The sequence below is a fragment of the Anolis sagrei genome, chromosome 6, assembly GCF_037176765.1.
Source record: "Anolis sagrei isolate rAnoSag1 chromosome 6, rAnoSag1.mat, whole genome shotgun sequence".
Classification (NCBI taxonomy): domain Eukaryota; kingdom Metazoa; phylum Chordata; class Lepidosauria; order Squamata; family Dactyloidae; genus Anolis; species Anolis sagrei.
In genome coordinates, this window is record NC_090026.1 from 94255808 (window position 1) to 94375851 (window position 120044).

The window sequence follows — 120044 nt, forward strand, 5'->3', positions numbered from 1 at the left end:
ATATACCAGCCACAATCTGCTCACTCACAGAGCATCAGGATAACCATATCCAAGAAACTAGAGTTGATGCAGTCTATCTAACAAAATTTTCTGAATCAGCATCCAAAATAACTACAGGAACAGGTGTAAAAATCAAGACGTTTTAAAAAATTGGGCTGTGTTATCACCACCACCACCATCCCCCTCTCCGCCTTGAGTGTTTGGTCCTCCAATGTGATTCTATGGTATGCTTCTGGCCCAAGAATAGTCAAATATAATTAAAGGTAAAGGTTTCCCCTTGACATTAAGTCCATTTGTGTCCAACTCTGGGGGATTGTGTTCATCTCCATTGCTAAGTCGAAGAACCAGTGTTGTCCATAGACACCTCCTAGGTCATGTGGCTGGCATGACTACATGGAGTACCGTTACCTTCCCGCCAAAGTGGTACCTATTGATGTGCTCTCATTTGCATGGTTTTTTTGAATAAATTTTTATTAATCAGTTTGAAACATAAATACATGGAAAGAGGGGAAATATTCAGAAAGAAAATAGGAAAGTAGGAAATACAGTCAGTAAAAAACAAATACCAAGAAGAAGAGAGAAAAGAAAAAAACCCACAAAAATACAAAAATCAAAATAAAATAAAATGACTTCTATTCCAATCTCAGGATCTTCTTATCTTTTATTTCATTATTATTTATCTCTTCTTTGTTTCTTTCTTTTTTCTATTCTTTTCATAGTCATAAAAAAGAACCCAGTCTGTCTTTTTTATAGATTTCCCGGTATACATTTGCATGTTTTTGAACTGCTAGGTTGGCAGAATCTGGGGCTAACGATGGGAGCTCACTCCATCCGTGGATTCGAACAGCTAACCTTGTGATCAGCAAGTTCTGCAGCTTAGCAGTTTCACCTGCTGTGCTACCATGACTCTTAGTCAAAACATAGGATTTGCTATTATCCATGTTTTCAGTTATCTGCATGTGTGTGTGTGCACATGCGTGCTGAAATGTATCCCCTACAGATACAAGGGTTATGTTGTATTGTCTACTTCAGGGTAGACAAGGGTGTCCCCTGTGGTGTAATGGGTTAAACTCTTGTGCAGGCAGGACTGAAAACTGACAGGTCGAAAGTTCGAATCCGGGGAGAACATGGATGAGCTCCCTCTGTCAGCTCCAGCTCCTCATACAGGGACATGAGAGAAGCCTCCCAAAAGGATGGCAAAACATCAAAACATCTCGGTGTCCCCTGGCCAACATCCTTGCAGATGACCAATTTTCTCTCAGCAGAAGTGATTTGCAGTTTCTCAAGTTGCTCCTGACATGAACAAAAAAAGAAAATGAATGTTCCCATACATTTTCCCAGTGCAAAGGATTTCCAGTGCAAGGGGACATGTGTTAGGGATTCTATTTCTGACTGTAACTTCAGGAATCAGGATCAATTCATTAGACTAGAGATTCAGGAAAATGGGTGAAGACTTCTTCCCCCATCACCTTCCTGTACATCCAAGAAATTCATCTTTGTGTGTTTTTCATGTAGATGATTCTCTATTTTATGACCATTTTGAAATAGTTAACACTTTTCTGTGTTCCCTAGAAGAGTGACTACTGAAAAGTCAAATAAATATGTCCTCATGTCATGTAAGTGAAAAACACAGCAAATACGTAATAGTGGAACAAAAAAAAATATATTGAGAAAAAATGCAACTTCAAGGGTTGGCAAGGACATGTGGAAAAACCACTTTGAGTCTCAAAAGATGCGTAAGGCAAGATTTATAGGAAAATGGAAATATGAGTCTCTTTATGGAACTCTGTATTCCAAGTCGAGCCCTTTTACCAAGCATTAAAAATAAATTATGTTCCAGATGTTGCTACAGATGCTCTTCCATCATATAAAGGACCCATTCATTCTTGAAGTTTGTGTTCACTGCTGCTGTGTACTAAAGTAACAACAGTCACCCCATCCTGCTGCCTTCCAGATGTGTGGGACAGCAGCTGGATGATTCTGGGCCTCACATCTGGAAGACACCACTATTTAGTCAGATACCAATTGTACAAGTTCTCCCACTTAATAAAGATGAGAGAGGCCTGTAATTGATATCATAGGTAGACCTCAATTATGAGACACAACATGAAAAAATGCATCCAGAAAATCACATTGTCTGATTTTTATTGAATTTATTTGCAAATTATGGTGGAAAATAAGTATCTGGCCATGACAAACAAGCAAGATTTCTAGGTCTCACAGACAGGCTCCTCTGTCCTTCACTCATTACCTGTAGCAATGGCACCTATTTGAACTTGTTATCAGTATAAAAGACACCTGCCCACAACCTCAAGCAGTCACACTCCAAACTCCACTATGGTGAAGGCCAAAGAGCTGTCGAAGGACACCAGAAACAAAACTGGGAAGACTGAATCTGCAATAGGCAAGCAGCTTGGTGTGAAGAAATCAACTGTGGGAGCAATAATTAGAAAATGGTAGAGATACAAGACTAATGATAATCTCCCTTGAACTGGGGCTCCACACAAGATCTCACCCCGTGGGGTCAAAATCATCACAAGAACAGTGAGCAAAAATCTCAGAACCATACGGGTGAACCTAGTGAATGACCTGCAGAGAGCTGGGACCAACGTAATAAAGGCTACCATCAATAACACACTACGCTGCCAGGGACGCAGATTCTGCTTAAGTCAGTATATGTCTGGGGCTGACTGAAGTTTGCTAGAGAGCATTTGTATGACCCAGAAGAATATTGGGAGAATGGCATATGGTCAGATGAAACCAAAGTAGAACTGTTTGGCAGAAACACAACTCGTCATATTTGGAGGAGAAAAAATGCTGAGTTGTATCCAAAAAACACCATACCTACTGTGAAGCATGGGGGTAGCAACATGGGGCTGTTTCTCTGCAAAGGGACCAGGGTGATTGATCTGTATACATGAAAGAATGAATGGGGCCATGTATCGTGAGATTTTGAGTGCAAACCTCCTTCCATCAGCAAGGCCACTAAAGTTGAAACGTGGCTGGGTTTTTCAGCATAACAATGAGCCCACCAGGGTGTAGAGAAATGTTTATTATAAAGTGTTTATTATAATGTGTTTGAATCTGTATTTGTGTTTTACATTGGTTGCCATGGCCTAGCTGTGAGGGATAGATTGCCATGGAGACAAGGCAGAAGAGGAGGTGGGCGGAGCTTAAAGAGAAAAAGGTTTGAAAGTGACAGTTAAGTTTCAGTCAGGAGGAAGAGACCCTGAGAAGAGGAGCAGAGTCAGTTAGGGACTCTGAGGAAAGTAGCAGAGTCAGGAAGGGACTCTGAGAAGTGAAGCAGTATAGATTCAGTTAGTTTTTAGTGTTTGTGAATATTTCTTCAGCAAAGGAGCTGAAGGTGAAACCTCGTTAGATTGCTTAAGTTAAAAAGAATCTAACAGAGGAGGTTTTAGGATCGCCAGTAGTGGAAGACTGGAGATCAGTGGTTTGATCCGGTATAGGACAAACAGTGAGAATATTCACAACAGGGAACACTGAAATAATAAAGCGCTTCACTGTAGAAGGAGTTTATAAGATTGTAACATCAAAAGCCTGAATGTATCTCAACCAAGCCATATTGTAACCATCAAGCATATGCCAAGCTCAACATCTTAATATTGCAACAATACGCTTTGTTTAACAATAAACTTGTTCTCTTTGTTATTTTAAACCTGCCTCATCTCCATTGATTTTACGTTCGGTGCATTCCACTCTACCAAAGTTACCTCACAACGCAAATAGGGACAAACAGAGAGTTTAATACCAGCGTCTCTATACATATTGGTGGCAGTTTAATTTAGCAGTCTCGGAACTTCCTTACAGTTATTGGTGGCAGTAATACTTCTTCGCATATTTATGGTGGCATTCAGTGGGATTAACGCTTCCTTACAAGGGCAACGAAGAAGTGGCTTCATAAGAAGCATTTCAAGGTCCTGGAGTGGCCTAGCCAGTCTCCAGATCTCAACCCTATAGAAAACCTTTGGAGGGAGTTGAAAGTCCATGTTGCCCAGTGATAGCCCCAAAACATCACTGCCCTTGAGGAGATCTGCACAGAGGAATGGGACAACATACCAGCCAACCTGGTGAGGACTTACAGAAAACGTTTGACCTCTGTCATTGCCAATAAAGGATATATACCAAAGTATTGAGATGAACTTTTGTTATGAACCAAATACTTATTTTCCACCATAATTTGCAAATAAATTCATTAAAAATCAGACAATGTGATTTTCTGGGATGTGTTTTCTTGTGTTGTCTCTCATAGCTGAGGTCTACCTATGATGTCTGTGACGACGCGAGTGGCGCCACCTATGTGTAGAACTTTAAAGTGTAAAGGTTTAAACTGTATAACATGCCCAAACTTGCCTAGTTTGTAAATGTACAGTTGAATTGTTTGGCTATCTATTGCTTTCTATCAATGTTGTTTGCATCTGTTAAATTGCCTCCCCTGCTTAATTGTTTGGCTCCTCCCCTTCCTGGGGAAAAAGGCAGGGCTTTCTTCTCATTCCACCATCAAACATCTCAGCAGATGGATGTGAAAAAAGGACTTGGCTCTAAAAGCCCTTGGATAAGTTATATCTCATTACCAATTCTCAGGTTTTACCCTTGGGACCCATACTTCATGCCGAGTTCACCCTGGACGACGTTGCGGAGACCCAAGTGTCTTCAAACCGGTCCTTTGGCATCAAAAGGAAGACTCTGTGCCTTCAACATAGGCCATTGGACTGGGGGTTGTGTTTGTTCCGACTTTCACAGCCATTGAGAAAAGAGGGAACAGGGAAAGCTTCTCAGCTGCAAAACCCCTTGGACCCAGGGCTTCAGAGACTGTGACATATATTTTCCTTGTCCCTTTTGAAATATCAAGTTTTATTCCCCAGAAAGATAACTCTTTGTCAACAATAAATACTATTTTGAGTTATCTGTTGTGTCCTGGTCCTTGGGAGTTCCAGTTCCCTAAAGGAGGGCAAGAAGCAATCCCCTGAGGAAAAGATGTCATGTTTCTTTCACTAAAAGCTACAGCCCCAGGCGCAATGTCAATTACAGGCCTCTCTCATCTTTTTAAGTGGGAGAACTGGTTCAGTTGGTATCTGACTAAATACCCCCCCCCCCCCCCCCGCTGTAGCATACTGTGAAGCAGTTTGAGCATTGGACTATGGCTGTGGAAAACTGTGCTGCAATTCCTGCTCAGCCGGAGAAATCAACTGAGCGATCTTGAGCAAGTCACACACTCTCAGCCTCAGGGGAAGAAAAATTTCCTCTGAAGAAACCTTGCTCAAAAAACCCCCTTCGGGGTCACCATAAGTCTGAAACAAGTTGAAAGCAGGTACACACACACACAGCATAATAATTTAAGAAGTATGCAGACAGTCTCTGAGTTACAAAGATCCAACTTACAAATGTCTCACAGGTGTGAGGTAACAGGAAGTGAGAGAAATCTACTCCCAGGAAGGGAAGCATTTCTGAAACCTTGAGAGCCTATTTGGTTTGTAACTTGGGGACTGCCTGTACATGTAAGTTGCCAATTCCCAAAAGTCTGTTGAAATAAGAAGCCACAAATACTGGAAATATGTTTGATCGTTATTGCTTGCTGAATGATACTTAATAAATAATAGATGAGCCAATAATTGGTGTTGATTTTTCTTTTCTATTTAGAGATTAAATACCTAATGTCCTCTCAGATAGCTTTTTTCGTTCTGCTGTCGAAATATACAGCTAGATCCAACCCATCGGCGACAATGGGGGACTTATGAGGCTTCCCTTTCTGTTCCTGGGACCCTTTCTTTTTTTCTCTTCAAGGGAGCATGGGTTTCAGCTAAAGGGTTATGGGAACAGGCACAACTTGCGTGAGACATGTCATGATGTTCTTCTACTTCAATTAGCCCAAGAGACAGGGCTCACAGGAAAACCCTGTGCAAGGAGGAGCACGCAACAGCTTCTTTGCATGCTGCATGCTCCTGAAAAGGGGAGAAGAAGCCATGACTGGCTGCCACATGTTCCCATTATGGACAGGAAACCATGTTGACTGGGCTCTTGCTGTTACGACCATCTCACCAAGCCAAAGAAGCCAGATTGGCTGAAGGAAAATGGCTAAAACGGATTCACGGACAAGCGTACTCTTAACTTTTGGAGAAAGGAGAGCAGAGAGGGGGCCAGAAGGAGGTCCCACAGGAGAGAGAGGAGGAGGTTCAGACCTCCAATTGTTATTAGACTACAACTCCCAAATATGTGAACAATGTCCATTAGATAAATATGCACTTTTGCTAAGAAAAGTGGCTGTACTAACTGTGTTTGATTTAGCAAACCACGTCCCTTGCAACTACAGCCATCCCCCCACTTTCACTTGGGTTTTTTTCATATCAGGAGCGACTTGAAAAGTTGTTTCTGATGTGAGAGCGTATTGGCCATCTGCAAGGACGTTGCCCAGGGAACACTCAAATGTTATGATGTTTTACCATCCTTGTGGGAGGCCTCTCTCATGTTCCCACATGGGGAGCTGGAGCTGACAGAGGGAGCTCAACCCACTCTCCTCAGATTCGAACCGGTGACCTGTCGGTCAACAGTTCTACCCGCATGAGGGTTTAACCAATTGTGCCCCCAGGGTCTCCTTGAGTTAAGGGCACAAGATACCTATGAAAGTAGGAAAACTACAATTAAAAAAGAATTCATGGGGGAAACACCTCTTTAGGAACCTCCAGATCTTCCAGGGAAAATTAAGACTTTAGTCACCTCCAGATTGGACTACTGTAATGCATTCTACGTGGGGCCGCCCTTGAAAACGGCCTGGAAATTTCAATTGGTCCAATGGGCGGTGGCCAGGTTGTTAACTGGGGCTCCTTACAGGGAGTGGTCAACCCTCCTGTTTAAGGAGCTCCATTGGCTGCCGTTCATCTTCTGGTCCCAATTCAAGGTGCAGGTTCTTACCTACAAAGCCCTGAACGGTTTGGGACCTGCCTACCTGCATGACCGCATTTCTGCGTACGAACCCACACGATCTCTTCGATCATCTGGAGAGGCCCTACTCGCACTCCCACCTCCATTGCAGGCGCGATTGGTGGGGACGAGGGAGAGGGCCTTCTCGGTGGTGGCCCCCCGACTCTGGAACTCACTCCCCAGGGATATCAGGCACGCCCCAACTTTGGCAATTTTTAGGAGACACTTGAAAATGTGGTTGTTCCAGTGTGCCTTCCCAGAATAAGGAACTTTCCAGTAATATGTCCCTAATTGCACCTTATTAGTGATCTAGAACTGTCTGTATGCCCCATTCTTTTCCGAAATTCTATCCTAGCTATATTTCACCTGGTCTTGTCCAGCATTATTTTTAAAATTTTAACTATTACATTTGGCCCAGCCATTGGTTTTTAAAATGTTATTGTGTTATTGTCGATGTTTACTGCCTATTTTTTTGTTTATGAGCTTTATTTTATTGTTTTGTATTACTGCTGTTGTTGTTTTTTGCTGATGTATTGTGGGCTCGGCCTCATGTAAGCCGCACCGAGTCCCTTGGGGAGATGGTAGCGGGGTATAAATAAAGTTGTTGTTGTTATTATTATTATTATTATTATTATTATTATTATTATTAAAATCAATGGCCAATTTCCAATGGAAGCTGACCATAGGAATATCATGGAGGACCCAGAAATCCTTAGAGAAAACACATTAATGAAATCTGCAAAAGTTAAGTTTTGCAAATGTGTGGGGCTGACTGTACTATATTTTCACATAAAATCTTGCCAAATCACAGAGGATACAATCCTATATGAACAAATCTAGGAAAATGTACAGTGAAACACAATGTAGGTGCCTCTAAGTATACACGTAAGCAAGAGTGCTGTAAAAGATCTCTGACTTGTTTCTAGTAAATGAGTTAACATTAGCTCCAGGTTATTGCGTTTTAGGCCAGGAGGCATTCTGCACAAAGTAAATTATATAGATTATACAAGTAATCTCTGCCTTGAATTTTGCAATAGCAGATTTTCTTAGATTTTCTTAGATTTCTTAGAACGTTAATGTGAAATATACACAGTTTCTCAATTATTATAACCCTGAGAGTTCCAGAAAAAGAGAAGATGTGACAATCTGGAGATTGCGAAACTTTCAGGTCAGTTTGTAGCAAACCAGGCCAAACTGCCTGAAACAGGATTGTCTGCCACAATCTTTCCAGGAGCTAAATGTCACAGATCTTTCCAGAATCAAAAATAGCTGAAGATTGTTCTAAAAATACTTCTGCTAAGCTTTTGGGATCTGTTTTGAAGGGGAAAAAATCAGTTTAAACCATTGTGGTATATAGTTTTTATTTTTTACCTTTTAAAATTGATGTTTTAATTGGTTTCAGTTTGATGATCCAATTATATTTTTACAGTAACTATTGCATGCTTTTACCTGTACTTGCTTTTTAATTTTTTTTGGTGTGAAATGATTTTCAGGAAGTAGAGTATCTACAGTAATCAACAAGGGAAGAATTATATTAACACCTTCCAACTAAAAGGGAAGGTAAAGGTAAAAGTTTACCCCTGACATTAAGTCCAGTTGTTTCCAACTCTGGGGGGTGGTGCTCATCTCCATTTCTAAGCCGAAGAGCCGCTGTTGTCTGTAGACACCTTCAAGGTCATGTAGCCAGCATGACTGCATGGAATGCTGTTACCTTCCCGCTGGAGCGGTACCTATTGATCTACTCACATTTGCATGTTTTCGAACTGCTAGGTTGGCAGAAGCTGGGGCTAACCGTAGAAGCTCACCCTGCTGCCCGGATTCAAACCTGCAACCTTTCGATCAGCAAGTTCAGTGGTTTAACCCACTGCACCACTGGGTGCTCCCTTAAAAGGGAAGAGCCAATCCTTATGTGGCATTTGCACCTGCAGTGGCATTGTCAAGTTCCTTGCAATTTCCTTTCTTCTTCGGTGCTCCAGCAATATGTCTTGAATATTATCACTTTCCATTGCTGAAGCACTTTGAACCCATAATATGGTAATCATATAGGGATAGGGAAGCAGGAGCATTTAATTTTAAACCGTTGCTTAATTTAGGCTGGTTTGGTAAGCTACAAATATAATTGGAGTATGCAAGAATCCAGTTCATATATGTGTACCTGTATGTATTTTTATATTTCCATTATACACACACATACATACAGGTACACATATACGAACTGGATTCTTGCATGTGCCAATTAACATTAGATCTTCTCAAAGGGGATACTTCTGGACAGAATCGCAATAGAAATACTATAGAGGCTGGAGAAATGTCTTGTCAGGAATTCGGTCACCATCATGGGAGCCATCATGAAGGATTATTCTGTTTACACAAGATTGATATCCATGTATGATGTCTCTTGGAGCTTGTATGTTGGTTGCCATTGAATACTACAGTTATGGATTCGTAATCTCAGTTTATGGACCTGTAATTACTCTATGTCAGTGGTTCTCAACTTTCCTAATTCTGCGACTCCTTAGTGCTATGGTGACCCCCAATCATACAATTTTAGTTGCTACTTCATAGCTGTAATTTTGCTACTGTTATGAATTGTAATGTAAATATTTGATATGCAGCATGTATTTTCATTCACTGGACGAAATTTGGCACAAATACCCGATATGCTCAAATCTGAATACTAGTTGGGCGGGGGTATTGATTTTGTCATTTGGGAGTTATAGTTGCTGGGATTTATAGTTCACCTATAATCAAAGAGCATTCTGAATGCCACCAACGATGGAATCGAACCAAACTTGGCAGACAATACTCCCATGACCAACAGAAAATACTGGACCGGTGGGCACTGACCTTGCGTTTTGGAGTTGTACTTCACCTATATGCAGAGAACACTGTGGACTCAAACAATGATGAATCTGGACCAAACTTGGCATGAACACTCAATATGCCCAAATGTGAACACCGATGGAGTTTGGGGAAAAATAGACCTTGACATTTTTTGAGTTGTAGTTCCTGGGATTTAGAGTTCACCTACAATCAAAGAGCATTCTGAACCCCACCTATAGAATTGGGCCAAATTTCCCACACAGAACTCCCATGATCGACAGAAAATACTGTTTTCTGGTGGTCTTTGGCGACCCCTCTGACAGCCCCTCATGACAGCCCTGGGCTCCTGACCCCCAGGTTGAGAAACGTTGCTCTATGTATAGTATAACATATATTACTGTATATACTTGTGTACAAATCTTGAAATTTTAGTTAAAAACCCAACCCCCAAAACTGGGTCAATAAATCTATGGGTCAATAGAAGTACTGTGCCTTTACTCTTATTTTGAAAAGGAACCATCCCCTTGCCTAAGTAGTACAATGAAAGGTGAAAGTTTTGTCTGTGTCAAAATATCCTTAAACATTTATTTATTTATTTATTTATGACTTTCCCAACCATACGGCGATTCAAGGCGGGTTGAGTAACTGACCTTTTGCTTTTGGCCTTTTTTAAAATGTCTGCGCATTTTTTTTTACAACGGTGACCAACAGTGGATGGCCCTCTAAGGCACTACTGGGATTTCCCCTCACTGCGAAATTATCCTCATTCCTCAACTTGTCTACAGGTCATATCAAAATCCAAACAGCGCCCCACAAATTCCCCCTTGCACATAAGGCAATTTATACAAAAGTGTGCATGATAAATGCCCTCCACCCCATATGAAGAGCCAGCAATCAAATTGGGTGAAGGAGGTCTGTTCAGATGTTTATCAGAGCACAGTGATGATGATTCCCATCCATTTCCATCAGTGAGCATGGCCTGTGATAAACAGAAGAAGGATCTTGCTGGCAGGAGAAGACTGAAAACATTACCCTTGAGCCCTAGTCAGCAGTTGAACTGACCCCCTTTGCTTGATCTGGCTGCTAACTCTCATGGTAATTTGGTGGTGGTGATGGAGCTGGGCCAGGACATGTTACTGACACATGCATAATTGAGCAGCCAATGTGGTATATCAGTAATGGGTACTAAAGTGGGTAGAAATGATATTACTTATGGTGGCTTTCAGGTTTTCTCCAAAATAATCATGAAATTATTCTCTTTTCAAATATTTTTATTACTACGACAAAATTAAAATCATTATACAAAAAAACCCAATATGAAAGCAGAAGATAAATATGTTTCTCATTCCTAACTGAGCTGCATTTCACATCTGTGTGAGCCTGAACATCACTTGATAGTTACGAAGACACGGCAAAGCCAGTCTCAGTAATGACTGAGAGGTTTGCGTATATCTAGTGAAGTTTTTGATAGGAGATTTTCCCCTTCTTCTTGCCATATCATCATATCTTCAGTTTCAAAAGTCATTTGCCACATGGCACTGGGAACAAAAACAAGGCCTGAACACCTTTGGCCAGTCAGAATAGGCATATGCTTTCTTGTATCTTGAATCAGTGCATCATTTTTTTTTCATACAGTAGTCTCACTTATGCAACATAAATGGGCCAGCAGAATGTTGGATAAGCAAAAATATAATAGGAAGGGATTAAGGAAAAGCCTATACTGTAATATAGATGCTGCTTGGGAGGGAGAGAGCAGGGTCCGGAGGTCCCCCTTTGTTCTGGGGCCTCCCCTTTCTGCCTCCTCCAGGCCCTGGCGCCCTACCCCGCTCTCTCCCTCCCATGCTCACTCACTCACCGGGCCAGGTCCCGGCGGCAGAATCAGGAGCCTGGCATCCATTTGGGAGGGGCGGGATGTGGCCAGTGCAGGCCAGAAGCATGTGCCTGGTGGACCCGCTGTATTTTTGGGGGGGGGGGGGTAGGGGTGTCGGATAGTTCAGAGTGTCGGATGAGCGAAGGTTGGATAACCGAGACTCTACTGTATGTTCTATTTCTGGCTGTATAAACAAAGTGACCCTAAAAATTTAGGCTAATGGGATACTTGTGAATTGACGAGTGTATAATAGAATCCCTCTAGCGCCAGAAGCTGGCTGTGAGTTCCCTGTTCTATTACTTTGCCATTCTGGATGACTGCTATGATGTCGGAATTCTGGATAGTTGACAATCTGTGAGCAATAACAATGCAGGTTCGACCTTTCCTAGCTTCATCCAAGGCCTTCTGGACAACCTGCAGGTGAAAGCAAAAAACAAACATTTTTACAATGGTAGTACAATTGAAAAACATAAATTGTAACCATTTGTCTATTTACTGTCCAAATATTGTAGGATGAAGTTTTACAAACCTTTTCACTTTCTGTATCGAGAGCTGACGTGGCTTCATCCAAAAGAAGAACTGCTGGTTTACGAACAAGGGCGCGGGCAATGGCTATTCTTTGTTTCTGTCCTCCTGAAAGCTGGGCTCCTTTGTCACCTACGCGAGTATTATATTTCTTTGGATTAAAATGAAATAAACAGACTATGTAAGTGTTGTGAAAATCACTTAAGTTGCAAGGCAATATTAAAACTCTTGTGCATGCACTATGCAAAGTTTCATAGAAACAAAGGAGAAAATAATAAATATAATTAATTAAGAAATAAAGACTTTATTTATAGACTGCCCTCTCTCCCCGAGGGGATTCAAGGAGGTTTACATCAAAAAGGCAAACATTCAATGTCATAATCAAATTCACACACATCAAAATAATACAAAATAGCATTAGTAACCCTATAACTAAAGACAAAATTAAAAATGAAATGAAATGAAAAAGAAAATACAAGTACTTGAATAAAACATAATTACACCAATAAAACACAACAACACTAAAAGCCTTTACCTAAGACAAACAACAAAAAGGCATAAAAAGTGCCTGACCTCAGTTGTGATTTAAAATATGCCGTAGCAGCCGTAAAGCGCAAATAATGAATCAGTGCTTCACTGAAATTGGTTTAGAGTGTGCTAGTTCTCCTCCTCTCCATACACTAAGGTACATAAATGTGTTTTCAGAAATGTTTTGAAAGAGAGGAGGGTAGAGGCCATTTTTAATTCTTTGAGAAGGGTGTTCCAGAGGCGGCAAGCAATCACGGAGAACCCCCCCCCCCCGCTCCCATCGACTACACTTGTGACAGGGTGGGACCGAGATCAGGGCCTCCACTTCTGACTGCAGTGTACAAGATGTCTTTATAGGGAGATGCGGTTAGACAAATAGCCTGGGCCCAAACTGTTTAGGGCTTTATAGGTAAAACTCGATGATCTAGCATGACATCCTGGGCCATTCTCACTTTTGCCACCTCCTTTAAAAGGAGATGAAGATCTTCAAATCTGTTGAGATGGACAAATTAACTAGGCAGACAAAAAAGAAATATGGAGGTCGAAAGAGTTACCAACAAAAAACCAATGGATTTTGAAACTTAGATATAATTAATATGGACGTTTTAACACTAATATTAAACAGCAATCTAGCAAAAATGAGGAAAGCAACGGACTGGTCACCCATTAAGGTTTACATCAATAAAGAAAACATTACATTGCTAGTGGACATTTAAGAAGCTCGACAAGCAGATAATGTCATGCCATGATAGAACAGAAAAGGAGAAAGCGATTCTAAACAGACTAAACGGGAATAACAGAAGTCAACAACCACAGTTGAGAAGACTGGAGGTCAAACCTTTCATCCCCCCATCTTTTTTTTCCTTTTCCCTTCCCTTTCTTCTCCTACCCCCTTTCCCCTCCCCTCCCAAGAAACCATGGTCTTTCTCCTTTCCCTTATACTACATTTTATGTTAAATTGAACTTTAATTAAAAAACATTTTTTTTTTAAAAAAAGATAATCTTTGCAACCTAAGAGGAATATTTTTGTTGAGAAAGAAAGCAATGAACAACTAACCTCTGGCAGGCTTTGTATGAAGTTATGAATGTTAGCTGCTTTAGCTGCTTCTTCAACTTCTTCCTGGCTGACCACTCTGCTATTGTCACCATACTGGATATTCTCTGCAATGCTGCAGTCAAACAGAATAGGTTCCTGCTGCACAAGCCCCAGCCGGGACCTTAGCCACTGAATATGCAGAGATCTGGTATCCACTCCATCTACAAACTGCAAACAGGAGGAGAATTTTAGACATCCGCACTGCAAAGTTTGAAATCAGTTCTTACATACCTGATTTTGAAAGTCCAAAAACCCTAGCAGCTTAATCTATTTTGTTGAGCACTTTACTAGTACAGAATGTAGTTTGAGAATCAGCTTGACTGAGTCGGAATTGATGTTTTTATATGTGCATGTGTTTTATTTTATTGTATTTTATATTGTGTTCACTTTTATGTTTTCTTTTAGGCACTTTGTGCCGTCTGTAAGCCACTGTAAGCGAGTCCTTTCAGGGAGATGGTGGCGGGATATAAGAATAAAGTTGTTGTTGTTGTTGTTGTTGTTGTTGTTGTTATGCATCCATATTAATTTTAATGTAGTGCTTGCTATATACATTATTGGAATGTTGTGTGTTTCTGTTAATGGACTTACATATATCTAGCTGTAGCTAAGTTATTTTTAAGTAAATGTATAAAATTTGGTTAATGGAGGTTGTTTGGACATTTGGACAAAACTTTCCATACATGACTGACTACATGCAGTCCTTCCCCATGTTTTAAAGTGAAATAGTAACTATGATCTGTAACATAAAGCAATCGAAATGCATCACATTTTCAAATCAGTAACATTGGAGCCATGGTCTTTAGAGTAGCAGTCCAGTACTCAAGCCACTACACCATATTGATTGGCTCCCATACTGGTTAATATGTTAAACAACAACAACAACAACAACAACAGCAAATACAAACTTTGTTTGTACTCTACCCTATCTCCCCAAGGAGACTCAGGGCGGATTCCATCATAACAATGGCAAACATTCAATGCATACATAAAACAAAAAATACTAACATAAAAATCACAGAAAACTCCCACATATAAAAGTAACATTAAAGCCTAGCATCAAATTAAGACCTAACATCAGTAAATTAAACCTGGCATCAATAAATTAAACTACATGTAATCAGACAAAATTATATAATAACATAAATCTAACCAAAACATCCACATTAGTGTACAACATCCAACAAGGGTTCACAAAACAGTGTGGGTTAGTTATGTAGTCAAATGAGGTCATTGGGCTGACATGGATCAGGAAAGCCCAAATACAAATAGTTCTCAACCAGAGGCCTGGGAGTGGTCTCTCAACCATCTATTCCCCCTCCTTTCCATATGCTAGAGAGCAGAAGTGGGTCTTATGTTGTTTTTCAAAGGAGAGGAGGGAGAGAGCCAGCTTTATTTCTTTAGCGGGGAGTTCCATAGGTGGGGGCGACCATGGAGAAGGCCCTCTCTCTTGTTCTGACCAGCTGTGCTTGGGTTGGGGGTGGGACTGAGAGCAGGGCCTCCTCCGATGACTGCAGTGCAATTCTATAACAAGAGTTATAGAAATAACAACAGTGAAGGTTTACTGTAATACTTAAAAACCCATTTAGCCTTATTCGGTTCTGGAACCTTATGCAGCACATGGTAACACTCAGTTTCAACAAAATAGCACTTTCCCTTGAACTGCTTTCATATTCTCAGCTTCTCAAACCCTATTCAGGTTATTTGTTCCTCACTTTGTAACAAAATCAATATCTTTCTAACTAGTACTGACTCTTTTTTAGTCATTCCTCTAGCTTATATTCTGCCCTAACTATAGATTTCACAAGTGTTCATAGCAATTCCAATTCACAATACTCCAGGTGCTAATGTTTTAAGCAACACTCTGATTTTCTCTGACTACATTCTTAATACTTGGTTTCTTTCAAATCTACATGAAGCATAAAAACCTGAACAAGGTAACTATTGAGACAATGCCTCTTCATCCAATTTGTGTCAACGCTGCCTATAGCTGAACAAAGCAGAGGCTGCGCACCTGTGACTCTTCAGATTTTGATAAATTACTACTGCTGCCACCATCTTTCACCACTAAACAGGTCAGGAATAGCTGATAGAAACTGGAATCTAACAACACTTGAAGTGCTAGGTATACCATAATGCTACCCTGGAAGCGGTGATGGCAGACGGAGGCTCCCAATGTCAGTAGATATATTTAGTAGGCTCTCAATTTAGTTCAAATGTTAGAGGTATCTGAAGCTCTGCATTTATTTTGAGGATAGGTTAAGCATTTTGAAAAGTTCATTTGAAATATGGGCTAAACTCTGATATATTCAATTCCCTACTGATATGGGAGCTGATATGGATGCATCCTCTATAGAATGTCACTGAAAAGCATTATATGTTATCGTCACTCATATCACATCAAAATAGTGTCAGTCTGACACATTTGCAAATTGGACTTTTGCAAATTGGATTATTCTACATTTGCTTAAAATGTTCTGTTTAAGAATCTCTAGGGCCTCCCATGTGACTCCATGGTCAATTTCCTCCAATCATGCTAGAGGACTTAGAAAACATCACCATAGGCATCTCTAGGTCTTCCTCTGTAATTCTATTTGTCTAGCTTAAATTGTATGCAGATGTTTTTATGTTAAGCCGCTTTGAGTCTCCAGCGGGAGAGATAAAGCGGGGTATAAACAGCAACAACAACAATAACAACAACAACGCCACCTTCCAGCAGATGTTGACCGTAGAGTCATGCTGGAAGACCAAGAAATTCCTAGATAGGTGTTCTCTCAGGTGAACCCCCCCCCCCCCCAGCAATTCGTGGTTTAAATTTCATGAGGGTGCTATACCTCAACCCCAGAAATTACTTGCTTGTATCACTGCATTGTGAGTTTCTGCTATATTGTTCCTCTTTGAGTAATGTGGCGGCGACATGGAAAAACCCTCTCATAAAGGCAATTCTAAGCTTTGCAGGTAGTACAGAGAATGAAGAAACATCTTTGCTGTATCATTTCTTCCAGGCCGAAGGACAGACAAAGCTACTGACTCACCACTTGTCCTGATGCTGGGTCATAGAATCTCTCCAGAAGCTGAATGGAAGTGCTTTTGCCACAGCCACTGCTTCCCACCAGGGCCAGAGTCTGTCCTTTGTTAACCTTTATATTGAGTCCTTGCAAAACCTGAACTTCTTGCCTGGTTGGATATGCAAAGTGTATGCCCTTGAACTCAACATTGCCTTCAAATTTAACCTATTGAAACGAGAGAAGGAACAGAGAAATGCACTGTAAGGCACAAGATTTTTTCTTCTTCTCATGAGAGTTTCTCTAGAAAATAAAAATAGTCAACCTGGCAAACAAGACAATGTCTTGACATCAGGCACTAAACAAAAGATGGTAGGTTGTCTCTTCTCCAAAATTATGAACATCCCTTGAAACATTGTTAAATCAATGATTACAAAGAAGATATTATTCTACCTAGAAAATGCTGTCCATCAAAACTCAGTGGCTGGGTAAGGAAAGCATGAGTCACAGAAGCAAACAAGAGGGAAAAGCTAACTCTGAAGGACCTGGAGACCTGCAGCTGAGATGGAAGAAGCTAGTCATAGGGCAATAATTACCTGGATGCTTCATAAACTGGGTTTTGCGAAAGAATGCTGAGAAAAAAACCCATTATTGAAATAAACCACACATCAAAACCTGTTTGGCTTTTGCAAAATGAATAAGGAAACCTAACAAATATGTGAGTAGCAGTTCTCTAATCTAATGAAATCAAAAACTGTTTTTTTTAAATCCAGCTGCACACAGTCACCAGACTTTGTGCAGCTATATGTGGCACAAAGTCACCAGAACTCATTGCCCTGAGAACACCATCCCAACAGCAAAGGATGGCAGTGGCAACCTAATGTTCTGGGGATCCTTAACTGGTATGGGTTGTGGGTGAGGTAGAGGGAGACAAATACAGGACCATTTTGGAGGCAAGCTTGTTTCAGATTGCAAAGGACTTGGGCAGAGTTTAAGTTTCCAGGACAGTAACTCCAGATATCCAACCAAAGTAACCCTGGAACTTGAACATCTTAAAATGTCCCAGTCAAAGCATGTACTTCATTCTAATTAAGAATCTGTGGTAACATTTAAAAAGTGGCTGTTCACTTACATCCCTCATCCAAGCTGAGAGAGTCAGAGCGATATTGCAACAATGAATGAACAAAAATCACAGCATTCATATACACAAAGCTGTCAGAAACTACCCAAGAAGAGCTTATAGCTTAACTGCTACAGAAGTGTTTTTATACTGCATACTCATACACTGAGATTTAATGCACCAAAAAGAACAATTATAATTTACAAGACCTTACCAATTTTTCACCCTCTTCACTGTAGCTGTCAATAGCTGGCTTCTGATCCAAAAGCTGAAAAATTCTTCGGGCAGAAATTTTTGATTTGCTAAAATCAGGTGCCAAAGTACTAGTCTGGCCAGCATTAAGGGAAGCAAAAATCACTGAAGCGAAGACTCTGGAAATATAAAATACAAACAATAAGGAGCTGTATTAGAACATAAAATACAAATTTCCAATCTCATACACACTGCTACAGTTAATTGCAAATGGCCATTCAAAGTTCTACATAATAGTGCAGAAATTTATTATATACCACCCTGAGATTCTCAGATGTAAGGCAAATTATAAATATTTTAAAACAATAACATTACTATATTATAATAGTCCCACTTTATCAGCTACTATGTGAAGCTACTATGTGATGGTTCTCTGTATAATACTGACAATATCAACTTTCAATTAATACACTATTTGTTGCCACACACACACGTATGTATGAGAGAGATGTAAAAAAAACTTTGGATATAGGAACTGTGTTCAGTGCAGCTTAGATGAAAAAATCATCTGTATCACAAGGGCTAACTACATAGAGTCGCTAGGGTTGGTGGCATCCAGTGCGGTTACACATGGCGCCTTCCCTATGGGAGGAGAAGTTAAGTATGGAGGAACTCTCTTGTTCAGACATAGCTACTGTAAGCAAAATGATAATCTCTGGGAATGATGCCTGGGAAAGGGTAGTAGTGATACCACCTTTGGAGAAAGAAAATGGTGAACTACTCACCAGTTTGGATGGTAGGACATGAATTGGCACTCTCCCCCCACTAACTACATACATTACAAATAAAATGTGAAGGCAATAAACCTTTCCATAGTGCTTATCAGTAACTGATACTGAATGACTGGCTGCTTTTGAACTGGGACACTTCATATAGCAAACTTAGTAGTAGTAAGTAACCAATAAATTGGCCCTCCATGTTGTCTCTGCCTCTCTGAATGACAAAGAATAGACTTCTTTCACACGATACCATGCTATATACTTAGCTATACACAACTACATGCAAATATTTGTCCATTTGTTTTAGAAAATCAATTTATGCTTGAAGCCCTTGACATAACGTAGGCCTTTAGAAATTCAAAAGATAAACTCACATAAAAAGCTGTTCAAAGTTCATGTAGCAATGGGTGATAAGCCAAGCTCCAAATCGGAAGATAGCAGCATTTATAAAATAGTTGGTGCTAGAGCATATTCCATATGAAATTCCGGAAAGGGGAGCTGATTTCAGAGAATCCCTAATAGGAACAAAAGCCAGTTAGAAAGAAAGACAAATTGCTATGAAATACAGAGGAACATGAGAAAGAAAATATGGACAGAATTCTGATAGTTTACATAAGTTTAATTGCAACAGTTCTCAGGGGTGTCAAACTTATTTTCATTGAGGGCCATATCAGCCTTATCGTTGCCTTCAAAGGGCCCTTGAATTCATGGATGGAGAATCAGTGGATACAGAGGGCCAACTATAATTTTTTACATAGTGGCCGGTTCTTTTTAGTTTTTACCCAGTTTGGGTCCTCAGATGTTACTGAACAACAACTTCCATTACTTTTGATTATCTGCCATGCGGACTGGGGACAATGTGAATTGCAACCCAACAGAACTTACGGCTTTGGGGAAAAAGTTGGGGAAAGGTTAAAGGATATTTCAAAGTCAAATATCATATCCACAAGCCTTGTATCTAAATTCAAACCACACTAGTCATACTAAGCAGAAAAACCCCCCCAGCCTTCCAGGTGTTACTGTATCATACCTCCCATCTAGTCATGATGTCTAAATCAGGAGTTGTAGTCTAGAATCTGGAGGGTCCGATAAAATGACATGCCAGGCTGGATTTAGCTTCTGGGCCTTGCATTTGACAAATATGCACTGTCTACACCTCATTTAACACATGACTATTCAATGTGTTGTCGAAGGCAAGACTCAATCAGGACCAGTTAACATCTCCCAACAAAGGATTCTCCCAGGCAGCAACCAGGCAGGCTTTGAAAAGCCATTAAATGCTTATCAAGGTGGCCAATTGCAACATTCACACTTGCCTCTAGCAGACAAAAGTTCTTTCTCCCACCCTGGACATTCAACAGATATATAAACCTCACTTGCCAAGTTTCCAACAGCTCCCTAAACCTCTGAAGATGCCTGACATAGATCTGGGTAAAACGTCAGGAGATAATGTTTTTGGAACATGGCCATACAGCCCGGAAAACTCACAGCAACCCATGATTATTCAATTCTTAGTGGGGCAAGGAATGAGCCCAAACATTGAGTTGATGCCCCACTAAAAAAGGTAAAGGTTTTCCCCTGACATTAAGTCCAATCGTGTCCGCCTCTGGGGGATGGTGCTCATCTCAATTTCTAAGCCGAAGAGCTGGCGTTATCCATAAACACCTCCAAGGTCATGTCGCCAACATGACTGCATGTAGTACCGTTTCCTTCCTGCCGGAGCGGTACCTATTGATCTACTCACATTTGCATGTTTTCGAACTGCTAGGTTGGCAGAAGGTAGGGCTAACAGTGGGAGCTCACGCCGTTCCCTGGATTCGAACCTGCGACCTTTCGGTTAGCAAGTTCAGCAGCTCAGTGGTTTAACCCACTACACTTTGAATATGGCAAGGTAACAACTATATCAGTAGCAAAAGAGGGGGTAGTAGTTTTCTATCTGTTTCTCCTGATTGTTAAGTTGTCCATTCTTTTTATGGCTTTTTATGACTTATCACACCAGAAGCAACTTGCAGTTTCTCAAGTTGCTCCTGACACACAAAAAAAGACTTCTAATGTGGTTTCTGCTCTCAGCTGTGCAACATTCCCTCCCATTACCAGTATTAAAATAAAGTAACATTTAAGTAGTAACCTGATCACATGGATGGAGGAATAGACGCAATTGTATTTAGCTCAGATAGCAAAACTATTTGTGCAATAATGATGTTTCCCTCCCTCTCATGCTTCCTCAGTCTATATCAATGTCTCACTGAATATAATTCATACATAAAGTCTGGAAATAGAGCATGTAATTGCATGCAAGCTTTATTACCTGTATGGACCCTCTAAGCTTGCCTTATATCTTTCAAAAAACCTGTCTTCTCTTGTCAAAGAAACCACGGTCCTTATATTTTCTACAGCTTCTGTGGAAATCTAAGATAATGGAAAAAAATAAAATACGTTTGACGCTGTAAAAGGTGGCCAGTGTGGCAATTTAGAAGGGTGCTACTGTGCTGTGCTACTGTTTAGCCTAGTAGCAGGAGGCTTCGTAAGGAGGTCTGATTAGCAATAACAATTGATAGCTAGGGCATCCTGGACTTACCCATAGCCAGACATTTTAGATAAGGGAAACTTACTCTTCCAGCTTCTTCAAGGGCCTTTTGATCCTTTGCTGCGTGACCAGAAGCAGACTTAAGTCTAATGGCATATGCAGCAGCAATTATGGGAATACAACCCAGGATGAGCAATGTTAACTGCCAACCATGCACAAAAGCGATAATAATTGCAGTGATAAGTGTGAATGAATTCATGGTTATTAAGCTCAGTCGACTTCCAGTAGCCTAAAATGCAAACAAAAATATTAATTTCTCTTTTTTTTTCCAGCACAATTTAAAAAATAGCACACAGATATACAACAAGTATAGCATTTTCATAGCAAAGGTGCAAGTCTGAATAGGGTAATATAATAACTCAACCTTTCAATCACTTACTAAAATAGTAAATTAGTCATAATGGTACGTTCAGCTAAGAAACCATGATGAACATCTATTTGTCTTTTGGCTTTGACCAATGTGGTTACACTGTTCTTTCCAAGTCATGTTATTAAATGTTTTGGAGAACTACTAAATACAGTGTTCCCTCAATTATCGCAGGTGTTACGTTCCAGGACCACCTGTGATAAGTCAAAATCCGCAAGCTAGGGACACTATATACGTACTGCCTTGGCACACGCGAGGTGTAGGATGCCCTCTCCTAGGAGTGGCTCTGCCCAGTCCTCTCCCCCCTCCCACTCACTCAATCCCTTTGCCTTCTCTTTCCTCTCCTCTTTCTCCCTCCCTCCCCCCTCCTTTTGCACATCACACTTCCCGGTGGCTCCTTCTCCTGTGCTTGGTTCCCCCTCTCCTTCCCATTTCTTCCCCCTCCTCCTACCTCGCTCGCACGCGCCTTCTTCACCTTCCTTTCCTCTTCCTCCTTTTCTCCCCGCAGCTCCCCCCACCTGCCTCCCTGTCACGGAAGGAAGGAAAGGAAGCAAGCCCTCCTTGCCTTTCCCTTCACTGTGTAAAGAGAGAGCAAGTGAAGAGAAGAAAGGAAAGGCCCTTCAAGGCTGGAAGGAGGGAGGACTGAGGAGGGCAAGTGCAGCGGAGACTTGTTGCGGACCGGTTTGGGCACCTGCCGCATGACATATATTTTAAATTCATATTTATAAAAAAATCCTGTGAAACAGTGAGTCCGCAAAAATTGAACCATGAAGTAGTGAGGGAACACTGTAATTCTGCACAACAGAAGTTTCACAATACTATTTCTCTTTGATAATGAGTGATATTTTTCATAACACACTATGGGACCATCTCTTCATGATGTCAGCAAGCAATGCTGCACTGCTCTTTGTTTTAATGTTGAAAAGAACTCATCAATGAATATTGAAGCAGTATAAGTCATCCTCCTGCTATCTCCCTCTTGGCATTCTGTAGTTGAATGTCCAGTGACACACAACTTATAGTCAGTAGGCTGAGTCACTGAGAGAGCTGCCACAAAATAAGATACTGACAATTGAGGTGAAACAGCACCTTGGTACAAACATTGCAATAAGTATTTTAATTAAAACACAACAAAATAAGTAGAAAACATACTCCTTTGACTTGAGAAGCATCTGTTGCAAGTCTGGTTAGCAGAACCCCAATGCCATTTTTATGGTCATCAAACCATCCAATCTCCTAAAAACACAAAAGCGGTTCAGAGCATGTTTGCATCTGCAAATATATTTTGTCAAAACTCAGAACTTAGAGGGGTATCTGTGGTTACATGACATAAATACCATGCTTATTGAAAAGTTGTATTATTCAAGATCATGTTTTGGGGAAAAGATTATGAATGTTGATATAGCCCATAGATAAGTTGAGGAGGGAAAAGGGCCAGTGCTGCCTCAGGTCACCAGTTGGCTCTGGCCACTGCCATTTTCCTTCACAATGCCTAGAAGTGGTATTTTGGTGGAGAAAGGAGAGGGAATCAATGGTTCCTTTAGATTCTCCAAGGACCTTGCCTTTGTTGGAATTCAAGCCCACACTGCTCAAGTCTGCAATCCTCAATGAGAAGTTAGTTAGCATTAGAATAGTCTGAAGGTTTCCCTTCCCCCATGTCTCCTGTATGACAGTTGGGAATGTATCTTTTTCTTCTCTCCTCTCTGTTTCTACTCTCATTCTGATTGGTTGTTTAGAATGGATATTTTTCTGCTGTAAGCCCTTTTGAATCTGGATTCTGCCTTCTTACACTATAGTACAGAGAGTATGTGCTGTGTGCTTTGAGATCTCTCTCTGCTTGAGTGTCAGGAGAGATGCAGTGATTGAGTTTTTTTCCTCTCTTGAAAACTTATAAGAGATGGGTGTTAGAGTAGCTCAGACCCAGTTCTTGATTATTAAGAAATGCAGTTATTTCTTATTATTGTAAATAAACCTTTTGTGATTTCTTTTAAAAGATTGGACTCTGCATCTTGCCTGCCTAAGCTCTGAATTCTTTACAGTAACATCACGCGGCACGTCACACTCTGCTCTCTAATGAGCTGATGCTCAACTTTTGGTACTCTGTTTATTTTAGGGTAGTCTTCCCTAACAGCCTTTTACCATTCTGCTCAGTGAAGGGGCTGCTTCCATTTTTAAAATGAGAGTTATGATATTGTACTTATATTGATCTGTAGATAATCATCCCAGGATTTCTAGACTTATACATTAGTATACATAGTCATTATTAAGGATTAACTAAACTGAGTATCGTGGCTTCATTCTTTTCTATGGCAAGGGTGGCTCTATGAGTTGTTTTCAAAGAATGGATTAGGTTGCTCAACTAAGAAAACTAACATTATCTTCATTTTGCTATCTTCTGGAGCTATCCTTAACAGACTGGTCTGCAAGGTTCTGTGGACCTATTTGAACCCTGATTTGAACCCGGGAGAGATAGAGAGAAGGGCACCTTGGGAAAGACTCTTGTTTGAAATCCTGTTGAGTTGCTGCCAGTGCACAAAGCATTCAATTAGTTTGGTTCTCTCTCTTGATACAACACTTTCCTACATATCTCCTTGTTTGTGCCTCTTGTTTCCCCAAACAATATGATGAACATTTATTTTTTACATTGGCTAAATCAGGCATCCTCAAACAGTGGCCTTCCAGCTGTTTGGGCCTCTAACTCCTAGGGCTTCTGGGAGTTGGAGGTCCAAACAGCTGGAGAGCCTTAGTTTGGGGATTCCTGGGCTATATCATTCATACATATCTTTACTTTGATATATTGTAATGGAAAACAAACAGGAAATCAAATAGACCAAAGGCCTGACCCACCCTAAAACTGCTCCCTCCCCATATATGCTATATAGATTCTGTTGCTACCTGCTGAAGCAATGCTTTGAATGACAGTGAACGCAACCGCTTAGTCAGTGCTTCCCCAGATACTGCAAACATGAATCCCTGAAAACATCAAGAAAGACATTTAAATAGTGTATTCTAAGGAAATGAGTCAACATTTTAAAAACAAATATACTGTAGTTGGGGATTATATTGATTGGAACACACTGACGTATGAATCCTGCAACATATTCTGATGCAATTCCTTAATTTAAGATAGGGTAGATTGAGATATACTGCTTGAGCTCTAATACTTCTCTATAATCCAGAGGTAGATGGGGCAACAAGGGAGCTGGCTGTTTTGGACTTGATCATAACAAATAGCAAAGAAATGGTCAATGGAATTAAATTTTTGAGAAGGGGTGACCATGTCCTTTGAGATTCATTAAACACAGGAAGTAGAATGCTGAGTACAGTTGGATGTGCACTCTTAACTTTAAGAAAACCCATTTTGATAAGCCTAGTGAAATACTGAGTAAGATCTAGAGCTGTTCAACATATTTATAAATAATTGGGATAATGAAACAGAGGACATTCTTAACAAATTTGCAGATGACATTAAACTTGGAGGGATAGGTACTACCTTGGATAATAGGATTGAAGATGAACTTAACACATTGATGAATTGGGCCAACAGTAACAAAACAAATTGCTATAGACATAATGGAATTTACTACATTTAGTTAGGGAAAAAATTCAGATGCACATATATAAGATGGGCAGCAGTCTATATAGAAAGGATCTAGGGCCGTAACAGACATAAGATAGTATGATGCACTGGAAAAAAGCAAATGTAATGAACTCTCCTTCATTGGGAGTTTTTAAGGAGAGGTCAACAGCTATCCTCAGAACAGATGACCATTCAGAGTGTCTGGCAGAGATTTTGGATGAATAAATAGTGCAGTTAAGCCAGGGTCATGGAAAAAGTACAAATATAACTGGAAGTTGATCAGAGCTTTGTACCCAGCATATAAACTGAAAACGAGGTAATGCTTTCTTTCTTCTTCTTTTATTTTAAAAAGGGTTTCTCTGTTTTTTACACTTCCCAAATACTTTTGTTTATAATTAAAATATCCCAAAGTGTTATCAATCCAATGTCACTTTCAGATGTTTATTTATAACTGTTATTTATGAGGTTTAATGCTAGTACTTACCTGAATTATATATGTGACTAAGCTAATCCCTCCCAGCAGAAGAAATATCAGAGAATACAGTGTTGTATTGTGGCTTCTCTTTACGGGATCCTGTTCTTGGAAAGCCTAGATTGCAAAACAAAGTGTAAATCAAATATCAAATAATTACTTTCAACTGTTCTATTTAGTGTAGTTATCTATAAAAACAACTGTTACAAATTCTAACACAGCTTGACAGGCCACCCCTAATTCTTCTTTCTTTCTTTCTTTTTAAGAGTCAGTTGAGGTTTCTTTATCTGTTGAGGAGTCTGCCTCAACAGGTTTTATCAATTTCCCCATGTTTTATGAAACCTCCCTGTACAAAATTGTTTTTATACAATAATTTCTACATAAATTCCATATGATTCAAAAGATGTGACTAAGAAAAATCCTTCATGTAGTCCTGTGACACTCTAGAAACAGAAAATTAAGGCCTGGGTACAAATTTACAATTTAAGGTGCATCTCCACTGTAGAATTAATGCAGTTTGAAACCACTTTAAATTGCCAAGACTCAATGCTATGGATTTATGGTAGATCTAGTTTTACAAGGTATTTAGCATGAAGTTTGCTGCATCAAACTACAAATCCCAAGATCCCACAGCATAGCAGTTAAATGGCATTAATTCTTCAGTGTAGGTGCACTTCTAATCATAGAATCATAGAGTTGGAAGAGACCTCGTGGGCCATCCAGTCCAACCCCATGCCAAGAAACAGGAAAATCGCATTCAAAGCATTGTAACGTAAGGGCACTGGTAAAGAAACAAAACCTGTAATGTCTGGAAGAAGGCTACATGGAACTGAAGTTATTTATTTAACATATTCATAACTTGCACCTCACCTTCCTTAAGCCTAACAAGAAGCAAACACATATCCATATTTACTTGAGTAAAATGAGCCAGCGAATAAAATGTACACCTCAGTTTTGAAGGCGCACTTTACAAAAAATGGATCTGCTCTCAAATGTAACGCACCCAACAGCGCAAGCATAGTACACCAGGGAGGAAGGCAGCATGGACAAAGCCCCTCTATCAGGTTGAGGATGGTGAACTCGGTAGCCTCACACAATTGAAAGCCTCATTCACCAGGTTTTCAAAACCTCCCCAAACAGTTTTAAAAGCCTCATGAATGCGGTCAGTTGGGAACCATAGGAGTCTGAGCCTGGGGGATGGGGGGAGAGACCCCGAGGGCTGCCTGGGAGGCAAGATCCATGGCTGAGTGGCAGGAATGACTTCTTTGGGTGCCACTGAGCACTGAGGCTGCTGTCGCCACCACCAGGACCAATCTCATAAGGACCCCCCCCCCCCCCCCGCAACTCCCTGTCCTGCCTCTGGAGTTCTGGCCTCTCTAGATCTTTTTACGCAGGGATAGTTTTATGTGTGTGATTCTAACACACCATCAAACCTTAGGCGCACCTCAATTTTGGCAATGTAAATTAGTCATAAAAGATGAGCATTAGACTTGAGCAAATATGGTACTGAAACGACTCAAACCAACTATTAATTCTTGCACATGAATAAATATTTATCATCCAAAAATGCATTATCATGGGGTGTCTGCGCCCTACACCACTGGAGAAATTACACTGTCTAGTCGGTATTGAACCACCTGACATCCGCTGGGAAGTAGCAGCCAATAGTGAAAGGACCAAGGCAGTGACATCCCCAGCTCATCCCTTGTTTGGGTATCAGCCAGCACGTCAACGACTTAAATCAAAAAATAGTTTTCTAAGATCTACAGAGACACTCGCAGGAACACTTCATCAAGCGAGAATCTGAAAGTGGCAGGCTCAAACCCAGAACCTCAACCAATGGCTGATACCAAATGAGAGAACCTCCCCCCCCCCCCCCCCCCGGGCACATAAAAGATTGGTGACTTGGAAGGCGCTGAACAGACTGCACTCTGGCACCATAAGATGCAGAGCCAATCTTAAGAAATGGGGCTACAAAGTAAAATCCTTGACATGCGAGTGTGGAGCAGAGCAAACTACAGACCACCTGCTGCACTGCAACCTGAGCCCTGCCACATGCACAAGGGAGGACCTTCTTGCGGCAATACCAGAGGCACTCCAAGTGGCCAGCTACTGGTCAAAGGACATTTAATCAACTACCAAGTTTGCAAATTTTGTGTTTTGTTTGTCTCTTTGTTTTGTTCTGTTAGAAATGTAATACAATTGTCTGGTTGCCCCTGACACGATAAATAAATAAATAAATAAATAATCCAAAACCCTGGATTCACCATTCCATAGTTAAGAAGGCATCATTAAAAAGGGTTTTCTGTCTAACTATCACCCTCATCCTCTCAGAAGACAAGAGCACTTAGGAAAAAAAAAAAACCTGATACAGATTTTCAAGAACGTGTGAGTACATATGTGAGATATTTTCCTCTCCCTTTTCTAATACCAGCAGCTGAACTAATGGCATGAAGTGGTGGAAACACTAGAGCAGATACTTCATTCTAGGCATGGCTAAACTGTGCAGGATGCCACAACTTGCTGGTAGTGATGGTCACCAAGTTGTGTAGTTTAAAAGGAAATTAGTTCTTAGAACTTCCATTCTATGTCTATTTTGTTTTGTTTTGTGTATTTTAATATGTACTTAATAATAATAATAATAATAATAATAATAATAATTTGATACATAACAAGACTAGTACACAGCAAATAAGAACACTATGCTGCCTTTTGTATTTGATCACACACCAGACACTTCCCAAGTGTCTAGAACTGTGTGATGTATCAGTGAATAATGCTTGCACATCCGAGTAGGGTGACTTTTTGCAGCGGACAGATGGTAATTTCAATTATTATTATTATTATTATTATTATTATTATTATTATTAGTCAAATTCAAGGAAGATAAAATTCTACATAATCAGCTACTAATCAAGATGACAATGCTGCATAACAAGTGTCCGAAGAGGCATTCCTCTCAGTATGAATACATGGGAACATGAGGAAGGTGAGAATGTTGCCCTCACATCTTGTTTATGAACTTCCCATAAACATCTACTTTTTCATCCAGGGAGCAGAATACTGGACTAGATGGATCTTTAGATCTGATCTAGTATGGCATTTCTCCTTATCAAGAGCAATCTACTTTAATAATTAATACCATTACTCTGAAAAAATCACCATGTTGTCTGGGAGGACCTGGGCATTGTATTTTAAAAAACTATATTTTTAAACCATTGCCATAAATAGTAGATATTTTGACCACCGCATTCTTTTCCTCCCTTTGTGGACAGACATGCAAACCAATAATTTATTTACCGCATTTGTATACTGCCTTTCTCAGCCAGAGGTGACAATAATAATAATAATAATAATAATAATAATAATAATAATATTCTTGTGCCCCACCTCCTTCTCCCCGAAGGGACGCAGGGTGGTTTACGTATGGCACAAAGTGCCTAAGACAAAACATAAATTAACATACAGTACATTACAATAAAGTAAAAACTATAGCATATAACTATAACCCAACCCATTCAACCCCCCTCTTCCCTCCCACCTCATAATTTTTTTCTACATGTAAATAAAAGTCACTTTCAATAAAAATTATTTTAATAAAAAGATAAAATATTAAGACAACAAAAGGAAGACTTGGTTGGAGAGTGGAAAAAATATTTTGCAGAGGCTTTTGAACAATCCTATACTTACCCCAATTATTTTACCAAACATGACTGCAAATGCAGGAACGACACCCCCTCCAATGGCAGCAGCAATGACACCAATAATGATGGAGCAAAATTCAGGCTTATTCAGGGACAGAATTCTAGAATAGGGCACATCAACTAGATTCTCTTCCTGTAAGAGTAATAATAATTCTGGTTGTTGCCAAAGATCAATAACACTGCAAGGGACAATATAAATTGCTGGGCAATGAAACACATCTAAAAATTGGTACCAAAAATTATAAGGAAACGATATAAGGAACTAACAAATTATTTTGATCTGCTGATGTCCATGATCTCAGAGAAATAGCTCATTCAAGAATGTGGGCAAACAACAATAAAGGAACAAAAGGCTAAGTTAAATCAAAATCTGTTTGAAAGAGCCACTGAAAGGCAAATAGAGGCAACTTTAATGAATTATATTGTTTTATAATGTCTCTTCAGGAAGAGCTTGAAAACGTGGTTGTTCCAGTGTGCCTTCCCAGAATAATGAACCCTTAGCATTATGTCCCCCAAAAAGCACTTTATATCCATTTAGTACTGCTTGTATGTCTCCATCAACACCCCACCTCCTGTATCTTGTTCATGCCTAGCATTATTTTTGAAACTTTAATTACATTTGGCCCAGCCATAGATTTTAAATGTGCACTGTATTTTGTTTAATGTTTATGCTTTTTGTGTATGAGATTTATTTTAATTGCTTTGTATTGCATTTGTTATTGCTTGTATTACTTGTATTGCTTGTATTGTTGTATTGTGGGCTCAGTCTCATGTAAGCCGCACCGAGTCCCATGGGAGATGGTAGTGGGGTATAAATAAAGTATTATTATTATTATTATTATTATTATTATTATTATATTGTTATTGTATTTGATTGAAGGGCTGCAGTAGCAAAATGGTTACATCTGCAAACTGTAGGAAAGGCTACTGACCGGAGGGTCAACAGTTCGAAGCCACAAGTCAGGGTGAGCTCTCGACTGTCAGTTCTAGCTTCTGCCAACCTAGCAGTTCAAAAGCATGCAATGTGAGAAGATAAATAGGTCTAGTTGGCAGGAAGGTAAAAGGGCGCCCCATGCAGGCATGCCGGCAAAAAGATAGGAGATGTCTATAGATAATAGGCTCCTTTGGCATGGAACAAGAGCACCTCCCCATGACTGGAAGCTGAGAATTGCCTTGAGATGCCAGAAATTGAGAAAGGGGAATGCCTTTACCTTATCTGTTTATTGTATGTCATTGTTCATGTAAAAAGGCATTTAATGTTTGCCTTATATATACTGTAATCGGCTCTGAGTCCCTCTGGGGAGATAAAGTGGAATATAAAGTGTATTATTCTTATTATTATTATTATTATTATTATTATTATTAATTGGTATCCAGAAAACAGAAAAAGGGATAGGTGTATAAGTATGCACACACTGTGAGTGTTTTACCTGCATTGATGTTTCTGCACATCAGCAGGTTACCTACAGTTCAATGACTATGCTGCTTTGTGGGGCAACTGAAATGACAATTTGTACCTCAGAAACCAAACTGTAGTTCCATTATAGATGTTATCAGTTTCTTGTGTTTTAGAAGGATCATCTGCCTTTATTTTAAGTGTATTTCAAGTGTATTTATTTGGTAATTCACCTGTGAGGTTTATATATCTGTGGAATGTCCAGGGTGGGGGGAAAGAACTCTTGTCTGCTTAAGGTACATGTGAATGTTGCAGTTTGCCACCTTGATTAGCATTAATGGCCTGCAGTTTCAAGTCTTGGCTGGTAGCTGTCAGGTAAATAAGGAACAAGACTCAAAAAGCAGGGGTATTCCAGACAAGAATCAATCAGGGCCAACTAACACCTCCCAACAAAGGATTTCCCCAGGCAGCTAACAGCCAGACCTTGAAACTGCAGGCCATTAATGCTAATCAAGGTTGCAAATTGCAACTTTCACATGTACCTCAAGCAGTTCTTTCCCCCACCCTGGACATTACACACACACACACACACACACACATGTATGTGTGTGTGTGTGTATATATATATATGTGTGTGTGTGTGTGTGTGTATATATATATTCATCACTTATTTAGTTTCCAACAGACTCCTCAACCTCTGAGGATGCCTGGCATAGATGTGGGTGAGAAGTCAGGAGATAATGCTTCTGAAGCATGGCCATACAGCCCGGAAAACTCACAACAACCCAGTGATTCTGGCCATGAGAGCCTCCGACAACATAATATATAAATAAAACTTTATATACATCTCGCCCTATCTCTCTGAGGGGACTCATTCCCTCCCTTTCCCCGGGGCAATATCTAACGATCCTTAATTAAATTAAATGATTGATCCAAATGTGAAGTTATCTTTCTAAGGTATGTTAGAATGCATCTTAACACCAACCGCTTTATCTTTTTTTGCTTTCTTCCTCTTCCTTTTATTCTTCTTCCTGTCAGAGTATATTTTAGTGGAAGCCCTACGTATGCTGTGTTTGTCAGATTTTCGACGAAAGCTTCCCCCAGGAGTCATTTTTGCACTTCCAACAGTGTTTTCCAGATTCTTTTCTTCAAGAACATTTAGATCATCTTCTCCAAAGCTGTCTCCTGTATCATCCTCCTCCTCCTCTTCCTCCTCCGTTTCCAAATCTGTCTCCTCTTCGGTTTCATCAGCTTTAACCTTTTCACCACAGGACTAATGACAAAAATAAAACAATTTACTTTAAATAATATATAATGCACGATAAATAGCTTTAATTGTGATAAAATGATGATTAAGTCCACATGCTCAGAAAACGTATGTGGTACATTCTAAAGTTGTACAGCTCCAGACTAGTTTGGCATGTGGTGTGGAAAATGACATTTGGATTCCGTGCCCTAAACGTGTTCCACATAAATGTTCAAGAAAAACATAGGAATGAACATAGGAATACGGAACAACGGATGATGAGACTGGATCTTGATTTTGTTTGAGACGCTAATGAGATGTTATATTGATGTTTAACAGTTTATTATGTTTCTATTTTTAATCATTTTTAACTGTTTTTCTGTGATGCCAAGCATTGAATTTTTGCTATTGTTAACTGCTTTGAGTCGCCCGAGGTCTGAGAAAAGCAGTATATAAGTGAAGCAAATAAACAAACAAATAAATAAATAAACATGGCCCTGATATACAAGTGCATTACACATTGCGCTTTCAACAGTTGGAAAACTGGTGGAACTGAGCCATTGTGTCTTAATACCTGCTGCATTACGAGAGCATAGTAAACTCCTTTATGTGCCATTAGTTCATCATGTGTTCCTTGTTCAACGATAATACCCTTCTCAAAACCCGCAATAATATCTGCTGTCCTGATTGTGGAAAGTCTGTGAGCAATCACAATGGTGGTGCGCCCCGCCTTGGCCTTGAGAAAGAGAGAAGAAAACCAATAAAATCCAAATAAGCCCATACGCACAGAAAATCTCCAGAGAAATTGTTTAGAGCAGTCAAAACCAAGATAAGTTTGGCCCATAACATATATTTAACAGATCTTTAAATCTCTCCTCGCTTTTGCCTCACCCTCGGAATGTTCCTGGAACATAACACCCGCGATAAGTGAAGGAACACTGTAGTCTGAAATAACATCTATATATGACATATACTTCTTCAGCTGATTTAGCATTCAGGTTCAGACTTCACATTTACTATCTTCACAGTAGAAACCCAATTAACTTTTTCTGCAATACTAACACTGAGCCTCACCTTTGATAAGGAGTCCTGAGTATAGTATAGCATTATGGACAACTTGGATGTGATGTGGAAGACATACAATTAAGATCTTCCACAATTTTATGTTGCTAAACAGGAAATCTACAGAACTACTCTGAAGATCTGGGATATGGTGCTATTCCCTAGGCTTTTCCCTGGTGTGATAACCTTGATAAAGTTTTAGCCATAAAGAGGGCATGTAAGATAAAATTAAAGGTTTCCCCTGACATTAGGTCTAGTTGTGTCTGACTCTGGGGGGTGGTGCTCATCTCAATTTCTAAGCCAAAGAGCTGGTGTTGTCTGTAGACACCTCCGAGGTCATACGGCCAGCATGACTGCATGAAGTGTCGTTGCCTCCCCATGGAAGCGGTACCTATTGATCTACTCACATTTGCATGTTTTCGAACTGCTAGGTTGTCAGAAGCTGGAGCTAACAATGGGAGCTCACCATGTCACGCGGATTTGAACCACTGACCTTCTGCTCTGCAAGTTCTGCAGCTTAGTGGTTTAACCCACTGCTCTACTGCAACCCCATTCTCATACTTATGGCTATTTTAAATCATGGAGTCATGTCTTCCACTACTGTTTGTTTGACAAAGCATCTGGGAAGCACTGAGTAGCTCACTCATAAAATTCTCTCAACTAAGTTGTTCAGCGATTCTTTATAAAATGGAAACAGTCCATTAATTCATAATGACATGTAAGTTAAGAAATGAAAATTTTGACCTTCTCATTCTAGAATGTCCACAAACATTACAGAAACCACAAGACAAGTGATCTGTGAATTATCCCCTCAAGTATTATTAATGTTCCTTTTGTAATAAACATTAAAGTGGGAAAAAGTCATTCATCTACTCAAAGCCCATAAGCTTGACTCAGAGGTTTATGAAATGTTTTACAGTATAATGAGCCAAACGATAAATTGTGGACAACTATATTTTTACTACTATTGATTTTTATGAGCTATTAAACTTCATTAGCAAATCTATGATGGTGTGCACTCTGGATACCAGATTCATTTAACATATAGATTCTAGAGCCTGAAATTATCTATGTAGGATGAGCTCCCCCTGTTGTTTCTGAAGCCTCAATGTCCCTGATTTCTACAACGCCTATGTCTTCTTTTTGCACGTAGTCTGCTGCTGCACCTTGTAGGTTCTTCCTGTCACAGCAGAGGAAATGTCAACACTAACTAAAGAATGTAGAATGCGTTGTCCATGAAATAACATATCACCCTGGAAGGCATGCATCTTTTTTTTGTATCACGAACAAATCTTAAATGGTGAAGGGATTAGACAATTAGGTTATTGTTTAGGATAATGGCAGGTGATACTTTAGCTCAGGCCTGCACAACTTGTAGCCCTCCAGGTATTTTGGACTTCAGTTCCCAGAATTCCTGGCCACTGGACAAGTTGGCTAGGGCTTATGGGAGCTGGAATCCCAAAGACCTGGAGGGCCACAGGTTGTTCTCTAGATATCATAGAATCATCAATTTGGAAGAGACCTCGTGGGCCATCCAGTCCAACTCACTGCCAAGAAGCAGGAAAATCACATTCAAAGTATTAGATGGCAGCTCCCACCACTCTTCACCAATGGCAATGCTGGCTAGAAACAAGAAAAGCTGTACTCTATTAACATCTAGAGGCCACAAATCAACCACCTATGACTTAGATTGTAATAGTTTCATCTGCTTCAATATTATTTTTGATTGGCTTCAGCAAATCTGAGAAATGCTAACATTCTATATAGGTGTGTGTCTTCAAGTCACCTGTCAACCTATAGTGACCCCATTAATTTCATAGGGTTTTCTTAGGCAAGGAATATTCAGAGATAGTTTTGTCGATTCTCTCCTCTGAAATATACCAACTAGTGCCTGCTATTTGTTGCTTGTCTCCTATGGAAGCACCAACCTCTTCCCAAGATCAGACAGGATCTGGTGATATTCAGGCCTTGTATACATCCATGTCTTGAAAGAAATGGTCATACAGCCTTGGTTTGGGACACCTTGAGTCTCAACAAACTGATCAATAAATACCCATTTAAAACTCTACCTGATGGTAAACTGCTTGACAGTGGTGGTGACCTTGGTGGATTCACCTTCAGTAGAAGTTTTCAGAGGTTGGGCAGCCATTTGTGCTTTATCTATGGATTTCTGCTCTACCTAGACACTGGACTAGATGGTGTTTGAGCTACCTTTCAATGTTATTATCTCTCATTCCAGTGGTTTTCTAACCTTTGATCTTCCAAGTGTTTTGGACACAAATCCCATAATTCCTGATAGCTAGTCAAGCCAGCTAGAGCTTCTGGGAGCTGAATTTCAAAAGTCATGGAGGACAAACGATTGAGAACCACTGTCAGTCTAATGTTTTGTTGGGACCTCTCAGTGGATCTCATTTATATCACTTACTATAGCATCCACAAAATAACCCCAGGATATGAAATCTGCCTCGTATTTCCAACCCAAAGAATAGCTGTCTCACATTTACTGCTGAGTAGTGAGCTGGTCAATTTCATCTCTGAACAGAGAATGAATGGATTGTTAGTACACACATAACATTTATTCGCACAGCAATTTCCAGTTTTTCATGTTGCTCTCTGTTCTCTTCCTGGAATTCTTAAAAAAACTGCGAATAATAATGTCATGTTTACCTTATCCAGTGCTGCTTGCACTATGGATTCACTCTGGTTATCCAGAGCAGAAGTAGCTTCATCCAGGAGCAGGATCTTGGGGTTTCTGGCAAGGGCACGAGCAATAGCAATGCGCTGTTTCTGTCCCCCACTCAGCTGAGCTCCCCTTTCCCCAACCATGGTGTCAAATTTCTGGTATATTCAAAGCACAGAAAACAGACATTTTATTTTTAGTTCAACAAACAAGAAAAGATGATTTCAATCCAAATAAATGCATTATATATAATCTACAGCATACATCTCCACAAGCCAGGAAGATTTTCTGCCTTTGTTTGTGTTTGCAGGATATAACAGGGAAAAATCAAGAAATCTTTGCGGCCAATATTGTGTCCGCAAAGAACCATCCAGCAGAGCTGTTTCAAGTTGTCAGAGGCCTTTTAAATCCCACCATCCAAGATGGGAGCCCTGACAACTCGGCAGCCTGCTGTGAAGCTTTTGCTCAGTTCTTTGCAGACAAAGTCGCTTTGATCCGTTCTGGTCTGGACACCATGTTAACGGCAGTCTCTGAGGATGTAACATGAGCATCTGCTTGTCTGATTTTGATGGATTCATTTCAATTGGTGAAACCTGAGTATGTGGACAAGATACTTGGAGGAGTGAGGCCAACCACATGCATCCTAGACCCCTGTCCATCCTGGCTTTTAAAGGAAGCCAGAGGGGGATTGGCCGAGTGGGTAAAGGTGGTGGTTAATGCTTCCCTTCAGGAAGGCAATATTCTGGCGAGCTTAAAACAAGTTATAATAAAATCGTTGTTGAAAAAACCATCACTGGACCCCACTAAATTCGACAACTATCGGCCTGTTTCCAATCTCCCCTTTTTGGGCAACATGTGACAGCTTCACAACTCCAGGTATTCTTGGAAGACACGGATTATCTGGATCGGGCCATTCTGGCTTTAGACTGGGGCATGGAACCGAGACAGTTTTGGTCACCTTAGTTGATGATCTACGCCAGGAGCTAGACAGGGGGAATGTGTCCCTGTTGGTTGTGCTGGACCTCTGAGCAGCCTTTGATACCGTCGACCATGGAATCCTTCTGAGAAGTCTTTCTGGGATGGGCCTTGGAGGTACTGTTTTACAATGGCTCTGGTCCTTCCTGGAGTGTCACACCCAGAATGTGTTATTGGGGAACACCTGTTCAACCCCACAATCATCGTCTTGCGGGGTTCCTCAGGGTTCAATATTGTCTCCCATGTTGTTTAACATCTACATGAAGCCGCTGGGGGAGATCATCTGGAATTTCGGGGTACGGTGTCACCTGTACGCAGATGACGTCCAACTCTGTCACTCCTTCCCACCTTCTACTAAGGAGGCTGTTCAGGTCCTGAACCAGTGCTTGGCAGCTGTGACGGTCTGGATAAAGGTGAACACATTGAAACTGAATCCAGACAAGACAGAGGTCCTCCTGATCAGTCGCAAGGCTGAACAGGGCATAGGGTTACAGCCTGTGTTGGATGGGGTTACACTCCCCTTGAAGACACAAGTTTGCAGCTTGGGTGTGATCCTGGACTCATCACTGAGCCTGGAACATCCCCAGAGGAGGAGGTCCAAGATTTCCTACACTTGTTGGAATAACCCTGCATCATAAAATTCCAATGCAAATCTGTCTGGTATTGACTTAACTTGTCAGACATCTAGGGAGTGGTGATTGTGAGGGATGATTCAGAGCACTCTTTTGATCTTTATCATGAATGGGGGAATTAAGCATGAATGGGAGGACAAAGGAACCTATTTCTGTTCATGTTAGCAGAAGAACAGCCTTCTGAAATGTCAAATTGTAGACTATTTTATCAGATACTCACATCAGGAAGTTTTGATATGAAGTCATAAGCATTGGCTTCTTTAGCTGCTTGTTCAATCTCAACATCAGTAATATCCTCTCTGCCATAGCGAATATTGCCTGCTATTGTGGTAGCAAACAAAATAGGTTCCTGGCTTACAATGCCAATATTTTCTCTCATCCATTTGAGATTGAGTGTACGAATATCATGCCCATCTATGATAATCTAGGGGAAGATTCAAAAAGGTTGCAAGAAGTATAAAAGAAGATTTTAAATGAGGATAATGAAAAAAGATACAACTTTGCAGGATAGAAAGTAATTTAAATGTCAAGATCAGTAATATGCTGGGACCTGGCAAAATTAATGTTCTGTCATGGCATTAGCAATACTTTTTAAAATACATGTTGAAAACAGCCTAGGTGAGTTGTGTTTAGGTTCTTTTGAAGTCATCGGAATTGTTGTTGTTCATTCGTTCAGTCATTTCCGACTCTTTGTGACTTCATGGGCCAGCCCACACCAGAGCTCCCTGTTGGCAGTCACCATCCCCAGCTCCTTCATCAGGATTAGTTAGTCATAAGTTCTGACTTAGTTGGAATCCAACTCTTTTTATGTTGTTTGTTTGGTCCTCTCACACCCCATGTAAGTTTATATTTTCCCCATTATGGCTTCTGTTGGATGAATACAGATTCTAGTAGTAGTCTTACCAATCAATCAATCAATCAACCTATTCCAATGAAAATGGCTGGATGTATACATAATCAATTGCTTTTAAGAGCTGTTGTAGTCAGTAAGCAAGTATGGATCCACAGCCCTTGTTGCTATTGTTGTTAAGTGCCTTCAAGTTGAGTCTTAAGGTGACCCTCTCCTGGAGTTTTCTTGGCCAAATTTGTTCAGGAGGGATTTCACATTGCCTTTTTCCAAGGCTGTGAGTTGCCCAAGGTCACCCAGTGAGTTTCTGCAGTCAAGTGGAGAGTCAAAATCTATTCTCTCAGAGACCTACTACATTCAAACTAGTTGCAGAGCTGGAGAAGTAGGATAATCCAAAGAACATTTTCTGTGTACTTAGGTATCTCATCCTCCTTCCCTTCCATCAACAAAACTGAAATTACAACTATCTTGTTCTATTAACTCCAAAGGAATGCAATTAACTTATTATCATGTTAATCTGTGGCGTTTACATTTTTACACCCTGAAATGATTTTGCATACTTAACAGTAAAGCAAGAGAAAATCAATACATTACTACAGCCCAATGTGAGAGACATATTCTAGGCTGGTTCCAAAACTCCAACCCCCAGGCATCCTGCTATTCACCCTATGCTTGTTCCATTATTATTCTCTCACTAAATTGGGTTTCTGGGCTTCAAGATGACTCTTTCAAAGTGGATTTGTGGTTATGATGTTGTGTTGGTTCTTAGGTTTTTGGTATTTATGGCCTGACTCTAGTTCAGGCTTGACAATCAGCCAAATATAGGTTTAATGACAAATGATTTATTGGAAACAGTAATAAAATATATTGAACCCTAATATTCTATTCTTTAAGTTCCTCACAAACCATATGTAGGGTTCCTTATTTCTTGAACCCTGAGCCCTCTGTCTATCAGTTTGAACCACTGAGTTCTAACTGCAAACCCCGACTATATGAAATCCACACTTTGGCTGCTTATTCCTGAGGCAAGCCTCTACTTTCTGATATATTCAGTTCCCCTGCAACCCATTTCTCAACCTCATAAGTTGTGGGTTGCGATGAGTTTTCTGGGCTGTATGGCCATGTTCCAGAAGCATTATCTTCTGACGTTTCACCCACATCTATGACATGCATCCTCAGAGGTTGTAAGTTTGTTGGAAACAAGGCAAGTGGGGTTTATATATCTGTGGAACGTCCCGGGGGGGGGGGGGGAGAGAAAGAATTCTTGCCTGTTTAAGGCAAATGTGAATGCTATTCTCATGAGTTGTGTTTGGCTGCCTTTGTGTCATATCTACCCTACCACTTCCTTCACACTCATTTTACCAGGTTGCATCTAATCAGAATAAAATATAAAACATGTGTAAGAACACGATTTCTCAATGCATAGATAGAAAGTATCTGTGAGTCTCTGGGAATTACATGTACCTCATTCCTTTGGATGGAAACATGAGACAGCAAAACAGGAAATGCAAAAACTATCTCACACTTGCCCTTTGGAGGAGTTTATGATGAGAAAAGAAACTTTTAAATCAGAAAGTGTATTGACTAAATGTTAAGAACAGTGAGACACTTCACAGATACATGCTTTCTGGCTGACCATAATGCATTTCATTCTCTGCACTACGCAGAGTCAATGTTATCAGAAGAAGCTTTGGAAAAACACAACGTGAACAAGTTTTATCTGAAATCTGCTTCATCAGCAGTGACTCGTTCATTTTGTTTGTTATGGGGGGATCATTTATTGATTGCAGAGATCAGTCACTGCAACCTTCCAGACTGCCATTCCCATAATGCCTCCTCTTTGGCTGTGCTGGCTGGGGATGATGGAAGCTGAAGGCCACCAATATCTGGAAGGTCAATGCAGCTTACCTCTGATATTCCAGGAAGTACAGATTAAAAATTGCACTTAAAATAATTTAAAGTATTTCTACTGGGTTAGCTAACAAAATGGCATGAGCTCAGATAATATTATAGAGCAATGTCAAAACACACATTTAAAGAAGCTGTTTTTAAGCACACATAAACACACACAGAGTTGTGTTTAGTCCAATGGCAAGTTTTATGCTGTGTCAATCAAAGGTACCTGTCCTTCAGCTGGATCATAGAATCTCTGCAGTAGTTGAATTGTAGTGCTTTTCCCACAGCCGCTAGAACCAACAAGAGCAATGGTCTTCCCTGGCTGGATTTTTAAATTCAGACCTTTAAGAATCTGGAAATAATCAAAATCGGGGTTTAAACCACAGGTGGACTTTTTGTGACCTAGAACAGGGTTTCTTAAACTTTTTTCACTCGTGACGCCTTTCCACTCAAGAAATTTTTTCATGATCCTGGGTATGTAACTTTACAAAATAGGTATAAAATGAAACATTTACTGATATTAAATCAGTATTTCCAAGGCTTGCTAAACAGGTTGATTTTTTAAAAATGAAGTATAGATGGAGCATTTTTGCAGAATCTACTATGAACACTGCTCATTGTTAATAGATTTGTATAAATGTCTATGTAACACCCAGAAACCTTTTACTGTTGCCAATTTTTTCATGACCCCATCATGAGCTAAAAAACAGTACCTAAGAAGACCCCTCACCTGTCCTTCCAACCCTCATTTCAACAAGTAGACTAATATTACAATGAAACTAAATATGACCTTCAAAGGTGGAAAGTGGTATGATATAGTAAGTAGACACAGTCTGCTTTTGTAGCAAGTAATACAAGTATTTATTATGTAAAATATTGTTACTGTTATTCTGACTCTTTGTGACCAGTCCATGCCAGAGCTTCCTATCAGCTGTGGCCAACCCCAGCTCCTTCAAGGTCAAGCCAGAGACTTCAAGGATACCATCCATACATCTTGCCCTTGTCTGGCCCCTCTTTCTTTTTCCTTTCATTTTCCCCAACATCATTCTCTTCTCTAAGCTTTCCTTTCTTCTCATGATGTGGCCAAAGTACTTCATCTTTGCCTCTAATACCCTTCCCTCCAGTGAGCAGCCGGGCATTATTTCCTGGAGTATGGACTGGTTTGATCTTTTCATGGTCCAAAGCTCAGAATTTTCCTCCAACACCACAGTTCAAAAGCGTTTATCTTCCTTCGCTTGTTTATGGTCCAGCTCTTGCATCCATAGGTTGCTACGGGGAATAACACTGCTTTAACTAGGCAGATATTCATTGCCAGTGTGATGTCTCTACCCTTAACTATTTTATTGAGATTGGTCATTACTCTCCTCCCAAGAAGTAAACATCTTCTAGTTTTTTGGCTGCTGTTTGCGTCTACAGTAATCTTTGTAACTAGAAATACAAAATCTGTCACTTCCTCTACGTTTTCTCCCTCTATTTGCCAGTTATCAATCAGTCTGGTTGCAATCAACTTGGTTTTTTTTATATGTTTAACTGCAACCCAGCTTTTGCACTTTCTTCTTTCACCTACATAAAACTATATGCATACTTAAAAAAAAAAAAGAACAATCAAGGCTTCTTTATTGAACACAAATAGAAGAACAGCAGGCATATAAACATCTACAAATGGGTATATTTAGTAGAATACAGTGGTAGAAACTTACCTGAACTTCAGGCCTTGAGGGGTAGCTAAAATGAATGTTTTTGAATTCAATTTCTCCTCGGAACTTATCTGGCTTGAACCCTTCATTGGAACTACTATCTATGGGACGAGGCTGAAAAGTTCATTTGAAAGGATGTTATATTGCAATAGTCATACAGGCAGGTCTTTCACTTTCTTTCTAATGACAAAGAAGTGGACGAGTGTAGTTCATCAAAAGTCACACTATTTTCTGGTTCATCTAAAAGGGCTGGACTTTTGGTAATCATGACCAAAGGGACAAATAAGTTACAATGGGTTCAAAGGTCACAATTTGGATATGTAATAATAAATAATAATAAAAGAAATCTCTCCCACACAGAAAGGTACACTATTGCTAGCTCCATGCAAATCTTTTATTGTAATTACTTAATAAAAATCTCATTATAAATCAATGACATAAGTACATAGAATAATAGAGTTGGAAGAGACCATTTGGGCCATCTAGTCCAACCTCTTGCTATGCAGGAAAAGCATAAAGTACTCTTGACAGATGGCCATCCTGCCTCTGTGTAGGCAGTCCCAAGTTACAGACAAGATAGGTTCTGTAGGTTTGTTCTTAAGTTGAATTTGTATGTAATTATTTATTTGTTGATTTATTTATTTCAGATATTTATACCCCACCCTTCTCAACCCCTGGGGGGAGGGGCTCAGGGCAGCTTCCAGCCATCAGCGATTCGATGTCTTCATGTACACAAAATAAAACACATAATAAAAACCAATAATTACATACAGTTAAAACATTAAGTCAATTCAATTAAAATATGCTTAAATATAGCAGCCCTGTGGCCTTATCTAGTTGAATTATGTGGTTGGAGATTCCATCAAGCTTGTCCACAGTCCATTACCATAGCAATTGTCATCATTGTCATTGTCAGCAAAATTATATGAATCGGAACAGATACTTTTTAAAGATCTTTTCAAAATGGTTTTTGAAAAGTTTTGGGATAGCATTGGGAAGTGTTAACACCCCTTTAACATTTCTTTTGCTGTCTGTGCCCCTATTCAAAAGATTTCACCTCACTTTCCCTTCCTGTGACAATTGAATTTTGAGAAAAATTGCTTGCCTTGGAAACAAGGAAAGCTTAAGTGGAGACACTTTTTTCTCATGTTAACTCTTCCAGGAGTGAATTTTCCTAGATTTCCTCTCACTCTCAGTTGTCTCAGCCCCATTCTTAACTATGAGTAAGATGTAGTTGGATGTTTGTAGCTCAATGAATATCTGTTCATAAATTTTGTATCTTGCTTCAATGACATGTTGCCCATAACCCATTTCTACAAAGCATTTAGGACAAAACTGGCTGGGACATATTAAAAGCACTGGCATCTGCTAGTCACAAGTCTGTTAATCAAAGTTATGGCGTGTTGCTTCTTATTCCCAGATCAAGTCTTGTGAATGCTAGCATTCATTTTACACCAGTGTTTCTCAAACTCTGTTCTTCCAGGTGTTTTGGACTTCAAATCTCAGAAATCCCAGCATACTTATCAGCTGTTACGAATTGTGGGAGCTGGAGTCCAAAACACCTGGAGGAGCAGAGTTTGAGAAACACACAGTCTTATAACCCAGAATATCAAGGCAGATAATCCACAATATCTGCCTTGAATTGGATTATCTGAGTCCACACTGCCATCTAATCCAGTTCGATGTGGATTTTATACCTCTGTGTGGAAGAGGCTTGAAATACATTAATTGCCCTGGCTCAGTGCTATGGACCTTTGGGAGTTGAAATTTCATGAAACATTAATTCTCCTCAACAGGGAGAATTGATGCTTCATTAATTAAAGACCTTGTAAACCTACAACTTCCATAATTCCATGGCAGTTAAAGTGATGCCAATACTGAATTAATTCTACAGTGTAGATGCATCCCTAGATGATATCAAACTTCTTTTATAAGATCCAAGGTATACAGTCATGTGGACTATTACAACAGTCATGTTATATGTCTTCGCTAATATATACCTGTGTGATGAGTTTGAAAACCTCATAGGCTGCACCACGAGCATTTGCCAGGCTTTCCAAATTTGGGGCTGCCTCTCCCATGGAAAATGCACCAACGAGCACAGAAAAAAATACCTGCACAAAAAGAGAAAATAATTGCATACTGGGTCTTAGCAACTCACTGGCAGGTAATGTATGACAATCAGGGCTACAGTCACATATGGTGGAAATGGAACTGTATGAGCCAGGTTTATACAATATATCAGAATTAGTTCCAATGGGACATTTGAAAATGCTGCTTGGCTCTTTATGAAAATAACAAAACAATAAAATATTCTGTATACATTGCAGCTATTAACATAATTATTATGAATACATGCAGTTGATATTTCTTTCAACATTAATGCATGAAGTCTATTTATTATGCTCACACGCCAAAATGTTAGAAAGGATTTATATACCTTTGGGTGTATGGTGGCTTTACATCAAAGATGGAGAAATTGTACCCCCCCCCCCCCCAAGTACCTCATTTTAAAAAAGAACATTGTCCCAAATTCCCTCATGACTCCCTGGTCATTTCCCCTAAATTAAGGTTCTGCTAGACTTACGATTATTACAGTCCCAATGTCATAGATATCTCTCTCATCCACAGTGAGTTTTGTTCCATACCAAAAGGCGAGTGCGTAACATCCGTATATTAAAAACTGGGAGAATCCTATAGAAATATTAGTGGTGATGGTTTTTTTCATTCCCACAATCCTAGCTGTCTCTAGATTTACATCATACCTGAAAAAGTCATTATATTCAGAACATAAAGTATATTATAAAATAATTAAACCAATAATAAAATACTGTATATTCCTAACATATGCTATATAAAATGTATATTGTACTATACATATAGCTCTATATGTTTATTATAACTACATATGCTTATATAGCATAATTACAAAATTACAAAGGGACTCAGACAGCTTACAACAATCCACAGATACAGAAAATAATATAAATAGTAGACAAAGGACAACAGTAAACAATTTTCACTACATAAAGTTAAAATTACATACAAATAAAACATTAATAAAACACTTTAAAAGCTATTTGCACTCTAAAAACAAATATAAACATTGTTCAAACCAGTCCATTCCAGTTGTCAGACTATCCACCATTAAGTTCTAATAGTCATCCAAGTCCTGCCCAATAATTAAGTAATACTCTAGCCATTATCAAAAGCCTGCTTAAATAGCCAGGTTTGTAAATCCTTCCTGAATGTTAGAAGAGTAGGTGTTTGTCTTATTTCTTTGGGGAGAGCATTCCAGAGTCAGGGGGCCACAACTAAAAAGGCCCTCTCCCTCGTCCCCACGAACCTTGCTTGTGAGGGAAGTGGGATTGAGACGAGGGCCTCCCCAGTTGATCTTAAGGTCCGCACAGGTTCATAAGGAGAAATGCAGTCATGTAAATAGGCAGGACTTGAGTTGTATTTGTTTTTGTGGTGTGATTTCAAGTTGTTTCCAACTAAAGCGAACCTAAGATGAACCTATAACAGGGCTTTCTTGGCAGGATTTGTTCATAGGGGAGATTTGCCTTTGAGGCTGAGGGAGGGGTGACTTGTCCAAGGTCACCCAGTGAATTTGCATGGCCAAATGCCAATTCAAACCCTGGTCCCCAGAATCACTGAATGCTGAAAACACTAATGTTCAAACCATGCTGACTCATATAAGATATAAACATATAGAATCCTATAGTTATAAATATTACAGTTATAACAATACTATAGCCAGAAATATATATTTATTTCTCTCTCATGTCTTTAGCTTATAATATAAGCATTCATTCTTTATAAATTATTTTAAAAATAGCAGCACTTCAGTATTCTGATCCCGCTAGAACACCACTGTGTTTTTTTCATGCAAAAATGTGCACTATTGGGAGAACAGCTGGGAAAAACCCATAAAGACATCTTATCCACTGCATCCACAACATCTGGAAACACACGTTCAGAATGTACAATTAAACCCGAGCTTATGATCTTAGTTTCCATCAGTTGTGTTAATATACTTGAAATAGCTTTTCAGCAACACTGAGCCATGTTTCAAATGGATGAAGCAAGTGGGAAAAATTCCCATGTTTTTACACATGTCATATGTTTTACATGGCTATTCAAAAACATTAAATTAAAGTTATATTGTATAGATATCATTATGGGAATCTGAATACAGTAATTCTCTGTATTACTGTATTTAGATTCCTATAGCTATACAATATAACTGCTGGGAATATGTTCCTGAATCTGCTGGTGATACATTCCTGTAATAGGAAATCATGAATAATAGCAAAATCTACCAAAGTTACTATAACTATCCTGGAAGACCTAGATCAGTGGTTCTCAACCTGTGGATGCCCAGATGTTTTGCCTTCAACTCCAGAAATTCTGACAGCTGGTAAACTGGCCAGGATTTCTTGAAGTTGTTGGCCAAAACACCTGGGGACCCACAGGTTGAGAACCACTGACCTAGACAATTTCTAGAGGACATATTTTGTCAGATATGAATATGTGAAGCCGTGGTACCTGTCCTGCAATTACAAGGGTCATACTACTGTATATACCTTGTGTGAGTTTTACATAGTAAGTTATATTTACTTTCTAATTTAAAGAACTCTTTGACCTGCAGTTCACTAATAGCTTTCCTTCAACTATTATGATCCTTGCACTTTCCACAAATTTTATTATGATTCCTTTACAGAACGCTAGAATTCATAGATTTATGAAACCATCACGAATGAAGTGAAATTATACAGCTATAATTATGTGATGTAAAAGAGCATTTAGAGAAGAGCTAAAATGCATCTTTCTTTGAGCCTTTACTAATATAATTTGAAAATCATCCTACATTTGAAAGGAGCAAACCTCAGGAGGCAGAAGATTTAGATGTTTCGAGAAGGGCCATAGTAAGTGCTTGGATTGTATGTGGAAATTCCTGATGTAACAGAAAAAGATACTGTCTGCACGCTTTCTGCCAGTTGGTGCAGAAGATAGCAAAGCAGATGGACAAATGGACTTGGCAACACATAGTTTCCTATTTTTTATTTAAATCCCATCTTACCTTTCTATGGCTTTCTTCTGTCCATTAAAAGCAACAACTGTTCTTATGGCTGACAAGATTTCTTCTGCCACAGCACCTGCTTTAGAATATGCCAGAAGCTCTTTAGAAGTAAGAATTGATATGATCTGGTAAGGAAAACAGATGTTCATTTATAGAGCAGGGCATTGTTATTTATGTCTGTTCATCAGAAAAATATTTTGATGACATACTCTAACTCTAACCCTTTCCCATTCTTTTCACTCTTAAACTTTCCACTTGTAATTCTCTGTAGCTTTCTTCCCTGATGTTGACATTTACAACCTTCCCTATCTCCCCGAGGGGACTCAGGGTGGTTTCCAGCAAAGAATGGCAAGCATTCAATGCCATAAAACAATACAAAGTAAAGAAATAGCCCCATGAATAAAACATCTATAACAAATTCTAAGAGCTACTCACAAAATTAAGATAATTAAATAAAACAAATAAATCGATTAATCCTACAAAGTAACAAAATGAATCAGTTTAAAAACAATTTAAAACAGTTAAAATAACCATTGTTACATAATGGTTTTAGCAAAATGGTTAATAGGTCTAGGAAAGTGGAGTGTACTTTAAAAAATAATACACTTTAAACCAGTGGTATGCAACCTTTTTTTGACCAGGGACCGCTTTGGCCAGGGACCGCTCTCCAACATTAGTAGCAAAAGGGTTACGAATCGGTTTTTGGTCAAGTTTAGATTTGGTTTGGTTATTTGGGTGATGATTCAGAAAACTGCATTGGATAGACCACATCAGCTCTAGTTTCCGATATGGAATATATACCACCCAGTAGTCCATATTTAATAAGCCTCGGCACTATAAGAGGGCTTCGCGAAATCAGTAATTCTCGTTGCAACTGTATAGTAATAGTGATGCCACGGACCATATTTTAGTTCTTGTGTAGAATGGGTGGTCCATGGACCATAGTTTGGGAATCACTGCTTTAAATGAAAGTTGTACAAATTTAGATACTACTGATTCAGTTCTAATTCTTTTCACAGTTATGAAGGATCCTTTCAGCTGCCATGGCAGTTAAGAAATGGCTCCTAGTCATCTTTAGCAACACTTTCTTGGTACTGCGTTATGCATCTTGTGTTTATGCTCAATAGGTTAAAGGGCAGGCTGATAGACAGGTTAAAGGGCAGGCTGATAGACAGGTTAAAGGGCAGGCTGATAGACAAGTTGAAAAACACACAAAGAAAATTAGAATGGTTTCAACCTTTAACTGTAGTTATTTGTGCATTTCTATCACTCTTTCATTGCATTCACTACATTTCCTCTTGTATATCACTTTATGAACACGGAATGGCCAGATGCTGCTGCTGGATGATTTTAACAGGATGACACAGGTGATCATATGTTTTTAATTGGTTATATATGTTTTTTATAATGTTGAGTAGAATGTTTTTAACTATATTTTTATGAATGTATGGCAGCAAATTTGCTAATTTTGTGAGCCGCCTTGAGTTGCCATAAGGCCGAGGAAGGCGGGCTACAAATTCCGTAAATAATAAATAAATATTATTTGAAGAATAATACACAAGAAAGTACATTTATGTTCTGTTGTTCGAAAAGACAATAGCTTCAAATGGCGAGGGACATGATTTAGACTGTATGGTACAAATCTCTCCTCCGCAGATTCAATATTCGTAGTTTCACATACCACATTCCAAAAAAGATTCCTCCCTGTTGCCCAATAATAGATATGATTGTGGGCTTTGAGATCATGGTGTGCTTCCACTCAAGAATAGACAAAATATAGGATTTGCCATTATCAGACATTAATGAGGATTCTTGGGTGATATTTCTTGCACATACAGGGGTTGTACTGTACATTAAAAAGAATTTGAAGTTTCTGATTATATAAGCAGATTAACAATGAAACAGATTGTGCCAGCGGTGTGAAGTTTACTTATTATGGATGCTGCAAGAATGACTTTTCAACTCAATAATGCAATTACTTTTTTTGTTCTAGCAACTTACATATGACCACACAGCACCAGATGCAACAAGAAGAGGGGTAACAGACAAAATCACTAAGGTTAACTTCCATCCATGCACAAAGGCTATGATCATGCCTGACAAAAATGTGGAAAAAAACTGGACAACTATACAGATTTTGTCTCCTATGCCTCCATGAATGGTGTTAATGTCACTGCAATTGAAAACAGAAAACGACAAATGTTAAACATTGACTTCATTTCATGTCTTTTTGATATAATGTCCTAGCAATATGTTGAAAGTGCTAAACATTTAATATTAATTAACTGTCTGAGGCTGCAGAAACCACAACAAACCTTTCAGATGCTAAATATTCACATCTATTTTCTTGAGGGTCCTTTTCAAGTATAAAACTGCAGTGGTATTATTCTTATTTAATGGGCCAGGCAACATCTTATGGGATCCTGGGATTGTAGATTCCATAGGATCTTACCATGACAGTTAAAATAGAATAACAGTGCTTTAACTGTGTGGCAAGTATAAAACGTTTCAGGTCATCTGAGGAGGTCCTGCTTTCGGTCCCACCTCCTTTGCAGGTGTGACTGATGGGGACGAGAGACAGGGCCTTCTCAGTGGTAGCTCTTCATCTGTGGAATTTCCTCCCTAGGGATATTAGATCAGCCCACTCCCTCCAGACCTTCTGTAAGAAAGTAAAAACTTGACTTTTTGATCAAGCCATTGGAGAACTTGGGCAATAGATAAAATTGGAATTATGTACAAAACCTATTGGAATGACCCAGACTATGACTTTGCATAATGTGGCTAACAGCGAAGGCATTGTTTTAAATGTTTAAATGTATTTTATAATTCTATGTAAATGTTTATTTTAACTGTACATTGTTTTTGAGGACACTGAATAGTTGCCTAAGTGTAAGCCGCCTTGAGTCCCCTCCGGGGTGGAGAAAGGTGGGGCAGAAATGGAAATAAATAAATAAATAAATTGTTTTGGATTGTACATGCTGAAAGTTTTCAGAACAATGACCTTTCCTTTCCACACACATATAACATATTATAGAATTATTATTATTAAGAACATTCTTTTTTACTTTCTTGAGTAGTCTTTGGAACGAGAGAAAGGAAAAAAGCAATAAGATAAAGTATGGAGCACTCTGAGAAAATCAGAAGAGCTGCAACATATATGAAAATAAAATATGACTTGAATGTCAGAACAGGAGATATCAATGAGGGTAAGAAAATATCTGAGAAATTTAGTGCTTTCCAAAGTGATGTGTGAACAGAGAGCAAACAAAATGTGGCTCACTACAATGTAAATATATAAATATTTGCTATATGTGTAGGGTCCTGGAGGGAAAAACAGCAATCCCACATTCCATAAGATCTATTGGTTACATTTTATATACTCCTCTGTGCTCATGTCTCCGCTCTACATTTTGAAATTAACTGAATGATCTATGCAAGGACTTAATAAGTAGCTGAGTAACAGAAGATGATATTCAAAACCGAAAATCCAATGCTGGTTGGATACATGTTTTGATCTGATTTCTACAGAGCACTATATTCCAGAACTTTTAAAAAATGGATATTTGATAGGACCTCATCGGACGGACTTATGCCTCCATTTCCATGTGCTGCAGAAACTGAGCCCCACAGAGGCCATCACATGACGTAAGAGCACTTCCGGTGGGACTCCGTGGAACTTAATTTCTGCAGCACATGGAAACAGAGTAAAAAATCTATCTTCAGCTAAAACTAGAGAAAAATGGACAGGAAATGGGGAAAGGATGTGGGATAGCTGTCCATCCCAGGGGAAAAAAATAAGATGCTAAGATGCTTCCCTTTGCTCCCCCCCCCCCCCCGGTACGCGTGGGATGAAGTCCTAGAACGACAAATTCCTTAGAATGACAGACTCCATCCATGAGAATCCATTCAAGTTCTGGATGACTTTCTCCCCCTTGTTCCATATTCTAAACAATAACAACTTACTCAGTCAATCTAGTGTTCAGTGTTCCTATCTGGGTAGAATCAAACCAGGCCATCTCTTGGTGAAGAACAGCAAAAAAGAACTTGTCACGTATTCTTGCAGTTTGTCTTGCGGAACTGGTCACAAAGGTCCAGATCTGAATCCAACTAAAGCCCAGCACAGCAAAGCCGATTGCAATAAAGTAGTAAGCATGCCTGTCAGGGACATTAAAGTTCAATGATATGTTACACCATTTTCAAATCTATCTATCTATCTATCTATCTATCTATCTATCTATCTATCTATATCACTTTCAGCAATATAAGCATATTGTACAATTTGTAAAGTCATTGTTTTCAAATATATCACTTATACCATCAAGAAACCCATTAAAACTAACTTCATCCTTCCCCCTAAAAACAATTACCATAAAAAACAATAACCACCACCTTAAAGATATATGATGAAAATATTATCTCCCTAACTACTCATCATAACTTCTTTATTCTACTTTACCATCTCATTATTTTACTTAATCTTCAAAAAAAATGTAAGCATTTTCACATTTTCTTTTTTCTTTAGTGGGACAAATACTTCCCATTCTTTTAAAAAAGTCAATTGACTTCTCCTTTATCGAACAGGATAACGTGTCAATTTCTGCCAGTTTTAGATTTTTTTATAATGCAGTTTTCTTTTTTAATTGACATTTTATTGTTTCATCCCATTCCCACCCTCCCCTCCTTGTATATGCACTTTATACAGCAAATTACAGAAATTACATTTGAAATATCAATCTCAGTCTTAATTTTTCTACCTCACATCTTAGCATATTCTCTAAATAATTCCTAACTGGTTCCCGCCATGCGTTGCTGTGGCCAACCTTCGCTCTCTCTTCTTCTCCTTTTTCTCTCTCCTCCTTTCTCTCCCTCTTTCCTTCCTTCCCTCTTTTTCTTTCCCTTCTTCTTTTTTACTTTTCTACCTGTTTCTTTCTTCACTTCCTTTGCTCTTTGGTTCCATCCTTCCTTGTCTCTTTCCTTCCTTCCTTCCATCCCTCTTTCTCTCTTTCGTTCCTTCTCTCCTTCCTTCTCTCTCTTTCCTTCCTTCTTTCACTTTTATTTCCTTCTCTCCTTCTTCCCTTCTCTGCCTTTCTCTCTTTCCTTACTTCTCTCCTTCCCTCCCTCTTTCTCTCCCTCCTTCTCTCCTTTCCTCCTTCATAGAATCATAGAATCAAAGAGTTGGAAGAGACCTCATGGGCCATCCAGTCCAACCCCCTGCCAAGAAGCAGGAATATTGCATTCAAATCACCCCTGACAGATGGCCATCCAGCCTCTGCTTAAAAGCTTCCAAGGAAGGAGCCTCCACCACACTCTGGGGCAGAGAGTTCCACTGCCGAATGGCTCTCACAGTCAGGAAGTTCTTCCTAATGTTCAGATGGAATCTCCTCTCTTGTAGTTTGAAGCCATTGTTCCGCGTCCTAGTCTGCAAGGAAGCAGAAAACAAGCTTGCTCCCTCCTCTCTGTGGCTTCCTCTCACATATTTATACACAGCTATCATATCTCCTCTCAGCCTTCTCTTCTTCAGGCTAAACATGCCCAGTTCCCTAAGCCGCTCCTCGTAGGGCTTGTTCTCCAGACCCTTGATCATTTTAGTCGCCCTCCTTTGGACACATTCCAGCTTGTCAATATCTCTCTTGAATTGTGGTGCCCAGAATTGGACACCTTCCTTCCTTCCTTCCTTCCTTCCTTCCTTCCCTCCCTCCCTCCCTCCCTCCCTCCCTCCCTCCCTCCCTCCCTCCCTCCCCCTTTCCATGTATATGTGTTTTGTGTGTGCATATATGTGTGTATATGTGTATGTGTGTATGTGGTTTTTTGCATGAGTTGTAATGTATTTTTTGGCTTTAAAAGTCTCTTCTGCTGTGTTTTTCAATGTTTTTATGAGTGATGGTCACCAGTTAGTCTGTTAGGGGTGAAGTGTCCAAATTTGGTGTCAATTTGTCCAGTGGTTTTTGAGTTATGTTAATCCCACAAACGAACATTACATTTTTATTTATATAGATTGCTATTTGTAAATTTAACATTTTATTGATTTCTCCTTCAATCATTGTCCAGTATTCTTGCACTCAATCAAATTCCCATATTATATGATTAAAAACCCCTCTTTGTTCACAACCATGCCAACACCTATCCTTTATCCCTGGCAAAAAATGTAAAAGTTGTGCAGGAGTTCTGTACCATTTTTGTAACATTTCCTTCTTGCTTCCCTTAATACATTATACTTTTCTTTTGCTATATTTCTTATTTCCCTTTGGATGTCTTCCCTCTCAATTTCCATGTCCATTCTCCATGTTTGGAAAATTTCCTCTATTATTTCTTCGTCTACTGTTATGATTTGTTCGTACAGATTTCTTGCTACTTTCTTCTCCTCTCTCAAACATTTCCTAATCACCTTCTCACATGAACTATCCTATTCTCTAATTTATAATGCAGTTTTCTTTTGAAGGTATTTTTTATTTTTCCATTTTTGCACATAAAGTATTTTTTCCGCTAAAATGATATAATTTAATAACTTGAAATTCATGTTTTGTTTGTTCATTTGGAAGTCCCAGTAAAAATAAAGAGGATTCTAGCTGTATTCCAACATTAAAGCTCTCTTGTATAAAATTTTGTATCAGTCTCCAATAATCTTTTGCTTTCTGACAGGTTCATCAGATATGGTAGAAAGAATTTTGATGAGTTTCACATTTCCAACATAAGCGAATAGTATTTTTATATATCTTCAACAATTTAGCTCGGCTTACATACCATCCAACCATCATTTTGTAGAAGCTCACTTTAATATCAAAACTGAGTACCAACAAGGAGCAGGCCTATGTAAAACTGGCAGATGCAACAAAATAGAAGCTTCATCGTAAGTGGGCTTATAAGCAAAATAAAATGATAAACAAAAAGCAATAATTGTAAAGACTTACTGGGTCATTACAGCTTCTAAATCTGTCATTGCTTCTGGACATGATGCATTATATGTTTGATTACTGTCTTTAAAATAAGAAGAAAGAAGAAAATACATAAGGAATATAAACAGAAAATGTGGTGAAAGGTGTCACGGCAATGCCATCATGGCATTTTCACATAGGTATTACTGTCCTAACAGAAATGCTATTTACTCAGCTTGTTGGCTGCCTGCTATAATTCTGATTTTTGGACTTGACTAACTAGATGGTTCAATTACTTTCCCTAAAATATGAACTCAGAACTGGACTAAGCAGAGGGCATACATTTGCGTATAATATTTTCAGCATATAGCAAAAGCCAGAAGCTAGTGGCTTCTTTGTCTAAGGATTCCAGTCTGGGGTTTAATCTGTCCTTTAAAGGAGATATCTAAGGTACTGAACCCTTAGATAGGTTGGGGATATTGCAGTCGGCAGTGTAATTTAATCAAAACAGCTACTAAACAGTGGTAATCTGCTTACTATTATTTCTAGATCATGGGATTTAAATATATTTATACTAGTATGATTTTAAGCTTTGTCTGAATGTTTAAATTTTATGTATGTCTTATGTTCAATGGTTTTAATTGATTTTAAGTTCATAGTTGTAATTAGTTAGGATTTCTTTGTGTACTGTATGTTGGAATTGAATTTTTGCCATTAGTATGTTGTAAACCACCTTGAGTTCCCCCAGGGGTGAGAAAGGCGGTATATAAATACAGGCCTTTGAGTAATTTAGCACAATCTGGTAATGGAACATAGGAATGGAACAATGGACGACGAACCTGGACTACGCTTGGATGATGAGAAGATTGGGTACGGTTGTTTTTTTTGTAATAATTGTGCATTGTAATTGCTTATTGGTAATTTATGGATAATGTGTTAAGTCAATTGTTATATGTTGTATGGAACCACTGCTGTTTCTACTGTTTTTACTGTTTGTGAACCGCCGTGAGTCGCCTTTGGGCTTGAGATACAGCGGTATATAAGCAAAGTAAATAAATGAATAAATAAATAAATAAATAAATAAGCATATACATGTATGAAGTCATCTATCAAAACAAGAACAGAAAATGTATGAAGGGGTTTTTAATCATGCAAAAAACACCCAAGCTTTTCTTGATAATGTGTGAATACATTTTTCTAGTTCTCCTTTAAAGCAGAACTAGATTTGTTTTTTTTACAATAGTACCTAGGTGATTTTGGTAGTTGTTGACCAATACGCAGGCATACTTTAGGGGTACATACTTCAAACATTAACCAGATTATGAATAGGATAGCATAAGGATCAGAAATGTGTAGTTTTTAAATATTGTTAAACCACATCCCCCATGATTCTTCAGCATTCACTATACTGGCTAGAACTAACAGATGTTGCATTCTAAAATCATCTGGAGGACCACACATTGCTCAATTCCTGAGTACGGTCTCACCAGGTATTTGCACATGTGGATCACACCCATTAACATCTGTTTAAGCTCTACCCCATACACTTGAGTTAAAAGGTCTGTGGAGCAGTTCAACAATTAGTTGTAAGTATAGACTAGAAACCCCCATACAAATGGGGATGGCCTTTTGAGGGGGTTCACAACTGCAAATATACATAGAAAATGCCTCGAGACTTTCTGCCTCAATATGGAGAGAACTGAAAATAATAATCAGTTGCCTATGTAGCCTTGGCTTCTTACTTTTTTGAGTGCCTAATCAGGAGCAATACCTGAGTGGGGATTTTCTGCTGACGTGTGCAATGATGCCACTTTTGAATGAACTGGATAATTTACATAAATATATGGATTTTGTATTCCAAATTTGGAGCCCCCAGTGCTGCAATGTGTTAAACCCTTGCACCGGCAGGACTGAAGACCAAAAGTTCAAATCTGGTGAGAGCGTGGATGAGCTCCCTCTGTCAACTTCAGCTCCCCATGCGGGGACATGAGAGAAATCTCCCATAAGGATGGTAAAACATCAAAACATCGGGGCATCCCCTGGGCAACATCCTTGCAGATGGCAAATTCTCTCACACCAGAAGTGACTTGCAGTTTCTCAAGTCACTCCTGACATGAAAAAAAATCTCAAATTCAAAAATTAACTTTCTGTAAAGATTTAGGAAGGATTAATTTCTGTTACTTCTATACTGAATACCAGGAAAAGCTTTTATGAACTGAAATTCATTAACGATTTCCTGTTTAATAAAATCGTGCAATTCTAATTGGCAGCAGTCAACAGTTTTCCTTGTCCAGCAATATTATCAGCCTTTCTACTTCTTGAAAATACTTTCTTAAAAAGTTATTTGGGCAAAATTAGAAACTTACCTGTAGACACATTGTAGCCAGACCCATGTATCACAAAGCTATTTGTCATCTGACCAAACACAACAATCAGCAATGGCTGTCCAATCCCAGCTGCAGCAGCTGTGATAAGCCCAATTATCATTAAAACAATATCTAGCCAGTCTGCAAATTGGAACTAGATTATGGAAAAAATAGAAAAATACGAGGAAATCATTGAAGAAAGTGGATTCTGTACATCAACACAAATATTACACTTTCTTTATTCAGATAAACACTCTGGTAATTGTAAACTTGAACATATAAAAATTGAATTAAGAACTCATTGAGACAATCCTGTGTAATTCATATTGGTTGTAACCTAATATGAATCCCATTTTTGGCAAGCCTGGAAGTAATGCCAGTAATGCCGCTTTGGGCCGGAGTGAAGAAAGGGGGGCCAGGGGACAGTTCCACTTTGTCTCCTGTGCTATTCTAATAATATGTTATAATATAATATATAATATATTGTATATGCATATAATATTTATAATATTATAATATAATGCAATATAATACTACTACTAATAATATGATATTATAATTATATATTTATATTACATGTAATATTACTAATAATATTACAGAATAATTGATATAGTGCAATATAGCAATATTTAAAACTCATATTGTACTATGTTAATAACATATTGTATGTATATATACCTTGTAAGCCGCTCTGAGTCCCCTTCGGGGTGAGAAGGGCGGCATATAAATGTCGTAAATAAATAAATAAATAAATAAGTCAGTCTATATGAGTGATACCCAAAGTGGATATATGTGTACAGGTGACAGTCTGTAATCTATTGGCTGTAACACAGTTCTTAAAAAAGTAAGAAACAGCTGTAGCCAATTGATACAAATACGTTGCCAACCCCTTGAACCTTGGCAAAAAGACCTTGTCAGAACTTTATTGCACAAGGCAGGCAAACCTGCATTGTAGCTTGGCAATTTTTCCCAACTGCATAATTCCATCTCCATCTCATTACTTTTTCCATGAGATTCTTCTGTGATTCTCCTATCCCTAGCTATCAAATGGTGCAGCAGTTGCATAAAGAATATTAAAAGCAAACCTTCATTAGAATTCTACTTCTAGACCTATTATATGGTTTTCCTTTTCTTCAACTGGAATGAGAGGTCACTGGCTTCCAGTCCAAGTTTCCCCTATAATATATCCCCCTATGATATGATACTTTGTGTATCCTACTGCCAGTCTACATCTTCCCTGTAAATAATTCTCCTATCCTTAACACCATGTGTATTGCACTACTGGTCTACATCCTCCCTATGACTTTCCTTTTCCCAACTATTGAAGGGTAAAACCTGTCAATATCTCAGAATACCACAACATTCCCATCACCAACTTCAGTGCAATAGGTCCCTTCCAGTTCTATGTTGGCATACTGGCAGTAAAATGATATCAGAAGATGGGATTTTCTCCCCCTCCCTTGGTTGGGTGGGAGTGCTCCTGGATCAGTTTCTCAAAATGTCAGCCCAGATAGAAGCAACAGTCAGGAGTGCTTACAATCAGCTTTGGCTGATAAACCAGCTGCACCCCTTCCTAGAATGGGAAGACCTAAAGATGATAGTTCATGTACTGGTAAGTTGGACTTACACAATGTGCTTTACACATTGAGCCACTTCCTTTCAACATTTGGAAACTCCAAATAGTTCAAAACATGGCAGCCAGACTAGTTACAGGAATATCTAGGAGTGAGTACACCCCATCTTGAAACACAAAGAGATTTTTTAAAATAATAACAACAACAACAACAACAACAACAACAACAATTATATTATGGTGGTCCTGTTTTCCTTTAGTATTTTGTAAAGTGAGTTGTCAAAGCTTTTTACAAGACCATCCATGGTGTTTCTGAAAGTGGTGTGGCTGCCTGGACATTGGAAAGAAGCTAAGGAGTGACTCTTATCTATTATTAAAGCTTTGATATTGAGTCTCAAGTAGAAGATGTTTTGGACTTCAGCTCCCAGAAATCCCAGCCAGTTTATCAGCTGTTAGGAATTGTGGGAGCTGAAGTCCAAAACATCTGGAGGAGCAGAGTTTGAGAAATTCTGGGTTAGAGATTCAGGTGTGAGTCTATGGTAAAACCAAGCTGGATAATAATAATAATAATAATAATAATAATAATAATAATTTTATTCCTTACATGTCTCTCCTTGTGGCTCGAGGCGGGTCACATTGCAACTACATTCAGTTAGCAAAACAGATATGTCCATAGGCATTATTTATTGAACACAAAATTTGGTGCCAGGAGTAGAGGTTTTTGGACTCACTAGTCATTTAATGCAGTCCAAAGCTAGCTTCAAATTACAGAGGCAAGACAATAAACTCCCACAAAAAATGGGCCACAGTACTGTTAACAAATAACTTCATTTTTCCAGTTCTTTCTGAACTGGATTAGTAGTATTTGTAACATGGAACAAGAGTTTCAACTTGCCAAAACTCCAGTGAATACAGAAGTGGGACTTAGGGCTCACCATTTTGCCACTGAAAGCTTTCAAGGCCAAAGGAGTGGTTATGCTGAAATGAAAAGTGATTTCATACTTTTTTCCAATTAGGACATATTTATATGGTATAGTTTCGTAAGATACCATGTCGTGCCATGCTGCCTAAATGACATAAGCATTACATCTGAGCAACATCATTTTTGGAACAATGTTTAGAAGACAAAAAAAAAACTATCTTTGTTAACTCAACCTCATGCACATTGTGGAACAACAGGAAGCACAACATGAGCTTAAGGACTATTTCCTCAAATAGCTACACATGTGCGGAAAATATCAGAACTCCTTCCAAAATGGTAACGAAAAAGCAAATCAACAGGTTACATACCAACTCAAAAAACCCGACCATTTGTGGTTTCTTTTTCTTCTCTGATTTCTCATTCTTCTTTCTAAAAAGATTTACACATAACAGTAAGTCCACTCTGGTCATTTTTCTCAATTTAAAGAAGTGTTTCTCAACCTGGGGGTCAGGACCCCTGAGTGGGTCGTGAGGGGGTGTCAGAGGGGTCATCAAAGACCACAAGAAAACACAGTATTTTCTGTTGGTCATGGAGGTTCTGTGTGGGAAGTTTGGCCCAATTCTATCATTGGTAGAGTTCAGAATACTCTTTGATTGTAGATTAACTATAAATCCCAGCAACGACAACTCCCAAATGTCAATGTCTATTTTTCCCAAACTCCACCAGAATTGACATTTGGGCATATTGAATATTCATGTCAAATTTTGTCAAGATCCATCATTGTTTAACTCCACAGTGCTCTCTGGAGGTAGGTGAACTACAACTCCAAAACTCAAGGCCAATGCCCACCAAACCCTTCCAGTATTTCCTGTTGGTCGTGGGAGTTCTGTGTGCCAAGTTTGGCTTAATGCCATTGTTGGTGGGGTTCAGAATGCTCTTTGATTGTAGGTGAACTATAAATCCCAACAACTACAACTCCTAAATGACAAAATCAACCCCCACCCTGCCAGTATTCAAATTTGAGCATTTTAGGTGTTTGTGCCAAATTTGGTTCAGTGAATGAAAATACATCCTGCATATCAGATATTTACATTATGATTCACTGCAGTAGCAAAATTACAGTTATGAAGTAGCAACAAAAATAATGTTATGGTTGGGGGGCACCACAACATGAGGAACTGTATTAAGGGGTTGCGGCATTAGGAAGGTTGAGAACCACTGATTTAAAGGCACCAAAGGGCTTTTAAAAAGTGCTTACTTTTTCTTATTCTTCTTTAAATAACTCTTTTGTGCCATTACTTCCTCGGTCTGGAAAGCAGCATTGTCATAGCCATTGCATGTAAGGTCTATTGATGGGAAAGCAATCTAGAATTAGCACAAGCTGTTTTGAAAATACTGTCTGTCTAAACACAAGTTGAACATGCAAAGGTTACTTTTAGGAGAAAACAACGTATAGAATCCCACAGCCAGAATCACCCTGGTTGGAGAATTCTGGGAGTTGTTCTTTTAAAAAAGAATTATCCCAGATGCTACAGAAATACAAAAGGAGTTGGTATTGTAAAGTCAATTGAGAAGATTTAGCTCATTTGTAGTCTGTACATATGCCATACAATTCTACAATGCAATTGAGTGCAAAGGTAAAGGAAATAAAAGATTTTCAAAATCTATCTGTATGCAACAGGTTATATAATAAGGAAGTGAAGTGTGCTCTTCAACACAATAAAACCACACCACTACCTTGTCTTTATAAACAGAATTATATAAAATACTGAAATGTGGATTTTAAACTTTTTTGTCCAAGGAAGTATGCATGTGTGTGTGTGTGTGCATGTGTGTGCAGAGATGATGCTCCATACAAGGGATGATAAAAAAGTTGAAATTAAGCCTACTCTAACATAGAATCATTGAGTTGGAAGAGACCTCATGGGCCATCCAGTCCAACCCCCTGCCAAGAAGCAGGAAAATCGCATTCAAAGCATCCCCAACAGATAGTCATCCACCCTCTGCTTAAAAGCCTCCGAAGAAGAAGCCTCCACCACATTCCGGTGCAGAGAGTTCTACTGCTAAGCAGCTCTCATCATTAGGAAGTTCTTCCTAATGTTCAGGTGGAATATCCTTTCCTGTAGTTTGAAGCCATTCTTCCGCACCGTAGTCTCCAGGGCAGCAGAAAATAAGCTTGCTCCCAGTTCCCTATGACTTTCCCTCACATATTTATACACAGCCACAATAATAATAATCATCATGATCATCATCATCATTTTTATTTATAACCCGCTACCATCTCCGCAGAGGGGACTCGGGGTGGCTAACAGGAGGCCAAACCCAAAATAATACAACATAATTAAACACACAATAACAAAAATACATCATAACAAGATATGAAATAACAAATAAAATCAACAATATAAAATAGAATGATAAAATCAGACACAGAGGACGGGCCAAATGTATGAGGTAAAATATTAAAAGGTTAAAACCTTGGGCAAGATAGGGATAAAAGTGCATGTGTAAGAGAGGAGTCCAACAGAGATAAGTAGTGGGATTTGGCCTTTGTAGGGAAGAGGGGAAGGTGGTTTATCCTGAGGGCAGCTACAGGGTAAAATGATCAGATGGGTTGAGTGGTCACTCTCTGAAGGCACATTAGAAGAGCCAGGTTTTTTAGATATTTCTTAAAAGCAGCTAGGGTGGGGGCTTGCCTGATCTCCCTGGGTAGTGAGTTCCAAAAGCGGGGGCCCACAGTGGAAAGGCCCTCTCCCTCATTCCCACAAGTCGAGCCTGTGATGGGGAAGGGGTGAGAGAAGGGCCTCTCCAGAGGATCGAAGAGATCGTGCAGGTTTGTGGTAGGAGGTGCGGTTCCAAAGGCAGGTGGGTCCCAAATCATGTCTCCTCTCAGCCTTCTCTTCTGCAGGCAAAACATGCCCATTGCCCAGGTCTTTAAGATGCTCAAGGGTCTGGAGAACCCTTGGTCATTTTAGTCGCCATCCTCTGGACACATTCCAGCTTGTCAACATCTCCCTTCAACTGTGTTGCTCAGAACTGAGCACAGTATTCCAGGTGTTGCCTGACTAAGGCAGAATAAAGGGGTAGCATGACCTCCTTGGATCAAGACACTATACTCCTATTTATGCAAGTCACAATCCCATTGGCTTTAGCTGCCGCATGACATTGTTGGTTCATGTTTGACTTGTTGTTCATGAGGATTCCAAGATCTTTTTCACATGTACTGTTGTTGAACCAGTTGTCCCCCATTCTATATCTTTGCATTTCATTTTTTCTGCCTAAGTGGAGTATCTTGCATTAGTCGCTGTTGAACTTCATTTTGTTAGTTTTGGCCCATCTCTCTACTCTGTTAAGATTGTTTTGAATTTTGCTCCTGTCTTCTGGAGTATTAGCTATCCCTCCCAATCTGTAATAGTAATAAGCTTGTAAACCAACGGCACAATTTTCTCAAATTGTGCAAAAAACACCATGTGGTTTTCAGCATACAATAATTTCTTCTGACCAAACAGTCCAACATAGTTTAAGAGGATTGAGAGCACTGGTCTACAATTCTGGAGATCACAGTTCAAATCCCTCCTGGACATAGAAAATCACTGGATGAGTTTAGGGAAGTCATATTGTCTTAGTCTCATACAAAGTCAGGTGAAAGTATGATAGCTGGAACCATAACGTGGCTCTGAATTAGAGAAGGGAACATGTGCACGAGACACAGCATAGAGTCAACATGGTAGTTCAGTAGAAAGGGGGAGGGGAAACAGAGAAGCATAGTCTCATGAGAGCCGTGTTATGCAACCAGCGTAGCACTACAAGCACTGGGTTCCAGCTATCATACTTTTACCCAAAGTCAACTGTAAACCTCTATTGAATTGCTGCTCTAACAGGTAACTCCCATAGTACTTGCTCAGATTTTCATAGTGCTTAGCAATGAAAACAGAACAGTTTATAATACTACATGCATGGAAGACAATTCATAATATATTTCTACACAAAAGATATCCCAATATAAAGGGGGGGGGGAAATCACAACTTACCAGGACTGTGGGCTCCACTCACTGTGTAGGTTTTAGTCTTCATTGTTTTGTTCTGTGGCACAATTCAGTTGGTAAAATAAACAGCATTCACCAAAAAATCTGCATAATGAGGAAACACAAAATGTTAAACAAGTTAAAGGATGCACACCTTTGGATATAGCCCAGGGTTTCCAAACCTTTCAACATTTCACATTGAGACACATGGCCAAGAAAGATTACACTATGACAAACACATCAAAAGTTATTAATGAAAACACACAAACTAGGAGAGGGTGCAGCAGTTTCCCTGCATTTATGAAGAAAGGCAGGGTTTCATCCCCCTCTTCCTACAAAGGTAACTGTGTAAACTGTGGCCCCTTCCACACAGCTGTATAAAATCCACACTGAACTGGATTATAAGGTAATGTGGACTCAGATAATCCAGTTCAAAGCAGATATTGAGGAATACCTGCCTTGATATTCTGGGTTATATGGGTGTGTGGAAGGGCTTTTAATTGTATTTATTTATTTGTTATCTTTATTTTATTTATTATTTTAGTGTCAGGAGCGACTTGAGAAACTCCAAGTTGCTTCTGGTGTGAGAGATTTTTTTTGTCTGCAAGGATGTTGCTCAGGGGACGCCTGGATGCTTTAGCATCCTGTGGGAGCTTCTCTCATGTTCCCACATGAGAAGCTGGAGCTGACAGATGGGATCTCACCCTGCTCCCCAAATTTGAACCACCAACCATTTTGTCAGCAGTCCTGCTGGCACAAGAGTTTAACCCATTGTGCCACTGGGGGCTTTATTTATTTATACCCTTTATTTTTTATATTTTTCTTTATTTATACCCTGCTTTTCTCCTCGTGGGGACTCAAGGTGGCTAACACTTCACAAGTTGAAAAGGTACAATACAAAAGTTAAAAAGCAATAAAAAAGAAATTAAATAGTAGTGTGGTAAAAACAAAATTAAAATACAATAGATATACAATGGCATTTAAAACTCATATCCGCTCCCCCATCTCACCTACAGCACCCTCTGAATTAAAAACCCTGATTAAACACCATCATCTTTAAAAGTCTCAATGAATAAAAAGGTTTTAAACACTTTAAGTCAGCTGTGGAAAGAGCTGCGGAAGAGACAGGGTTGTCTTGTAGGCATACAAAACAATAAATTAAGGGATCTTATATTGTCCATTTGCCTAGTTCAGGGATTACTCAGTCTCAATCCATCTATACCCTTACCTCCTCCGGACTTTTTTTCCTCAAGGTTAATTTCTACTACATCTTGTAAATATAGAAGTGTGTTGCAAACTTACAGGTTCTGTTGGATCAGTTTTGCCTGTAGTATTTGGGTGTATTTGGGGGCAATGAGTAAAAATATAGCTATGGACTGAGGGAGAGAATCAGTCCTCCAGATCCACTGGGGTTAGGGGCAAATGATCCCCATGAAAATAAAAAAGCTACAAATAAAGGAATTAATATTTAATCTGAGACAACACATCTCTAGAAATTTCTAGGCCTTTCAGTACAACTCTATTGTCTACATCTTCTAGAACTGCATTGGAGTTCCTAGAGGGAGGTGTTTTCTCAAGAAATCTCCAAGTTCTCCAGCATGACTAGAAGAAGCTGATGACAGAACCACACTGGAGGCACTTGAGATTCATTGAGGGCCCTTCCACTCAGCCCTATATCCCAGGAAGGCAGAAAATCCCACACTATCCGCTTTGAACTGGGTTATCTGAGTCCACACACAGATAATGGGATATAGGGTTGTGTGGAAGGGCCCAGAGAAACCCTTTTAAATCTGCAACATTTGTAAAAAATGCTGTTGTTACATGAGAAAGCCATAACAAAACCTATAGCACTACAGTCTCCATTTCTGAAAACACAAACATTGGTTGCACTTTAATGTTGTATTCAATACTTCAGGCAAAATACACAAGCTCCTGAAATCAGCATAGAAAAGAAATAAAGAGTAATTGCAGATTAACATTTCAAAGATCAAGGAGAGAGAACTTTCTGTATCGGTTTCAATATTTTACCAGTGGAAAAATAATCAGAGCTCACAGAAACAATTGATATGCCTGGAATACCAGTGTAGTTGTAAATGACTGATACCGCATCCACTCCACAGCACAATGTACAGGCTGAGGATCCCTTATCCAGTGCTTGGGACATGTATACCTTATATACATAGCCTAATGGCAATTTTATACATAATATTATTAATAATTTTGTGAAATAAAGTCTGTATACCTTGACTCATAAGAAAGCAAAGCTGTCATTATCTCAGCCATTTATGTGGACAGTTTTATATTTTTGAGTAGTCTAGATTTTAGAATTCCAGATGAGTGACAAAGACAGAAGTTCACAGTATATCTAAAACTGGCCTGGAGTGGGGGAGTTCAAGAAGATTCTAAACATAATAACAGCCAGAAGTATTAATAATTATTCTTCCACGGTTTGTCTACACCAGCCTTTTAACTCAAAGTGGACCAGAGGTCAAACCTGGATGTCTAGATCAGTGGTTCTCAAAGTGTGCCCTGTGAAGTCCTTGGCGCTCTGTGTTTCCTCCTCCTTCTCCCCCTTCCCCTCCAAGCTTTCCCTCCTCTTTCTTGCTCCTCCCCCTCTACTGCCCCCAAAAGCCTTTTTTCCTCACCAACAGATGTCCTCTGGGTTTACTATTATTATTTTACTGACACAAAAACATGGTATGACACAGAAAACAAGATATATATGCTGGATTTTGTTATCTATCTGTCTGTCTATCAGGCAAGAGAAAGTCGAATACTTCCCAAACGTTTAGGACTGTGTGATATATTTTCGAATGATGTGAACAGATCAAAGGAAGATGGCCTTTTGCAATTGACAGATCATGACTTTGTCAATGTTTATTGTTTCCAAATGTTGGCTGAGATCTTTTGGCACGGCACCCAGAGTGCCGATTACCATTGGGACCACCTGTACTGGTTTATGCCAGAGCCTTTGCAGTTAAGTTTTGAGGTCTTGATAATGGCTGAGTTTTCCCCTGTTGTTTTTCATCAATGCGACCGTCACTGGTATGGCGACATCAATAATCCAAACTTTTTTCTTTTCCAGAATCATGATGTCTGGTGTATTGTGTTCCAAAACGTCGTCTGTTTGGATTCAAAAGTCCCACAGTCTTTTTGCATGTTCATTTTCTACTACCTTTGCAGGTTTATGATCCCACCAGTTCTTTACTACTGGCAGGTTGTACTTGTGATATAAGTTCCAATGAATCATTAGGGCCACATAGTTGTACCTGTTTGTAATCTGTCTGTGCAAGTTTCTTGTAGCAGCTGAGGATATGATCAATGGTTTCATCAGCTTCCTTGTACAGTCTGCACTTTGGGTCAGCAGCTGATTTTTTGATCCTGGCCTTAATTGCATTTGTTCTGATGGTTGCAAGAATCAGGCCTTCTATCTCCTTCAGTGTTCCATTAGTGAGTCATAACCAGGTCTTCTCCTTATCCACTTTTCCTTCAATTTTGTCAAGGAACTTCCCATGCAATGCTTTGTTATGCTACCTGTCAGCTCTGGTTTATTGTGCAGGTTTCATTCCTCCGTCCTCCCCGATGGGTGCCACCTTGTCACGGTGGGGGCTTAATTGCTTCAAGGATGCTGAGAGCTATGCTGGTGGTAGTGTAACTACCAGCAGGTCCAAGTCAGAGAGGTCTCATCTGAGGAATGGAACTAAGAGCACCTAACCCATAAGGACTATGGAGAAACAAACCAAAACAAAGTCTATACTGGCTCAGTCGACATCCAGAATAAACACCCAGAATCAGGATGCTGCTGATTCTGGACATCCATCGACAAGTGGCCTACAGAATCAAAATACAAATAAACAGTGACAGAAGCGGTGGAAATATACAACGCCAGAAAACTGCAGAGTTATGAAATGCTATTGCAAATCAGAATCTCAAAAGCATGGCTACCAAAAAAGGATGTAGCAATTGTGGAAACAAGAGTATCCTGAGTCACAGATAACAGAGCTTGATCAGAAACAAAATGTTCAGTGAAGCTGAACTATAATAATAATAATAATTATTATTATTATTATTATTATTATTATTATTATAAAGGTTGGATGGTCATCTCTTAGGGGTGCTTTGATTGTGCTTCTTCTGCATGGCAGAAGGGGGTTGAACTGGAGGGCCATGTGGGTGTTCCATTGAAATACTGTGACGTTTATGTTGGTTAAAATTGTTCTTCATTTTTAATATTATATTGTTTTTCATTCCTTTTTTGCATTAAAAACAAGATGTGCATAGGAATTCATTCATGTTTTTTTTCAGTTAGTTCACACAAACACTCTCCATCCATCAACCACTGACTTGGCCTGTATGTCAAATTTTAAACACAATGTGTCAAAAAGTTTTCTCTTGCCTGATAGACAGACAGACAGATAGATAACATTTCTTAGGGCTCTACAAGAAACTTCTGCTTCAAAAAGGCTTTGCAGCTGAAAAGATTTGAGAACTCCTGATCTAGACAATATCCAGGGACATCCAGTCCTTAAGATGAGGTAAACTGGGTTGAACCAGTTTATCCCCACCTTGAGCAAAATTAGGAAATACACTGTAACTTAACTAAAATTCCAGAGCAGGCCTGCACACTGGACAGAATGGGAACAGCAAATCAGTCTGCTGTCCACAAGAGCCAGCACCACCATCACCCTATAAGGTCCCTTGGCAAGACAGGGAAAAGGAGATGGTTTGACATCATATTATGTCATTGCCAAGGTAGCCAGTTGGCTTAGTTAGCTTAGGAGAGCTTCAGGCTATCACCAAACTCCTTTGCTGACATCAGCAAAGGGGATGCACAATCAAGAAGAGGGAGCTAATTTGCAAATGTCACCAAAGTCCCCTGGAAACAAACAGGAGCATTCCAGAACGTTCTGCCAGCGGCCACGGCGGTGAATTCGATAGAGAAGGTCAAGGCGAGAATCTGACCAGATTGAACCAGTTTGGGCTCAATTGGACCATGTGGAATCCATCCCCACTGCTGTTACAAATCAGAGTCAGAGTGTCGGAACAACTTTGTAGTCAGCCCAGAGTATTTCTGCTCTGGACTGGTGCCAGATTTCTGTGTAGATGTAGATGAGCCCCTAGTGTTCTTTCTGTAGTCAACTTCACATACAAACTGCATTTCACCCCTTTTTTGTATCAGCTAAGCAGTCTCTGGGCACATATATACTGATAATTTAACACAGCTTGCAAGTGTAGCTTCTATACAATGCACAGCATGAAAACAGGGATTTAAATTAATATAAGCAAAGTGAGGAATTATCTGAAATAAAGTCCTTACTGTGCATCAACACACTCTAGTGTAAACTGCATTGCATGACAAAATCAGCTCCACAAAATGAGAATTGCTGTGCGGACACCTGAAGTGCTCCAATGATTTACATATGAGCATTCCAATAGGAAGAGTAGGCAAAAAAAGTATTCTCTGTGGGTATCAAGCTGTGGATACTGCAGATCCTTTACCCGGTTCGAGATGAGCTCTGTAATTTGTATAATCACCATCCAGCCCTTAAACCGATTCTAGGGTTATTTTAATGATCCGTGCAACAAAACCACTTCCTTCTATGCTGGTTTCAAACTGATGGAAGTGTAGATGTGCCCTCTGTCATCGTTTAAAATGGCAAAATATCCAGGGACAGTGCTGTATAGGACTTGATAATCATACCAGCTTTTGCCCCAAAGGGACTGAAATATCTTCAGAATCTAAGTAAAGTTTCTCAAGATGTTTCTAGCAGATTGCCTCCTTCATCAGGTAGAAACTGCGTCAGCAAGATAATATAGACCAAAAAGCACAAATTGGTGTCTGTTCATGTTACTGAAACATCTTGTCTGAATCCTAAGGAAGTAACCGCATTCATACAAATATGAATTCCCCAGAAAGCATTTCATTAGTTAATGTAAGATCCAAATAAAAGCAAGCTGACCAATTTTATGTCCTTGTCTGAAACGGAACAGTACAATTCCAGGAGATCTCAGTGACTTTTCTTTCCTAGTAATCCAAGCAATGTTCCACCCCATAAACTAAGGAGAATACAAGTACTAGATCTTTATATAGTCAAGTCTTGATAATGTAAACCAGAATTAGTCTCAGATAAGCATTGTTGTCCTGTGTACAGACCTAGTTTTGTGCACTAGCACCTCAAAACTTTGAATCTTTTTAGCAGCTGAATCAGAATCACTTTGGTTGAGAAAAGGACAAGGCAGAGAAGCAACCTTCACCTGCCTGAGGTTCTCCTCCCACTGACAGTTCAAGCTCAAATGGGACACTTTTCATTCTTCTACAGGCAGTTCATACATTTTTCAAGAATACGCAGAAATCAGTGTTCCCTGTAGTCTAAAGCAACAGAAGGATGTGATCAACTTCTAATCATGTCCTAACCCAGAAAGAAACCACTGATTTTCCTAATAAACCCCAGACACTATTTTCAGTAGAACTGGGTCCCAATTTAACATGGATCAGCTTCTGTCCTCCTACCCTCTCTCTTATCTGTTAAGGAATACTGAGAGAACAGGGTAATTTTTGCAAGCATGAACACCAAGGTTGAAGTAGATGTATGCATTAAGTAGAAAACCTCATTGCTGGTGATCATTATGTGCAGGTTCTAATTAAGGTCAGTAAGTTTTGAACCACACCTGGTGAAGTATAACTGTCTTTTTGGATACACGCTGGACTTCTGCTCTGGAAGTTGGAGAAGCCATGCTCTTTGCGTCTTGTAATGCATGCAATGGCTATGTAAGTTTGTTACTCTGTAGAATTTATTTTGATGCTATGCCACGAGTTGTTTTTGACTCTGCTGAATAAGAATAAATTTATTTTTCCTCTTTTCAACTGTGTGAAGCTACTATGTCTTTGAACAGATTCCGCACAATTCGCAACATTATCTACACCTGTCGTTTAATGGCCAGACAATGCAATGCAATACAAAATATGGCTTAATAGATAATTTGGTGATGGACTATAACTTCGAGGACTTGTAAACTGTTACAATGTTCCATGTTGGTGGTGGGGTTATGTGTTTGTAAAAATGTTCACTGTTTTGTGTTCTGTTTACACTGTAAGTTGTTAATGTATGCAAATAAATTAAAAAATGGAAAGGGAAAAAACTGTTACAATGTTCCATTTCCAAATATTTGACTCATAGGTAAGAAAAGAGGTGAGAGAAATCTATCCCTCTGAAGGGAAATTCACTCCTGAAAGCGTTATCATGGGGGAAAAGTGTCTCCATTGATGCTTTCTCACCAATCCTCATTTCCACAAGTAACTTTTTCAAAATCCAATTATCACAGGGAAAGAAAGTGCTGTAAAATCTTTTGAACATAGGTACAGACAGCAAAAGAAACACCACAAAAGTGTTCGCCCTTCCCTATGCTATTCAAAGCTTATACTCCCTCCCTCGCTCCCTCTATATAGACAAGCATATACATATATAGGTTTTCTGTAGATTTGTTTGTCAGTTGTATTTGTTTGTAAATTGGAACAGGCACATTTTAAAACTAACTCCAGTGAAATGTGTCTATGTGTGTACCCCAAACAGGGTATAGGGTTACAGCCTGCGCTAGACAGGGTTACACTCCACCTGAAAACACAGGTTTGCAGCTTGGGAATTCTTCTGGATTCATTGCTGAGCCTGGAATCCAGAAGAATTCCCAAACTTCACCAGTGTTCACATTTGTACATATTGAGTACTTGTGCCAAGTTTGGTCCAGATCCACCATTATTTGAATCCACGGTGCTCCCTGGATGTAGGTGAACTACAACTTCAAAACTCAAGTTCAATGCCCACCAAAGTATTTTCAGTTGGCCATGGGAGTTCTGTGTGCCAAGTTTTATTCAATTCCATCAGTAGTGGAGTTCATATTGCTCTTTTATTGCAGGTGAACTATAAATCCCAGCAACTACAACACACAAATGACATAACCAATCCCCCCTCCCCAACCCTACCAGTATTCAAATTTGGGCATATGGGATATTTGTGTCAAAATTGGTCCAGTGAAAGAAAATATATCCTGCATATCAGGTATTTACATGATGATTCATAACAGTAGTAAAATTATAGTTATGAAGTAGCAACAAACGTATTGTTATGGCTGAGGGTCACCACAACATGACGAACTTTATTAATGGGTCGTGGCATTAGAAAGATGGAGAACCACTGAGTTAAAGTTTAAAAATGCACCTGTTCCAGGTAAAGGTAAAGGTTTTCCTCTGAAATTAAGTCCAGACGTGTCTGACCCTGGGGTGTGGTGCTCATCTCTATTTCTAAGCCAAAGAGCCAGCATTGTCCGTAGACATTTCCAAGGTCATGTGGCCGGCATGACTACATGGAGCACCATTACCTTCCCGCCGGAGCGGTACCTATTGATCTACTCACATTTGCATGTTTTCAAACTGCTAGGTTGGCAGAAGCTGGGGCTGACAATGGGAGCTCACGCCCCTCCCCAGATTCAAACCTGTGACCTTTCGGTCAACAAATTCAGCAGCTCAGCAGTTTAACCCACTGCGCCACCCTGAAGATTAAACCTACAGAACCTATCTTGTTCTGCGTTGTAAGTTTTTCAGGCTATATGGCCATGTTCCAGAAGCATTCAGTGCTTCTGGAACATGGCCATACAGGCTGAAAAATTTACAACCCAATGATTCCGGCCATGAAAGCCTTGGATAGTACTTATCTTGTTCATAACTTGGGAACTGTCTGTATCCATAAACCCAAATATATCTCTAAAATGCAGAACAGTTCTAGTCCCAAGGCTTTCCAATAATAATAATAATAATAATAATAATAATAATAATACACTTTATTTAATACCCCACCACCATCTCCCCAATGGGGACTCAGGGTGGCTTACATGAGGCCAAGCCCAACAGCATATTACAATAAAGTAAAACCAAAACACAATAACAACATAGTAAAATACATACAACATATGAGTACAAAAACAATAAAGCAAAATCATACACGGTAAAATAAAATAACGTAACATAACAATGAGTGGGCCACATGTGCAAGATAAAACTAAGATACTAAAAATACTAAAATCAGGATGAGATAGGGATGGAGCAGATTGTTTGTGAGGGAGAAACTCATAAGGAACGGGGACATAAATATAGATCTTCATACAGGCATTTGCCCAAGACTTTTGGAAAGTGTCAAGTTAGAGAGTGCTGTTTTCTTCAAACTCTGGGGACAAAAACCATTGAGGGGGAGCAACTGTGTATGATAATATGGCTACTCTCCAAAAGCACATCGGAAAAGCCAGGTTTTGAGATCCCTCTTGAAAATTTTTAAGGTAGGGGCCTTCCTAATCTCACCGGGCAATGAGTTCCAGAGTCGGAGGGGCCACAGAAGAGAAGGCTCTCTCCCTTGTGCTTACAAGAAGAGCCTGTGATAATGGCAAGGGCAAAAGGAGTGCCTTCCCCAAGGATCTAAGAGTTGGGCTGGTTCATGGAGAGAGATCCGGTCATAAGGGATAACTCAAGGTTTACTCCAATGGCAGAAGCAGAAATGTAACAAACTTGGTTACATTCAAAACACCTGCTTTTGCAGGAGGAGGCAGTTTATTTCAGAGGAAGCACTCTCTAAGCCAGTGGTTCCCAACCTTCCTCACCTTCCTGGTGAGGTTGGAAGGGATTGATTTTGTCATTTGGACGTTGTAGTTGATGGGATTTATAGTTCACCTACAATCAAAGAGCATTCTGAACTCCACCAATGATGAAATTGATCCAAACTTGGCACACAGAACTCCCATGACCAACAGGAAATACTGGATTTGTTGGGCACTGACCTTGGCTTGGGAGTTGTAGTTCACCTGTGGACTCAATCCATAATAGATCTGGACCAAACTTGGCATGAATACTCAGTATGCCCAAATGTGAACATTGGTAGAGTTTGGGGAACACAGACCTTGACATTTGGGAGTTGTAGTTGATGGGATTTATAGTTCACCTACAATCAAAGAGCATTTTGAACTCCACCAATGATGAAATTGATCCAAACTTGGCACACAGAACTCCCATGACCAACAGGAAATACTGGATTTGGTGTGCACTGACCTTGGCTTGGGAGTTGTAGTTCACCTGTGGACTCAATCCATAATAGATCTGGACCAAACTTGGCATGAATACTCCATATGCCCAAATGTGAACATTGGTGGAGTTTGGGGAACATAGACCTTGGCATTTGGGAGTTGTAGTTGATGGGATTTCTAGTTCACCTACAATCAAAAAGCATTTTGAACCCCACCAACAATATAATTGGGCCAGACTTTCCACACAGAACCTCCATGACCAACAGAAAATGCTGTGTTTTCTGATAGTCTTTGGCAAACCTTCTGACACCCCCTTGTGACCTCCCCCCCAGGGTTGAGAAACACTGTTCTAGAGACGCCTTCAAAGCTTCTTTCAAGTACATCCAAAGTTTTTTTCCCTCCTTTTACCTCGAAGCCAAGAGAGTTCCCTGCCTTACCTTTGACGGGGAGAAAGTGGGATGCGATGCTGGCAGGTGCGCCTTGGCAAGAACTACCTGTGAAAGGGCGCAGCAGCCCAGCCAGGTGGAGCCACTGGCCTCGCTCTCCCCTCCGCCTCTTCTGGGACTGCTTTGGGCAGAGGAGATGCTCTGCGGAGTCTTTCCCAAGCCCAGTGGAGCCCCGTTAGACACCGCCCCCCTCCTCCGAGCGGGAGAAAGGGCCCGCCCCCTCGCCTCTCCTTGACCAATAAGGTGGGACTTCACGAATAGGGACTTTCCAAACGACCCCCTCTTAGTCCCTCTTCCTGATGCCTCACGCAACCTGCGTTGCAATCTCTTGTGCAGGCATTGTCAACGCTGGGCTCAACTCACAGATGGAAGGGCGAACTGGAGTTGAAAAACTGGACAGTACAACTGTGTTATATGTAGACCTGGAATGTTGAAAATGAAGTTTTGACTCAAAAGAAATGAAGGGATGGGAAGGAAGGGAGGGGGCCTCCTTAGTCTGACCTTTGGCCTCATCATACTAGAGAAAAAAATCCACTTAAAATCCAGTTGTTGCCTCCTGCAGAATTCTGGGGTTTGTAGTTTAGGGGGGGGGGAGCCTTTAACAGTCTCACTAAACTACAAAACCCAGAATTCTGCAGGAGGCAGAAGCCTGGATTCCATGTTTTGGCACCGAGGAGCATAAGAGCAATTTAAATCTTATAACTCAGTGTTTTTTAACCTAGAGGTCGGGACCCCTGGGAGTGGGGGGTTGTGAGAGGGTGTCAGAGGGGTCACCAAAGACCATCAGAAAACACAGTATTTTCCGTTGGTCATGGGGGTTCTGTGTGGGAAGTTTGGCCCAATTCTATTGTTGGTGGGGTTCAGACTGCTCTTTGATTGTTGGTGAACTATAAATCCCACCAACTACCACTCCCAAATGTCGAGGTCTTAGGTTCTTGTGGATTTTTTCGGGCTATATGGCCATGTTCTAGAGGCATTTTCTCCTGATGTTTCGCCTGCATCTATGGCAAGCATCCTCAAAGGTAGTGAGGATGCTTGCCATAGATGCAGGCGAAACGTCAGGAGAAAATGCCTCTAGAACATGGCCATATAGCCCGAAAAAACCCACAAGAACCTAGTGATTCCAGCCATGAAAGCCTTCAACAATATGTCGAGGTCTTATTTGCCCCAAAGTCCACCTTCATTCACATTTGGGCATACAGAGTATTCGTGCCAAGTTTGGTCCAGATCTATCATGGATTGAGTCCACAGTACTCTGTGGATGTAGGTGGACTGCAACTCCAAAACTCAAGGTCAGTGCCCACTAAAGCCTTCCAGTACTTTCTTTTGGTCATGGGAGTTCTGTGTGCCAAGTTTGGTTCAATTTCGTCATTGGTGAAGTTCAGAATGCTCTTTGATTGTAGGTGAACTATAAATCCCAGCAACTACAACTCCCAAATGTCAAAGTCTATTTTCCCCAAACACTACCAGCATTCATATTTTGACATTGAGTATTTGTGCCAAGTTTGGTCCAGATCCATCATTGTGTGAGTCCACAGTGCTCTGTGGATGTAGGTGAACTACAACTCCAAAACTCAAGGTCAATGCCCACCAAACCCCTCCAGTACTTTCAGTTGGTCATGGGAGTTCTGTGTGCCAAGTTTGGTTCAATTTCATCTTTGGTGGAGTTCAAAATGCTCTTTGATTGTAGGTGAACTATAAATCCCAGCAACTACAACTCCCGTTTTATATATGAATTTTATTTATTTGTTTATTTGTTTATTTCATATACTTCTACCCTGCCCTTCTCAAGCCCCGAGGGGGGACTCAGGGCGGCTTACAAAATGGCATAATTTGGTGCCTACACAAATACAATAACATATAAAAACAGCAATTAAATGGTTAACAATTAAAACAATTAAAACAACAATATAACAATTTAATCTGCTTGATAGATTGTTATAAGTTGCCTTAACTTTAAACTCATCCTTTCGAACTTTGGTTCCCTTCAGATTCTCATCATTTCTAATTTTTTCCAGCAAGATTACAAGTGTCATGATGAACAACAGGGGGGATAGAGGGCATCCCTGCCTGGTGCCCTTTCCGATGTTAATGTAATCTGTCTCTTGACCATTGACACGGATTTTTGCTCTTTGTTTTGAGTAAATAGTACTTATCGCATTGCTAAATTGGAAGCCCATATCTTTTTCCCTGATTGTCTGAAGCATGAAATCCCAGCTGACACTATCAAATGCTTTCTCTGTGTCGAGAAACAACAGACCCAATTCCTTTTGCGTGTTCGTTGCGTAATACTCAATTATGTTCAAGACTGTTCTTAAGTTCTCACTCATATGTCTAGTTGGGAGGAATCCCGTTTGATCCTCGTTGATGGTATCATTTAGGAATTTCTTCAGTCTGTTCGCAATTATGCTGGCAAAGATCTTGTAATCAGTATTCAACAGCGAGATCGGTCTGTAATTTTTCACGTTTTCTGCATCTGTTGCGTCTTTGTGTATTAAGGTGATAGTTGCTTCCTTCCATGATTCTGGCATTCTTGCTTCCGATAAGATGTTGTTAAAGATTTCTTTTAGGTGTGGAATCAGTTCGTCCTGAAATATCTTGTAATATTTAGATGAAAATCCGTCGGGGCCGGGTGCTTTATTGTTGGGAAGGTTGGTTATTGCTTTCCTGATTTCGGGCTCCGCTATTGGTTTGTTGAGTGCTTCTCTTTCCTCGTCCTTAATCTTTTCTAGTTTATGTTTCGCCAGGTAATCGACTATGTCTTCCATATGAATCTTGTCTCTTTGGTATAGTTCGTTGTAAAACACCCTGAATTGGTTTATGATCTCTTCCTCCGTGTAATAGCTTTCTCCATTCCTTGTTATTTTGAAGATGTGCTGTTGTTGTCTTTTCTTCAGGAGTTTCTTAGCAAGCAGTTTCCCTGGCTTATTAGCATTAACAAAATAATTTACCTTCATGCGTTTTAGGTTCTTTGCAAGCTTTTCTAGCTGGAAGGAGTTCAGCTCTTTCCTCATAAGTTCCAGTTCCAGCTTGATTTTCTTGTTCCTTGGCTTTTCCTTTGAGTCCCCTCTCGGGTTGAGAAAGGCGGGTAGAAATGAAGTAAGTAAGTAAGTAAATAAATAAATACTATGGACTCCAGCCACTGCAAACATCTACATGGTAGAAATGATGCACTTTGAGGCCACCTTAGCTAAACTTTGGTGGGGCACAAAAAACTGAGAAGGCTAAAGACCTTATGAAACCATGACTACCATGATTCCACAGCATTGAGCTCTAGCATTTAAACTGGCCTCAAAGTGTATTACATCTACAGTGTGTTGTTTGCTGCTTATTTGTTCAGTTGCTTCCAACTCTTTGTAACCTCATGGACCAGTCCATGCCAGAGCCCCCTGTCAGCTGTGGCAGCCCCCAGCTCCTTCAAGGTCAAGGCAGTCCTTTCAAGGATACTATCCAGCCATCTTGTCCTTGGTCAGCCCCTCTTCCTTTTCCTTCTATTTTCCCCAGCATTGTTCTCTTCTCCAAGCTTTCCTGTCTTCTGATGATGTGGCCAAAGTACTTCATCGTTGCCTCTAATATCCTTCCCTCCAGTGAGCAGCCGGGCATTATTTCCTGGAATATGGACTGGCTGGATCTTCTTGCAGTCCAAGACACTCACAGAATGTTCCTCCAACACCACAGTTCAAAAGTGTCTATCTTCTTTTGCTCAGTCTTCCTTATGGTTCAGCTCTCACACCCCATAGGTTACTATGGGGAATACCATTGCTTTAACTATGTGGATTTTCGTTGCAGTATGATGTCTCTACTCTTCACTATTTTATTGAAATTGGTCATTGCTCTCCTCCCAAGAAGTAAGCGTCTTCTGATTTCCTGGCTGCAGTCTGCGTCTGCAGTAATCTTTGCTCCTAGAAATACAAAGTCTGTCACTGCCTCCATGTTTTCTCCCTCTATTTGCCAGTTATTGATCAGTCCAGTTGCCATAATCGTAGTTTTTTTATGTTTAATTGCAACCCAGCTTTTGCACTTTCTTCTTTCACTTTGGTTAGAAGGCTCCTCAGTTCCTCCTCGCTTTCAGCTATCAAAGTGCTATCATTTCTTCCAGCAATTTTAACTCCAACCTTGGATTCATCAAGCCCTGCACATCGTATAATGTGTTCTGCATACAAGTTGAACAAGTTGGGTGAGAGTATACAGCCCTGCCGCATGGCTTTCCCAATCTTGAACCAGTCTGTTGTTTCATGGTCTGTTCTTACTGTTGCTACTTGGTCCTTATACAGATTCCTCAGCAGAGAGGCAAGGTGACTTGATATCCCCATACCACCAAGAACTTGCCACTATTTATTATGATCCACACAGTCAAAGGCTTTAGAATAGTTAATAAAACAGAAATAGATGTTTTTCTGAAACGTCTTGCCTTTCTCCATTATACAGAGGATATTGGCAATCTGGTCTCTCGTTCCTCTGCCTTTTCTAAACCCAGTTTGTACATCTGGCAGCTCTCGTTCCATGTATTGCTGGAGTCTACCTTGTAGGATCTTGAGCGTTACCTTACTGGCATGAGAAATAAGGGCCACTGAATGGAAGTTTGAACATTCTTTAGCATTCCCCCCTTTTTTTTGGTATGGGGATATAAGTTGATTTTTTCCCCAGTCTGATGACCATTCTTGTGTTTTCCATATATGCTGGCATATGGCATGCATCACCTTGACAGCATCCTCTTTCAAGATTTGAAAACTATTAAAAATAAACAATTAAAACCGATTAGATGTCCCTTTTGAGTTTCCGTGAAGCCTGGGGGCTGCATTTTCACTGCAGAATTAATGCAGTTTGACATCACTTTAACTGTCATGGGCTCAATGCTATGGTGCCTTGCCAAATCGCAGCTCCCATGATTCCATAGTATTGAGTGATGGCAGTTAAAGTGCTATCGAACTGCACCCAATTGTTAAGTTCCTAGAGAGGTCAGGAAAATGATTCCCAGTCTATACAATTGTAGAGCTTGTGTGTACGATGGACCCAGGCCACTCCAAAATTGTAGAGTCAACCCTTCATATCCATGGATTCTGTATCCACAGATTCAACTGTTCTTAGCATAGACATTTCCTCCTCCCTCCCCCAATAAAATAAACTTTGATTTTGCTATTCCATATAAGGAACACCATGATACTATGCCATTGTATATAATGACATTCATAGATTTGGGGATCCACAGAGTTCCTAGAACCAAATCCCAGAGGATACCAAGAGCCCACTGCACACATGAGCTGCTTGTAAAGGCAGTTCAGAACATCATGCTTTTCTAGGTGATTGTTTTGCTCAGGAAAAGGGCCCACCCATAACGCCTTTCCAAGTAGCTTTGATCCTAGCTTTTCACCTTTTCTTAGATCACCAACAATGTTCTCATAGGAAATCAATGTTTGTGTGGAAATAATAGCAGCCATTTCCTCCTCTCATATTTCTTGCAGTAAGACTGGCATCATTTCAGAATTTGTGCGATCTATAAGGCCAAAACCTTTCATAGGGTGCCTTAACTGTAGAATTAATGCAGTTTGACACCACCTTAACTACTATGACTGAACACTATAAAATCCTGGGATTTGTGGTTTGGTGAGGTACTCAAACTCTTGGACAGAGAAGGATAATGACCCTATAAAACATATGATCGTGGACCTGAATGGATCACCGATTAAACTGAATTATTAAATTGTTTAGGGAAGATACAAGGGACAGTTTTCTGTGAAATAGTAGTGAAAGTCTTTATGAAACGTACAATGCCTGATCTATGAGAATCTATGAAATTATGGAAGGGCCTGCTGCTGGGAAAATTAAGGATATAGAAGAGAATAGAATAGCTTTATTGTTATTGTGCTATTGCACTTCAAAATTAAATGCCTTCCCCAGCACACACCACAAAACAAAACACCCATGCCTCCAAAACCCAACCACCACCATACAGCCCCTAATGCTACATCAGTGCGAAACCATGGAGTTCAATATAGCCACAGCTCTAGGATAAAAGCTATCTCTCAGTCTGTTTAGGAGCATGGTGTCTAGATCTACCCCTCTATTCCGCTTTGGTTAGACCACACCTGGAATATTGTGTCCAATTCTGGGCACCACAATTCAAGAGAGATATTGACAAGCTGGAATGTGTCCGGAGGAGGGCGACTAAAATGATCAAAGGTCTGGAGAACAAGCCCTATGAGGAGTGGCTTAAGAAGCTGGGCATGTTTAGCCTGAAGGCTGAGAGGAGATATGATAGCCATGTGTAAATATGTGAGAGGAAGCCACAGGGAGGAGGGAGCAAGCTTGTTTTCTGCTGCCCTGGAGACTAGGACACAGAACAATGGCTTCAAATTACAAGAAAGGTGATTCCATCTCAACATTAAGAAGAACTTCCTGACTGTGAGAGCCGTTCAGCAGTGGAACTCTCTGCCCCAGAGTGTGGTGGAGGCTCCTTCTTTGGAAGCTTTTAAACAGAGGCTGGATGGCCATCTGTCTGGGGTGATTTGAATGCAATATTCCTGCTTCTTGGCAGGGGGTTGGACTGGATGGCCCATGAGGTCTCTTCCAACTCTTTGTTCTATGAATCTATGATTCTATGTTTGTTCTTGTCTTTGTCACCCTGTATCATCTGCCAGATGGCAATAACTCAGAAAAAAATATGCTAGGTGAGATGAATCCCAAAAAAATCTCTGAGCATTCTTAAGGCTGCAGGACCTATAAAGTTCTTTCAAAGAGGGAAGAGGGCAACCAGCGATTCTCTGTGCAGTAGTAGTGACCCTTTGGAGCATCCTCCTATCTACCAGTGCTATTACAGAACCATGCATAGATATAGTAGGTTAGATCACTCTATAGCACAGTGGTACAAAGTCACCAGCAGACATTCAGTTGTTGGTTCCTTAGAAGTCTCAAGAGGGCCCAGGAGAGGCTGTACTACCTAACAAATGCTGCTGTATGGGTGCCCCAGATCAGATCCTCCTTAACAGTGACACCCAGGAACTTAAAATTGGTCTCCATTTATGACCAAGGGCTGGATTTCTGGTCTGTTCTTTCTATAGGCCTCAATGAGCTCCTTAGTCTTATTGAAGTTAAGAATCAGATTATTGACCCTGTGCTACAAGAGCAGACGATCCATCTCATCCTTATAGGCAGACTCATCCAGCTGTTAGGAATTGTGGGAGTTGTCCAAAACACCTGGAGGGCCGAAGCAAAGCAAAATAATCTATAAAGGACCATTGACAAAGCAACCCATCTAGGAATTGTGTTAAAATAATCTGGTCCCAGTATAACTGCAGCCAGTTTTGGATGGGGTTACTCTCCCCCTGAAAGCCCATGTTTGCAGTTTGGGAGGTCTCCTGGACCCATCTCTCCAAATGTCAGCTCAGATAGATGCAATGACCAGGAGTGCTTACTGTTAGCTTTGGTTGATACACCAACTAGGCCCCTCCCCAGAACTGGAAGACCTATTGGTAGTAGTGCACACACTGTTAACCTCATAGTTGGACTTCTGCAACACACGCCACACTGGGCTACCACTGTACTAAGTTCAGAGACCCCTGTTAGTTCAAAATATGGTGCCTGATTGGTTACAGATACATCTGGAAGTGTCCACATTACTCCAATATTAAAATCACTCTGCTAGTTGCCAATTAGTTTCTGTCAAAGTACAAAATATTGGTTATTACCTTGAGAGCTCTACATGGTTTGCAACCAGGTTATCTGCAAGATTGTCTGTACTTGTATAATCTGTCTCTGGTCCTCTAGGGGACATTTACTTCAACCAACCAGGACTAGATTGGCAACTGTCACCCAGAGGAACTTTTTATTGGCCTCCAGTAGACTATGGAATGTTCTGCCAGAAGAGCATCAATAGGTAACAGCTTAACTAAAATTTTAAAGCATTAAAGACCTATCTCTTCCCTCATTCCTACCCAGTCAGTTTTAAACTATGGTTTTTAAATTGTCAGTTTGTAGGTATGGATTATTGTAATATGTAATATTTAATCTTGTGTTCAGACTTCTTCATTTATGTGTTTTAAATGGTTTTCAGTGTTTTTAGTTACCTATTGTATTTCAGTTCTATGTTGCGCCCTGTCTTCAGCTTTCAGGAGAGATGGGTAATGATGATTTCCTTTGATTTCCTTCCACCTTCATGATGGTTAGGGATGTAGGACCCTTGCAAAACTGAAAAATTACAAATAACTCTGTCAACCCACCCCAATATACCCCACAGAATCCTTTCCCCCCCCTTTCTTATATATCAGACCTCCTCTGCTCATTCACTTCTTCCCCACTCACTCCTCCTTTCCCCAACTCTCACCATCTTGTCTTCTGTCTATCAGGACAACCATGGATGCCACTACCTGTCATCCCATCACAAGCATCAGCCTGTGGTGGTAGTGGTGGGGGACCAAAAGAGTTAGCTGGGGAGAGATTGGTGTGAAAGGGCTTTAAACTTAGGTAGAGGCTTGTGGTCTTATGATGACAATGAGATGTGGCAATGGAGAGACAAAGGGCACATCTACACTGACTATTTGATACAGTTTCAAACTAGCTTCAGTGTGCAGTGATTAGATTACGCATGATACAAAAGTTTGCTTTAAATTAAGAAAAATAAAGTCAGGAGGAAGTCTGAAGTAAAGCTTTAATGTGCATCTACATAATCAGCTCCACAGAATGTGAATCACTGTGTGCACACCCAAAGCACTCTGCCGATCTGCACATGTGTTTTCCAGCTCAGGGATAGGAAAGAAACTACTTTCTCCAATCCCAGAATTGATTGAATCATGAACTGGTTCCAGGATTTCCAATGTAACCATCCGTATATTCAGTATGCAGGGGTTCAGTATGCAAATAATTACACTGGAAATCATGGAACCAGTTCAAGGTTTTACGCAAACTGCAGAGACTGGATGGTCTCCAATTGATTCTAGGAGTGGAGAAAGTAGTTTATTTCCTATCCCTGTGCTGGAAAGCCCCCCGTAGCACAAAGGGTTAAACCCTTGTGCTGACAAGACTTCTGACTGTTAGGTCAGTGTTTGAATCTGGGGAGAGCGGGTTGAGCTCCCTCTGTCAGCTCCAGCTCCCCATGCGGGGACATAAGAGAAGTCTCCCAGAAGGATGATAAAACATCAAACATCCGGGCACCCCCTGGGCAACATCCTTGCAGATGGCCAATTCTCTCACACCAGAAGTGACTTGCAGTTTCTCAAGTTGCTCCTGCGACACACACACACAAAATGTGCATACTGAAACCGCTTCGTTCTATGCTAGTTTCAAACTGCTGATGTGATCAGTGCTTGGGTAGGAGGGTGGGAGAGGAGCAAAAACAAAGGGGTTTCTAATGTGGGTGGGAAGGGGAGCAAGAAGGAAGGAGTTTCTAACCTGGGTGTTGCTTTGATGGGAAGGTGTAGAGTGGAGCAAAAAACAAAGGAGTATCAAATGTGGGTAGTCAAGTGGGAAGGGAAGGAAAAAGGAAGGTGCTTCTAACCTTATTGTTGCTTGGATGGGAAGATGGTGAGCAGAGCAAGAAGGAAGATGTTTCTAACCTGGGTGTTGCTTTGATAGAAAGGTGGAGAGGGGAGCAAGAAAAAGAAAGTTTCTCATCTGGGTGTTGCTTTGATGTGGAGGTGGGGAGGAAGCTACTGAGGAAGGCCACATCGAAGACTGCTCTGAGAAACTTTTTAGTAGTACTCCAAGTAGGTAGATTTGTGTTTTCCCCTCTATTTTGTGTTTCCCTCCTTCTCATGTTATCTGGGTATTGTAGCTGACTGTCCTTCTTAGCTAGCTGGCAAACTATATGGAACAATATCAAGAGAGGAGGGATTAAGGCATTGCCTGATGCACAGGGTACAGAATTAGAAGACATCAGCCAGGATGAAACACTCACTCCAGCTAGGAAGCGCAATTCCTGACTCACAACAAATGCAAGGTGATTGCTAGTCCACAGAATGTGAAGGCAGTAAGGCCTCCATACCCATAGGCCCCTAACATTTAATGTTGTCTCATGTTAAAGGTTGGTTTTAAAACTTTATTTGCATTAGTTCTTTTGGTTTTGAGCAGTCTCATTAATTTGCATGAATATTGTTTGCTGTGGCACATCCAGATTTCAAGAACTCCAGAACATTGTATTTGCTATACTGTTTACTGCTTCAGTACTCCTCAAATTTCATTGTGTGTTACTGTCAAAAGTTGGCATCAGCCCAGCCCACCTACTGTTCTGTACTCGTCAATATTTGTGAACTTTTAATAAAAATAAACACAACAGTAGCTTTAAAGGAAAATAACATTCTTTTATGTTATTATTTACACATGTATACCAGTTAGGTGATTATGGAAGGCAAATGGGAAAGAAAACGGTGAAGGTGGAATATAGGCTAGGAGAATTCCCATGTCCATTGCATGGTGGACATCTAGCCTACTGGGGGTGAAAGCCCATCAAGCCTTATATACATCAACTGTAGTCAGTATTTTAATATTCAGTTGTAACCCTGCATTTTTTCCTGAATTTATTTTATGAGTCATTGCTATTGTGTGTGTGTGTGTGTAGAGGGTCATCTACATATCTTAAATTACTAAGGTTTCTTCCTCCAGTTTTCATACTCTTTCTCACCGTATCATGCCATATGATATGCTTGCATATAAATGAAACAGATTGAGTGATAGGATGCACCCTTGTCTGACACTTTTACCTATTGGAAACTCTTCTGTTTCTTCATGTTTTGTCCTAATAATGGTGGTCTCTTGTCCAAAGTTGCAATGTTGTCACATTCCCATTTTATGGTGAGCTGGCAGTTTTCATATTCTTTAGAGCCAAAAGCTTTGCTCCCCTCTATAAAACACAGGTTGCTTTTCTTACTCCCAAGTAAATGTGTATAGGACAGAGTGCATCCGGCCCCATTTAATCCTGTGAAGACTCAACTATCCTCACCTTTTTAGTTCTTGATCCTTTAGTGCCCCTTTAGTACTGAGAGGGCTGAACTACACAGAAGTTTTAGTGATACAATTTTGCCAAAGTTTTGGTGGTACATTTTTTACTCCCAACTTAGTCCTGCATTGGGGCCAGTATCCATGTCCACTGGGGCACCTTACAGTGAAATGTCTGCCATTTTCATACGCTGAAACTCCTGATATACGATTTGAAGTCATGTTGATACTATTTAACAGAATAGGAATAGTTTATTTGAGAGTTCAGCATCTTGGATAGCTCATTTAATGTTTGGACTATTTATTTATTTATTTATTTATTTATTTATTTACTGCATTTGTTGACCGCCGTTCTCAGCCCTAGGGCGACTCACGGCGGTGTACAACATATAAAAACAGTTTACAATAAGGGAATATCACACAATAATATCAACATAACTATCAATAATACAATTACACTAAATCATCCGCGCCGTCTCATCGTAGAATCATAAACCAATCTCGTTATCCATATTCCGTTCCAGTCATCATTGCCAATTGTTGTAGCACTTAGTCAAACGCCTTCTCAAATAACCATGTCTTTAGTCTTTTGCGGAATGTCATAAGGGAGGGCGCCTGTCTGATGTCTACAGGGAGGGTGTTCCACAGCCGGGGGGCCACCACCGAGAAGGCCCTATCCCTCGTCCCCGCCAGGCGTGCCTGTGAGGCAGGCGGGATCGAGAGAAGGGCCTCCCCAGACGATCTCAAGGTCCTCGTGGGCTCATAGGCCGAGATGCGGTCAGAAAGGTATTTTGGGCCGGAACCGTTTAGGGCTTTGTAGGCCAACACCAGCACCTTAAATTGGGCCCGGTAGCAGATCGGCAGCCAGTGGAGCTGGAACAACAAGGGTGTTGTGTGCGCCCTGCGTCCCGCTCCTGTTAGTAACATGGCTGCCGCGCGCTGGACTAGCTGAAGCTTCCGGGCCGTCTTCAAGGACAGCCCCATGTAGAGAGCATTGCAGTAGTCAAGGTGGGATGTGACCAGAGCGTGTACTACCATGGCCAAGTCAGACTTCCTGAGGTACGGGCGCAGCTGGCGCACAAGCCTAAGCTGTGCAAATGCTCCCCTGGTCACCGCTGAAACCTGGGGATCCAGGCTCAACGATGAATCCAGGATCACACCCAAGCTGCGAACCTGCGCCTTCAAGGGGAGTGCGACCCCATCCAGCACAGGCTGTAACCCTATACCCTGTTCGGCCTTGCGACTGACCAGGAGTACCTCTGTCTGGATTTAATTTCAATTTGTTCGCCCTCATCCAGACCATTACAGCGGCCAGGCACCGGTTCAGGACCTCGACAGCCTCCTTAGTAGCAGGTGGAAAGGAATGACAGAGTTGGACATCATCTGCGTACAGATGACACCGCACCCCGAAACTCCGGATGATCTCACCCAGCGGCTTCATGTAGATGTTAAACAGCATGGGGGACAGTATAGAGCCCTGTGGAACCCCACAAGTCAAAGGCTGTGGTGTTGAACAGGTGTCCCCCAATAACACCTGGAGCAGATTCAACTCTCTATTGGTATGTAAGGCACCAGCTACCATAACACACATGTTTAATTTCCTTGATGGTCTCCAAGAAATACTTGTTAATGTAGAGTTCAGTGGTACTTTTTTTCCCATAGGCACTTTGTAAAAAGCTACAGGGCCCCAAAGATGTTATATAAAAACCAAGTGATTAAGTATGACAAATATCTTACTTTATGTTAGGTAAGACAAATGTTTTCATGCTTTGCCAATAGTGTGAGGCTGGAAAACTGGCAGTACAAAGACTAAAGAATGGTTGCCCTGTTGAGGTGTGTTGGGAGCTGTTCCACCTTTTAGCCACAAATCTTAATGGTGGCATAGCAGGAGTTGGTGCCCCAGTAGCCATTCAGCTATGTGCTTCCATTAATTCAATTTCATCAAGCATACTGTTGTGCACTGACAGCTCAGTTAGCTTTTGGGAAATGAGGCAGTCAGCACCACCAGAATCTTTCTTTGTAATCTAGGGCTTCATGAAAAGAACTGATGTATGGTTTATCATTTTCTGAAATAGGTTAGCAGTTGGTTTTCTCTTGACTGCCAAAGATGCTACAAAGAACAGTTATCACAAGGGAATTTACGCCTGTAACAGTTACATAGAAATCTCTCTATCACTGCAGCACTGTATTTGGAAAAATAATAAAAACATCATGAATTATTTAAAACTTGCAATGCATTACACTGACAAGCCATCCCAGTTTGCTATTATTTTATTTGTTACATTATGGAAAACCGGCTTGGGGATGCTGGAATTTCTAGTCCAAAAAAGTAAAATCTGCTTCCATTAAATATATTAAGAACTTGCCAGTGTCTAGACAACATTCCCACCACCACCTCTTATGAATATATGTGTATATGACAGATTATATACATCTGTGAGTTAAACTGGAGTCCACTCATTTGGGACAAAGAAAGGGTTAAATATATGTTTGAAAGGAAATCTCTCCAGTAATCAGGTTTACCTCTATGAAAACATGACAGAAATGCAACTCCTCAACTATACATCTTTAGAGTCAAATATGCCTATAAAAAGTAGATATAGATAAGAATACTGCAGACAGACAGTGGATTGGGCATCTTGTATCCAGGCAATATCCAGACTGACCCAGAGACCGAGCAGAGGGTTCAGTTCCACAGTCACTAACTCTTGTTAAATTGAGTATACCTGTAATGTTTCTCAGCCAGTCTTACTATATTTATAGTGTTTTTCTGTCCCTTGGTAAGATGGAGCCAGACAGAAATAACTTAGTGTTTGAGATTTCAGAGCCTCATATCTAGGAATTAGCTCTGCCCCCTAACATCATTAACCATGGTGATGCCATTAAACATGTCAGCAGTTACTTAGAGCATATTTTAAAATGCAGAATTTACAAATGAAAATAACATTTTTCTGGTTGGAGAACCTATTTTTTCAGATTTTGTTTTGAACAGAAAATATAATCTCTCAGCTCTGTTGTTGATTATTTTCTTTCCCAAGCCCTGCATTTAGTGTTTCCATCAACCAGTGTTTTTCACTGGGCATCTTCCCTTTCCTTTAACAGTCTGAGTTGTTGAATCCTTCACTATTGAATTCATCATAATTATAATTATCCTACTAATAGTATTCATTTTGCAATTGGGGTATAATGCTAGTAGTTATGGGGAAAACAGCAATGAACCAACAGGGCAATAGAGTCCAATATATGTTCATCCATTCAGAATTAAGTCCTCTTCCATTTAAAAGATGTATGCTTAAAACCATGGTTTTAACATTTTCAGGACAGGGGAAGAGAAGGAGTTGCAGAGAGAGGCACAGAGGAAGATAATCATAAATATAGCAAGGAGACTTGAATGGGAGAGAAAGTGATAGATGGTGAAGGAGAGACAAAAAAGAAAGACAATCATGAATGTAACCAGGAGAGGTGGATGTGAAAGAAAGTGATGGATGGATGGAGATGGAGGGACAACATACAGTTAGAACTACAGAGAGAGGGAAAGAATGAGTACATTAGGAGATGTGGGTAGTGAGAGAGTGAAAATGTGTGTGTGGGAGAAAGGGAGAATGAAAGGGAAAATATTTAGTCAGAATTTGCTCAGTGAGGAGGAGAGAAAGCGATTGAGAGAACATAGAAATGAATCAACAGCCAAACTAGAGCTGAAGAAGAATCGTATTGATTTTGTTTTGCTATTAGTCGTACAATCTACTTGTGCTTCACTCTAGTCAAGGAATTACACTGGAGCTTCAAACATATGGGGCTGAACAAGGGAAGTGGCAACAGATCGGCAAAAGCTAATATCAAGGTAATGTTGGAGTTCAGCCTGTGACTGTGTCTAATGATCAGGGCACTCTAGATGTTGGGAGTGACAATGAGGTTTGTGTGTCTAGATGCAAAGAATGACAATGGGATTCCTGTTCAATGTGTCTTTTCTGATGGGAATGTTCCTGAAGGGTTTGGGATGATGGTCTGTTCCCTGGGCCTGAATTGCTACCAGAGAATCCCCAAGGCTTTGAGCCTGAGAAAGGCTCAGCACCTGGGCCAGCTGCAGAAATTAATGAGCCAATAGATAGGAGAAGTGCTTTTAGTCAGCAAAGACAAACAAACCAGATTGTGGGAGAAACTGATAGCAAATTCAAAGATGAAAATAAATCCATTCCTGGCCGCTTGGGATATAGATTAGGAGATAAAAATGCCAACTACAGAATCTGTAGCCAGACGAAGCAATGTTGGAATTGAGTCAAGACTTCATCTCAGGTCCCTGGAAGCCTTGCCTTGGATAGATTCCTGTGTCAAGTGCCTTGTTTGATTCATGCTCAAGTTTTGGAGTTTTACTTTGGAAGTTCCAGTATTTGTTTTCATGAACTCGGATGGACTAATTTCCTGGACTATTTGTTTTTATCTATCTTTCTGTCTAATTGGATTTACCTATTTTTGTGGATTGCTTTTTTACTGGTACTGCTTTTAAATACCTTCAATAAACTGTTTGCATTTTACTCATCTGTGTGGTGTTTAAAGTCAGAGGGCTTTCTGGCATGGAGTGCAACAGGTAGGAGTGCAACAGGTGTTGTACCATTTCAGGGATTTCTGATGCATTGAGTAGATACTCAGCCAGCTGACTATGCCCACTTTGCCCTGGAGCAAAGTATAGTTTGAGTGGCTTTGAGAGGGACAGCAGCTATCACATGGAGCTTCTGGAGAAGGCTTGCAGTAGTAAGGGCTATCACGTGGAACTTCTGGATAAGACTTGCAGTAGTAAGGGCTAGCAATATAATACAAAACTGTAAGGCAGCATTCTTGCCCTACATTTTCTTACTTGGCCTGAAAAGATGGGCCAAACCCTGAAATTCAGCCCCAGGCCCTGACATCTGAGGACCTTAGAGGAATGAGAACTGTGCAACCCTCCAGATGTTGCAGATATCACTTAGCAATGGTAGCCAGTGGCGAGGAATGCTGACAATTTCACTTTAATTATATCTAAAAGTCCACAAAATGTGATCCCCAGATCAGAGAAATGAACCCTCAGTGCAAAATCATGACTCTCATCTAGATTCCTCTCAGTGGGGTCAGAAAATCAGGTTGATTGTGTCTAAATTGTAGAAATGATCCTGAATTTTAGAAGCTATGTGCTACAAGTTTATCTTCCAAAAGTTCTCTGAGTATTTCTTGCTCACACATTGCAGAAAAATCACTGTGTTGATTTCTGCAATGGTGCTTAAAACCAATGGTAGCTGCTCTAGATGTCTTAATAGTCTGTGATTATTTTTTAAAAAACTCCCAGTCTGTTTATTAGAGCATTTAATGTTCCAATATTTTTGGACATCTCATTGTAGCCCTGGTGAGATCAAATGCTTTTCCATAGACAGGTAAATAGATAGGCAGTTAAACAAGTCTGTTGAAACTGTAGACAGACACTGAAGTTTGGAGTCTCTGAGATTAGCGAACCTGAAATCATTGTCTTTAAGATCCTCAAAACTTACGCAAGAAAATCTTGGCAATAATTTTACTCTCATTTTATATATCATTTTACTTGATATTTAATGTCTCATGGACATTTTAACCCAATATGAACTGCAAGATGTATAAGAAAGATCAATGTAAAAAAAAAAAGTTCTGACTCTGTTCCAGCCAACTTTCATTATCATCCCTAAATTTGTACCTGATTGTACACATAATATAGATGGTTAGGAAATATAAGATAAAAGTATCTGGAAATGTAGTCAGGTCATTGACATTCATATTTGGGGACAGGGCATGTTTTGTAACTTTTGTTACGTCAATATAGTTTACTTCACACCATAAAAAGGGAGTAGATTTAGAAAACTCTTTACCTATAGAGAAGGTGGGGAGAGTTAGCTCTACAAACACATGGAAATGATGGTTTGCCTAGCATTTCTTCCGATGATTGCTATCATATTTGCCCTCAGCTCCTGAGCACCTTTCTCTCATTGAGTTTGTTGTCATAGTCACAGCTAACAATGCAGTTCTAAACAATGTTTACTTGAATGTAGAGTTCCCTGAATTCAGTTTGATTTGCTTTCTAACCTACTTAGGTTTGCCACGTGAGGCACAGTGGCATTAAACCAGTTATGACATGATATCGATGGTCACTATTATTATTATTATTATTATTATTAAACTTTATTTGTACTCCGCTAGCATCTCCCAAAGGACTCGATGCAGCTTACAAAGGCCAAGGCCTCAACACAACAACAGTAAAACAGTAACAATACAATTCAAAGCAAATTAAAACATAAGCAGCAATTAAAACAAAAACAACAACAAAACATTATACCATACGCAATAAAACCAGGGCCAGGCCAGTGATGGGTACAGATTTAAAAAGTGCTGGGTGTGGCAGGTGGTATGTTGGATTTCTGGGCAAGTGCAATGTGCAGAGAGTCTTAACTCTAATAAAGTGCTTCTGGGGCATAGTGCTGGAGGTTATTTTATTCCGGAAAAGCACATCGGAATAGCCAGGTCTTCAAGTTCTTCCTGAAGACTGCCAACGTGGGTGCTAGTCTAATGTCTTTGGGGAGGGTGTTCCAGAGTCGGGGGACAACCACAAAGAAGGCCCTGTCCCTCATCCCCACCAAACTTGCCTGCGATGCAGGTGGGATCGCAAGCAGGGCCTCTCCAGATGAATGAAGGGAACGCGTGGGTTCATAAACGGAGATGCGGTCACGCAGGTAGGCAGGTCCCAAACTGTTTAGGGCTTTGTAGGTAAGCACCTGTACCTTGAATTGGGTTCGGTAGATAAACGGCAGCCAATGGAGCTCCTTAAACAGGAGGGTTGACCTCTCTCTGTAAGGAGCACCAGTTAACATCCTGGCCGCCGCCCGTTGGACCAGTTGGAATTTCTGAGCCGTTTTCAAGGGCAGCCCCACGTAGAGCGCATTACAGTAATCCAATCTAGAGGTGACCAAGGGTTATTACTATAAAATAGTAATATAAATAGCACTACTCAGAGTTGTTCTCTAAGTATGTAACTTGCCAGATGTTTTTTACTACAATATCTATGGTCTCTTACCATTGGTCATGTTATATCAGACCGATGGGAGGTGCAGGTGAGATATCAGGAAGGTGAAAGGTTCTCAACCCTTGGTGTAGTGGTACATGGACGCCTTCTATTGATGGGGAAGGTCTGGATGGAATCTATAACCACATTAATTAACATATTGCTAAAGTGCTCCACATGATAAAAATCCTATCACATGGAGTTCTGTGACCATATTCATTTTAGACATGCTGTGCAAACACAGTATGGGAGCTCAAAAAGAGAAGAGGCAGGATTTAGGTTCATGTTCATACCTAGTACTTCAGTAAGGGTTGAGAAAATGTTTGTCTCTGTGGTAGATCTGGCCCCTGTTTTGTAACTCCTAAAGTCCCCACAATCGCTCTCAAAAGTTCAACAACTCTGGAGAGGCGTTGGTTATACTGGGATGGACTGACTTGTGACTTGGTTCAGAATATATATGTAGCTCCCTTCATTTTTGGCCAGTTCTTGAATCCTCCAAAAAGGGGACCATCATGATGTAGCTCTCTGCCCTTCAATTTAAAATTGTGTTATGCAATTGATAGGGTGGTTGAAGAGGACACTGAAGGTGTCAATCCGCATAAGAAAGAGGAAGTGTACAACACCAAATTCACCTGAGATAAGGTTTTTTCTCCCTGAAATGACTGGAATATGGGACATGACTCATAAAAAGGACTTTTTCTGTCCATCATGAGTCTAGGCTCAGAGGGAGTTGCCCTTCAATGACCTTTTTAGCTTGCAAAACAAGGCAGAAACCGGACACACTAGATGTAAGGGCTTCATTTTGATAACCATTGCCCTCATATATCTTTTTCTCTATGTGGCATCCCAGTGATGTTTGAAAACTGCCACGAACATATTGTTATGGGAAACTACATTTGAAGCATACAGTATATACAGTATAAGGATGACAAAATAAAGCAGAGACATTATCTCCATGTTATAGGTTATCTTAAAGATTAAATAAGCCTGCTCATGTCTTGAGATCTTTTGGGGAGGCCATTCTTTCTGTATCACTATCCTCACAGGTATATCCATGAAAACACAGGACACGTCTTTCTCAGTTGCTGCTCCTAGGATTGACTACACAAGTCCCTTGTTGCATCAGTTCCACAGGCTTCTGGTTCACTTCCTATTCAAAATGCTGGTGACCATCTATAAAGTCCTATGTGACTTGTGCCCAGGTTATTTAAGAACCATATTCTACCGTAAGAACCTGCCTGTGTTTTGTGATCTTATGGAGAGACCTTTCTCATTTTTGAAAATCATTGTAGGTACATCGGGTTAGAACAAAAGAGCAGGACTTTTTGGTGGCTGTTCCTAGCCTGAAGACTCCGGCTAGGAATAGCCACCAAGGACCTGAAGAGCAAGATGTAAATTGTGTAATTAACATACCTTTCTGACAAGAGCAGCACTTTTTGGTGGCTGGTATTCCCTTCCTAGAGAGTTAGACGGAAGCCTTCCTTCTTTGCTCTGTAGGGGAGCAGACTTTTTAAGAGCTATCTTTCCAGTAGAAGGGACCTTTTCTGTACTGTGTTGTTTTATATTTGTTCTTCCTTTTTAAGAGTTATACTTTTAATTGCTTTTGATTTTATTGATTATTTAGTTATAATTTCAATCTTTGCATGATGTTGCATTTTTATTTTACTTTTAACTTTTCATAGAAGCATAGAATCATAGAATTAGAAGAGACCTCATGGGCCATCCAGTCCAACCCCCTGCCAAGAAGCAGGAAAAGAAGCACCCCTGATAGATGGCCATCCCACCTCTGCTTAAAAGCTTCCAAAGAAGGAGCCTCCAAAGAAGGAGCCTCTACCACACTCAGGAGCGGAGAGTTCCACTGCTGAACAGCTCTTACAGTCAGAAAGTTCTTCCTAATATTTAGGTGGAATCTTCTTTCCTGTAGTTTGAAGTCATTGTTCCGTGTCCTAGTCTCCAGGGCAGCAGAAAACAAGCTTGCTCCCTCCTCCCTATGACTTCCCCTCACATATTTATACATGTTTATTTTGTAAGACACCTTGGGTCCTGCATTGGGAAAAAGGTTGCTGATGCAGCTGGTGATGCTGATTTACTGTGAGGTAGCTCTGATTTCACATTGGAAAGTTATAAGGGTTGCTATTTTGAGGTTGCTATTTCTGAGCAAATCTAATTTGAACACATGTAATTTAATCTGCAGAGAGGAATTGCACCTGTGGAAATATTCATGCACCATTGGGCTTCCTAAATATTTTCTCCATTACAGGAGAGGTAATACCTTAGGCTTAGGTCCAGACTATTTGACAAATCGCATCTTCCTTTATAGACCAACTCAGACACTGCGGTCATCAGAGGAGGCCCTCCTCTCAGTTCCAACCTGTCCCAAGCACAGCTGCTGGGAATGAGAGAAAGGGCCTTCTCCGTGGCTGCCCCCCCCCCCACCTCTGGAACTCCCTTCCTAAGGAGTTAAAGATGGCCTCCTCCCTCCCCGCTTTCAAGAAACTGCTGAAGACATACCTTTGCTCACTGTCTTACAAGGAGGAGGAATAGTAGTTGGTAATACTACAATTATACCTTTGATTAATAGTTGCCATCCACACCCATGCCCTGCTCACCCCACCAGCTAATAGATATCTTGAGCAATGATTAATCTATTTGCTCCAAGGTACTTGGAAATTATTTTTTCCATTCGATGTTTGATGTTTTGTCTTATGTCTGCTATAACGGGCTGTGTTTTCTTTATTTAACTTTAGTTGTTAAGTCATAATTTGTGTTTATATGTTGGGTTGTTTAAATTTTGTTAGTATGGATGTTGTTCGGGAAGATAGAATGGAATATAAATAAAGTTATTATTATTATTATTATTATTATTATTATTACCTTATATATGTGCACTTATAATACATAAAATCATAGAATCATAGCATTGGAAGACATCACAAGGGCCATTCAGTGCAAACCCCTGCCATTCAGGAACATATAATCAAAGCACCCCTGAGAGATGGCCACTCAGCCTCTGCTTAAAAGTTTGAAATCACCAGAAGATAATGGTAGAAACATACAATATCAAACAAGGGGCAAGAGAATTTGAGGACAATCCTATATATAAAGAATGACCTCTGCCTTACAATCCTAGCTTGGAGACTCTGATAAGAGCAAGGCGTGTGCCCTGTAATTAGCATACCTTTCTGACAAGTAACTATGTATAGAATAAATTGTAGAAAGCCTTTATTATTCCTGGTTAAGCTCCATGATAACATCTGGCTTAATATTTCTTGGCTGCTGTGTCAGCCTGGATGAGGGCGAACAGATTGAAACTTAATCCAGACAAGACAGAGGTACTCCTGGTCAGTCGAAAGGCCAAACAGGAGATAGGGTTACAGCCTGTGTTAGACGGGGTTACACTCCCCCTGAAGACCCAGGTTCGCACTTTAGGAGTGATCCTGGATTCATCACTGAGCCTGGAACCCCACGTCTCTGAGGGGGCAAGGAGAGCTTTTGCACAATTAAAACTTGTGTGCCAGCTGCACCTGTTCCTTGGGAAGTCTGATTTGGCCGCGGTGGTCCACGCTCTTGTTACATCCTGATTAGACTACTGCAATGCTCTCTAAGTGGGGTTGCCTTTGAAAACTACTTGGAAGCTTCAATTAGTCCAACGACATTGGATTGGTAAATTTACCAGCTGCTGGTAAATGTCAAAATAGAAATACAGCAGAGTCTCGCTTATCCAACATAAATGTGCCAGCAAAACATTGGACAAGTGAAAATGTTGGATAATAAGGAGGGATTAAGGAAAAGCCTATTAAACGTCAAATTACATTATGATTTTACAAATTAAGCACCAAAACATCATGTTTTACAACAAATTGACACAAAAAGCAGTTCAATACATGGCAACATTATGTAGTAATTACTATATTTACGAATTTAGCACCAAAACATCACCATGTATTGAAACAGCTATGGATCCGGGCAGGAGGCAGACTGCATTGGATAATACAGAATGTTGGATGAGCGAAGGTTGGATAAGTGAGACTCTGCTGCAAATACCAATAAAATTACATTAATTGAGTCATCAGTAGGTTAAATGTTTTTGAATATTTACATAAAACTGTAATTTAAGATAAGATTGTCCAACTCAGATTAAATCATTATTCTAACCTTCTTAAATGTAAATGGGCTTATGCATCCTTCCAATAATCACTATAGTTTATTTTAACTATACATTTTGGGGAAAATGCTGTCTGTATATGAGTAATGAAAAGAGGGAAAGAGAGGATGAGAGGAAGGAGAGCTGGGTTGCTGTGCGGAGAGATGAGGGTCCTGGTAGGAAGGCGTGGGGCTGAAAGAAACCCTTCTTTCAGCCCCATGCCTTCCTGTTAGGACCCTCAGCCGAGTATGTCAAGGAGGGCTTTTACAGCCTTAAAAAGGGCTGAAAAACTAGGGTTATACTTGAGTATATACTGAGAAAGAATACTAAAGCATTTTAGTTTTAACTTTCTTTAATTTTAGGTATTTCTCTAACTGACACAACAGAAAGAGATGGAAACACTGATTATTTTTTTTTCCAATGTATATTTGCATTAAAACATAAGGAGACATTTGTAATAATTAATGGAAGGCACTTTCTTATAGTAGTCATGTGTTAATTTTTAGGTAGATCATGCCATCTGGCTGTGGTTTCTCTCTTGATTCAATTTAATCATTTAACTTTGGGATTCTATATTAAGGGAAGAAATTTGGGGACTTTATTTTCAGTGGATTAATTCAGCTTTAGGAGCCCCCGATGGCACAGTGGGTTAAACCCCTGTGCCGGCAGGACTGAAGACCGACAGGTTCCAAGTTCGAATCCAGGGAGAGGCAGATGAGCTCCCTCTATCAGCTCCAGCTCTTCATGTGGGGACATGAGAGAAGCCTCTCACAAGGATGATAAAAACATCAAATCATCCAGGCGTCCCCTGGGCAACGTCCTTGCAGACGGCCAATTCTCTCACACCAGAAGCGACTTGCTCCTGACAAGACAACAAATAAATAAATTCAGCTTTGACCCTGAAGTACAGCTACCTAGTTTAACTTCTCACTGTTTAGCTCATTCATTACGTAAATGATCTGCAGCTGCTTGCTTGCTTTCTGCTTCCTACTGAAAGAGGATTCCGTGAATATCACCTAGGAAGGAGACAGTTATTTATTATTTATTTATTTATTTACTTTGCTTCTATACCGCTGTTCTCAGCCCGGGGGCGACTCACAGCGGTGTACAACATAGGCAAAACAAATTCAAGACACAGTATAAAAACAATTCACAATCCGGCAATATACAAAAACATCGTCATATACAAAAACATCGTCATTACTACGAAACCATTCAGCGTCATCTCATCGTCCAAATCACCATCCAGTATCATTATCCGTTATTCCATTCCTGTAGTCATTACCAATCATTGCACTTCTTGTTTGAACGCCTTCTTGAACAACCAAGTCTTTAATTTCCTGCGGAATATCATCAAGGAAGGAGCCAGTCTAATGTCCACGGGAAGGGTGTTCCACAGCCGAGGAGCCACCACCGAGAAGGCCCTATCTCTCGTCCCCGCCATCCGTGCTTGTGAAGCAGGCGGGATCGAGAGCAGGGCCTCCCCGGAAGATCTCAAAGTTCTGGTGGGCTCATAGGCCGAGATGCGGTCAGAAAGGTATCTTGGGCCGGAACCGTTTAAGGCTTTATAGGCCAACGCCAGCACCTTGAATTGAGCCCGGTAGCAAATCGGCAGCCAGTGGAGCTGGTACAGCAAGGGGGTTGTATGCTCCCTGCGTCCCGCTCCTGTTAATATCATGGCTGCCGCACGTTGGACCAATTGAAGCTTCCGGGCCATCTTCAAAGGCAACCCCACGTAGAGAGCGTTGCAGTAGTCTAAATGGGATGTAACCAGAGCGTGGACTACCGTGGCCAAGTCAAACTTCCCAAGGTACGGGCGCAGCTGGTGCACAAGCCTTAGCTGTGCGAATGCTCCCCTGGTCACCGCCAAGACCTGGGGTTCCAGGCTCAGCGACGAATCCAGGATCACACCCAAGCTGCGAACCTGTGCCTTCAAGGGGAGTGCAACCCCATCCAGTACAGTTCTGCTCCCACTGGGATTCTGCATTTGTAAAAATGGAGGAACACGTTTTTTCTGCCTGCATTGCTTCGACCATGCCTAAGGGCTTCTCTCGGCAGGCTCCATGCCTCAACTGAAGTTCAGATTTGCCTATCTGATAAGGTCCTCAGTGACACCAAATGCTTTCATATCATCTGATGGAACCTCAGTTGAATGTCTATAGACTTATTCTCATCTTCAGGTGACACCACTTAAGAAACTAGATTTTATTATCATTGAAATGAGTTAGAATTCTAGAATACTTGTCCATTTTAATCCACTTTTTGGTTGTTCCAATAAAGCTTTTGTCCTAATATAGATTATAGAATTGAATAACCCTGGAGAGCATAGATCTTGACATGAGTCAGTGGGGCCATTTGCAGTTCCATATAAAGTGGCTAAATCTTTGGCCTGGACATTTTAGTGCCCTCCTCTTTCATGCCTCATCACTCCATGCCTCTTGTCATAAAAAATGTTTCTGGCATGCACTGAAAATGACCAGACATATTCCCCTCCATACTGCCATTGCATCTTTCTGCATAAATATGATGTTAATCCTAGAATAGTTGAGGCTGCATAGGCCATCTAGTCCAACCCCCTGCCATGCAGGAAAAACATAATCAAAGTACCCCTGACATCCAACCTCTGCTAAAAGCCTCCAAAGAAGGAGATTCCATCACACCCTGAGACACTGAGTTCTATGAATGAACAGCCTTACAGTCAAGAAGTTCTTCCTAATGTTCAAGTGGAATCTCCCATTCTCCAATTTGAACTCATTGGTGCATAATAGCATTTGGCCTTTACATTACAATCTCTGTTGTTTTTCTTATGTATCTATCACTACGCCTCTGAAGAAAATATAGGTTTAAAACTGAACTTACCTCCATTTGTGGGAATATCTGCTACCATTCAATTTGTTTCAAGAAAATAGGGCAGATCATCGTTTAAAGGTGCATTAAGAGGTCCCAGAAGTGTTTATTGAAGAGACATGGATTAGCTTTACTTTGAAAAGGCACAATGCCAGATTTAACTTTAGTCAAATAACCATCAACACATCAGCCTTTTAGATCAGGATTATCTTGAAGATGAATTTAATACTGATTTGATGCACTAGGAAGTTCTAGATTAATCTTCATGCACTCAAATAAAACACACAGATAATCTCTGTGCATTGCGCAAATGTCAGATAGTTTTTAACCCCAATGAGGATGCCAGTTACATTTGCTTTGGGCAAATGTATCCTACATTTGCCCAAAGTATGAGGATTTTCTGTGTGTTTTATTCTGGTGCATGAAGATGAATCCAGAACTCCTCCAAGGTGAACTGAACCACTTAAACTGGGCTGTACAGGGCAATTGATAGTCCACCACAGACACAGACATCACAAGAGCTGCAAGAACAAGCCATGAGAGTAAGGACAAAGATCTACCCAGAAGAAAAGTGTTCTTACCATATATCCATGAAGGGAACCACTGACCGCATAGGGAAGCGGATGAAGAAACACAACCTAAAATCAATCTTCAGACCCACTAAGAAAATCCAACAAGTTCTACATTCAGCAAAGGACAAGAGGGATCCTCTCATCTCTGCAGGAGTCTACTGTACACCATGCAGTTGTGGACAAGTCTACATAGGGACCACCAACACAGCATTGTCTGAACACGAATCAAGGAACATGACAGGCAGTGCAGACTAACTCAACCAGAGAAAACAGCCACAGCAGAGCACATGATGAACCAATCTGGTCACAGCATATTATTTGATAACACAGAAATACTGGACCACTCTAACAACCACCATATTCGACGACACTGAGAAGCCATTGAAATCCACAAGCATGTGGACAATTTCAACAGAAAGGAGGAAACCATGAACATGAACAAAATTTGGCTACCAGCATTAAAAAAACTCTAAAATTAGTACAGTAAATAAAGAACAACACTCTGAAAACAGGGGAATTCCAGACATGAAAATATCAGGGCCAGCTAGCACCTCTCAACAAAGGATTCCCCCAGGCAGGAATTAGCCAGGCCTTGAAACTTTGCAATACTAATAAAGTTGATTAATTGCAACATTCACACTTGCCTCCAATAGATAAGTCCTCTTTCTCTCACCCTGCACTTTCCACTAATATATAAACCTCCCTTGCTTAGTTTCCAATATACCTCACAACCTGAGAGGAAGCCTGCCATAGATGTGGGTGAAATGTCAGGAGAAAATGCTTCTGGAATATGGCCATACAGCCCAGAAAAATCACAGCAACCCAATTCCAGTGTATTGTTGGATATAAACATAATTCCAGTACTTATGTGGGCAGAGTTTGTTTAGAGTATGAGAACACAAAGCAGAATAAAAGTCAAATAAAATATTGACAAACAAAACAAAATTTAAATTAAATTTACCCTTCTAGTATTGGGGAATCTTGCTTAACTCCAATTAATTGGAGTTAATCACACAATGGGTAAACAAACATAGATTATGCATCTTCTTCTATTACAAATTTACTTTTAGGCTCATAATTTTTTTCCAACAGAGAATTATAATGATCTAGAAGGATTTTTATTTTACCAGTCTCAGCAAGATGCCCGTTACGGACATCCACATGTTCCAGCTCTCATATTTGTCATTGCCTGTACTGACCAGGGCTGATGAAAGTTATAGGCCAAGAAACGTTGGGATTGGCATCCCATTAGTGACATACATGCATAGGCCCCCTCTCCCCTGACCTTCCAGAAGAAACTTAAATCCTGGTTATGTGAGCCAGCATTTGCAGATTAGACTGATTTTACTGGTGAATATGAGATTTTATTTGACCGCAATTTGGACTGATTTGGATGTTTTTAACCTGGTGAACTTTTTTAATGTATATTTATATTTATTTTTAGGTATTTGATTGTAATTGATTGTGTGTTTATATTGTGTGGGCATTGAACTGTTGCCCGTTGGTAGCCGTCCTGAGTCCCTCCTTGGAGGTTGAGAATGGACGGGGTATAAATGTTCTAAATACACAAATAAGCGACACTATTCATTCAGGGTGACTGATTTGCCCTGTCACAATAGATGTCATCATCTGACAGTGGTGAAGCAGAGTTGTAGTATGTATTGTAGTAGCAGATTGTAGTTGGGCATTGTGCTTGGGCATTTCACCATGACTCCCAGACATTGAGATCTGTTGCAAAATGTTACTATTCTGCATGGGAATGGAACAGTGTCAGCATAACCTAGCAATGTTTATGGCATGCACTAAAAACAACATGCAGGGTATGTTGAACTGCACATCCCTGTTATCCCTGTTATAAGCTTTCAATAAAAGATGTTTGGAGTGACACTACTAATAAGTAGTCATATCATTCATTAAAATTTAATTTAATTATCTGTCATGCTTGAAATATAATAATATATTTCTGTCTATTTGAACTTGTCTTTACAAGGGCTGCAGATAGTTCTTCTAACCCAGCCATCCCGTTCTGCCTCATTTCTATGCTAATACTATTGTCGCTTTTCAAAATCCCTTTCTACTTTGTTTGACATTCCTTCCACAAAACATTTTCTATAAATATAAGGGCCTTAAGCAGTGGGAACAAAAAGAAAGTAGACTGTACAAATCAATCTTCATTTTTTGTGCAATTGACAGTTTGGGGGTGGAATGGCAGAAAATAATGGGGCCAGAATCATGTTGTGGAATTGCAATGTAAATACTATGATGTATGTGGCTCTACTTTCTTGGAGTCTCCACAGGATAGTATTGCTATTCACAACTATGTGATCATGGTTACAGAAGAGATCAATTAAAATACATAGTTAAAATAGCACAATAGTAAAACATAGGGCACACCCTTTAAAAGGCCTATCTCATATATTATAAGACAAATGCTTTCCTAAATAAACAGATATTGTTGGCAAGGTGTGGGAATTTTAGGAGTGACTGATATATAACTGTGTGTGTGTGTACAGAGGTCAATGGCATTTGACATAATCCTGTCATTTTATGAATTTTAGAATGCTTTTTAAAAAGCAAGATGTATTTGTCCCTGCTCCATATGAGGTGTTGATGATTCTCGTAAACCCAGTTAGTCCTCCGCTGGCAAGTTTGATATGCCAGGAAGGGCAAGGGCAAAGCACATGTGGCCACTCTCACAGCTTCAAGAATCTTGACCACATCATCAGGCTGAACATGCTGAAACAAATCCATCAAAATAGGACAGACAGGTGTCTCAGGTACGTCTAGTGACACTGCTATAAAACTGGCATCCAGTTGTATCTGAACAACTTTATCTGCAAAATGATGGACAAACTCACCACATTGAGTTGCCGAGTGGTCAGGTGACTCCTCCTGAGAATAAGGGCGGAGGAGTCCCCTGACCACTCAAAACAACTCTGCTGGTCTATTTGTTGCAGACACAATGTGAGTAGTTGAGAAAGTCTTCCTGGCTGCCTCTTCATTGCTGCGAGTAGGCCTTAAGTCCATGGCTCTCTAGTCCATGCTTGGTTGGATTCGTCCCGAGTCCTATGCCAGTGACATTCTAGTCTTTGTTTCACTTGCTTCATCACCACCAATTCTCTGGTGAAGCAAGGAGCTGAGTTGGTTCTGCTAAGTAGGAGGGGACACTCAGGGGTGATCGTGTCAACCTCCCTGGTCACTTCCATATTCCAGAGATCGACAGGATTGTATGCTGCCATGACAAGAAACTCCCCAAGAGAAATCAGGAATCCATCTGGATCCATAAGTGTCCTAGGGTGGACCAGCTTAATGGGCCTCTCATCCCTGTGGTTAGTCTAAACCTGATCAGGTGATAGTTGGTCCATGATAATGGAACAATGAAGAGTTCTTCCACTCTGATATTTCCTTCCCTTTCTGCCTTAAAAACCAGGTCAAGAGTGTGTCCAGATATATGAGTGGGCCCAAATATCATTTGGAACAGCCCATGGTTGTCATGGTGGCCATGAAGTCCTGAACCACCCCAGACAGGATGGACTCTACATGGACATTGAAGCCCCCCAGCACTTTTAGCTGTTGAGACTTCAGTGCCAGGCCTGAGACCACCTCGCTAGCTTAGGTAGGGGGGTTGTTGTTCTCCAATCCAGATTGGAAGTTTCAGCACCTGCTCTATAAGACGACGCCCAGCATATAAGACTACTCTCGCGTAAAAGATGACTCTGGCGTATAAGACAACCCATGACTTTTGAGAAGATTTACTTTGGTTAAAAAGTAGTCTTATATGCCAGAAAATACAGTAAGTAAGTACATTGTCTCACCTTCCCTTGTGTGATGGAGCTCTGCTGGAAGTGACACTACGTCATGGGATGGAAGCCGGTAGGCTCCATCACAACAGGGAGGGTGAACTGGCATATGCCGCTGAAAGGTATTCCATCTGATGAGGTCTCTAGTTATTCTCATTTAAGGATCACATTATTTCCACCCCATTGATCATCTCTATGAGTTAGAATAAAAACTAATGCAGGCAGTCCCCAAGTTAAAAACAACTGACCTCCATTTTTCTATTTGGTCAAAAATGGCCTACCTACTGGTAAACAAATTGGACAGGGCTTTAGTTTTGAGAGCATCTACAATTTTGTAATGTTACATTCGCTGAGGAAGAAAGACACATACTGAACTAAATTGTTTAACTGTTGTTGTTTTTTGAAATGCCATTATTTTAACTTTTCTTTCACACGTGTGGTAAAAAAAAAGTGCTCAGAGAATTGTGTATGTAGAGAAGGGTGGATTGCAGCTCATTCTGGATCATTTCCTAACACAAAAGAATAATCTGTGACCCAGGAAAGTTACTCAACACAGAGCAACTACCAGCTAAGGGGGAAACTAAGATGAGAAAAACATGGCATGGGGAAGGGTTGATTCTGCGACAACCTTTCTTCCTCCTCCAGATAATGGCTTTCACAATCAAATTCATTAAAATGTAGAAGACTGCAATACAATTTACCTAACATGCCATATACTTTAGCCTTTTGCAAAGTATTACAAATTATTGCAAATGAATTGCAAAGTATTGCAAATTATTACTTCAAACTAACACCCCATTTAGCTGGAAGTGTGAAGAACCTGTTATTGCACCTTAGAGCAATATGACAAAAGATGAGGAGAATGACACACACACAGATGACACCCCTGAGGTGTTTGTTTTGTGTTCCTGCTCACAAGATTTCATCTCATTTTCTGTCCCTGTAATAATTGGATTTTGAAAATGTTGGCTTGCTGGTGAAACAAGGATTGGTGAGAAAGCTTCAGTAGAGATCCTTTTTACCTATGATAACTCTTGTGAATTTCCCTTCAGAGGGGTAGATTTCTCTAACTTACTCTTTTCTCATCCCTGTTCTTAACTATCGGTCATTTGTAAGTCAGATGTTTGTAACTTGGGGGATTGCCTGTATTGTTGTTGTTGTTGTTGTTGTTGATGATGATGATGATGATGATGATGATAGTATACCATATTAGGAAAAAATGGGCTACAAATATCACAATCTGCATCATGTGATTTGTAGTTTGGTGAGATGCATCTCACTTTAGGCTGGATCTACAGTAACCTGATTACCTTATGATACACAATTCTGTAGTTGCCCCAATGCAGCCCAAGAGCATCCCTGAAACCTTTTGCCTGCCTCTATTGTTGGCTGAGCGGAGGTGCATTGGGGACACCAGCCACAAGCACACCCTGCCAGAGGCTTGTTGTCACATTTCTTGGCCACATGTCTGAGTGTCCTGATGTGACCTCACCACAAATGATGTCACCAGCAAGCTTCTGGCAGGGAGCTCCAAGCTCCACAGCAACGGTTCCATTGGAGGTGTGGGCAGTAGATTGGATTGGATCCATTCCGATCCAACTGTCCACACATCCAAAACTTGGGCATCACCCTGGAGCTTCTCCTGTTCTCTTGCGTCATATTGATAGTTGGATACAGTGCTTCTATAAAAAAGACCAGCCATGCATTATATGGAGTCCCACAACATCTGAGAAATGAGTCCACATTACTTGGGTCATGCAAACACAGACCATAAGTCAGGTTGAGCAAAGGAAGATAAACATTTTTGAACTGTGGTGATGAAGGAAAATTCTGAGAGTGCCTTGGACCGCAAGAGGATCAAATCAGTCCATACTGCAGAAAATAAAGTCCGACTGCTGACTGGAAGGTAGGATATTAGAGGCAAAGATGAAGTACTTTGGTCACATAATGAGAAGGCAGGAAAGCTTGGAGAAGACAATGATGCTGGGGAAAATTGAAAGGAAAAGGAAGAGGGGCAGACCAAGTGCAAAATGGATGGATAGCACTCATGAAGTGACTGACTTGACCTTGAAGGAGCTGGGGGTGGTAACGGCTGACAGGAAGCTCTTGTGTGGGCTGGTCCATGAGGTCACAGAGAGTCGGAAGCAACTGAACAAATAAACAACAACAACAACAACAACAACAAACACAGCCATAAAGAGCTCAAGTGCTGCAGTTAGGAAACAGTTCTCTAGTAGACACTTATATCAAGGCATCCTAGAAGGGGATGCTTTTCTATAGTGCTGTCTTAAAAGGATTGCCATAGAGCTTATACTACATTTGGGGAAAGAAAATTGAAAATCATATATGTTTGCTTTAAAAATAGACATAAGTGGTCATCAGCTATATCACCTTGGTTAGAGTGCTTTCAGATGAAGCATTGCTTGTGCAATACACCTGGAATATTGTATCCAATTCTGGGCACCACAATTGAAGAGAGAATGTGTCCAGAGGAGGGTGACTAAAATGATCAGGGGTCTGGAGAACAAGCCCTATGAGGAGTGGCTTAAAGAACTGGCATGTTTAGCCTGAAGAAGAAAAGGCTGAGAGGAGACATGATAGCCACGTATAAATATGTGAGAAGAAGTCATAGGGAGGAGGGAGCAAGCTTGTTTTCTGCTTCCCTGGAGACTAGAACAATGGCTTCAAACTACAAGAAAGGAGATTCCATCTGAACATTAGGAAGAACTTCCTGACTGTGAGAGCCATTCAGCAGTGGAATTATCTGCCCCGGAGTATGGTGAAGGCTCCTTCTTTGGAAGCTTTTAAACAGAGGCTGGATGGCCATCTGTTGGGGGTGCTTTGAATTTGATTTTCCTGCTTCTTGGCAGGGGGTTGGATTGGATGGCCGATGAGGTCTCTTCCAACTCTATGATTCTAAGTAACAACCACTTCTCAGAATTTTACACAGTTTCCAGATCTAATCATATGTAATCATAATAAACCACATATTGTATTGCATAAAAAAGAGGAAACAATGGAACTTTTGCACAGCCATGGCTTCCATTTCACCTACAGTGCTCTGCCTCAAGTTTTGAAACTCCACTTTTGTCTAAATATAAAGTCATAGTAGCACACTTTGGGGCATCTTTCTTTGTTTAGTGCTATAACCCATTCCTCCACTAGGTATCAGTATTGCCACATTTTTATATCAAGTAGGTTGTAGGGTAATGGCTGCTGATTGGTTTTACTACTCAATTAATAACATTTTATTCATTGATCAGGAGTGGGACCCTGATAGTTCTAGGGGCAAATTAATTTCCTATTTCTTTTCCTTGTCTGCAGGCCTAGGCTGTCAAAAATGGGGAAGCTTCCAAGAGAAGTAAACTGTCATTCCCCCCCCCCCCCCCCCTTATGATAGCACAGATATGGAGATAATCTCTGACTGGAAAAAATGCTTTCAAGAGCTGCCTGCAGCCACAATTTAAGCTTTATTCACCTTAAAATAGCAGTTGTCAGTCACTATTTGTGAATAATCTTTGGAACAGTACTTTTTTTTTGTTGTGTCAGGAGTGACTTGAGAAACTGCAAGTCACTTCTGGTGTGAGAGAATTAGCCGTCTGCAAGGACGTTGCCCAGGGATGATTTGATGTTTTTATCATCCTTGTGGGAGGCTTCTCTAATGTCCCCGCATGAGGAGCTGGAGTTGATAAAGGGAGCTCATTCACCTCTCTCCGGATTCGAACCTGCGACCTGTCGGTCTTCAGTCCTGCCGGCACAGGGGTTTGACCCACTGCATCACCAGGGGCTCCGTACTGGTACTGATCCAACAAATTGATACAGTCACCAAAAATAATGGAAAGAGTGGACACAGAGATGAAAGCAATGAGCAAACCCCAAGAAGCTGTATCACAAAACTGCATAAGACTGGTTTAGAAGAAACAACTGCTTTCAAACGCTGTAGCCATCAGAACTAATGGTCTGGGATTCTGGGATCTGAAATCCAACATCAGGGAACTCAAGGTTGGAAACCACTATATAGACCAGTGATTCTCAATCTTTTTGACCATGGACCACTTTGAGCAGGAACCACTCTCCAACATTAGTACCAAAATCAGTTTTTGGCCAACTTTAGATTCGGTTTGGTTATTTGGGGTGCTGATTCAGAAAATGACACTGGATAGACTACATCAACTCTAGTTTATGATTCAAACCATATGCCACCCAGTAGTTGCTATCTGCTCACCCACAGAAAACCATATTTAACAAGCCTCGGCACTATAAGAGGGTTTTGCGAGACCAGTTGCTCTCATTGCAACTGTAAAGTGCAGTTAAAATGGGAAGCTGTGGACAATATTTTAGTTCTTGTGGACCACTGGTGGTCCATTTACCACAGTTGGGAACCACTGATATAGATAAAAGAAAACCTTTTCTCCTGTTTGTGAGGTCTAGCTTGGTGTTGACTAAACTTAAGTCAACATAGCTGAGAAAGATCTATGCTTCCTAACACATGCTCACCGGTGGATTGGTCAGGGTGTCAGCTTGCCTAGTGTCAAGTGGGCACCCTTAAAATCACATTTGCATTTATATTTAGTACACTGCCAGCAGTATGTACAATAAAGATGTTTATTTATTTATTTACTGTATTTATATACCACCTTTCTCAGTCCGAAGGCAACTCAAGGCAGTTTACAGTCGGCACAATTTGATGCCCCCAACAACAAAAAATACAATTTAAAAACATTTAATATAAAAACCATACAAAACCAATAAAAACATAAATCCTCAGCATCTCCTTACTTAAATCATTTTCTAATTCACGTCGTCCAGTTGTTCCATAGATCTATATTTGCCTGTTACATTGCATTTGCAAATGCTTGCTCAAAAAGCCAGGTTTTAGCTTTTTTACAAAATGTTAGGAGGGAGGGGGATGATCTAACATAGTCACTATAAATGTACACTATAATTACTGAAATTACATTTATTTTGCAATAATCTTAACTGTACCTTTTCCACTTATGTATTTAAAGTCGTTTATTTTTTATATAATAATTGTTTTTCATGTCAGGAGTGACTGGAGGAATTGCAAGTCACTTCTGGTGTGAGAGAATTGGCCATCTGCAAGGACATTGCCCAGAGGATGCCCAGATGTTTTACCATCCTGTGGGAGGCTTCTTTCATGTCCCCACATGAGAAGCTAGAGCTGACAGATGAGAGCTCACCCCACTCCACGGATTCAAATTGCCAACCTTTCGGTCAGCAGTCCTGCCAGCACAAGGGTGTAACCCATTGCACCACCTTATAGTTGTGGGTGGGCCCCCTTTGTCTCTTGAGAACCAAAAGTTTAGACCAGTCCATCATTCTTCATGCTGATCAATTAATGCATGGTCAAAAATAGCTCCACTAATTCTGCTGAATCTGCCATGTCTGGTAAATTTACCATGATGATGATACAAGATTAACTCATGCATTATTCAACTTACCAGCCTTTGGTTAACCTTTAAACATAAAAATGAATGGAAAACATTTTGCAGGGAGCAATAGGGAGGACAAAGCAGCTACGGAAATCTACAGGATCATTGACAATGGGTCTGTGTGGAAACAAGGGCATAGAGCCAACCCAGAATTGCAGGGACTGCAGAAATAAAGCAGATTTCCAACAGACATAATCCAGCTACAGATGAATAAACAACACTTGAATGAAAAACTGACTAGTTCAAGAGAGGAGGCAGAGGGGGAGATCTCATTATGAGATTCCCCAGAGAGATGACTGTGAAAAAGAACTCTGTGAAGAACTCTGCAAAATAGAAGTAAATACTCCCACACAGAGCTACAGGAAAATAAGATAATTTAACAGCTTAGATCTGAAGAACATCTATACTAATAAATGAGAATGGGTAACCCATCTGTCTGAGGCAAAACATCACGACTATGACACCTAGACACATGAAACTTGGCATGTAGATTATAAGATCCAAGGTTGTGCATCTTGGGATGATTTTGTTTTAAATATATATCAAATTTAATCAACATAAGGGTATCTGTATGTCTGAAGAGTGCAGCACCAGTTTTGGTCACCAGGTTGAGTGATGTTCCTTAACTTTGAAGGTTGGAATCAATATACAGTAGTTTGAAGAGACTTCCCAAGGGAAGACACTAAAGTAGTCCAAGTTCTGTATCTGTGCATTTGGCAAAGGTTGTACTGTCACAATGAGGCAGACATTCAACTTTGACCAAAAGGTATTGAACTCTTGATAGTTAAGTGTTTTTCAAGTCTTTGGGAGTATCAAAGAAGTACAGTATGATCCCCAAAATTGATATATGAAGGGTCATTTTTCCATGGTTTCACTTATTCACTTAGAGCCTTTTACACAAGCAACACCCTCTTCTCAGTACCTCCATTGTTCATCCCATTGAAAATAACAGGGTTTGCTATTATCCATGGTTTCATGTATCCATGCAAAATCTCGGAATGTATTCCCCACAGATAGGGGACTCATACTGTATTGCAACAAAAAGGATTTGAATAAAAAATGGCTGGAATTCAGAATGGGATATACATCTATGCAACTGGACTTGTATCTATGGACAATAGAACTGAGCAATAACCAGCAAGGCTATTTTGCTATAACAGGCAAAGGACTGTCATGATATCACTATGTATGAGAGCCAGTGAAGTGACCATTGTGCATCAGAAGCAATGCACATCAGGTGCCAATATGCATCAAGCACTGAGATGCCTTGGGTGCTCCCAAAAAACATTATGATAACATCTAGTACTGATGCACATTGGTAGAGTCTAGTATGTCTTCTTTTGCCCTGATATGCATTGCTGCATATAGCACCTCTGCTATGTATTTATTTATCGTGTCAGAAGCGAACCGAGGGTACAGTTGTAATGTATTTAAAAACACAAAGTTTAAAAACTTGGTATTGTACTAAATGTCCTTTGACCAGTAGCTGGCCATTTGGAGTGCCTCTAGTGTTGCTATAAGAAGGTCCTCCATTGTCCATGTGGCAAGGCTCAAACTGCATTGCAATAGGTTGTCTGTGGTTTGCTCTTCTCCACAGTTGCATGTTGTGGACTCCACTTTGTGGCCCCATTTCTTAAAGTTGGCTCTGCATCTTGTGGTGCCGGGGTGCAGTCTGTTCAGCACCTTCCAAGTTGCCCAGTCTTCTGTGTGCCCAGGAGAGAGTTGCTCATTTGGTATCAGCCATGGCTTGAGGTTCCGGGTTAGCCAGCCACTTTTGGACTCTTGCTTGCTGAGGTGCTCCTGTGAGTATCTCTGCAGATCTTGGAAAACTATTTCTTGATTTAAGACATTGATGTGCTGACTGATATCCGAACAGGTGATGTCACTGCCTTAGTCCTTTTGTTGTTGGCTGCTACTTCCCAGCAGGTGGTGCAATACTGGCTGAACAGTATAATTTCGACAGTGGTGTGGGGCATAGACATCCTGTGATAATGTGGCATGTCTCATGTCTATGTAGCAAAGCATGTGAAAATTACCCAATTTTAGATTGAAACACAGAATTGTGTCCACTAGCATTAAGTGATATTAATCTTTTCCACAGAGGGAAGGCTGATAGTTAAGTAGGTGGCAATGATAAATGAAAAAATAAAAAAGAGTGGGGCTTAAGACTAACATTTCTAGGGGATCGAAAAGGCCAAGAAGACTGTTGTTATGAAGGGCTGTGGCACATGTGGCTGCATTTTTTAAAGCTGGTTGTGGAGCAACCCATAAAACCCATCAGTTCCCAATCCCTCAAAATTCCCATCAACTACCTTGGTGGAATAGGTCCCTTCCACTTCTGTACTGGCATTTTAGCAGTGAAGTGATGTCAGGGGGGTGGGAGTCTTCTCCTCTCCCCTTTCCTCCTCACTATTCCCAAGTTTTTCTTTCCTTTTATTTTATATTTATTTTTTGTTTTATGCAATTACAATAATAATAATAATAATAATAATAATAATAATAATACAGTAGACTCTCAGTTAACTGGCACCCATGGAGATTGGTAGCTGCTGGATCAAAATAGTTTCTGGTTGCTTGAAACTTATTATTAAAAATAGCCCTAATACTATACTCCATACAATCAATTTTGTATTGATCTGATATGAATATTGAAACACACTAATTAAAAGCAAAGAAAGACAAACTTAACGTAACACAGTTTTACTGTATTACAAAAACAATTTTGTGAATACAGTATTATTTCTGGGGTTTTTTTTAAAGTTGCTTGGGAGTTACGGTTGCTTGAGTTCTAATTAACTGAAAGTCTACTGTAATAATAATAATAATAATAATAATAATAATTTGTAACACAGTTTTACTGTATTATAAAAAGAACTTTGTGAATACAGTATTATTTCTGGAGGGTTTTTTAAAAGTTGCTTGAAGGTTATAGTTGCTTGAGCTCTAATTAACTAAGAGTCTACTGTAGTAGTAGTAGTAGTAGTAGGGCTGGGCAACCACGGAAAAATTTGTTTCTAAACTCGATTTGTTTTTAGGGGGTTTTTGCATTTCGATTTTTAAAAGAATTCCGAAATTTTCCTTAAAATTTTTTCGTTATTTACGAAATTTCGTAAATTACGAATCAATTACGAATCGATTTCGAAACAATTACGAATCGATTCGTTAATGGCGGGCGCGATTGCGCAATACGCTAAAAAAACCTCCAAATGGGACAGGAAGCTTCCCTCTCCCTCTGTTGTTGGCTGTTGGTGTGATAATTTTTTTTTCACTGAGAAAACAAACAGCAACCCTAAAACTTGCACCAGACATGCAGAAATAATAATGAAACAATTTCGAATCAATTACGAATCGATTTCGAAACAATTACGAAACAATTATGAAACGAATTGAAAAAATTTGTTTCATTTTTTAGTTGCTCCTGAATGGTTCAATATCGCTTCGTTATCAAAAAAATAACGAATTAATAACTAATTACGAAATTAACGAACGAAATCGCCCAGCCCTAAGTAGTAGTAGTAGTAGTAATAATAATAATAATAATAATAATGATAATTAGTAGTAGTAATGCAGTAATGAGGGGGTGTGAAAATAAGATCTCAGAATGGTGAACCAACTCAATAGTGTTGCTAAAAAGAGGTGCAATATTGAAAGTGCACAATGCGGAATACCATATATCTACTACGTACACTAATGTGATTGTGCTGAAATACCAGGTTGGTGTGATAAAATCCATAGTGCCCATAGGATTGCTTCTTAGAAGTGCCCCCTCCATGATTTTTCAGTATTTTGTAGTTCTTTAAAGGCTGAGATGCTACAAATCAGGTGAAACCTTCTCAATGTGTATGTGAAACAGCATTTCCTCGAGGTTATAAGCAGACATGATTGTTCTCTTGCTGTCTCTCAGGGCCCTTCCAGGCAGACCCTTTATCCCAGGATCTGATCGCAGGTTTTCTACTTTAAACTGGATTATATGAGTCTGCACTGCCAGATAATCTGGGATAAACAGAAAACTTAGGATCAGATCCTGGGATAAAGGGTCTGCCTGGAAGGGCCCTCACACACAAACTTTCAAGACAACTATTTTTGACTCCATCATCCTTGTTCTCAATCTATATCCAAGCAATTTCAATAAAATGTAAAGTTCTTGGGAGTATGGGGAGCTTATGCTGAGCAAACAATTGGAACCACTAAATGAAAAAGTAAGAACCAATAATAGATAGCAATGAAATTGCAAGCTTTACAAAGATTTAGCTGTTCCTGCTACAATCTCACTGTCCATTTGCAATAAAACCAAAAAGCAACAAAATAAAGACCCAAGGATTTGTTTGCATTCTCCTGAACAATGGAAGATGAAATTAGCTTTTTCCATTGGTGTTTTTAAGAGGGAAGGACTGCATAAGTGAAATTCTCCTGAAGATCCAAGTATAAGTGTTATGCAACAGAAGCAGAAGAGCAATGAAAGTGGCATTCAGGAAAATCAAGATCTGTGTGAATATGGCCATGCTGTCTCTGAAAAGGATCACCAAGGTTGTGAAGCATACAGCACCATACTTCGAAAAGTCTTAATTATATACCATACATTATAAGTTTTGCACACAGTTTGCTAACTCCACGTCCAAAATTAGAGTTCTGTTTCTTAACCTTTAAAGCATGAATGATTTTGCATTTGGATTTCTAGAAAGCTGTATCATCAAATACAGCTGAATACAAGCTGAATACATGTTGAATGACATACTGGTATTTTTAGCTAGGGCTTTGTTTTGCATGTCACAGATGGGTGGAAACATGAAAAACGACAGTGATGTGATTGCTGACCCTGCCGGTGTTTTGGGTGCCCAACTCCCAGAATCCCTAGCCAGCTACAGTCAAAAATACCATGAAGGCAATGTCTCCCCACAGTTTAAAAACCAATTTTGGCTGAACTACACATTTCCAACAGCTATAGACAACCAATCAATGGTAGGACATGATGGAAAGTGACATCCAACATTTGGAGGAACACAAGTCACCTGTCCTTCGTAATTCATCAATTGAGAAGAACTTTAAATAGGACACTACTACTACATTAATACTTGTATCTACAGCAGAGTCTCACTTATCCAACATAAACAGACCAGAAGAATGTTGGATAAGTGAAAATGTTGGATAATAAGGAGGGATTAAGAAAATGCCTATTAAACGTCAAATTACATTATGATTTTACAAATTAAGCACAAAACATCATGTTTTACAACAAATCAACAGAAAAAACAGTTCAATACATGGTAATGTTGTGTAGTAATTACTGTATTTACAAATTTAGCACCAAAACATTGCAATATACTGAAACAGCTGTAGATTCAGGTGGGAGGCAGACTGTGTTGGATAATACAGAATGTTGGATGAGCAAAAGTTGGATAAGTGAGACTCTACTGTATTTACATCTTCAATTCTCACTGCTATACAAGGAGCGGGCAAAGTAAAGCCGGTGAGCTACATGCATCTCTATTATTTATTTATTTATTTGGTACACTTGTATACCGCTAATATCTCAGCCTATACGGCGACTCATTGCGGTTTACAGCATATTTAAAACTACAATATTCCAATTTAAAATATAAAATTAAAATATAAAATACATACATATACATACATATGTATGTATTTTATATATGTATGTATGTGTCAGGGCTCGGTTTCCTGGCCTTGGAGGTTGGCGCAAAAAACCGGATTCCTGACATGGAGAACTGATAAGGGTTTGCAGCTGGTGGCCTTGGGAGGGGCAGTTGGTGGTTTTGGCGGGGAATATTGAGCGGGATCCTTGGTCGGCGGGAAGAGAGGATTCGAATGTGGGGGAGGGTATATAAGGGTTGACTTGCGTCTGTATGCCAATCCTGGCTTTCATTGTGTATATGCATCCAGTAGTAAAAGTTTCCTGATTGATTACGGATTGGCGTCCTGTGTCCTTTCTGGGAGCGGCTGCTGTGAGCTTACATTAAGCCAGGATTCTTCGGTGCCATCCCACGGCTGTGGTGAGGTACCCCTATGCAACAGGAGGAAGATCCAACGGAGGGGGGAGAACCAGCCTCCCCTTTCGAGAATGCGGAAGAGGAGCTGGAGAGAGTGAATGCCTTGGCTTCATCGACTGCGTACGCCCAGCCCAACGGAGTCACACAGAGGCGAGTGAAGGGGGCAGAGGCAGCGACGAGAGAAAGCAGCGGGCTAGAGTTTCCCTCCCCCCAGAGGTTGGATTTCCTGGAAGAAAAGATGGCATCAATGGAGACCACCCTCGCAATGATGTCAAAGGTGATGGAGCGGCTGGCCCCCCTGTTAGAGGAACCACCACCCCGAGGGGAATCGATGTGGAGCGCGGGGGAGAGGAGTGACCGGGGACCCGGGGCACGTCCAAAAGCGCAGACGAGTTGGAGGGCCACTGCGGAGAGCGATGAGGAGGAGGAACGACCCCGGGGACTGGCGTCCCAGCAGACGTTCCTGGTGCCCCCGGCCGGAGCCGGGCGTGGCACAGGGCGTCAGGAATTGCCCCCGGAGCAGCGAGGGCTCCAGGGAGGGCCACCGCGAGCGGAGAACCGGGAGAGGCAGCCCCTTCTATACCAACCTAGGAGGGAGGAGCTGAGGATCGAGTTCGGAGGAGAAGCCGGGAACCTCGCATACTTCCTGACTATGGTGAGGGGATATCTAGAAGATAACGCCCTTACTTTCGGGTCAGAGGCAAGCAGGGTGCGAGCAGTGGGCGCAGCACTGAGAGGGGGAGCAGCGGAGTGGTACGTCCAGCTCCACGCCAGGCGCGACCCATGTTTGGGATCTACAAGGCGATTCCTGGCTGCGATGGAGGCGCGCTTCAGGGATCCGCTCGAGAGGGTCCGGGCGAGGGAAAAGCTGCAGACGATAAACCAAGGACATCGCTCCGTGTCCGAGTACGTGGAGGAATTCCGGTTGAGGGCGGAGAAGGTGCCAGAGTGGTCCAATACCACCAAGGTCCAGATATTCAAAGAGGGCCTGCGGAAGGAAATCTTGACCTGGGCACTCCATCGTGACGATCCGGAGGAGATAGGCGCATGGATTGAGCTGGCCGGCCGCATCGAGACAACCTTGGCACAGGTCAAGAGGCATCAAGGAGCGGCGCCGCAGCAGACGAGAGCAAAGGAGGAGAGTCGGAGGACGGAGAGAGGCACGGTCGGGAAAGCCCCAACCGGAGGACCCAAGGAGCAGAGGGGCGGCTGTTATGTATGCGGTCGCCTTGGTCATCGGGCTGCCGAATGTCGGCAAAGGAAAGGGGGAGAGTCCCATTTCCCAAAGTTCAAACCGGCTGCAGGGAAGAGAGCGGAGGAGAGCCCCCCTTCTAGGGCCCCAGTGGGAGATCTGGTGAGTCACAGCCCAGGAATGCTGGTGTTCCCGATCAGGCTAGAAGGGGAGGGGAAGTGGGCCAGCTGCAAAGCCCTCATGGATTGTGGCTGCTCAAGAAACATTATCCCAGAATTAGCGGACGAACTGAAATGTGAGAAAACCCCCTTGCAGAGCCCCATAGCATTCTCGCAGCTAGATGGATCAGTGGCGGCTGGAGCCCCGGCGCGATTTGAAGTGGGGGAGGTGAAATGTAAAGTGGGGAGCTGGGAAGGCAGCATAACCTTTGTAGTATCCCCTATGGCTACTTACAATGTAATACTGGGGATGCCATGGTTAAAGGAAGCCAACCCACAAATCAATTGGAGGGAAGGCAGCATGACATTCCCAAGCGAAGAAGAGGGGGAGTGTTGCAAGGGGGTAGAAGGCACGGCAGGAGGAGTGCAGGAAATTCCCCCTGAGTACAGAGACTTCGAGGATGTCTTTGACGAAAAAGAAGCAGATCAGCTTCCCCCTCCTAGGAGGGTCGAAGTAAAGATTGAACTCAATGAGGATGCTAAGTTGCCCAGGAGTAGATTGTACCCCATGTCGGTCAAGGAGATGGAGGAACTGAGGAAATATATTGATAAAAACTTGGCCCGAGGGTTTATAAGGCCCTCCGAATCACCCTTGGGAGCCCCAGTGCTGTTCAGGCACAAAAAGGACGGCTCGTTGAGACTGTGCGTGGACTATAGGGGGCTGAACGCAGTGAGCACCACCAACAACTACCCCATGCCACTGACTAAGGACTTACTATCGAGACTGTCAGAAGCAAGGGTGTTCACGAAAATTGACTTGATTGAAGCTTATCATAAGCTGCGCATAAGGCCCGAGGACAGGTGGAAAACGGCGTTCACCTGCGCGCTCGGCCATTTTGAATTCTCCGTTTGTCCCTTTGGTTTAAAAGGCTCTGGATCAGCATTTATGCAAATGATTAATGAGGTGTTACACCCACTATTGTATCGCGGGGTGTTTTGCTTTGTGGATGATGTAATTGTGTTTACCCGAGATAGACGATCTCATGTCAAATTGGTGAGAGAGGTGCTCCAGAAATTGAGGGAGGCAAAACTGTTTGCAAAGCTGCCAAAATGTGAATTCAATAAAGAACAGATAGACTTCCTGGGATACCGAATCTCCAAGGGAGGGATAGCAATGGATCCAGCAAAGGTGGAGGATGTCAGGGGGTGGAGCCCTCCCCAAACGCGCAAACAGTTGCAATCATTCCTCGGGTTTGCAAATTTCTACCGGGGTTTCATAAAGGACTTTGCTCAAGTAACATTGCCCCTAACTGAACTGCTAAAAACAAAGGGAAAGGGGGAAACGGTAAAGGTACGATCCCCGGGAGCAAAGCTAAATTGGTCAACAGAGTGCCAAGGGGCTTTTGAAGAACTGAAACGCAGATTCACTGAGGAACCAGTATTAATCCACCCCGATTTGACCAACCCATTCGTAATCCATTGTGACGCATCGGATTGGGCTTACGGGGCGGCTCTGATGCAAAGGGACCCAGAAGGGAGGCTGAGACCCTGCGGGTTCATTTCAAAAAAGTTCAGTGAAACTGAACGGAACTGGCCAGTGTGGGAGAAGGAGGCTCTGTCAGTGGTGAGGGCTCTAGAAACGTGGAGGCACCTATTAGAGGGAAGCGGCATCCCCTTTGAGGTGTGGACCGACCATAAAAACTTACAATACCTCACTTCACCCAGGCAGTTGTCAGCAAAGCAAATAAGATGGGCCCAGTATTTCAGCAGATTTGATTTTAAGCTGCGGTTCCAAAAGGGAAAACAAAACATGATCGCAGACACATTGTCAAGAATGCCGGAGGATGGAGGGAGGGGGCGAGGCCCAAAGGGGAGCGTATTCTCAGAACAGCAGTGGGGCATGGCAGTGCAAACCCGAGCACAAACGGAGCGCAGCCAGAGACTGGTGGGGGTTGAGAGCAAGGACGGGGGATGGGAGGAGGAGATAAGGCAAGCATGCAGGGAAGATAAGTGGCTGGAAAGAAATAAGGAAAAGGTGGAATGGAAGGATGGATTGGGATTTGTGCACAGAAAGTTATACATCCCAGGCAACCTGAGGGAAAAAATGATGGTCAGATGCCATGGCAACAAGGGAGCGGGGCATTGGGGAGTAACAAAAACCTTGAAAATGTTGGCACGTCAGTGTTGGTGGCCCGGCATGAGGGGTGACACCAAAATGTATGTATCCCAATGTAGTGCGTGTGCACAAAATAAGGCAACCACACAAAAGCCGACGGGGTTGTTGCAAAAGGTGGCAGAACCCTCAAAGCCATGGAGGGTGATTGCTATGGACTTTGTGGGCGAACTCCCAATTAGCCGAGGTCAACGTTACATATGGACGGTGATGGATCTGTTCTCAAAGCAAGCGCATTTCATAGCGCTGCCTAAATTGCCATCTGCAGAGAAATTGGCTGAGTTGTTTATCAAACATATCTACCGGTTACATGGTTGCCCGGACCAGGTGATTAGTGACCGAGGGGTGCAATTCACGGCCCGGTTCTGGGAAGGATTCATGCAGTTGATGGGGGTGGAAAGGACCCTGAGTTCGGCATTCCATCCCATGACCAATGGGGGGGTTGAGCGCACACAACAGACCTTGGGAATGTTCCTAAGAACATACACAAACCAATGCCAAACCGATTGGGCCGATCTGCTTCCGTTTGCAGAAATTGCGTACAATGGAGCCTGTCACGCGTCCACAGGGAAATCCCCCTTTGAGGTAGTATACGGCATGGAAGTAACCCCTTTACCCAAACTGCCGAGTTGGGGGGAAGAACTGGAGGGAAAGGAAGGATGGCCAGACAAAATGAAGGCGAACTGGGAGGGAGTGGCAAAATCACTACGAGAGGCCCAACGAAAATATAAGTTGTTTGCGGATCGAAAAAGGAGGGAAGGTGACAAATTGGAACAAGGGGATTTAGTGTGGCTGAGCACAAAAAACCTTAAGCTAGATACCCCCTCTCGGAAGTTGTCTCCCAAATACATCGGTCCTTTTAGGATTTCTGACAAAATAAATGAAGTGACATATACCTTGAAACTACCTAAGGTGTTGGGGAAAATACACCCAACGTTTCATTGTAGTTTGTTGAAAAAATACCAGGGTCCGTTGGACAAAGAAGGAACATGATGGTGATGTATGTTTCCCTTCCAGGAAGAAGAAGAGGTGGAGGGGGACGTTATGTCAGGGCTCGGTTTCCTGGCCTTGGAGGTTGGCGCAAAAAACCGGATTCCTGACATGGAGAACTGATAAGGGTTTGCAGCTGGTGGCCTTGGGAGGGGCAGTTGGTGGTTTTGGCGGGGAATATTGAGCGGGATCCTTGGTCGGCGGGAAGAGAGGATTCGAATGTGGGGGAGGGTATATAAGGGTTGACTTGCGTCTGTATGCCAATCCTGGCTTTCATTGTGTATATGCATCCAGTAGTAAAAGTTTCCTGATTGATTACGGATTGGCGTCCTGTGTCCTTTCTGGGAGCGGCTGCTGTGAGCTTACATGTATGTATATATGTATGTATGTATCTCTAGGGCCAATGTTGAGAAAGGAAATTAAGCTATTGCTGCTAATGTCCTGTTGTTTAAAAGAGGTCTTTCTGTGGCCTTTAAATGCCCCAAAAACATGATAAGAATCCCTCCCATGTCCCGTCTAAGATGTTTTGGGATATTCAAAGGCATTTTTGGGAGTTGAAAATGCACTGGGGGTGGTAAAGTCCTCCAAGATCTTCTGGAGAGGAAGGCGGTGGGGGGGGGGGGGGATAATGGACCTTTCCTGCCTTCCATAGTTGCCCACATCTGCTCTATACATACATTTGAGGAGAGTTCAATAGTTCAATTCTGTGCCTGGAGTTTGGAAAAGTTTCAGATCAAAGGCAGCCATATTTTCACATGGCCACTTCCCCATACAGACCAACATGATTCCTTAATGTAAATAGTCCAAGTGTTGGAAATAGCAACCTTCCAAGCCTTTCATTGTTTATTTGTTAATGTATGTATTTGCTAACCTATATTTTATGTGTACAGTTTGACTGTACCTCTTGGTGTAGGAGGAGTTATAGATGTTTTATTCAATGTTATAAGTCTGCTTTAGACCTCAGTGGAGGTGGATGCCTGTTGCTGTTTTGGACTTTAATGGATAAAGTATGACTTATGGACTTCAGTGAGTACAGCTATACTTCAAAGAAATAACCACCCCCTGCTAACCAAATATATTTTTGTAGTGGCATGTTTTTCTCCTTGACAGTTTAAAGACATGGTTCTTCAGTTTAACAGCTGAGTTACCTGTGTGCCATTACATGAACGCTTATTAACATCACTTATTCAAAGAGTTGACTTCTAACAAGGCCATACTTTTCTTGACTAGTGGTTTTCAAAAGGTGGTCACCACATGTTCATGGTGGTTTACATTTGTCAAACGGATGTGATAGCATTTTTTACCTTTTCAATAAGGTTATGGTGCACTTATTTCCAATAGGTTATGGAATTTCCAATACCAA

At 40.6% G+C, this 120044-nt stretch overlaps 1 protein-coding gene across 1 annotated transcript; it reads right to left on the bottom strand.

Moving 5' to 3' along the window:
- Positions 1–11019: 11019 nt before the first annotated feature.
- ABCB5 (ATP binding cassette subfamily B member 5) lies at positions 11020–73539 on the bottom strand. Its single transcript, XM_060782111.2, has 29 exons — positions 73356–73539; positions 62863–62961; positions 60090–60177; positions 59200–59260; positions 56334–56487; positions 54004–54070; positions 51059–51250; positions 49097–49268; positions 47096–47220; positions 44600–44777; positions 44013–44126; positions 42016–42126; positions 40542–40667; positions 37793–37996; positions 35953–36123; positions 32798–32959; positions 31963–32250; positions 29568–29714; positions 25890–25994; positions 24721–24798; positions 22978–23061; positions 21484–21687; positions 21180–21280; positions 19246–19386; positions 18115–18271; positions 16811–17008; positions 13740–13946; positions 12159–12305; positions 11020–12043 (listed from the first exon to the last, which is right to left on the bottom strand). Exons 2-29 carry the CDS (start codon positions 62903–62905, stop codon positions 11846–11848), a joined length of 4023 nt encoding a protein of 1340 aa, XP_060638094.2. The 5' UTR covers positions 62906–62961; positions 73356–73539; the 3' UTR covers positions 11020–11845.
- Between the last annotated feature and the right edge of the window lie 46505 nt (positions 73540–120044).

Excerpts from the sequence above, each read along its gene's own strand:
- ABCB5 (XM_060782111.2), bottom strand. The coding sequence starts at position 62,905 with ATGAAGACTAAAACCTACACAGTGAGTGGAGCCCACAGTCCTG. Across the intron at positions 56,488-59,199 it reads TGGTCGGGTTTTTTGAGTTG|TTCCAATTTGCAGACTGGCT; the intron begins GTATGTAACCTG and ends TCCATAATCTAG. Across the intron at positions 24,799-25,889 it reads TAGTCACATATATAATTCAG|GGATTCATGTTTGCAGTATC; the intron begins GTAAGTACTAGC and ends TGATGTTTTCAG.